The following is a 103,095-nucleotide window of genomic DNA, read 5'->3' on the forward strand; positions in this document are numbered from 1 at the left end:
TTGTGCTGGTCTGTTCATAGACATTGAATATATCATCTATACCATCAAAAGTAAAAATAAATCCGTATGGAATATTGTGGTGGTGGTCTTATTTTTTGGATAAGTATATTCGGAATATATGGGGACTTTGTAAGCACGTGAGTTGGGCATGTTCTCAGAAATTGGAGTGAGATAAATTGTGAAAAGATAAGGGGAAAAATGTGTTTTAAGGGGTCAAATGATATGAAATCCAAAAGTGTCCGTAGTCCTCTGTGTTACTGCACTGAAAAGGTGCCGGGCACCCATCTACCCATAAATAAACTTTAGGAATTATTAATAATAATAATAATAATAATAATATTTTTTATTTATAGGGCGCCACAAGGTATCCGTAGCGCTGTACAGGGACAGACAGAAATACGGTACAGGGTGAGACAGCACGGTACAGTTAACAAGAAGCACAGTAACTCAGGAAGCTCAAAGTACAGCTAGAGGGGTGAGGAAAAGGGATATTCTGCATACGTTGGTAGACTGAGCCCAAGAGGGAGGGCGCAGATGACAGGTGAGAGCCACAGAGGGGTAAAGAGAGTCGAAAGAGGGGTTGAGTGGCAGAAGGACCTCGAGGAGGCAAGTAGCTGGAGAGCAGAGTTAAGTGGTGGAGAACAGGAGGAGAGGTGGCCCTGCTTGGAGGAGCGTACAATCTAAGGGGAGGGGTGGACAGACAGAGACACAAGGGTGAGGGGAGGAAAGGGGGCGAATGGAGGCTGAGGGGGGGAGAGGAGTACGACAAGGAGGGTTGTTAAGTGGGACACTGGAAGGCTTTTAAGAAAAGGTGGGTTTTTAAAGCCTGTTTGAAGCCGTACAAATTGGGGGATGTTCTGATGGAGCGGGGGAACTGGTTCCAGTGGAGGGGGGCAGCGCGGGACAAGTCTTGGATACGTGCGTGGGAGGAGATAACCAAGGGGGGAAGAGAGGAGACAGTCATTGGCCGATCGCAGAGGACGGGATGGAGCGTGAATAGGGATGAGGTTGGAGATGTAGGGTGCAGTGGAGTTGGAGAGGGCCTTGAATGTGAGTGTGAGTAGCTTGAGCAGGAGTAGGTAGGGGAAGGGGAGCCAGTGAAGGGCTTTGTAGAGGGGGGGGGGAGGGGAGACTGAAGATGAGCGGCGAGAAAGGAAGATGAGCCGAGCGGCTGCGTTGAGTACAGAACGAAGGGGAACAAAATGAGGACAGGGGAGGTCAGTAAGGGGAAGGTTGCAGTAGTCCAAGCGGGAGTTAATAAGAGTGGATAAGAGCTTTAGTGGCATCTTGGGAAAGGAAGGGCCGAATGTGTGCAATGTTGCGCAGCTGGAAGCGGCAGGATTTGGCAAGAGAGAGAATGTGAGGGGCAAATGAGAGAGAGGAGTCGAGGATGACACAGAGGTAACAAAGTTGGGGAACAGGGTAGATAGAGGAGGTGTCAGGACCCCTATTGGTGGCACTGCCCCTTTCATGTGATGTCAGTCTGTTGCAGCCATTGTCCCAGCCTGCTATGATTGATTGTGGACTATACAGTAGATCTAACCAGTCTAAGGTCTAGAAGTTTTATTCTATATGTTCCAGTTTTTATCTTTTCATATGAACTTTTATACTTTTAGATCTTAACATCTTTTAAGATCTTTAACATTAGAATCTGTAAGATTGAGTAAACCAATTTTGATACAAATCTTTATGCTTATGTTAATAGGCAGTTGCTTCGAACAGTAATTTGTAGGAGTAACGTTATTTAGCCGAGTGAGATCTCTTGGTACGTAGATACCCATATACCGTGTTTTATAGGCTTGGAAGGAGTTCCCAGGTTCTTATTGGTAACTTAACCCTGTCCTATATAATCATATTTGTTCATATTCATTTCATAACCAGAATAATGGCTGAATATTTTTATTGTGTCAAATAGCAGGAAGTAAAGAGAGACTTTGGTAGGACGGCGTTGGCAGCAGATCGTCTGCAAACATTGTGCCAGCTTGTGTTATGTGACCTAATTGAATGCATGAATAGGACGCGTTGCCTCTGAGTGCCAGAGGCAGAGGCTCCACATCTAAATTAAAACAATTATATATGGATTAAATTAGGTTATCGAAATCACCCAGCACGTCCCATTTAGTCATTATAGCTTTCAGATTATACCAGAAGATGTCATCAAAGGCTCTTCACCATTTGCTAGAAAGTTATTTAATGTTTTCCTTCTCTTGGTGACGAGAGATTGGGCGGTACGAAGACGGGTTGGGTGGCTCTTTCCCTACTTCGTGGCATTATAAATGGATGCATAGTACGTTCTGAATATGTTTTTCAGTTTGTAGAAGTATATAGTGTAGTTCACCATCTCTAACCTAAAGGATTCACATGGTAGTGTTCAAAACCCTTTAGAACGACAGACAATTTGTGTATATATATATATGTATATATATATATATATATATATATATATAAATTTTTATAATGAATTGGGTCAGTACATTTGTGTATATTTCATAAAGCAATAAACAGCAAGATCCGTGTTTTTAAAATAATTGTCTTTTTATTTCTGTGTACTGCTCTCTGGCATATGTACACGACATTCCCAGCCCCGTTACACCCATGTCTCTGACCTTCCTATTTCCCAGGCGTGGCAGCAGGACTTGTGCACTTATGATGTTGTTTGGTTTGTGTGGTGGCTGCTGCATTGCCTGTAAAACTGGTCCTTATGTGACTTTGAGCACCCGGCACCATCTTTGGTGTTCTCCCAATCTGGCGCATCTATCTTCCACTGATGCTTGCACTGCCCGGTTCTGTCCATGGGGGGAGTCATGCTGTATTCTTCTGTTTCTTTCTGTGGGTAAACAACAGACCATTAACTCATGAATGGGGAGCATACACTACATAATATCCTACATATAGCGGCTATTCACCATATAAGCCACCTTGGGCATCTGCTGAATGAGAGAAGTTTCTCGGTTCTTCCAACCGAGAACACTCCCAGTGTTCACATGATGGTGTACCCGCCTATGTATTAATGTATATAGGGCCCCAATGCTCTGTTAATGGAGCACTGAGGTGGCACAATATGTACGATTTTTAATATATTGCATAGAACACAGCTCCTCACCAAAGGAGCAGAGCTGACCTCCCTCACCTCAGAGGTGCAGGAGGATTTCCGCACACATGTGTGCAGTGCAACACGCCATATGGTAATGATCTCGTTATCATGGTTGTGGACAACCCCCTCCCCCACCAACTTCACAGGTCAGTCTATAGGACAGACGGAGGGCTCTAAAACCTGGAGAGAGATTATATTATATTTAAAACAGGCGTAGTCTATATGTATTGTACCATCTATGCTAACAGAGTAAAAATGTGTTATATTATGTATAAGATTGTTGATGAAGATTGAGAATACATAATGAGATCTATAATATCTTAAATGAAGCTTTGCATTCGCATGCAGTCTTTCCTGATATTCCTGGGATGTGTGTGTGTGTGTGTGTGTGTGTGTGTGTATGTATATATGTGTGTATGTATATATGTGTGTGTATATATATATATATATATATATATATATATATATATATATATATATATATATATATATATATATATATATATAGTGTATACAACTTTCTATTTGCACTGTATGAATGTATAGCATAATTTGTGTGTAAGTGCCTGGAAGTAACTTATACGTATTGTGTGTGTGTGTGTGTGTGTGTGTGTGTGAGAAGTCTCATGTCTAGGATATCTGATGCGGTACATCTAACAAAACATTAATTTAGAGCAGAATAGCAATAGTATTTCTTGAGTAAATTGAATATTGCATTTGTAAGTGGATAATTAATGAGATTAATTGTTAAATGGTTAGTAATGTATTTACCTTACTATTAACCCTTCACTGGCTTTAGCATCTCATTTTATAGATAATGTCCCTTCCTATCTACAATATAATTGGTAGGGACAAACATTTTGTTTCTTTTGTAACTGTAGATATTGTAATAAACATTTATAGTGTTGGAAATGTGCAGGAAATCTGGACTTGACACTCACCTCTACTGTAAAAGCCTCTGGTTTCTTATATGGAGCATGGTCCTCTCCTGTATTGAACTTTTGTGTAGACAAATCAAGAGAGTTGATGATTCTGCGCTCCTCATCCCCGCATTTTGTAGCATCATCCCGGTTTCTCCCAACTGGATTTGAAAAAGACGCATCCGACTTAGAATGGAGCGGGACCTTTGAGTGCTTTGAGGTCCAGTAATTGCCAAACTGACTGGCCACAGGATTTCTTCTTTGTTCAAGATGGAGGTAGTCATTCTGGCGTGTTGAAGCCCGTAGATATGCATGATCTTGATAGCCAGCTAGCTCCGGGTGGTACGTACCATCACTCCACGGCTTCAAGTTCACTACTTTATCAGGCTCTGCAATATGGAGGTTTTCCATCTGCTTAATGCACCTTTGGATCTCCGCCATATCATTAGTATCTTTCACCGCTTCATCTTGGTAATAGTTTGGAGATGGAAGACGATGATGACTTCCTGATGACGTTCTGTAATGATAACCGTCCGCTTTCCTTGTGCCATCATATTGGCACTGCTGTGCCAGCTGGTAGTACTTTGTGTGCTCATAGTTCAATTTCAACTGCTGGAGGGAAATAAACGTATGTTTTAAGGCTGCATTAGGAGTTATCCTCTCATGAGAGTCCAAGGTCAGCATCCTCTTGATGAGTTCCACCATGTTCTTCAGATCATCGTATTCAACCAGTCCCTCTACATCTGAGTAATAGGATTTTGGCACATTCACTGACTCTATCTGATCCAGTGATTTTAAGATAAATTTCCTTTTCTCTAGAGGTTTCACGTTGGTTTCCAACTGGTATTCTTCCAAAGTTTTGATCCTCCACTGGTTTTCTTTGTTGGAATCTATCTTCCGATTAAAGAAGAGTAGGGATTTACTGGCTGCACACAACGCATGGCTCTTGGGCATCCCTTGTGTGTCACATATGTATCTGATTTGGTCATACTCACTGTTTCCAGGGTAAAGTGGACAGCCAAGTTGGAGCTCGGCAATAATACAACCGAGAGACCACATGTCCACCTTCTCGCAAAAAGGCAATCCGAGGAGAATCTCAGGAGCTCTGTAGAAACGGGACTGTATATAAGGTTCTTTCACATATCTAACCTGATTGAACATACTAGCAGAGCCAAAGTCAATCACTTTAATCTTAAATGGGTACTTTGCTTGGTCAATCAGCATTATATTCTCTGGCTTTAGGTCTGCATGGATAATGGAGAGCTCTTTTAACTTGGAAAGGGCTCCCAAAACTTGAGCGGTGATTGTCCTTATGTGTCTGACAGGAACTGGAGCGAAACCATTCTTCTTTTGGTATTCAAACAAGTTTTGCTGCAGAAGCTCAAAGACCAAATAGAATTTAGCCTCATCATGGAAATATTCAATGAAGTGTATAAAATGAGATTCCTCTGGATCAACCGCCCTAATAGCCTTCAGCAACTTGATCTCATTTTTGATGATGCGACTTCTCAAGAAATCGTTCTTGAGCATTTTGATGGCCACCATCTCTCCAGTTCCTCTCTTCCAAGCCTTTACAACTTCTCCAAACGTCCCTTTCCCCTGGACCGCAATAACATCGTAGCAGTCATCTTTAGACTGCAGAAGAGCCATGTCAGACGTCGCTTAGATAACGTAGACTGAAAGGGAATCCGACTAACCCCAACACACAACTGAAACTGGCTATGATCAAATGGCATCTGAGCATCTTTAGAACTCAACTATGTCATAATTAGTTGGGTTCTGTGGTTGCCGAGGAGCCTGCATTCTGTGGTGATGACAGTTGAACACTACACGTTTTGACAAAAAATCTTAACCAATGTCTCACACAAGCTAGGAATACTAAGGCCAGCCAGCCTTCAAACTTACCATCAAACTACTTCACAATACCGGGTCACCTTTAAGGACTACAGCTGAGCCAGTTGTATGAAGATCTGCACAGAAAGGGGTCTTCAATTCAGAAATGTCTCCCTTGAATGCTGTACACTAACACGGAGATATATGTATTGCGATAAGCTCCCAATTAATGGAGTCTCGGGGAAGGTTTTAATTGTGACACCCTTAATATATATTTGTTTCACATGTTAGGGATTCGCCTATAGGAGATGTCTTGCCATTGCCAGGTGAGCTTATCCCACTATAGCTATATTGTACATAAATGCCCCTAATTATGTATGTGAATAATACATATATAATAATATACATTGTGATTATTTAAATTACATTAATTTAAAGAAGCGCACCTTGTTTTAAAATAAAAATTAACAATTCTATGTGTGTGTGTGTGTGTGTGTATACACTTTTGAGTCCATGATGTATAATAAACATGCTTTATGTCCAGTTGTCCGTCTTGATTTTAAGGCCCTTCTGAATGATGGTAAAGCTAATAACTATACTACTATTATTGTCACTGTTCTAAAGCCATTCCAGGTATGATGACACAAACATAGACTGTGAAGGGGTCTAGTACCCCAACAGGAATTTGGATAATGTTAAGAAAAGCTGAAGGTTGGAAGATGCCCCCATAATGGTGAGCAATAAGGTCTCCAATAAGTCTGTTCTGTACAGTATTTTATGCAGTCTGTTGTCTTTCTTGATCTATTAATGTTAGGCCTACTGCTTTTGTAGGAGTACTTGGGTACTTCCTGATATCCGTCTGTCTGATGAATATATCCGTGTGTGTTGTTATTGGGCTCTATAAAGAAGACAGTAATAGCAAACCCACAAATAAATAGGCTATAACAAATTGGTATAAATAATATCGAGCAGTGTATAACGCTTTTAGGGACTAATAGGACAATATTGGTGTTTGACGTATTGTTACTAAGTGAGGCCTCTTGAGAAAGGGATTATTCCCAAAACGTCAGAGTCTTATTTCTCCATCGTGCATATCCTGCCCCTCTGTCACATTCTATTACTGCTATGCAATGTGATATTTACCTGTATGCATATGTATGTATGCTTAGCACTCTGTGATTCTACTATATATTCTCTAGTAAATATACGAATTTATACTTTACCTGTATAAGTTTGTAATTGCATGTTTTACTTGTGGGTGTGCTATTATTATTTTCTCATTAATGACATCGACCAGCACTTATTATAAATATCCAGCCCTAATAGGATTATAACTGCATACATTTGCATGTTTCTATTTGTGGGTGAATATTTCCTAAATTAGCAGTTGTCCAGCCCAAGACGACCACACCTCTCCCATAATTGTCACCGGCAAAATACGTGACAGCTGAATACTAAGTAGTAAGTGAGTAACATTAACAGAAAACCATTCTACCCTGCCCCAAAAAATGGTGCTGCCACAGAACCAGCCATTGTGATCTACAAATCCATGAACCTCCCCATAAAACTGACCATGTGGCATAGATCTGAACTTGGGTAATAAAAAGAATTCCCAAATGGTTTTGTAGTAGGGTTTGTGTAATGCATAGATGATCCCCCATTCAAAAGTAGAGTACCTTCAAGGTATGTCTCAGGGGGGTATGTTAGAGATTGGCCTAAAAATACATTGTGAATCTACCTGGAGTGAATAAGGCATCATTGTTCTAACAAAACAGCCTTGTCTATTTTATAGACCTGTGAAGACGATGGTCAACCCTGGACCCTGGAAAATACTTATAGTTTTACAACCAGGGACTTGTTACTTACTATGGGTCTCGTTTACAGTTGGTCATACGTCTGCGCTTGACAAGCGATAAATGTGTTACATGCGACTCCTTATGACGGAACGTTGGAGGGGAGGGACGGACAGGTACAGAAAGGGCATGTTCGTGGAATTGTGACTTGGGTAGACCTAGATGCAGGAGAAGTATCTTTTGCTGGTACGATGGGCAGCAATGATGGTGGTGCCGCTCACAGCACTAGCTAGCTGCCATGGTGAGCTGGGACATAGCTCCCAAATTCCCTGGAGTCCGGATGTAAATGCTATTGGGGTGGCAGGACATGCCTCTCAAATCGTGACTAAATCAGGATAGGTGTGAGGTATCTATGCATCAGCATCTACAACAATGAGCATTCATCGAAAATATCAGAATTATTGGTGTGGAACTCTTCTATAGAGTCACAAAAGCAGCTGTTTGTTTTTTTTCTGACTTCTACTTGTTTCTTGCTGATTCTGAGTTGTGATTTTGGTTTTCTTAATAATTGTCAGTAAGTTTACTGATGGCTGGTAAATCTGATAATAGTAACCCTAGCTTGCTTTTCAGTGATCATTGTGAATGCACAATGGGCCTGAAGTAAAGTTAGACAGAGATCCAGCTGAGGGATAGAATACCTGGACAAGTCATGTTGTGATGCAATGTAAATTATTGTTTTAATTCATGCAAGGGAAATACAAGCTGCTTCTGCTTGCAGCACACACATACAGGCACACTTTTACAGTTGAGGACTGTACTCATCCCAACTCTGCATCTGTCCATACATTTTACATTTCCCTCCTAACTACAGCACAACATGGTTTTGCAAAGGTGCAATATTGCAACCGGCATTCCTGCTAACTCTAAATGGAATACACGAGGGTGCGCTGACTATCACTACAATTAGGGGCTTGTCCTATGATCATCAGGTGAGCCAATTATATCATTATCAAAGAACATACCTCTGTGCACATTGTCTACCAAACGCAGCTGCTTTGTCGCAGCAACCAACATTTCGTGTATTGGATCTAATGGTTAAAGGATTTAAAACGTAAGAAATGTAAGTACTGTGATCAGTGTTAGAAAACGTTTGAAACTGCATATTTGCAACATGTTCTCAATCAGTACCCAGTGTTTACTGTAATCACACATGCACATTATCAGCAGCAGAGGGCGCTATTTAAGCACAATGTAATGGCATCACCAAAGCTGAAGTAAAGTAACAGCCAAGTCAGGGATCACCGCAAGTTAAGAGTTAACAAAGGGATATTAGGCCTCAGACCATGGGCCCCGGAACCGTCTTTGTGGTTAATTACTTATTATGTAATATATATCCCCTCCATCGCACTTTTGAATGTACATTTTCATTAGAACATATGGTAACTCTCCATCTTATTATGTAATAAACACATAGTTGCCAACTCTCCCTGAATGTCAGGGAGACTCCCTGAAATAGGGGTGATCTCTCTCACTCCCTGAAGGGTCTGGCATTCTCCCTGATGCTGAGCCAGTACAAGACGTGGTTGGCTTCCCCATCTGTGGCATGATGACATTATTCAGAAATTGTGTCCTATGTCCACGTATTGATGCCTATGGAGGTGGCCATTTTCATGGAGACCAAGATTTCATCAAAGACTGACAGGTAAGACCACATGAGTTCAGTAATAGAGACAGAAATGTAAAAGACACTTAAGTCTCTAGAGATTCATTAGCTGCTTTTCTTTAACGCATAGTTGCCTACTCTCCTGGAATGTCCGGGAGACTCCTGCATTTCTGGGAGACCTCAGGGCAGGGCAGGTTCTTGTCCCCACAATAGCTAAGTGACAGGGGGTGGGGCAAATATCACATCATCTTAGCCCCACCCCCTGCTGTAATTGGCCAAAATTGCGACAATCATTTAGGAGGCGGGACCAAAATGATGCGATTTGTCAAGCCCCGCCCCCGCAGACCCACCGCTCTCGGGATCTCCCTGAGCCAACGAGGAAAAGTTGGCAAGTATGAATAAACATCAAGGACAGCCCTTTCTAAATTCATTAGAATATACAGGAAGCCCCTCACCCCAAGGGATGGGGGCGATCAGGGGGTTGGGCTAATGCCCATGTTCTAATCTGCCATTAAACTCAAATAGAAAAAATAAATTATGTTGAATATAAAGAAGTAATGCATAATAGAGAGAGCAAGCACGCGCAAGTACAAAGCACTGGGGCCCAGGCCAACCTGTGTGGTGGGAGGGGCGTCCAATGTGGTGTGGCCACTCCCCCGCCTGTGGTTATGGAAAGGGCCCCAAGAAGTTGCTGTATCTGGGCCCCAAATTCCTCTCAGTGGCCCCTGTAGGGTATTCTGGGGTGGAACACCTGTGGCAGAGCCTCAAGTTGCCTAAAAAGTCTTAGAGAACTAATCACTGATAAAGTTTACGGTCTAATTCAGCCCATGATTTCCAACGGTGAAGAACCAGGAAAATCAGTCGCATTAATTGTAATTAAATGTGGAGAGTGTACTTTACCCCCTCGACAGGTGGGACCCTGGTCCACATCCTCATCTTTCCACAGTACCTGGAGATGTTGGGATTAGTTCAGCAGTGATCTCTTTATTCCGCTTGGCACCAGTGAGGCTGACCGCGGCCTCGGGATGTAGGTGGCTGACCAAGCTTGAAAGTCAGAGTGTATGATCCACATTACTGAACTGATGATCGTGCAGGTGTACGTTTGTAAATGGATGGAGGTGTATTGAGAACAAATCACATTATAGGAAGAGGACTTGTTCTGTCAGTATCCTGCGTGTGATATATATACTCTCAGGAACAAACTTTAGAACTGCTGAAAACAGACTTTTTCCAACTGAGGAGAAACGGAGCGAGGTGACGCTAAATGAAACGAGACCGCGCGACAATAACCTTCCAAGGCCCTTTACGGCTTCTGTTTTTCACAAAATGGCAGATTGTCAGTAAGTGTGTAATCACACGGTAATACACTGAAAATGTGGAATAATTATCACACAGCAGTATTCAGTGTTACTGTTAACACCCATTAATAATTAGTAGCATAGAGGTGCGCTACTGCTGTGTACAGTCCTACTTCATGCCAGTGTGACACCACCTACCAATGATTTGACCTCACCTACACCACCAGGCCACTTTTATAATATTTTTCAGGGCTACTTTAAGTTCCCAATCCACCCCTGCGGCACATTTAGGCTTCAGTTCCATTAATGAAAATATAAAACATCTAAAAATAGATTTTATTTATTTCAAGTTACATTTAAATATATAAAATCTATAGAATGTAAAAAAATATTTTTTCTCATTATTAAGCATTTAGGAAAAAAAAATATTTCTTGTGTTATTGCCAAACTGGTCATAACAGCACAGGTATTGTGGTGGTGCCAGGATACTTGTTAGGCTTCCCCAAGCAAACGCACGAAAGCCAGCAACTCTTACCACTGCTAGGGATATTGGCTGTGAAAACAATGCTATCACGAGTGGTAACTCTTATATTGGATGATGGGACAACCAGCTCGATCACAAATTATAGTGTTCTTCATGTGTTGATAAATATGTCCCTGAGAGTGGGGAAAAGTTGTCTCCTATTTGGGCCCAGAACCCACCTTTGCCTCTAAATTGTCCTTTGTGCTTAGCCCTGACATTTGCAGGCTTTGCCCAGCCTCCTGCCAGGCAGTTTTCCTATAATGCCCCATAAGACTCAGTAACAGTAGTGCTCCCTGGGGGTACATCAAAGACTGAACATGAGGGAGGCCGAGGTATAAGGGCAGAATATTAGGTTAATGACTGTAAATATTAGAGGAAAGCGAGTGCAAGGTGATGGATAGACCGTGATGAGACAGACACACAGCTAGCTGGAGGGAGGACATTTATAAACCAGAAAAGGTAGTGGAAAAAGCACAAATGATTTTCTTCTCCTTGTCCTTCTGACCCCTAATAACCCCACATATCCCCTCTGATTTCTCCAGAGATCTTCATAAAAAGGAAGACGACTCAGGTCAATTTTAATAACAAAGGCCCGGGCAGGCAATTTATCTTCCAGGGCCCTCTGAGATATCCGGAGATAAAAAGCGACTAAAAAAGCCATAAAGTCCCGGCTCTACCACTAATTTGTTTCACATCTGGCTAAATTTCAGCCTAATGCACTAAGACCATGGGGTAGATTCAGCAAACCTTCTAAATAGGAAATGTTGAGGTGTTGCCCATAGCAACCAATCAGATTCTAGCTGTCATGTTCTAGAATGTACTAGATAAATGATAGCTAGAATCTGATTGGTTGCTCTGGGCAACACCTCCACATTCCCTTTTTAGACGACTTCGTAAATCTACCCCCAGGGTTTAATTTGCAGTGGACAGGAAAACCGCTCCAGCGCTTCTTTTGTCCCCACAGTCTTTATTGTTTAAGGATCGTTTTTAATGTCCTCACATATGACGCACATTTGAGTTCCACTTATATTTTAATCTGCAAATGAAGCGCTGTGTACGACCGTTCATTACAGGGTGTTGCCCAGCCCTCAGCGTGTCTATAAAACCAGAAAATAATATTATTCCACACACGGTATTAAAAAAAAATTGCTCAGGTCCAGTAGCTCACAGTAGAGATTAGAAATCAAGATGAGGCACCTAACGTTCAGTATGATTAAAATTTTCATCATTAAAGAATGTCATCAGCGTCGTCTAAACTGCAGTGTAAAACAAAGCTGCCCTGTACTTGTCTGCTTCATGCAAAAGCAGCCAGTACTTTTCCTGCGTGCAATAAAATAAATAAATTGCATTTGCATCACTTGCATCGCAAACTCGTTTTCCCAGTTGCAAATGTTTCCACTTTATTTGCTTACTTTACTCACTACATGGAGGACTGGCTGCTGTGGTTTTGGAACATTTATACAGATTCCTACTCGCTGTTACATTAATTGTTCCTTTTGATGACCAATGTTTTTATTGGTTGTTTGTATTTAGCTGCAGGGCAGGGTGGGAAAAGGCTGGAATTTCAGCTGGACGGATATAAGAGCTATTTACCATGTGCACATACACGACAAGGTGGAAATTCACACAACACACGGACAAAGTGTTGAAAGGGGCAGTACTGGCCTAATTCATACTTGCCAACTCTCCCGGAATGTCTGGGAGACTCCCGAAATTCGGGTCGGTCTCACAGACTCCCGGGAGAGCTGGCAAATCTCCCGCATCCTGCTACTGTCTTCCCAAAATGACGTGATTCACTGTGAATCGCGTCATTTTGGCCCCACCCCCTCCCGCCCTCGAGTCACGCCCATCTCCCGGAAAGGACTTCGCAAAAGTAGGTAAGTATGGGCTAGTTTACACTCCGGAAATTACTATTAGTTGATGCCCAATTTGTCTCTACACCTCAACACTTACCAAACTTTTCATACATTTTTGTCCCTCTCAGAGGATAATTTTTCCCCTCAGACATAGCTAGTACTTCACTCCATTAGTATAACTGCATACATATCAGTCTCCTGGGTATCCGACTACATTTTGTCTAATTGGTTTTAGGATGGACACTACAGCAGGGATTTCTAGGAAAGATTTTTCTTGAGCTCTCTCATAATAAGATAATTAAAATGTGATACCACTACATTTATTAGCACATAGGCAAGCGCAGGGGATTACAGGGGCCTGGAACCCCCCACCATACTAGCCCAGGGAGTATATTTATTAAAACTGTGGGTTTGAAAAAGTGGAGATGTTGCCTATAGCAACCAATCAGATTCTAGCTGTCATTTTGTACAATGTACTAAACAAAAAGATAACTAGAAGGTGATTGGTTGCTATAGGCAACATCTCCACTTTTTTTAAACACGCAGTTTAGTAAATATACCCCCAGGAATACTGTTTAAAATTATACTTGCCAGCCTTTTTAAACTTCTTTCCGGGAGATCCCAGACAGGGGGGCGTGAATCACGTCATTTTGGCCCCACCCCCCACGATAAAATGCTGGTTTTTTTGCGGGGGTGGGGCCAAAATGACGCAATTCACTGCGAATCGCATCATTTTGACAGCAATAGGATATTTGCCTGCTCTCCCGGGAGTCCAGGAGACCTTCCGGAATTTCAGGAGTCTCCCAGACATTCCGGGAGAGTTGGCAAGTATGTTTAAAATATGAAGAAAGGCTTACACTTTGCTCAGCGGGTGCATATATTATTTGTTATATATATATATATATATATATATATATATATATATACATACAGCTTGTAGAATTAACAGAGAATCTATACACATAGACTATGAACATTTGGGGAGAGGTTACATTGGAAACCCCCTTCCCCCCATTATAATTCCTGTGCTCACCTCCTCTGCATTTGGGGAAAAGCATTATTATCCTTGGCTGTTGCTTTTATATTGACAAGTTTTCCTTTCTACCCACCGTTAAACTTGTGACCTTGCTGAACCTACGACCTTCTAAAATATTCATCATACCCCAATTCTTTAAAATTCCATCCAGTCACTCTCCGCTCCTCCTGATGAGTGATTTAACATTTTAGGGCATAGCTTCATATCATTTAAAGCCCCTTGGGTGCTAGCAGAAATAACTAGCCACATATTGGAATAATACCTCTGCCTGCAGCTCAGTCTATGAATCCACAACTCCTTAAGGGATTGGAATAGTATGTGAAGTTGTAAGAATGCAGCTGTTCCTACTGGGTTAACCTCATTAAAAATGAAAAATCCACTAGTATTGATCAGTAGCTATGAAAAAAAGCCTTTGCTATAATGTGAAGCAATACATTGCTAATTGATTTTCAGAAGGAAAACAGTGAGGGCTATTAATCACATCCTGGTTTCCTGGGCTCTGTACATATTATTCAGGTAGTCAGCTTCAGTGAATAGTTTATATGTGTATAGGCAGTGGTCGAAGTGGAAATTTAGAAGTGACGGTATGGATAATGTAAGTGACTGGAATGTGATAGTGTTACCATGAAAGTAGGAGAAATGATGGTATGGTTATGGTATACCACCGTGTACCAGCCAAATGCAAACACTGTGTATAGGTACATTTTATTGATCTATGTATGCATATGTTAATATTTTACTGATATGTGTATATATGTCATACTTACCTACTTTCTTCAGCTCCCTTCCGGGAGCCAGCCAGTGGAGGGGGGCGTGAAGGGGCGGGGTGGCCGAAATCGCGTCATTTCGGCCCCGCCCCCTGTGACGTCACGACGCAAATTGCGTCATTTGACAGCGGGGGCGGGGCCAAACGCCGCGATTCACCGGGAATCGCGGCGTTTGGGATCTAATTCTGCCCACTTCACTAGGAAGTGGGGCACTTCCTAGTGAAGTGGGCAGAATTCGGGAGATTGCCACACTCGCCCGGGAGTCCGGGAGACTCTCACAAAATGCGGGAGTCTCCCGGACATTCCGGGAGAGTTGGCAAGTATGATATATGTTTAATTTGTATTATCAGAAGTCTTATTTTGTGCCGCACTACAAAATATGGTGACGCTTTGGAAAGTTTTTGTACAAGTAGTTTTACTTTCATTTTCCTACATCTGCCAGATCCCCCCCCCCCCCCATATCCATCACGGATAAATCAAAATATATCTGGAATGGATAGTACAATGCTTGGTTTAAACAGATCTACCTGGTTCCATTAAAGGCACATACAGTATATGTAGTTTTGCACATGACAGTGACTTTGATGTTTTTAGTATGTGTTTAACAGTGCTTCTATTTTTCGTGTGTTTTTTTTATTATTATAAATGACACTACAGCAGTTATATTATGTGTTTATTGGTTGTGGGGACTGTGGGTGCCTTTTGTACACAGTTCGTGTCCGTGATTATTACAAGTAGACATTTAACATATTGAGTCCCCTGTTCAGAAGAAGTTCACATATGTGCTAGACAGGGGTTTCACGGGTACATGTGTGCATTGCATGTTTGCTGTGTGCTGATGGTATTTGCGCGTTTTGAGGCCTAGTTGAAATTCAGAGCATTGTTCCCAAGAGGCGGTTGCTAAGCAACAAGGTCCCCTCATCACATCCCAGCCAGATGCAATAAGCTGACATGGACGGGGGGGAGGGAACGCTGTACAGGGCTAGGGGGTGTCCAGCAGGATAAGGATATCCCAGTGTCTTCTAGGCCCTGGCAAATTAAAATTGTACATCCCATACTGACACCCCCCATCTTTATTGTCCATTCCTAGAAAATGTGTCATTAACTCAGGATAAAATGGCCTCCTGCAAAGCAGTATAACCCTTTCACCACCACCATCTCTGACTGCAGCACAGCTACATGTATTCATGTGTACCACAGGGCATTTATATTTACTGCGGGGAAAAAAAAAAATCTTTCAACAGTAACGCGTCATGTATAAAGCAGCATCTGTTATCTTGACACATAGATATTCCTATAGTGCACAGTGATTGCCGAATTGGTGCACTCTCTACCCCTGACATTTACTGGATTTCCTTGCAGGGATGAACAAAAAGTCATACTGCGAAGATCTGGCTCTATCCACCTAGGCTTAAATCGATTTTAGATTTATTCATCCCAATCCCTCTATCTTTTATAATATCATACCGCCGCTACATGTAAGTTATAGGAAGCTTGGCACAATGACAGTCATATTGTTTACCATCATGTCCTATTGCTTCTTGTGATGTGCCAGGCACACCCTCCAGGCAATCCTTACCTGGGTATCATAATTATTTTAATTATTTTTTCCCTATTCACTATTTTATTGCACCCAATAGGAATCCTGAAATGACACAATTTACAGACGTTCTGTCCCAGCTGTCCTTGGGAGCGTTCCCATGCCAGACACACCCTAATGCACAGTCCCATTAAAGTGGGGGCACCGGTGCCGCTTCTGTCATGTGCCGCTATACATACAAGAGAGCTGAAACGGAAATGCTGCACATGCGCAGTAGCAGCCGCTCCTCCCATGTTCCGTTGCGGAACTAAAGAGGTCTGAACTTGGTGCGCTGACTCCAGAGGTGAGTCATACATAGAGAAATGGAGCCTACTGCCTACATATGTCTTATTAATCAATGTATTAAATGATAGTGTGTGTATATATGGAATTGGTAGCACTACTGTGTGGCATAATGTGAACTGGGGGCACTACTGTGTGGCATAATATGAGCTGGGGGCCCTACTGTGTGGCATAATATGAACTGGGGGCCCTACTGTGTGGCATAATGTGAACTGGGGGCACTACTGTGTGGCATAATATGAACTGGGGGATCTAATGTGTGGCATAATATGAACTGTGGGCACTACTGTGTGGCATAATATGGACTGGGGGCCCTACTGTGGGGCATATTATGAACTGGGGGCCCTACTGTGTGGCATAATATGAACTGGGGGCACTACTGTGTGGCATAATATGAACTGGGGGATCTAATGTGTGGCATAATATGAACTGTGGGCACTACTGTGTGGCATAATATGGACTGGGGACCCTACTGTGGGGCATATTATGAACTGGGGGCCCTACTGTGTGGCATAATATGAACTGGGGGCCCTACTGTGTGGCATAATTTTAATTGGGGCTACTACTGTGTGGAATAATGTGAACCGGGGCTACTTCTGTGTGGCATATCATGAACTGGGGCTACTACTGTGTGGCATAATATAAACTGGTGACACTTCTAGACCCCCTCCTGCCTAGGTGCTGATAGATAAGTAGCGAGCTGCGGTGCAGACTATTCCTCTCTAGGTTTCCTTGGGTGAACACACTAATGAAATGTGCCGCGTGCGTCTATGAACACTCCATTAACTGTAGAGGATATGGTGGCGGGATTGTCCAGCAGCAGTCTCTGTCAAATGGTTTAAATAAGAAGTAGGGAAGAGTTTGTTGAAGGGAACAACATAGATTTCATGAAAAGATGAAGAGAGAGAGAAACAAATGTGTAATGAAGGAATAGTGCACATACAGGGAAATAGGTGGATGGTGAGGATCATAAAATACACTATGATAAATAAAATGGTTTAAGAGCTCTAACACGGAGTAAGAATACAGAAAGACTAGTTATTTAAGGGTTGCATGATTGGGCTAGAGTTACATGAGATCACACTATTTGTTAGCAGCCAATTGAACACTTTAAACTTAAATCTAGATGTGTGTCATGGGAGGTTCAACTTACTTCTGACCACAGCTCCTCAAATATTTAAGAGCCAGGGTCTGTGTTTAGAGAGAGCCACGCACATCTCAGCAGGAAGGTACAGGCACAATAGCAGAGATGGATGCAGATTTGTGCAGAGAGAGGAGTTTGGAGTATAATGCACAGATAGTAGGGGGAATTCAGAACATCATATAATGAGTAGTAATTGTGGAAGAAGGGTAGAGGGGTGGGTGGGAAAGACAGAGGAGGGGAGCAGGGAGGATGGATATTAAGGAGGAGGGAAGGGGAGGAGAGTCTCACTATTCAGGTTGGGGAAGGAAAGAGGTGCAATATAGCAGAGGATGAGAAGGAGAAAGAGGAGAATTGGGGAAAGGGAGAGAGGGGAGGACAGCATGTAAGCAGATAGGAGAAGGCTGAGAAACGGAGGAAGCTGCTGAAGACAGAGAGAGGGGAGGAGTGGGTCCATTTATAGATGAGGGGATGGACACTAAAAGCACAAGATATGGTCTGATGAATGGATGGTAGGGGTAACAGAGATGAGATGGAAGAAGATCAGTGAAAGGAATCACACATCACCTCTTCTCTCCGTCCACACAGGCTGGGAAGAGCGATTGGGATCCGACCACCTGTGCCACTGTGGAGCTCGGAGCTATCCTGGGTACCTGGCTCTTAATGTGAGGACTGGTTACTCCATTCAGTGCTCTTTATCTCCAACCTCTGGATCCCTCACAAGGAATCTGATCACACAGCACAGGAAATAATCAGGTGGGGGTGTACCCGAAACATCACAAATTTATACACACATTAATTCCCGTCTCTGTGGAAGGCTGCTTAGACCAAGGCAGAGGGCAGCATGTGGGAAAACAGGTAGGCTGAGTCATACATGGATTCATATGTTTGTCCTGAAACATTGGACCAGCTCGCCTCATCAGTGCAAGGATTCCAGTGAAAGCTTTGTGTGCATCCAGCAGCCACAACCTGGCCTATTAGTGCCAACCAAAAGAAATACTTCCACTTTATGTTACACAGGGATTGTGGGGGTCTCTCTCTCTCTACCCCTCACGTGTGCCTGCGGATTCTATCACTGTGTGTGTGTACCAGACTTCTATAACTTGCAGTGTGAGCAGAGGAACAACATGACCTGACTTAGTTGCGTAATAAGAATTTCTGATTATCCGTGGAGGTACGAGACACTTCCACATCTTCTGTGAGGAGTATTTTACATTTACAAAGATTTTGTAACTTCTTTTTTTTTTTTGCAAAGGTATCAATCCAGGTTATAATAACAAAAGTTGAGAGTTTGTCAGCTGATATTTTTTTTTTTTTTTTTTGCCAATTGAACACAGAACGTACTGGTGACAGTAATACAAGGCAGTACCTATATTTGAAGATGGTTTATTAAAAGTATTGGTACATCATTCACCTTTACAAGGAATTAGCAGATTTACAGTCGAATCTGTTTACATTTAAGAAAATCTTTTTTTTCTTTTGCGTTGCTGTTTATCACTGTTTCACCAGAGATGTTAGAAGCCCGTGGGCTTGAAATTGAGCGATCTATTGCAGCCCATCTGGAGAAGATGATATGAAGGACTTGTTGTATTTTAAGGACCCTGACAATGGAGATACCTAGCGCAGCACTCCATCCCCCTCTCCAGATGTTATGATATCTGGCTCAGTATTAGGAGATTATCTTTGCGATCTGTGAAGAGTTTCTAAACAAAAGAAGAGGATTGGAGAAGTTTTCCTGGCCAGATCTTGTTGGAGAGGGAGGAGGAAGAGGAGGAGAGGAGGCCAGCTGCTTCAGTGGAATCGGTTCCCAGAAATTCATGCTGTGCATGGTAGGTGGTCATTGCTAACACAGGGCACGAGCAGAGCTTGTTTATATGACCCAGATCAGATTCAGGGCTGTATTTACTAAACTGCGGGTTTGAAAAAGTGGAGATGTTGCCTATAGCAACAATCAGGTTCTAGCTGTCATTTTTCTAGAATGTACTAAATAAATGACAGCTAGAATGTGATTGGTTGCTATAGGCAACATCTCCACTTTTTCAAACCCGCAGTTTAGTAAATATACCCCTCAGAGTGTATGCATTTATGCAAATCATTACTAATCTCTGTAGACGTCTCCAAGACAGAGTGCACTCCAATGGAGTAGTAAGTCCAAGGTGTTGCCCACCTTCATATAACTTTATTGTTTTGGCTTGTACATGCCTGACTGAGACTTTTACTAAATGCAATCCTTTGTCTTTCTGTGATTTTGAGCTATGTGTTTATATTATCAGGCAGATTATGTCTGTCACCCTTGGATGCAATGCATTCTCTCTGCTTTTCGATACTACTGTATCCCTTGACCATCTATGTCTCATAGCCCAGGGCAACCAAAATAAACAGCGCTGATAATATAAAGACAATGCTTAAAAGCACAGAAGGAAAATTTAAAGTAAAAGCAGCAAGTGAAACTTGCAGGGAGACAGGTAGTAACGAACTGAAAGTTTAAATGATTTTTGTTGCCACTGTTAAAATAGATTCATAAAACAATCAACTTGAATCCATAGCTGAGGCAGTAGAAAAATGTTGGCAATGTTAGGGCTGGCACAATCGTTAGAATAGAGTGGGAGTAATCCGTGCGTGGTACAACTACCCAGTCGCCATACCTCAGCTCAAGTACAAATAGTAGGACCGTGATAAGTTCCTAGCTCACCTCCAACTTCCTCAGGGTAATGCATACTTGCCAATCTTTGAATAGTGAATTCTGGGAGATCCCAGGTAGGGGGCGTGGTTGGAGGGTGGGAGGTGGCGGCGCGTGGCCAATAGTGTCATATCGGCCCCACCCCCACAGCAAAAAGTCATTTTGTCATGGGGCGGGGCCAAAATGAAGCGTTTCACAGCGAATCGCGTCATTTTGGCGAGTAAATTGCAGTATGCGGGATACTTACCTGCTCTCCCGGGAGTCCTAACTGGATTTCAAAAGTCTCCCGGACATTCCGGGAGAGTTGGCAAGTATGGGGTAATGGTATCTCAGAGAGTGAGAATGATTTATGTGTGCTTGGGCTGCTTGTTGACTGCTGAGTAGCCATTTCATATTCAGACAACTCCCAGAATATTATCTGACAGGGTTGGTCCTAACTACACTCCCCAACCGTTTTCAACTGAGCTGCTTCAGCTATGGACACATGCGGCCTGATGCCAAGTTGGGCCTACGCCCGTTTGCGTAGCGCCAATTCCTAACATATGTACAGCACATGTCCACAAGGGAGTACACCTATATGCACGCACCTGGCACTTATTCCTCCTTACGATTGGAGAGACGTAACCAAGGGGGGGGAGAGGTGGTTTGATGTAGGTTAAGTACAGTAAGGGCGTGTTTACACAATCTCAGCAGAGGCAGACCGCCGCGGTGATGTATATACTGTCAGGAGCAGTATCTTTTACACCTACTAGAGGGCGGGAGTAAATATACATTCTGATAATGATGACAGCAGCCAGTGTTAACTAGTCTCCTGATTGGTTGATTAAGAATTCACCTCTGAAGCTGATAGGTGCTTTCTGCACTGATCACGCATAGGTTATAGGATTGTATTTTTCGCTGTCAAAACAAATACTAACAAAGTTTTCTTGTGCTTATGACCTGGTTGTGTATATATGTGTGTGTGTGTATATGTGTGTGTGTGTGTATATGTGTGTGTGTGTGTGTGTGTGTGCCTGATGTGATCCTGGTATAACGTGACATTTTAGCGCCTGGGGTGAGAGGGAAATCTGCAGCCCCCTGAGCTTTCAATTGTAGTCAAATTAACCTAAAATATTCATAAACTGTGACCCCATTCAGCATTGCACCCCTCTCTCACACAGCCCTGGATACAGGTGCAGAGCTTACAACCCAGCATATGGGTGTAAATATAATATCTATGTAAGGCTCTTTAGAGAGTAAATTATGCCCATTTTGCGATCAACTCTGTATCAATCCCACGTTAATAGCTGAGAGCACTCAATCCAAAGGTGGATGTTTCGTTTCACTGTAACACTTACTATTGTAAATGAAACAATGTTTTTACTTACTACACCATTGTAGTATGATCTCTATCTTTCTACCAAGAATTGGCAGCTCATGGATGTGTTATACAAGAAGGTAAAAGGGACTATTATATCCAGGTACAAGCGTTGGTCACATACTCTGTATATGTATATGTCTGCTGTTCCCATCAGTGGCTTGCGTTGGCTGTCACCTGCGTCCACCGTATGGTGCTTACATAGTGTCACAGAGATAATTGATCTCTATGGGAATCGCACTGTCTGTACCAAATGACATTGTGTTTCATGTACTAGAAGGGATACAATACCGCAGCTTTCAGATCTGTGCAGCGTATAAAACAAAATAACAGTGTTGTTCCCTTAGAGATCATTGAACAGCTCCGTTCACGTTGCAGTCACCACACGAACCCTCTACGTGTTGTTACACAAGTGTCTTGTTTTCTAGATATGTTATATGTAACACATACCAGAGAACATTTTACAAAGCTTTGTACACTTTCATGATCCTAGAAGAGCCCCAAAACTGTATTTACTTTCATTCATTATGTCCCATACTTCTAGGAACTCCATTAAAAGGTGGCAGGTCTCAGGGGCCCACCCAGGGCCCCTAGTCTAATACCCTGTCAATCTTGGCACAACACAGTGGGTGGTGATTTGTGGGTTTACAGACACAACGGAAAATGCACAAGGTGGAAAGAGTGAGAAGTCCCTCAAATGTCCAACCTACTAGGACTTTAGGACTAAACTGTATAACCGCCACATTTATTCCTTAACACTCCAGTGATCTATTAAAATAATACTCGGATTGACATTTATGGATATGTCAGGACTGTCGTCTTTATTATATGTGTTAACATTAAAAGTATAGGACTAGACATAATCTCTGAGTCTAGATATTAAAAAATAAGTCATGTTGTGGTGAGAAAAAGGCTGTATGCCCTCCCTTTATCTCATCTAAATAATCTTGTCCTGCAAAAAATACATTTCTTTTTGCATGTTGGGGCAATAGTAGGTGCTGTCCTCTACTTAGCCAGTACTTCACAAGGAACAGTCTTCATCATAGCTTTTCCCATTAGTCGATGAAAACTTACGCACCCCCACAGATGCCAATTCATGGCCTTGTTCATAACACCATGTGCACTGCGCCAAAGTAAGATTGTGGCATCATAAAATTGCATTTGCACTGCAAGTGAGCACTCTTGTGGTTTGTAAATGACCACTAGTGATGGTATGTGGGGGTAAGTGATATACCAGGGGCATGTGGGAGGCACCGTATAACATAGGGAGCACCGTGATGGCATGTTGGGGCATAGTGTGAGTGATGGCATGTAAGATCACAGTGTGATATGTGAGGACATAGTTATGACATGTTGGGCACACCGTCACATCTGGACACTCTATGATGACATCTGGGGGTGCAGCTGCAGTAGTGACATGTTGGTGCATAGTGTGACATATAGGAGCACAGTGTGCTTGTGATGGCACTGTGTTACATATCCCGGCACAATGATGTCATGCTTGGTTATAGAGTTACACTTGTGTTGTGTTTGCCTGCGCCTTGTGCAACAAGTCTTTCAGAAACCCTAGGATCATTCCTATTAGCATTGAAATCCCAGGAGTGCCTGGAAACTCCCTCCAAGCCTGGGGCACTGTATAATTGAGGTGGCTGGACCCTGCTCCTGCTTCACACGGCTCTGCTTGAAAAGGGAGAACTGTGTGCACCTAACAGTAGTGCACGCAGCATTGCCCATGTCTGTTATGGGGATAGGAAGAGTTGGAGAGCAGCCGAGCAGTGTCTAATATTATAGCCACGCCCCCATGCATGCTGGTCACGCCCACTGGTGGCATGATGTGGAAACTCCTCTCTACAAATCCTGCATTTGCCCCTGTAAGGGGTAGTACTGTCAGGGTGAAATGAGTCTTTAATACAGCAATGATGTCCCACATATTCTTCCCTTCATCTATGTCCACACCGATACACTGCAGTGGTTGTGTCCAGTCATCCCTCAGGATCACTGTTTGGGTCCCAAGTCATCAGGCTGATTGCATATATCCAACACTTGGTGATCAGACCAATCTTGTGCTTCGCATGTGATCAAACTCGATACAAGTCTGATAATTCATCATTCAGACTAGATCTGCTCATGTGTGGCCAGCATTAGAAAAGCAGAAATGTGATAGGAATTGCTGTCAAGGGGATACTAGGAACATTCAAGACTTTTTTGTCTGTGCCTCTATCATGTGGTCATATATGAATATGTTGGGCTTAGCATTGCTGCTAAATAAACTTACAACCTTTAGATAATCATGAGAACAGTGTTTATTGTGCAGATAGTAACTGCACATTTGTATGATAGGCTATTACAATACCACCAATGTCACTAACCATCGTTTTATACGGCATTATTCATATTCATGTCGGCATGTGTAGGGAAGCAGGTGTTATGTGAGCTGCAGACCCACAGCTGGGATTCTTAACTCTATAGTTGCCAGGTTACAGGATGAATAGCAAGGAGGTCACCGTGGTATTTGCTCAGAAACATACGTCGGACACAACAAGCGTTAATACTTACGACCCACAATAATACATAGATGTGGCTTCACAGTATTATAGTGAATACCAAATACAGACACACTATGGTAATATAATGAAGTGTCTTGTATATAGAGAATAGTGTCTTCACAGTGTTATTGATAGATGCAAAAGTCGCATTTTCCATATAAAATGTTACAAACACCTCCACATGCATCGTTTACTGCTTAAAATTCAAATTGGAATCTTCTATGTTGCAGTAGTCCCTTTAAAAGGCCTATTGGTTGATGCGTCCTCATCTAATTATGTCGCAATTACGTGAACACACCCATTCTGTTCTCAGCCTATCTTTGCCTGCCCCCTTTCCGCCACTTTAGGTATGAAAATACATTATTAGTGCACATGCGCAGTACAAAAATGCATGTCTTACGCAAGCAAAACTGACATACTGCCAAGTCTAAATGAAGGCAGACTCTTTGTGTACTGAAACAACACTAGTGATGTCATTAGTTTCTAGTAAATTGATAGGCTGATTTTTGATTCAGTCTGCAGAGCAGCTAACTCTACTGAGTGTAGGTGACAGATTCAGTTTGATGTTCATTACTGTTCGCACCATTGGATGGATACTCACATTGTAGCGTTATTATTTTCCCTCTATTAATAGCAAACTAATAATGACTCAGCTGCCACAAAATCTAAACTCACAGATATTATTCACTCCTCGAGATTGGAACCTATTTTATGTTATCAGGAATCCTCTTATCGTGCTCATTACTTATTAATTTCACAGTGTAGTGTAAGGTACATCAGAAAACTCAATGTTTAGCATCTGCACTGTATGGGCAGAAAGAAATCCTGTACATAACAAGGGACGTTTCCATGTAGTAACCTCAGACTAGATCAGGATACACACAGGTGTATAGATGTACAGGTAGATGTAGTGACCTCTGACTAGATCAGGATACACACAGGTGTATAGATGTACAGGTAGATGTAGTGACCTCTGACTAGATCAGGATACACACAGGTGTATAGATGTACAGGTAGATGTAGTGACCTCTGACTAGATCGGGATACACACAGGTGTATAGATGTACAGGTAGATGTAGTGTCCTCCAACTAGATCGGGATACACACAGGTGTATAGATGTACAGGTAGATGTAGTGACCTCTGACTAGATCAGGATACACACAGGTGTATAGATGTACAGGTAGATGTAGTGACCTCTGACTAGATCAGGATACACACAGGTGTATAGATGTACAGGTAGATGTAGTGACCTCTGACTAGATCAGGATACACACAGGTGTATAGATGTACAGGTAGATGTAGTGACCTCTGACTAGATCAGGATACACACAGGTGTATAGATGTACAGGTAGATGTAGTGACCTCTGACTAGATCAGGATACACACAGGTGTATAGATGTACAGGTAGATGTAGTGACCTCTGACTAGATCAGGATACACACAGGTGTATAGATGTACAGGTAGATGTAGTGACCTCTGACTAGATCAGGATACACACAGGTGTATAGATGTACAGGTAGATGTAGTGACCTCTGACTAGATCAGGATACACACAGGTGTATAGATGTACAGGTAGATGTAGTGACCTCTGACTAGATCAGGATACACACAGGTGTATAGATGTACAGGTAGATGTAGTGACCTCCGACTAGATCAGGATACACACAGGTGTATAGATGTACAGGTAGATGTAGTGACCTCTGACTAGATCAGGATACACACAGGTGTATAGATGTACAGGTAGATGTAGTGACCGCTGACTAGATCAGGATACACACAGGTGTATAGATGTACAGGTAGATGTAGTGACCTCTGACTAGATCAGGATACACACAGGTGTATAGATGTACAGGTAGATGTAGTGACTTCCTACTAGATCGGGATACACACAGGTGTATAGATGTACAGGTAGATGTAGTGACCTCTGACTAGATCAGGATACACACAGGTGTATAGATGTACAGGTAGATGTAGTGACCGCTGACTAGATCAGGATACACACAGGTGTATAGATGTACAGGTAGATGTAGTGACCTCTGACTAGATCAGGATACACACAGGTGTATAGATGTACAGGTAGATGTAGTGACTTCCTACTAGATCAGGATACACACAGGTGTATAGATGTACAGGTAGATGTAGTGACCTCTGACTAGATCAGGATACACACAGGTGTATAGATGTACAGGTAGATGTAGTGACCTCTGACTAGATCGGGATACACACAGGTGTTTAGATGTACAGGTAGATGTAGTGACCTCTGACTAGATCAGGATACACACAGGTGTATAGATGTACAGGTAGATGTAGTGACCTCTGACTTGATCAGGATACACACAGGTGTATAGATGTACAGGTAGATGTAGTGACCTCTGACTAGATCAGGATACACACAGGTGTATAGATGTACGGGTAGCAACATCTTAATAAATTCTGTTGTAAGGGAGGAAAAATTACCTGGGAAATTTGGTCATAGTCTTGGTTATGGGAATGTATGCCTTAAATTAGTTAAGATTAAATTAGATGTTGGTGTGGGCAGTAGATTCTCATACATACTTGACAAAATTTTGGATCTCCCTGATAAGCACGGTGGGGTTGGAGCAGAGCGGAGTGGTGTGGGGTGGGGGCATGGCCACACATATCGTGTCATCGTTGTCCCATCCCCTGCTGCTCAATGCCATCCTGTGCGGCATCATTCATCAAGGAGCGGGGCCAGGATGCAGCGATTCTGAGTCGTGTTATTTAGCCCATCCCCCACCCGTCAACAGGAAGCTGATTTTTCAATATGGATGTAAATGTAACAGATTCTGGATACTATATTACTAATCTTGATTAGCGCTGGCTTACCTGAGGTGCGGAGTCTAATGATCTCCCCGGTGTTCACCAAGAACCGCCGCAAGGCGGGGTGGGCTTCGCTGCCAGGAGTCGCAGGTCGCGGTCCCCAGGTTCGCCTCAAGATGTAGTACAGCGGAGTGAAGCGGTGGTAGCGGAGTCAACAAGCCGGTTCGGTACACAGGAATGGAGTCAGGCAGAATCAGAAGGCAACTCGGAGTCAACAAGCCAGGTTCGGTACACGGGTCACAAGAATAGGAGAATGGTCAGCAAGCCGGGTCGGTACACAGGGAATAGAGAGCCAGGGAAGTCAAACAGGCAGAGATCAGCACACAGGAGACACAGGAAACAGGAAGACACTGCAATCCACGAAGAGCAGGAGCCAGGAACAGGTAAGTGTTGCTCTGACACTCAGCGAGTGTCAGAGTGAGGTTTTTATACAGAAGGGGATTCAAAATCCCCGCCTCTAGGTTGTGGTCATGTGACCGCCTCCGGGTGCGGTCACATGGTCCTGAATGCGGAAGTGCGGCTGGACGGAGCGGCGGGGATAAGGTAAGTCCGTAACAGTACCCCCTGCCATGGACTCCGAACACCTAATAGGGTTTCAAAGGAAATTTTTTATGGAAGGATTTAAGTAGACGGGGAGCATGTAGGTCAATGGCTCTTACCCATGAGCGCTCCTCAGGGCCGTAACCCTTCCAATCCACCAAGAACTGTATGGCACCTTGAACTTTACGAGAATCTAGGATAGTTTTAATCTCGTATTCCACTTGATCCCGATCCACAGCAGGAGGAGGAGTTCTGGATGAGGTGGAGAATCTGTTGGTTACCATCGGTTTTAACAAGGAGACATGGAAGACATTGGGTATGCGTAAGGAGGGAGGCAGACTCAATCTAAAGGCTACGGGATTAATAATCTCAGATATAGCAAATGGGCCAATAAACTTGGGAGCAAATTTTTTACTGGGAACCTTTAAACGAATGTTCTGGGTGGATAGCCATACCCTGTCACCAACTGCAAAACTTGGAGTCATTCTTCTCCTTTTATCGTAGAATTTTTTGGAACGAGTAGTTGCTTGTTTTAAGTTTGTCTTGGTTTGTTCCCAAATATCAGAGAAGTTACGAACCAGAGAGTCCACTGCTGGAACTTCAGAAGATGAGACTTGAGAGAAGGTGGGTAGTCTAGGATGGCAGCCATACAGAACAAAAAAGGGGGAGTTAGAGATGGCCTCATGAAAATGGTTGTTATGGGCGAACTCGGCCCAAGGGAGAAGGTCCACCCAGTTGTCTTGGTTACTAGAGATAAATATTCTGAGAAACTTCTCTAATTCTTGGTTGGTTCTCTCAGTAGCCCCATTGGACTGGGGATGATATGCGGAAGAGAAGTCAAGCTTGATCCCGGATTTATTGCAAAAAGACCGCCAAAATTTTGATATGAATTGTGATCCCCTATCGGAGACAATATGTTGAGGACAGCCATGGAGGCGAAATATTTCTTTAATAAAAATATCGGCTAAGGAGGAGGAAGAAGGAAGGCCTTTGAGAGCAATAAAGTGGGCTGTTTTAGAGAAGCGATCCGTGACCACAAGCACTACAGTACAGGATTTGGAAGGGGGAAGGTCCGTGATAAAATCCATGGAGATTTGTGACCAAGGGTAATCAGGAATGGGTAATGGGAGCAAGCATCCATAAGGCTTCTTCCTAGAGGTCTTGTGTTGAGCACATTTGGAACAAGCAGCAACAAATCTCTTCACATCCTCCAGCAAGGAAGGCCACCAGTAGCTTCGGGACAATAAGTCCCAGGTCTTGCGAATGCCGGCATGCCCAGAGAAGAGTGAGTGATGAGCCCAGTGAAGGAGCCGGGTGCGTAGATGTGGCAAGATGAATGTTTTGCCTGGAGGACAACCCTTTTTCAGGTGTGTAGCTGCCAATACTTGACATGGATTTACAATGAATTTCTTATCTTCCGAGGATTCCATGTCAGCTGGATCAAAAGAGCGAGATAAGGCGTCTGCCTTCGTGTTCTTAGATCCTGAGTGAAAAGTGATGTTGAAATCAAAGCGTGAGAAGAATAAGGACCACCTTGCTTGACGAGGATTTAGACATCGGGCAGTGCGTAAGTAAAGCAAATTCTTATGGTCGGTATATATGGTGATAGGGAATTGCGCTCCTTCTAGTAAATGTCTCCATTCGGAGAGAGCCAATTTGATGGCCAGGAGCTCTTTGTCGCCAATCCCATAATTCCTCTCAGCAGGTAAAAAGCGACGGGAAAAGAATCCGCAGGGATGAAGTTTTCCAGAAGGACCTCGCTGTGATAGTACGGCTCCTGTGCCAACAGAAGAGGCATCTACCTCCAGGACAAAGGGACGAGAACAATCTGGCTGTTGAAGAATGGGTGCGGATGAAAAGAGAGACTTTAATAATATAAAGGCTTGGATAGCCTCAGAGGACCAAATACCAGCATCAGCAGATTTGCGGGTCAATGCTGTGATGGGAGCCACGAGAGAGGAGTACCCCTTGATAAATTGACGATAATAGTTGGAGAATCCTAGGAAGCGTTGAGTGGCTTTAAGGCCTGAAGGTTGGGGCCAGTCAAGTATGGCTTTCAATTTTGTGGGATCCATCTGTAGACCGGTGCCCGAAATAATATATCCCAGGAAGGGAATTTGTCTCTGCTCGAAGGTGCATTTCTCCAATTTGCAAAATAACTGATTTCTTCGGATACGAGAGAGGACCTCCAATACATGAGTACGATGAGATGCTAGATCTTGAGAAAAGATGAGAATGTCGTCCAAGTAGATGACTACAGATTGGTACAAGAGGTCTTGAAACAGCTCATTCATAAAGCTCTGAAATATGGCTGGGGCATTGCATAGCCCGAAAGGCATGACCAGATATTCAAAGTGGCCGTCTCTGGTGTTAAACGCCGTCTTCCATTCATCCCCCTCCTTAATGCGTATAAGGTTATACGCTCCTCTGAGGTCAAGTTTAGAAAAGATGGTGGCACCCTTGATCCGGTCAAATAGTTCAGAAATCAGTGGCAGTGGATACCGATTTTTAACGGTAATGGCATTCAGGCCTCTGTAATCAATGCAAGGGCGGAGGCCCCCATCTTTCTTTTTTACGAAGAAGAAGCCAGCCCCAGCTGGGGAGGCAGACTTGCGGATGAAGCCCCTGTTTAGATTTTCTTGGATGTACTCCTCCATAGCCTTAGATTCCGGGAGGGAAAGGGGGTAAACACGGCCCCTGGGAATGGGTTTACCAGGTATCAGATCAATGCCACAGTCCCAGATTCTATGAGGGGGAAGTCTAGTGGCCTTTTGTTGACAGAAAACATCAGAGAAGGTTTGGTATGGCTCAGGCAGGAGAGTCACAGGAAATTCTTGGGTACGTCTGGGACTATTCGGGGGAACCACTCTCTGTAGGCAGCGAGAGAAGCAGGACTGTCCCCAGGACAATATGTGGCCAGATTTCCAGTCCAAGGTGGGAGAGTGGGCACGAAACCAAGGAAGTCCTAGGATGACTGGGTTGGTAGATCTTTGTATTACTAGAAAAGAAATCTTCTCCTGATGAAGTGCTCCTATCTGAAGTAGAAGAGGAATAGTGCGTACCAGGATGGACCCCTCAGGGATTCTTCCCCCATCAATGGCCATCAGAGAGATGGGTTGTTCCAAGGCTTGTGTGGGAATAGCGAATTGTTTAACTACTGTGGCGGAAATGAAATTTCCTGCGGCTCCGGAATCTAGAAGAGCCGACTGCGGGAAGGTCTTTTGTCCTAACTGAAGGGAAATGGGAATAGACAGGCAATCATTACTATTGGGAACTGACTGACACTGAGAAAAGAGGCCCAACGACACAGCTCCAGAACTCGTTAGGCCCTGTCGTTTCCCGAGCGTTTGGGACAAGAACTCAGAAGATGGCCACTCTCTCCACAATATAAACACAGCTTGTTCCGAAATCTCCTCTCCCTCTCTTCGGCTGATAAGCGGGTCCTCCCAAGTTGCATGGGCTCTTCAGGGGGAAGAACAGGGGTTTGGAAGTTGGGGGCCAAGCGGATCATGCTACGCCGCGACTGTTCCTTCTCAGAATTACGTTCCTTGAAACGCAAATCAACTTTGACACAGAGGGAGATAATGTCGTCCAAAGACGTAGGGAGTTCCTGGGATACCAACTCGTCTTTGATTCGGTCTGAAAGGCCCTGCCAGAATGTAGCTACTAGAGCCTCATCGTTCCAGCGAAGTTCAGAGGCCATGGTTCTGAAGAGGACCGCATACTGCCCCACAGACTGGTTTCCCTGGCGGAGACGTAGTAAGCCGGAAGCGGCATTGGACACCCTTCCTGGCTCATCAAATATTTTCTTGAAGGTGGACAAGAAGAGGTTGAAGTTATGTAGAATGGGGTCGTCCCTCTCCCACAAGGGGGAAGCCCATGCTAAAGCTTGACCGGACAATAACGAAATCACATAGGCCACTTTCGTTTTTCCGGAGGGGAAGTTCCCAGGTAGAAGCTCGAATTGTATGGAGCATTGATTTAAAAATCCTCTGCAATTTTTAGGGTCTCCATCGAACTTAGGTGGGTTAGGTAACCGTAGCTGCGAGGAAGAAGCTGCTGCTGCGGCCTGAGGTACAGGGACCACTGCCGGCCCAGGTGATCCACCAGCCACTAGGGTGTTCTGGACAACATCCAAGCGAGTGGATAGACTATTGAGGAATTTTAAAAGTTGCTCTTGGTTAGCTTCTTGTTTATCCATCCTTCCTACTAAATGCTCCAACAGATCTTTAGCTGTGGTATCCATGGTCAGAGCAAACTGTAACAGATTCTGGATACTATATTACTAATCTTGATTAGCGCTGGCTTACCTGAGGTGCGGAGTCTAACGATCTCCCCGGTGTTCACCAAGAACCGCCGCAAGGCGGGGTGGGCTTCGCTGCCAGGAGTCGCAGGTCGCGGTCCCCAGGTTCGCCTCAAGATGTAGTACAGCGGAGTGAAGCGGTGGTAGCGGAGTCAACAAGCCGGTTCGGTACACAGGAATGGAGTCAGGCAGAATCAGAAGGCAACTCGGAGTCAACAAGCCAGGTTCGGTACACGGGTCACAAGAATAGGAGAATGGTCAGCAAGCCGGGTCGGTACACAGGGAATAGAGAGCCAGGGAAGTCAAACAGGCAGAGATCAGCACACAGGAGACACAGGAAACAGGAAGACACTGCAATCCACGAAGAGCAGGAGCCAGGAACAGGTAAGTGTTGCTCTGACACTCAGCGAGTGTCAGAGTGAGGTTTTTATACAGAAGGGGATTCAAAATCCCCGCCTCTAGGTTGTGGTCATGTGACCGCCTCCGGGTGCGGTCACATGGTCCTGAATGCGGAAGTGCGGCTGGACGGAGCGGCGGGGATAAGGTAAGTCCGTAACAGTAAACAACTGCACACTGCAATTAGTTGCTTTTACTCATGGTGTAATATTATTGTTAAAAAAAAATTATCATAAAAACTGCATGACAGGTTAACTTTAACTACTTATTATCCCTAAATTAAATGTTATTGTATCCACATGGTATTATTATGTGTTTGTAGATTTATATAGTAATCTGTGCTGTTTTTATTTATATATATATATATATATATATATATATATATATATACACAGGGTGATTCAAAAGTCGCAGTACACCCTTTTATTTCAAAAACTCTACAGGAATTGGGCCGATTGGCCGATTTCAAGATGGCGTCTATGTTTGGTACATACCGTAAAAGATAGACCACGTCACCCATACCTTACTGGAGTATTCAGGTTTCCCAATTTCCTGTAGAGTTTTTGAAATAAAAGGGTGTACTGCGACTTTTCAATCACCCTATATATATATATATATATATATATATAAAATCTATCTATAAGGTACGGATGACCTAACCCAGTCCACCCCTACAATAAACACACAACAATTGTGGTAAATAATGGAAGCTGTGTTCACTTAAACATACTGATAAACCTAACGTACCCTTAGCAAAGTAACCCCTGCTAATCGTGGCATATTGAACCCAACTCAGCCACGTCTGCACATAACTATGCAGAGAAGTGGCTGTGCTCTGGTGTCTCTGTGTGGAGGGGACACCACGTCTTTCATGCCACCAAAAACCTATTGTCTCCCTTTTTGAAGTTCTTTCGCCCACAGCTTGAATGCTGCTACTATTGTAAATAATTCCAACAAAGTGAGGTTCAAGATCAGGCCCAACTTCTCCCAATCTGGTAGCCATGTCCCTGCACACCACTTTCCGCCACAGTAAGCTCCATACCCCACCAAATCTGCCTCATCTTTTAAAAGCTGTTTTCCGATTCGATTTCTGCTTGCCTCTGCCATCTGCCCTATAATACAGAGCTTCCTGCCTTGCATTAGGCTGCAAACTGTGGTTAAAGACCTGTACTGTAGAGAGCACCTATCGGTTCAGTTCTGTATAAGATGATTTATGTTATCCATTAGATGTTACACTTGATATTGAAATATCCATGCACTGAAAATTGCTTTATCTCCACCCTCTCCAGGGAGTGGCTGGGTCACAAAGTGTCTGAGTCTGAGTGAAGATGATTCCAGGAGGACGACGAGAAGGAATGAATCCTGGGCGAATCCCAGAAGAATCCAAGGAAGACCGTGAGGAACGTATTTTAGCCATGCTGGGCATTATTGGAACCATCTTAAACCTGCTTGTTGTCATCTTTGTCTATATATACACAACCATATAGAACCTTAAGATGTATTGATTTATTTACTTGGTCTAAACAGCCTGGAGTAAAGAATACCCCACTCATTGTACTACTATGATTGTGAAGACATTTGTTAGCTACCAGTTTTCTGTGGATGATACTGAATGATAAAACTGCTGATGTTTTGGAAAGAAGCTGCCATGGAGCTCATCCCCGTCTCAAAACTTGGAGCAAAGAATTACTGCTACAGGTAATTAAAATTTTCGATCTGGGGAAGGAAATGTGGGCATCTAACGAACATCTCAAGTTACCTTCATTTTCTATAGAGGATCTAAGGCCACACTGACGTCATACAAAACCATCCCGTGCTCTCCAACCAACATGATAAAACCAGGGAAGTCACAGAGCTACCAAGGACATGCTCACTACTCCAGGAATATGGTCGTAAGATAAGAGTTTGTCATGTGTGATAGCCAAGGTTCATCCATGTATGTTGCATATAAAAGGACAGGACAGAACATCATAACAAACATGAGTGACAACAAAAAATGTGCATTAAGATGGGGTAACTTTAAACTCAGAATATCCAATAACCAGAGCACAGATGTAGAACATTTGCTAATAAAGCAAGTTGCATTCAAATTCAAAATACAATGAGATAACTTGGGCCGGTTACCCACCGGCATTGCGTTAAACAATAACGAGCACTTGTGTTTGGGGGGAGGGAGGGGGTCAATGAAGGATGCTCCACTGGTGTCCAAGCAGTCTCTAGCAGTGAACGCAAGTAAATTTAGCATTCGGCTTTCAAAACCAGCTCTGCAGTGCAAACTTTCCCAAATGCAAGCGCAAGTTCTAATGGGTAGTGTGTAATTGGAACCAGTGGGTTCCATTACCATACCTGTTTACATGCTTTAACTAGTGTTAAACAATGCTAACAAAAAGCAAGTATCTTCACACCAGTGGTTAAGAGCCTTAAAGCCAAGATAGAACTTTAGTCCCCTTAATGTCATATCAATTTCCTCCATTCTTCCCAGGGTCCCGTATTACTTAGTCCTTGTGCCACAACCCCTCTCAGTCTATTCTCCAGGGCTCAATGCCTGGAAAACTATGAAAGTGTGCTGGAGTTAAACATGCTGTTGAGATAACAAGCTACATAATAACGAGTCTTTAGGTGATATGGGGCTATGGTGCACCTTAAGACTGGGAGGGTTTTTTGCCAATAATTTTGCATTTGATTTGTACTAAGGGCGCATCATTAAATAAGCTTATTCTTTCAAACATTTGTTAATAGGTAAGATAAGTTCTGACCTGTATAAATTAAAGCCATGACATAATGAAAAGACAAAACAATTATGGTAGAAAGCAGTATATGCATCGCAAAACGTGCACTTTATATCGGCTTCCTTAGAGTAAATTGGCTATGTAATAAATGCAAATTAAAAGTTGAGGCATACGCTAAAAAAACACACGTGACAGTTTTATATATTTGTTGCATTTGTAAAAGAAAATATTCAATGCAACATTTTTTTTTCATTGTTCATTTGGTTTATTCTTCATCTTTTACCCTTTGAAACAATGGTATTTATCCGGGCTCGGGTTCAGTCATGGAGGCCCTCAGGCAGCCCACCCCGGTGATGTGACTCAGTGTTCTCAGAACACAGCAGTGGTCGCCTCTTTTTACTTGTAAATGCTGAGCGTTTAATGCCAGCCACTGTTCCCTGTAGTTGTACATCCTCTGACAGCACAGCAAGATCCTGGGTAGCAGCAGATTTCCAGTCCTAACCAGCTTCTACTAACTACACAGTTATTTTTACATAAGGCAGTTTCATTCTGATTTGGATTTAACCAGCGTTGTAAATGATCAGATTTAGAATCTAGCCACATAGTTTAAAAGAGAAGCTGTCTTCTTCTGCTACAGTCTTACGGTTTCACGCTAATAGGGGCAGATTAAATTCTCTCTTTGCTTATTTTTGCTCACATCCCATTGAGCTGCGAGCAAAAATAAGTTTTTTGGCTGGATATCGCCGCGGAAGGCGTTTCGTGGGATATTGCGCAGAAGTTAATCTGCCCATTAGAGGCAGATTTAATTCGGCCACGTTAGCCTAGGATTAACGCGCCATTAAATACTATTACCTTTAATAAGGTAATTTCAACCCGGATTTTTACTCGCGGCCCGAGAGGTGTAAGCAAAAATCAGCATTAAAATTACCGTTCTAACGGTAATACTGCGCACTTTTATTGTACTAACGGTAATAGTGCGTAGGCTGCTTTATTCCTAGAATAATGCGGCCGAATTGAATTGTCCCCTTAGAATGTTGTTGACTCTAACTCTCCCTCATTTGCATAGACTGCCACTGGAATTAGTCAGTGAGTGTCTATGAAGGAAATAGTAAGAACTGTAAAGAACAGTTTTGGAACAAGCTTCTCCGTTTCTACCATACTGTTGAGCCAGAAATTGCTTGACTTTAGTGTATTTTAAACCTTCATGACAGCTATTCCCACTCGCCAAGCTAGGGACTTACATAGAGGAACCTATACCCTTATTATTGTGCCAAAAATGCAGAATTGTCAAACTTCACTTCAGTGAATGCAGCGCTTAATGCTTGTACCAAAAGGGAATCTTCTTGTGGAACTTGGACAACGATATAGTCTTCTTTCTACAGCTAATAAAGCATAAAAATAATATAATTAGGCTGAAGTCACAAAATCTGAACTTACTGTATATGTGGGTGCCATATTACGCTGCACACAGACGTATGGAATACATATAGGGCTCATTCAGAGTCGAAACGCATTTACGCACTGATTATTTTTCGGAAAAAGATGCACGCAAAAAAAGCAGATACACACAAGATGTGCCGGTTCAATAACAGTAGCCTCTGCGCACGATGTACAAGAGTGTATAATTACATGGTGCAGAGACTTGGCACAATATAATAATGCAGTGTCCTATACACAAGAGATAATATTGCCTTGACAGTTATTAATAAATCTGAATTTTGCCATTATAAAATATAATTAAATATAAATACCTCCTCATCCATTGTTTAAATCTTTAAAATCAAAATGGCAATCTTCTTTCCCAATTATGTAATATGAATAGACAGCCACAACTTGGTGTAATATAGCTGCAACACTAATGATTTAATATCTATTAACTGGAGCGATCAATATGCAATCAGCCAATCGGAAGCGGCTAGACAGTGCGCTGATAGTCCTCATTATCATTGCCCCAGTTCTACAGTACCAGCAAAGGACAAGCACCCTAAAAGGTGTATCTGCGGAGATGTACATATCTAATTTCACCAACATGCCCATATGCGCTCCGCCTACACTCGCCTGTCCCCGATCCTCCTCTCCAGGCCTGAGGGGATGCAAATTAATGATATGCAAAAATCTGAATATTAACAGATCCCTATACATTTTCATGCATAATAATGTAATATAAAAATGCATATTATGTTATGCCAAAAAATAAATAAATGGTAAACGTCCAACTCTGAAAGCCGCATAATGTGCACACTGAAGTATAAATGCCAGCACCTATTGCAGTTGCACGGTATATATGTACTGTCCTAGAATTGTCTACAAGCCACGGTTTCGGACCATGAGATGCTGCTGCGTTATAATCGTCCCACTTCGAACAGCTGTAGTATATGCTTATTTTCTCCAAAAGTCTGGGATTCTCCAAATGTTCTAAGTCAAGGAGGAACACCTTGGTAGGGTCACTTGTCATTCTTCTAATGCCTGGCACTGTCAGTGTGGGTGCGAGGACCTGGTGAGAGGCTGCTACTGTCTCCTATGAAGACAATGATCCTTTGTATGGCATGAAACTGAGGGCAAGATTTACTAAACTGCGGGTTTGGAAAAGTGGAGATGTTGCCTATAGCAACCAATCAGATTCTAGCTTTCATTTATTTAGTGCATTCTACGAAATGACAGCTAGAATCTGATTGGTTGCTATAGGCAACATCTCCACTTTTCAAACCTCCAGTTTAGTAAATACACCCCTGAGATGTGTTTGGTACCCATGAGGTCTTGGAGAGAGTGGAATTATCCTAAGGGGCAGTTGTTTACATCGGTGAAAGACTCAGGTCACATCTTCTCTCATGACATATTTGCTCAGGATTTTTGAAAGTACATGAAGACAAATCACCAAGAACAGAAAACATGGTCACCGTTTCTTCCTCAGCGCCGTATAAGTGCTAAAAACGTTTCTTCTGTGTATTTCCGTTTTCACGGACGTGACAAACAGGGAAGTATTTTTACGTGTGATGCTGAAACAAGTTATTATGAGTAAGCTAACATATCCAATGTTGGTCTTCCACAGAACTTTTTAATCCTATATAGGTGGATAAGATACTTTGCAAATCTAGAAGTTTGCCTTCAGATGAAATGTATTTTCTATGTATTTATTGATATAAAAATAAATAAAAATAAAACATTGAGATTTGGGTTTCTTTGAGTCCCTTTTCTGCTTATAAACAAAATGTGGTCTGAGATCCCAGATCATTAGCTCAATACAGGAATAATCTCATCTATAATATCAGGAAACAAGAAACAACAAATTTAAATTTAGTTCTATATGTTACCCGGCCATAACCCAGACACCATTAGCTGGGACAGTTTTCGGGTAGAGTAGAAATGACATTTGCATTGGCCCTGCAGCCTCAGAGAGTCCTTTGTACTTGGTTCCAAATTATTATAACCACGTATGGTAATATGAGATTTTCTTTTTTTTTTTTAATCTATTACACATAATGGGGTTTACTACCATTATTGAACTGTATATAGGTCAAAGTCTTCCCTTATCATCATCTATTTATATAGCCTCACAGAGAACATTAATCCCTGCCCCAATGGAGCTTACAATCTAAATTCCTTAACACACAGACCAAGAGAGTCGAAGTCCAATTTAATAGCAGCCAATTAACCTACTAGTATGTTTTTGGAGTGTGGGAGGAAACCAGAGCACCCGGAGGAAACCCACGCAAACACGGGGAGAACATACAAACTCCACACAGATAAGGCCATGGTCAGGAATTGAACTCATGACCCCAGCACTGTGAGGCAGAAGTGCTAACCACTGAGCCACCGTGCTGACCATTATGTAAATGGAACACAAAAATTTCAGCCGTTAAGACCCAAATGCTACATAAAGTTCTTGTGAAGACAAAGTAGCCTTGCACATAAAATGATTCCAAATCAGTAAAGCAGGGAAAATACAAATTTCGTTATGTTTCGTTGTATATTTATTGCAGGACACTACTGTATTGATGGAAGTTCCCCTTTAAATGCACTCCCAAGTCTGTCGCTGTCGCGCACCACGTGGAGTGCGAGCTGTTTGAGTCTTACGTCTTGGGTCCCCTGGGTAGAAGCAAGGGAAACCATGTATGAAATGGATAGATTGCTTGTTAAATGATTTATGCCGACTTGGTACCTCTCCCACCTCCCCCCAGCTTCTCCACTTACGCAGCAGTGATTTGTTTAACCCATCCAAAAACGGATGGAATACACCTAATTCAAGGCTTAGAGAGGACATTATTAGGAGATAAAGTACAGATGACGCTCGGTAATTGACAGATTACTGTAGAAGTTATGGGTAGTACAGGTTTATAGGTGGACGCCTTCGCTCCCTGCATGGATTCTATATAACATAACTGGAGGAAGTGCTGATGAACTGCAGAATTAGAGGCTACCTTTTATTTAAGGAGAATAAAAGGAAATACTGACATGGTGGCCTGTTTCTCTTTATGAATAATGGGGCTTCCTACTCTCTTCAGGAGTCTGCAGAAAAGTGAGAGACCGTTCTTTGTGTCACATTCAAGAACTAGGTCACTCAGGCTCAGTTCCAAGGCAGAACCGTAATCAGCTGAGCAGTAGAATATAATAACAATATGGGTAGGTTATAATATTAAGAAGTACAGCATACTATAATAAAAACACAGATGGAATATGTTGCCTACTTGTCGACTTGTAAGTCTATATAGGTGGGCAATTCTAGGTTATACAATTCACCCTGCCCACTGATGTGCGATGGGAGAGGCATGATGATACAATATGCGCCAGCGCAGGCCTTCTACACTGCCCAATGCCACATTTTGTCTCATCTCATGTGAGGGACAGGTCATGATAATACAAATTGCATCACCAAGCCCTCAACCCTACCCACTTCTTTCCGCAGTACAGGAGTGAGCCTCCCGGTAGTTCTGGGAGAGTCGGCAAGTATCACATGTTGTACTAATAAAACAGGTAAAATACAATAATAAAATACAAAGTAACAATTATTATTATCCATTATTAATAAGGCGCCACAAGGGGGCTACAGAGATGTACAATGGTGGTAATGATAAACAACCACAAACGACACAATGAACGACCAGCGACGAGTTGTATAGTTCCGAGGAGGGATGGGGATAAGACCGGGAGCCCACCAGCATGAAGCAAGGCTGTGCTCAGGAGCATGGGCATAACAAACAGTGCCAGAGACGCTGTAGGCGGAGACTAAGAGACCTATCAGAAGCTGCCTGAAACGGGTGCGCAGGTGGAGAGGATAGTGTAGGCCGGAAGACTTCTAGGGGCATATTTAAGAAAGCACGATAGTGCTTTTAACGGGTCATTAAGGTGCCTCCTGTCCTCCGCAAATTTATTAAGGGTGCATCGCAGCAGATATCATGGATATCTGCTCCTTTGCATTCCTCTTCGTTTTTGGGAGCAGTCATCATTCAACAGAATGGTGACTGCTCCTGGCCGCAATCTAACAAGTCTCGAAAAAACATTTTTTTGGGAAACTTGTCATGTTAATGTACACCAGCTGAAGCTGGAGTACATCATCGGAATGGAAGAAATCTAATGCTGTCAGCTCTGCTCCGAAGAGCAGAGCTGTACAGCGCATGTGTGGATGGATCACATGATCCCTACCTGTCACTCAGCGCGCTCTCTCTGCAACTATCGTTGCAGAGACAGAGAGGGGATCTGTGTGCGCATGTCCAGTTCTTGGAACTGGACATGCGTAATTGAAGAATGAAAAGAACGAGGAAAAGACCTGGAGGTAGCGCTTCCGAAGAGGGGGGTAAGTATGATTTTTTACATCGCAGAAACAGCGGTTTTTCGGAACTGCTGTTTCTGTGCAGGGCTGTACATAAATGTGAGAAGTAGTTCAATCCTTATCATTGCGGTAAGGATTGAAAACTACTTTTCACTTTATGTGAATATTGATAAATGTGCCCCCTAATGTCCTTATATATTCTAACGTTAATAACAATAACACAGGTAGAATAGGTCGATTTTTCATTCAGGGCACTACAAACAATTTAAGTCTTTCTGTAAGGTGTACCGGCAAGGGGGCTCTTTAAAGACTCTGCTCAATCATTGGTTTAGTCCCTGTGCATAATTAAATATTCCCAGTGTTGTGTAGAGATTGGAGAACATTACCCCTCCTGGTTGGGGAATCTACCTCAGTCCTGTTGTAACGGAATGAATATGGTTATACATGAAACACAGAGATTGTCCCAGACAATTAAACTCCTATTTGTAGCAGGCTACACATGGTTAAGAAGAGCTGCGTCATTTAACGGCCAGCCCTTCCGTAACCTCCCACCCATTAAACGGAACGAATACACCTTTCCTTAGAGAAATCGATGGAGCCCAATCAAGCATTGTCTTGTTACAGCTCTCTGTACACAGAGGGACCCCCTTAAATCAGACAGGCAGGAATGAGGCTGCGTTCCCCTCGTCATCATAACTCACACGTGTCAGCGAGATTCATCAAATTCCACCAGGTGATTACTCACTTCAGAGAAAGCAGCAAGTATTGATTTTTACTGGAAGAAGGAAAACACAGCTGGTCCCACTGCCTGTGAATTATGTTACACAGGGATCCATCCCGCGCTTATTATATTATAAACCTCTGTTAGACATCATATAGCTGCAAAATTGTAATATTCCTCTTACTAAATAAATATATATAAATAAATATTCACCCCTTGGTGTTTTAATATCTAGGGCTAGATTTACTAAACTGCGGGCTTGGAAAAGTGGGGATGTTGCTTATAGCAACCAATCAGATTCTAGATTTCATTTATTTAGTGCATTCTACAAACTGACAGCTAGATTCTGATTGGTTGCTATAGGCAACATCTCCACTTTTTCAAACCCGCAGTTTAGTAAATATACCCCCAAGAGAGATTTTTATCCTGGGGAAGGACAATGACATGCAGACGTGGAGGTATGAGGCACAGACTGAACATGAACGCAGGAGTAGAGCAAGCCTTGCTTCTACTGCATTATATTAAGTCTGCATTTTCCTCTCCAGCCCACCTGATCCAGCCTGATAATTATCATACCTCCCAAACGTGTTCCTCTTGGATCAAAGTCCCCATCTTAGTTTCTTTGTTGCCCCGCTATATGCTGTACAAATAGATGTTTTTTTACACACATCCCATTTGACTTGACTCCGGGACACACAATCACTTGAAGACAGTGTTTAAAAGAATGCTCTGTTGTCTATTGTACAAGCTGTCAGATTGTGGTTGCCAAGCAACCCAGTGATGCTGTTAGATAAGCGTAGACCTGAGGTTACACATGTCCGGTAGCAGATAGTTAAGATACATATGTTAATTGGGGACACCTATCAGGATACCCCCAAACTCAACAGGATAAAAATCAAATCAAACTAAAAAATAAAATAGAAATAATGTCCAACCATCCTGTCTCCGCCACAAGACAGTGTGTTATATTGTACTGGACATAAGTGTCACTCACCTGCACATAAGTCACATAGTGAATGTGTTGTTTTTTCTCCAAAAATGTGTATAACCCTATGGGATAACATTATGTATGTGCACCAGTGTAGAGAGTGGATGCCTCATTCCACAATAAAACTACAACACAAAACTTGCTGACAAAGTGGGCACACCTCACACCTCTACACTCAGCTGCTGCTCAGGTGTGGACACAATTAACCCAGCTACGCTCTGTCTCCCATGTGCCCTAACCACTCCCTTTTCACGTTTTAGAGTTGGGACCCAACCGGGCAGCCAGTGCCCCATCCACCTGCAGTACAGGAACTCAGCCTCACAGCTAGCATTCGTTCTTACCTGTTGTATAGGTGCACTGCTTGAGGCTGACTTCCACCATCCCTGAAGAGCTTCCTGCAACCTGTTGTTGAAAATGTCTAGACCTGCCTATGACAGGTGGTCCCCATTGTCTCTATAATGTCCTTTACGACTGTTCTCTGTTTAGTTATTGTTATGGCTCCAACTGAACACAGGATAAGTTCTTAGAACAGGATGAATGAGAAGTCTTCACCGATTGCAAGATGCCTTTCCCGTAGAGAGTGATATTCTAACAGGTACTCAGATGTCCCCAGGACTTGAGCTCTGAGTAGTAACATCTTATCCTAGGTGCCAGGTAGTGAAGGTGTATAGAGACTGGTGGTAACTTGCATAGTTATGCCCCCATTCATATTCTGCCTCATACTTACCTTAGATGCTGATCTGCTGTTCCACAGGAGCTTCTTCACTTAAGCAACTGAGGATGACTAATTTCAGCCATCTTCGCCTGCTTTAGTTTGACAGCAGCAGAGCCCGGCGTGCCAGACAGAAGTGGTTGACGTGCACGCGTGCCAGGGTTTGCCGACCCCTGTCCTAGAATATTACATGATCCCAATAAAAGCTTTAAAACAATTCCCTAACAAATTTAGAAGTGAGAGGCATATAGATCTATCTGCTAACTAAATATAGATGTATTGTTAAAATTCCCTCCCACTTCTATTAACTAAACATATTTACATTATATTTTATTTAACTCTATCGTATCATTAAGACCTTGTGGTAGAAGGGTCTTAAACCTAAAAATCCAATACACTTCTCACTTGCAAAGATGGTTACAGCGATCTCCCCCTTTATTAGTCATACTTATATGTTCTATTGCTTTAACTCCGATTCTTCAGATCTCCATTTTGGAATAAATTCATATGAAGAGATAAGTTATGGGTCTTCACTTTATTTAAAATATTCGGTCGATGTTAAAGGAATAGCAGATATAATGGTCTGGTCGTTAGACCCACATACTGAATCGCGCAGCCATCGTTTATAAAGTAAAAATTGGACCGACACTTACTTTTCTCAATTGGAAACTTCTCATTAGAGACAAAAGAGGAAAACTCATTACTCTTGTGATCTACAAACCTGCAAGTAAAGCAACGCATATAAATACCGTTTGGTCACATTTTCAGCCAATCCAAACCTGAAAAGTTCTTAGGAGTCACAACTAGGGCCGGATTAACCTGAGGTCTAACTGGGCTACAGCCCAGGGTCCTCGGGATCCAGGGGGCCCTTGTCACTGATCAGCGGCATTACTGATCGGTGCGGGGGCGGGCCAATGGAGGCTCTCTCAGCCCAGGGGCCTCCCTTCCCTTAATCCGGTCCTGATCACAACCTCCCTATTGGTGTTGATAACCCTACAACTAGCATTCTTAAAGAAACTGGGAGCTAACCTCTCCTCTAAATTTCTAGCCCTCCTGAATACATTATTTTTACCCTCATTAATAGGAGGACCTATTAAATCATCCAACTCTAATAAGGCTGAATTCTTCTGTTGCACAAACATTATATTAGGTAGCAAAGACCATTGATCTATCCTTCATATCCTTATCACACTTGGTTTTGTGATTCCAAAGATCTCTACGGTCTACCGCATCAACCTCCTTCAAGGCTTTATCCCGGGTGTCTCTGTCCCACGAAAGATTGATATAATATATCAGCTTGCCTCCTATAATCATCACTCACACAGCAATTTCTCCGAATATGAAGACGCAGTCCCTCGGGATGTTGTTTTTCCACCTTTTCGAATGATTGCTTTTATAATGCAAATAATTAAAAGAATCCACTTAGCGAAGGTTTCAGTTACAATTTTATTCTCCCTCACCGTCAATGCGACATCCAGGTAATTAATATGCGTTAAAACTCTGATCACTTGTAAACCGTATACCAATATCATTGTGATTCATGTGAAAAAGAAACATAGAAACAGAACAATCATCCCCATCCCAAACGAAAAAACATGGGCAGCACGGTGACTTAGTGGTTAGCACTTCTGCCTCACAGCACTGGGGTCATGAGTTCAATTCCTGACCATGGCCTTATATGTGAGGAGTTTGTATGTTCTCCCTGTGTTTGAATGGGTTTCCTCAGGATGCTTCGGTTTCCTCCCACACTCCAAAAACATACTGGTAGGTTAATTGGCTGCTAGCAAAAATTGACCCTAGTCTCTCTCACTGTCGTTGTGTGTGTCTGTATGTTAGGGAATTTAGACTGTAAGCTCTAATGGGGCAGGGACTGATGTGAGTGAGTTCTCTGTACAGCGCTGCGGAATCAGTGGCGCTATATAAAAAAAATGGTGATGATGAACCTTTGTATGCTTGATCTCTAACATGAGCTTCACACCTTATCATGGGGGAGGCAGCAACCCCAGCTTCCAAATGTATCTCAAGAAGGTTAGCTTAGTTGTAGCCAACACAGTCTAAAGGGCTTCCACTGGCATCATGAGATCATGCAACCTTACCAGTAGCATCCTACGTGTCTGTGGCCTCTTTCCTCATCAAGAACACATCATCCAGGTGGAGTTTAATAAAGTAAGGCCCAGAAGCACCACTACATACCAGCAATAAACTGATATCTTCAAAGTAGGCAGAGAAACCTTCACACATCCTAGGTAGGAATTCTAATAACATCGCCCTGTAACTTTGGAGGCACAAAACTCTTTCTGGAGACAGCTGGAGATCCATGGTCTGTAGAAGAGCAGGTACGTGAAAAGCCTCAAATACACTATCACTTCCTTTTACATTTAAATAAATAACCTGACTACTATTTCCCTGCAACTTGCTATCCATCCATTCCATTTCTGTTATATTCCTACTGCTCTGCATGCAATAGCTCAGCCATCTGGTTGTCCAGGAGGAGGGGAAGAACACAGAGTGTGAAGTCTGTTACTCCTGGATGCTATGATAAAGGCCCGGTACTGAGTACAGCCCCACACCTCAATTTGCCCTAACCTCATTGGTGGATTACAGCAAAGGACTGTGGGCTGTATTCTGATTCTGATGAACAAAGTATACACTTGATGGAGTGTTTACATTAGGGATGCATTAGGAAGGGGTAGAGCGTAGGAGGTAGCACAGGGGGAGGGGGAAGATGAGAGAGAAAGGACTTCATACTTGTCAACTTAATGTTCACCCCACTCTGGTAAATTGCAAGTGTGGAGTGGGCTAGCACCGCAAATCGTGTCATTTTGATCCTGGTCCCACAGCAAAATGATGAATTACGTAATTTCAACACGGGGGCTGGGCCGAAATCATCATCATCAGCTGCAGCTATTTATATAGCGCCATTAATTACGCAGCGCTGTACAGAAAACTCACTCACATCAGTCCCTGCCCCATTGGAGCTTACGGGGATAACATACAAACTCCACACAGATAAGGCCATGGTCAGGAATCAAACCCATGACCCCAGTGCTGTGAGGCAGAAGTGCTAACCACTAAGCCACCATGCTGCCCAAAATAGAGCAAAATCGCTTTCTGCGTCCACATTAACATATATTCTGCATTTTTGATTCTTAGACCGAAGTTGCTCTAGCTCTCACAAAGTCATTTACTGGCGACCAACTTCCCCTATAAGATGTCAGGTTGAGCCCCAACAAGCTGCCAGTTTATTGAACTAACTTCTGTAAACCAGCTTTCCGGACCTGCTTATTCTCTGGCTGTTTAACCCCTGGCTTTGGGCTAATGCCCATCTTTCTCTGGATCCCTGGCAATTCCGTGGACTTTCTTATTGCCTGAGCTCTGAGGCTCCTTCTGCGTAATTAAAGGTAGAGTGTCTCGTTACTCAAAGACCTGATATATATATATATATATATTTTTTCAAGTAAATTGATATATATTGTGATAAGGGGTGGTGACCTAGCTCCCTAGATGGCCTGGTTTTTCCTAACTACACTACATAAAGGCCAAGCAAATTGCCATGAATTGACATTGTTGTAACATCACTTTGCATGCACAGACCAGCCCCAAGACAAGAAGAGAGGTTTGTGCGACAGGACCAGGTGAGGTACAATCAGCAGCGAGCCCAGAAGGGCTCAGATAGATATAGATAGATAGCTAGATCGATAGAGAGATTGAGTGCTATCTATATATATCATACTTGCCTACTTTTAAGATCCCCCGAGATGTCCCTGGAGGGGACATCTCGTGCTCTGGGGGCGTGGCCACCGAAATCTTGCCATTAGGCCCCACTCCATATGCAAAATTACGCACTTTTCGACCTATTGCATCAGGGGGTGGGGCCATCATGTGAATCATGTCATTAAGGGCCGCACCCCCGCCAAAGCCACTAAGGAAGTGGCAGGATTCGGGAGGTTCCCCTGCTCTCCCGGGAGCCCAGATGAACTCCTAGACATTTGGGGAGAGTAGGCAACTATGATATATATTTTACATACCACTCTGTGCATTTGACGGCTTGTGGCTAGGTTCTCTCACCTATCACTAGTCTACGCTGGATAGAGAACGGTAGAAAGAAGGCTGTCACTCACCGGACCGTGAGTGCCTCTTCCCGGACATTTAGGAACCGTGGCCGTCCACCATCCTGAGGGTCTGCGCATGCGCAGTCCTTTTCTATACTTCAGTGTATACCCCTTTAACTTAATTGGCAGATCAGGCAACCTCCCTATATTAAGCACCTGTGGTCACCACCACGTTGCCTGATCTTGGAGTCTCATTCCTCATGAGTCTCTGAAGGTGTTCCTGTATTACTCGTGTATTCAGCGCTGCTGATTCCTGTGGTTTCCAAACCACTTCTACTACTGTGCTTCCATTCCACTTCTACCATCAACTATATCTATGTGACTGTTTGCTCATCGCTATCCGCTGCCTCCGTGCACTACAGTCTCCTGCTTGCAACTCGCCTGTGTTCAACATCGTGACTGCCAGCTGACTACTATCCGCTGCCTCTGTGCACTACAGTCTCCTGCTTGCAACTCGCCTGTGTTCAACATCGTGGCTGCCAGCTGACTACTATCCGCTGCCTCTGTGCACTACAGTCTCCTGCTTGCAACTCGCCTGTGTTCAACATCGTGACTGCCAGCTAACTACTATCCGCTGCCTCTGTGCACTACAGTCTCCTGCTTGCAACTCGCCTGTGTTCAACATCGTGACTGCCAGCTAACTACTATCCGCTGCCTCTGTGCACTACAGTCTCCTGCTTGCAACTCGCCTGTGTTCAACATCGTGACTGCCAGCTGATTACTATCCGCTGCCTCTGTGCACCATAGTCTCATCTCATCGTTGCTGTGACTTCCTCGAGACTGCCGCTTTCTTTACCATCTGCTACACTTCGTGATCACAGCTCCTGCCCTGCGCTGCACTCCTGTTTCCCATCGCTGTTGGTTCCTGTGGTTGCTACTGGTTACCTCCGTGTGCCGCTGAGTCCTGCCGCGGTGATCAACGCTATCGTCCATCTCCTGCTGATCCACTCTCCACGCCTTCACGTGTTCCACTGGTCTCTACCCTCCTGTCAGCATTGGATTTGTATCTCATCTACTACCCTCTGCTGGATCATCTCCATTCTCCTGGGTCCCCTATGAGTCCAGTTCCACGTGTTGCTGACTCCTCTGGATTCGTGTCCCTGTTGGTCTACTCACCTGTGCGCTGCACCTGCTAGACCGCTGCTTCACCTATCCAGGGACTTCCTATCCAGTGGGTCTCCAGCCGCTCAGGTACCGCTGCAATCCCATCTGACTGCTACTGCTGAACCACGGTATGCATACTTCTCATTGACTGTGCTGTGTATTGCATATCTTGCTGGACTGTGTTTGGTTCTCTCTGGAGTCTGCTATCCGCTGAGTCTATTGCCATCATTGACTGTGTTATCATTGTGCTGGACTACTTCAAGAGACTTTCTAGATTGCAGACCTGATCAGTCATTTATATATATATATATATCTATATTGTGCATATTACTGTGGATCGTGTATAAGGTGCCTGTGTATATCCTGTGTTGCAGTCTTCCCCCGTGCACCTCCTCACATATATATTCAGTGGTACAACTTGCTGATGTCAGACCACTGATTCCTGTTTCCGGTATCACCCGTTCCATTATCCTCTCACATAGCAGTGGTACAACTTGCTACCGCAGACCACTGACTACCTGGATACCTCCACCTGGATTCCATTCCTTCACTCCGACAGCGGTACAACTTGCTACCCGCAGACCGCTGACTCTCATCACCTCCTCGTTTCTGTTGGACATTCCTCCTCACTATAGCAGTGGTACAACTTGCTATCGCAGACCACTGACTACCTTCACGTGTCCTTGTCCATACAGTTCCTTGTGTATCATTACCTCATTATTACCAGTGTTGCTAGTCATAGACTTTCCTGAGCATCTCATCGGTCATCATTTTATGTTCCGTGATCACCCAGCTACCAGAGTACCCTATTACCATCTACATTGCTCTGGTAAGCCTACCATCTGGTGATCCCTGGGTAAAGACTCCTAGTGCCCGTGACAGTAAGATCAGGCCATGACAGACCCAGATGTGGAACCTACCGCCAAAGAGATGCTGCAACATCTGGTTAGCCGTGTGGAGCAACAGGATGCCCGCCAACAGCTGTTACTTCAGTGTTATCAGTCATTAACCTCCCAAGGAACATCTGGACAGACTGTGACAGCTACTACTGAAGCTCCTGTGCTTTCCTCTGTTTCCCCATTGCCATCCCAGGTGTCTATAGCTTCCACGCTTCACCTGCCTACTCCGTCAAAGTACGATGGAGACCCCAAAACTTGTAGGGGTTTCCTTAACCAATGTTCAGTCCATTTTGAGCTCCAACCTCAAAATTTTTCTACCCATCGTTCCAGAGTGGCCTATCTTATCTCTTTGTTTTCAGGACAAGCCCTGGCTTGGGCCTCCCCTCTGTGGGAGAGGAACGATCCAATATTACAAGATAGTGCCAAATTCATTTCTACATTCCGAAGTGTGTTCGATGAACCAGGTCGTGTGACCTCCGCTGCTTCCAGCATCCTCCGTCTGCGACAAGGATCTCATACTGTAGGCCAGTACGTCATTCAATTTAGGATCTTAGCCTCTGAACTTCAGTGGAACACTGAAGCCCTAGTTGCCGCCTTCTGGCAGGGGCTTTCCGATAAAATTAAAGATGCACTGACTACCCAAGAGCTTCCTTCGTCACTTGAAGATTTGATCTCTCTATGCCATCGTGTTGATATGAGATTTCGTGAAAGAGAGGCTGAGAAAACGACTTCTGCTAAAGCACCTTTTCGCTCTAACCCTCAATTTCGTCCAGTGTCACCTGCTGTGATTCCCATGGAGATAGGACGTTCCAAGTTATCTTCTGAGGAGAGGAAACGAAGAGTCAAGAATAGACTCTGTATCTATTGTGCTGATTCCACTCATGTCCTCAGCTCCTGCCCTAAGAGATCGGGAAATGCCAGGCCCTAACTAGTTCTGGAGAGGTGAAGTTAGGGTCCCTGGAGTCCTCTCCATCGTCTATGAAATCTAAAGTCTGCGCTTTTGATGTGACTATTTCCTTTGCTACCAAAACCTTTGAGTCACAGGCATTGATTGATTCCGGAGCAGCAGGAAATTTTATTTCCAAATCGTTAGTTAATCAATGGTCTCTACCAATGACTACCTTAAAAACTCCCATTACTGTGACGGCTATCGATGGATCACGTCTCATCAACGGTCTCATCACCCAGAGTACGTCTCCAGTAACCCTTCAGATTGGTGCTCTGCATCATGAAGAGATATCGTTTTTAATTCTTCCTGTTACGACAAGTCCGATTGTCCTAGGCCTTCCATGGCTTCAGTGTCACTCTCCCCAGATTGACTGGCGCACCCCTCAAGTCACGTCTTGGGGGCCTGAATGTCACCATCATTGCCTTTCCCAAGTCATTCCTCTCAAGGTACAGCAAGCTTCCATCTCAGCTATTTCACCGGGACTCCCTCCTCAATATGCTTCATTTACCGATGTTTTTGATAAAGCTCAGTCTGAACGTCTTCCTCCTCATCGTTCTTGGGATTGTCCGATTGATCTTCTTCCTGGCAAGACTCCTCCCAGGGGCCGGGTCTATCCACTCTCGTTACCTGAAACTCAAGCTACATCTGAATATATACGGGAGAACCTCCAGCGTGGGTTCATTCGACCTTCCACCTCGCCCGCTGGAGCTGGGTTCTTCTTTGTCAAAAAGAAGGATGGATCATTACGCCCTTGTATAGATTTTCGTGGACTCAATGCCATTACTATCAAGAATCGGTACCCCATTCCGTTGATCACTGAGCTATTTGATCGCATCAAGGGAGCCCGTATTTTTACTAAGTTGGATCTTCGTGGTGCCTACAATTTAATCAGAATCCGTTCCGGTGACGAATGGAAGACAGCGTTTAACACCAGAGACGGGCATTACGAATATCTGGTAATGCCTTTCGGGCTATGTAATGCCCCCGCTGTTTTTCAAGGCTTCATCAATGAGATTTTTCGGGACTTATTATATGTATGTGTCGTCGTCTACCTGGACGACATATTGATTTTTTCACAGGACCTGCCTTCCCACCACCAACATGTGGCAGAAGTCCTCTCCAGGCTACGGAAAAATTCATTGTTCTGTAAATTAGAAAAATGTTCATTTGAATTACCCCAGATTCCATTCTTGGGGTATATTGTTTCCGGAGTTGGTCTGAAGATGGATCCTGACAAAGTAAATGCTGTACTACATTGGCCCCAGCCAACTACTCTTCGTGCCATCCAGCGTTTTTTAGGTTTTGCCAATTACTATAGACGCTTCATTCAAGACTTCTCTTCCATTGCATCTCCTATTGTGGCCCTGACTCGAAAAGGGGCTAATCCTAAGCAATGGTCTACTGAGGCTATTCAAGCCTTTCAAACATTAAAAGAGTCCTTCTCTTCGGCTCCAATCCTTCGTCAGCCTGATGTGACACTCCCTTTTTTCCTAGAAGTAGATGCCTCTAATGTGGGCTTAGGAGCTATTCTCTCCCAACGCTCGGAACAGCAAAAATTCCACCCTTGTGCCTTCTATTCTCGGGGTCTCCTACCCGCAGAGAAGAATTATACCATCGGAGACAAGGAATTACTGGCTATCAAAGCCGCATTAGAGGAATGGAGATACTTGTTGGAGGGAGCTCGCCATCCGGTGACGATCTTCACGGATCATAAGAACTTGTCATATCTCCAGTCTGCCCAATGCTTGAACCCTCGTCAAGCAAGATGGTCTCTTTTCTTTTCCCGTTTTGAATTAATAATTACCTTCAAACCAGCTGCCAAGAACAAAAAAGCTGATGCCTTATCTAGAGCCTTTGTTACGTCCTCTGATATAGAAGAGGGTTCCAACCATACCATTCTAGATCCCAAATGTATCTCACTGGCTGCTTCATCCACCAAAACGCTACCATTTGGGAAGACCCTCGTGCCTCCTACTCTAAGGAGGAAAATCCTTTCGTGGTTCCATGCCTCTCGTTTTTCTGGACACGCCGGTGAACACAAGACTTTTGAGATCCTCTCTCGAAGTTACTGGTGGCCTTCAATGAGGAGAGACGTCAAAGAGTTCATTGCTTCCTGTGAATTATGTTCGCAATTCAAATCCTCCCGCAGAACCCCAGCAGGGTTGCTGCGACCACTACCCATTCCGTCCAAACCATGGACCCATATTAGTATGGATTTCGTTACTGACTTACCACCTAGTAAGAACCATAACACTATTTGGGTGGTAGTGGACAGATTTTCGAAGATGGCTCATTTCATCCCTCTGTCTGGTTTGCCTTCCTCGTCTATCCTGGCTGAACATTTCATTAAAGAGATCTTCCGTATCCATGGATGTCCATCTGAGATTGTGTCTGATAGAGGAGTACAATTCGTGTCCAGATTCTGGCGAGCCCTTTGTAAAACCTTGGGCATACGATTAGCACTCTCATCTTCTTACCATCCACAATCCAATGGACAAACCGAACGTGTCAATCAAGATCTTGAGACTTTTATAAGGATATTTTCATCAGCCAATCAAGACAACTGGGTAGAGTTACTCCCTTGGGCTGAGTTCGCCCATAACAACATGTACCATGAGTCATCATCCAAAACTCCATTCTTTGTGGTCTACGGTCACCATCCGTCTTTTCCGGAATTTCCTGCCCTCCCGCCCACCCAAGTCCCTGCGGTGGAAACTGTTTGTCAGACCTTTAAAAATATCTGGTCTCAGGTCAGAACCTGTTTAAAGAAGACATCTGTCAAATACAAATCTTTCGCTGATAAGAAGAGGCGGGCCATTCCACCACTAAAAATTGGAGATCGTGTCTGGTTATCCACAAAAAATATTCGTTTGAAGGTTCCATCCATGAAATTCGCCCCTCGTTTTATTGGTCCATATAGGATCATTCAAGTTATCAATCCAGTATGTGTGAAACTCCTTCTTCCTAAGAGTCTTCGGATTTCTAATGCCTTCCATGTATCTTTGCTCAAACCTCTTATTATCAACCGTTTCTCAACTCCTCCCTCAGCTCCGCAGCCAGTTCAAGTTCATCAGGAGGAGGATTTCGAGATTACCGAGGTACTAGATGCAAAAATGTCGCGAGGAGTCCTCCACTTCCTCGTTCATTGGAAGGGCTTTGGTCCTGAGGAGCGCTCTTGGATCAAAGCTGAAGATCTTAATGCTCCTGCCCTTTTGAAGAAGTTTTACTCCAAAAATCCGGGCAAGCCCGGTTCCAGGCGTTCTGTGCCCACCTTTAAAAGGGGGGGTACTGTCACTCACCGGACCGTGAGTGCCTCTTCCCGGACATTTAGGAACCGTGGCCGTCCACCATCCTGAGGGTCTGCGCATGCGCAGTCCTTTTCTATACTTCAGTGTATACCCCTTTAACTTAATTGGCAGATCAGGCAACCTCCCTATATTAAGCACCTGTGGTCACCACCACGTTGCCTGATCTTGGAGTCTCATTCCTCATGAGTCTCTGAAGGTGTTCCTGTATTACTCGTGTATTCAGCGCTGCTGATTCCTGTGGTTTCCAAACCACTTCTACTACTGTGCTTCCATTCCACTTCTACCATCAACTATATCTATGTGACTGTTTGCTCATCGCTATCCGCTGCCTCCGTGCACTACAGTCTCCTGCTTGCAACTCGCCTGTGTTCAACATCGTGACTGCCAGCTGACTACTATCCGCTGCCTCTGTGCACTACAGTCTCCTGCTTGCAACTCGCCTGTGTTCAACATCGTGGCTGCCAGCTGACTACTATCCGCTGCCTCTGTGCACTACAGTCTCCTGCTTGCAACTCGCCTGTGTTCAACATCGTGACTGCCAGCTAACTACTATCCGCTGCCTCTGTGCACTACAGTCTCCTGCTTGCAACTCGCCTGTGTTCAACATCGTGACTGCCAGCTAACTACTATCCGCTGCCTCTGTGCACTACAGTCTCCTGCTTGCAACTCGCCTGTGTTCAACATCGTGACTGCCAGCTGATTACTATCCGCTGCCTCTGTGCACCATAGTCTCATCTCATCGTTGCTGTGACTTCCTCGAGACTGCCGCTTTCTTTACCATCTGCTACACTTCGTGATCACAGCTCCTGCCCTGCGCTGCACTCCTGTTTCCCATCGCTGTTGGTTCCTGTGGTTGCTACTGGTTACCTCCGTGTGCCGCTGAGTCCTGCCGCGGTGATCAACGCTATCGTCCATCTCCTGCTGATCCACTCTCCACGCCTTCACGTGTTCCACTGGTCTCTACCCTCCTGTCAGCATTGGATTTGTATCTCATCTACTACCCTCTGCTGGATCATCTCCATTCTCCTGGGTCCCCTATGAGTCCAGTTCCACGTGTTGCTGACTCCTCTGGATTCGTGTCCCTGTTGGTCTACTCACCTGTGCGCTGCACCTGCTAGACCGCTGCTTCACCTATCCAGGGACTTCCTATCCAGTGGGTCTCCAGCCGCTCAGGTACCGCTGCAATCCCATCTGACTGCTACTGCTGAACCACGGTATGCATACTTCTCATTGACTGTGCTGTGTATTGCATATCTTGCTGGACTGTGTTTGGTTCTCTCTGGAGTCTGCTATCCGCTGAGTCTATTGCCATCATTGACTGTGTTATCATTGTGCTGGACTACTTCAAGAGACTTTCTAGATTGCAGACCTGATCAGTCATTTATATATATATATATATCTATATTGTGCATATTACTGTGGATCGTGTATAAGGTGCCTGTGTATATCCTGTGTTGCAGTCTTCCCCCGTGCACCTCCTCACATATATATTCAGTGGTACAACTTGCTGATGTCAGACCACTGATTCCTGTTTCCGGTATCACCCGTTCCATTATCCTCTCACATAGCAGTGGTACAACTTGCTACCGCAGACCACTGACTACCTGGATACCTCCACCTGGATTCCATTCCTTCACTCCGACAGCGGTACAACTTGCTACCCGCAGACCGCTGACTCTCATCACCTCCTCGTTTCTGTTGGACATTCCTCCTCACTATAGCAGTGGTACAACTTGCTATCGCAGACCACTGACTACCTTCACGTGTCCTTGTCCATACAGTTCCTTGTGTATCATTACCTCATTATTACCAGTGTTGCTAGTCATAGACTTTCCTGAGCATCTCATCGGTCATCATTTTATGTTCCGTGATCACCCAGCTACCAGAGTACCCTATTACCATCTACATTGCTCTGGTAAGCCTACCATCTGGTGATCCCTGGGTAAAGACTCCTAGTGCCCGTGACAAAGGCACATTCGTTCAGATGATTAAATCCTGAACAGAATCTTGGATTGCTCTCAGTGTGCATGCCCTAAAGGTTTATGTACAAATCCCCGGCAGCCACTTACCATTAATTGCACACAATCCTTTACACCCATCACAACCCTGATCTCTATGATACATGTGATTTTTTTTTATCACGACAATAAAAAAAAAACCAAAACACTCATCGTTGGAATTTATGAGAAAAATAACACCAAGACCGCTTAGCAATATTGACACAAAGCGGTAAGGGTTAATTTAGCGCTTGGCTTTGCCAGTATGTGTAAAAGTGCGCATGCCTGAGCTGGCATGGTAATGTCACCCCATGGTAATTAAGAATTCCCAGCTTGACAATTTGCTTAACAATACAACTATAACATATTTTGTCGTTAGAATCTGATTAAACAGATGGGCTGATCTGCCACCTAGTGGTCGAATCAGTGTCTGCACTCTAACCTGTGGTAAATGATGCAAAAGAAAGTAATGTCTCTATCGCACGGTGGGACAGAGCCTCATTCGCAGTGATGAGGATGATTTCTTTATCACTGCTTATTGCAGTGCTAAATAGATCAGTTATTGCCACAATTTAACAAAAAATAAAAGTATATACTGCTGGGGCAGCAACAACAAAAAAAGTAAAAAACCAAAAGAATAAAGCATTTTTGTTAATGATTTTAATCTGTTATCACCATCTGAGATGGTGAAAACAGAACGGATATTGCAGTGATACAAGTTTGATTTAATATTCTATATGAACTCTTGATTATTGATGTCCTGTGACTTTGTGAATAGATTTAAGTTGGAGATGGAGAGAAGTTGGGGATTTCTCTATAGTCCACGTATTTTGTGGTGGAAGATGCGGGATGCTTCACCATCTTAGTTATGAATAAATAAAATAAGGATGGAATGTAATGACTTCTTACAAAAGTTATTTTGTTTTTAATTTATTTTTAATTTATATTGTATTAATCATTGGAGGAGATTTATGTTTCATTTAAAACAGAAGAATTTCCCATTGTTTTCAATGAAAAATGAAAAGCAAATTGTTTATGTTATAATAAAGTGGTGAATAAGGTTTTGGGGAGTGTTTTATTGAATAAAGCTTTATTTAAGTTTGTGTTGCTATTATGGAGCTACATGTCCCAGCATGCACTGGCAGCCATGTCTATAATGGTATGCTGTCATATGTAGTTCCACAATAGCTGGCAACAGTTCCTCAATAGATGAGGCAAAAACAGCTGGAGAATAAGTGTTGCTCACAGTTGGATGCAAAACATTGAAGTTCGGGTATAAATGTTCTGCTCACCCAACTGACCCAGCAACCTCTCACTTGCCCCTTTTTGCCAGTGGCAGGCTGGACTTGGGGGAAGGGGAAGAGGGCATCTATCCCCCGGACCGATCCCATGGTGGGATACCTTGGGTCACCAGTCCACGTGCATTTGCTTTCCTTTAAAATGTTCCTAATAGGCTGCTGAGTCGAGTCATGCCCGCAGGGCTAAAATTTGCCAGCCAGCCCCTCCAGGATCCAAAAAGAAGACAAATATACAGCAGTTTTTCCAATAGTTTTACCCCTCTCTCCCTATCGCAACCAATATTTCTACCTCCAGCAGTACAGTACTTCCGTTACCCAGGCTGCTCGCTAATCTAGGCAGCAGCTATCATACTCACAGTTCAATGGGATTGGGCTACAGTAACAAGGTGACCATCATGCACCATGAGTTAAATTACCTACAGCTAGGATAGTGCTGATTATTTACACCTTTGTTTTGAACCTTATTATTTTTAAGGCAAGGTCACAGGTTGGCGTTACTCATAGTTGCCTACTCCTGGATTTCTGGGAAATCCCCAGGACTCCCGGGAGAGAAGGGCAACCTCCCGGTTGCTGGTCACTTCATTAGTAAAGTGGTAAAGCGGGGCTTAGGACACAACTCGCCGAGCCCCAGCCCCAAACTCCCACCTCATCCACGGATCTCCCAGAGGCCAACTTTCCAAAATTGGCATGTATGGCATCACTAGACATCAAAGTATCCTAATTCCCTATGTACCAACCAAGGATGCAAAACCCCACACATGTGATTTTAGCTTTCGCAGGGGAGATGTCCCCCCCCCCCCCACCCCCAGCAACTGCACCATCTGTAACTATGGTAGTTACGCTTTTGGAGAGACACAAATTGTGACACTGCATGCTGGGAATTGTAGTTCTGCAACAGCTGGGGAGTTAAGAGGGGCAACTATTCTCTAACCACTCTGCTGTTGTCTGCTCTCCTGCTCCCCACACGGTTGTTAACCACTTCTACTCTCCAGTCTGCTTTTCTCTTCCTCCGTCTTCATCCCTCTGCTGTGCGTGGGTTAACCCTCCTGCTTGGCTTACTGCTCTTGCCCATTCCCTGTGCTAAACCCTTATACTCTTTAGTGTGCTCTACTCGCCCCCCCCTCGTTAACCACTTCTGCTCTGCATGTTAACCCCTTCTCCTCTCCTCATGTGTTAACCCTTCTGTTCGTTCACCTCTTCCCCAGTGTGTTAAATCGTCTGCTGTGTTATATCACCCTTTCTTAGAGTCTCCTGCCCAGTAAATTCTCTCTGTGCAGTGCAAAACTCCAACAAAAATTAAAACTTTATTACAAAGAATTTAAATATATTCCAAACTTTCACTTACCTGTTCTCTGGCAATTGCAGGATGCGCCGGGGTCCCCAACAGTTCCACATCTCACATCACTCTTTTTTTCCAGCTCGTTCACCTGAATGGGAAGTTGACAGAGTACTGTCATTGGATATCTGCTCCACTTGTTGTAGACAAACCAGGCCTCTTGGAGTTGTCCTCTAACCTCTCTGGTCACTGCCTTCACGGGTTGGCTGGCGAATTTTAGTTCGGGGAGTGGGGGGACGGGACTTGGCTCAGCAACCTACTAGGAACATTTTAAAGGATAAAAATGCGCTCTGTACTTTTGCGCGTTCTTGGATCTGAATCGAGGCAAAACATCATCGTTGCGTTGTCGGATCTCGCTGGTTTTGGATTCCATAAGTACTCCTGTTTCACACAGAAACAGGAGCAGCAGTGTTCTTGTCACTCTCCAGTCTCCAGTGCCATTGCTCACACAGAAACAGGAGCAGCAGTGTTCTTGTCACTCTCCAGTCTCCAGTGCCATTGCTCATACAGAAACAGGGGCAGCAGTGTTCTTGTCACTCTCCAGTCTCCAGTGCCATTGCTCACACAGAAACAGGGGCAGCAGTGTTCTTGTCACTCTCCAGTCTCCAGTGCCATTGCTCACACAGAAACAGGGGTAGCAGTGTTCTTGTCACTCTCCAGTCTCCAGTGCCATTGCTCACACAGAAACAGGGGTAGCAGTGTTCTTGCCATTCTCCAGTCTCTAGTGACATTGCTCAGTGCCATTGCTCATAAAGAAAGAGGAGGGGTAGCAGTGTTCTTGTCTCTTGACAAAAAATGACTGGGAATGAATGGAAATTAATGTTATTGAGGTTAATAATATTTTTTTTTCTAAAAAATGGATTTTAGAAAAAAATAGGGATCCAAAGCCAAAACCAAAACACGAAGTTAATCCAGATCCAAAACCAAATCCAAAACAGGGGGGTCAGTGAACATCTCTAATGTGCATTTGTGCACTATAGATCGCCCTTCATTCCCACTTTTGCATGTATTTCATTTCTTTAATTTTATTGCTTTCTGTACCTTCTCCCCTTGAATCTTATTCTTTCTGTCACTTTTTCACTCTCTCTGTCTCTTTCTGTATTTCTTCACATTTTTTCTCTCTTTGTGCCTGTCTCTCTGTGTCCTGATTTCTCTCTCTCTCTCTGATTTTACTTCTCTCTCTATTTCTTTCTCTCTCTTTGTCTCACTTGTGCTTTTGTGTAAACGCAGTGTGGCTGAAAGCGACGGGCAGGTTTACATTTCAACAATACCGTTCCCGTTCTCATGCCACATAATCACCATCTGACACTTTCTAAGTAAGATTTTGAAATGAGGATGGTGGGAACCCCCTCCCAGCATGGCACAGCCTGGCAGGGGACCAGGCAGCTATCTTTATTGTGGCACTGTTATGGCAACACATGCAAATGATTCTTAAAGCGACAGTTCATCTGTATATGCCCAATACAAATACATCGCCCAAGGCTACTATCCAACAGTCTCCTAAACTGCTGGAAATAATATAACAATTATAATAAACACTAATATTACACAATGGACTCATTGCTAGGACTATACTCTTGCTTAGTCACTTAATATTATTATTTGCAAGCTTGACTTTTCTTTAAAGTGTTGTACATTAATTAGCTGTTGTTTTTTCATTAATATCCCCACATCAAGTACAACTAGGTGCCGGCCCTCTATACTATGAGCTTCAGTCCGCACTTCTTCCTAAACACCTGTAATCCTGAGCCCCCCTTTGATGGTGCTGATAGGGTGAGAATAGAGGAGGGGTATAGGGCAGAGCTGTCTGGCCATTGGTGGGCAGTGAAAGCCGAGTGTAAGGGGAGAAGGAATAAAAGAGATTTCTGTGCTAAGTCTCTGGGAGAGGGAGGAACAGAAGGAATAGACATTATTTTCTTTACTCTATTAAATCCCCTATTATGACCTTGCCAGTCATTCTGCACTCACGCCAGCACTTCTGATTATGTTCTCACTGATTCCTTCTGAACATTTCTGCAAATTCACTCTCTGAAGTTGTTATTCTGTATGTTTCACTCTCCTGTAATTATCCTTCTCTACTGTATTAATCCCTCTGCAAGTGATCTCTCTATACCTTCTACAGGTTCTCTCATTCTACTCTTTTCACACCTGCAAAGTTCTCTCTTGTCTTCGATCTCCTGCATATTCTTCCTCTTGTCCTTACACATCTGCAAGTTCTCTCTCTGCCTTCATCTTCCTGTAAGTTCTCTCTCTGCCTTCATCTTCCTGTAAGTTCTCTCTCTGCCTTCATCCTCCTGTAAGTTCTCTCTCTGCCTTCATCCTCCTGAAAGTTCTCTCTCTGCCTTCATCCTCCTGAAAGTTCTCTCTCTGCCTTCATCCTCCTGAAAGTTCTCTCTCTGCCTTCATTCTCCTGTAAGTTCTCTCTCTGCCTTCATCCTCCTGTAAGTTCTCTCTCTGCCTTCATCCTCCTGTAAGTTCTCTCTCTCCAGTCTCCACATCCTCCTGTAAGTTCTCTCTCTGCCTTCATCCTCCTGTAAGTTCTCTCTCTCTCTCTCCTGTCCTCATCCTCCAGCAAGTGTTTTTTATTGCCTGTAAGCTCTTTCTCTCCCACTTTCATCCTTCTGGAAGTTCTCTTTTTTCTGTTTCTACATCCTCCTGCGAGTTTTCTCTCTACTGTCTTCAGTTTTCAGCAAGTTCTTTTTCTCCCGTTTTAACCTTCTGTAAATTCTCTCTCCTGTCTCTCATCCTTTTGCAAGTTCTCTCTGGTGTTTTCATCCTTCTGGGAGTTCTCTCTCTCCTGTCTTTACCCTCCTGTAAGTTCTACTTTCTTGTTTATATCCTCCAACAAGTTCTTTGTCTCCTGATTTTTTTTAGCAATCTGTAAGTTCTCTCTCTCCCACCTACATCCTTCTGTAAGTTCTCTCCTCTTTTTACCTTTCTGTAAGTTCTCTTTTCTTGACTTTGCACTTTCCTACATTCTCTTTTGTTGCCATCTTCTTCTGCAGATTCTCTCCCTGCTGTCTTTTCCTTCAATCTATCCAATTTCTCTCTAGTCTTCATCCTCTTCTGTTAGCTGTAGACCTGTCTCTGTGAGTTGTGTATGATTAGGAGGCTGCTCAATGACTCCTGTCACTATGACCTTTCTCCTGTTGGTGGCTGGCCTTTTATGTTACCAGACCCCGGCTCAGCACTTGGAACCAGAATCAGGTATCAGGCAGGAGAAGGAAATGTTGGTCCTAAAATCCAATGTAATGTTTCATGAAATGATGAACATCAGCCGCAGCGATACACGCCAAACTTCTCCTCCAAGCTCTAATGGGAAGAAGGTGACAATTGTTCTAAAAAAAGTAAATAAAGAAAGAAAATCACTTCACACAGGACCCCAAAATGTGAGGTAAGATATATTAGTGTCTTAATAATGCCTGTGTATTAGAACGGGTCAGGTCTGTCTCCTGATGTCTGTGTATTAGGAGGTGAGAAGACTGTGTCCTGATATCTGTGTATTAGGAGGAGGTGAGAGCTCTGTGTCCTGATGTCTGTGTATTAGGAGGTGAGAAGACTGTATCTTGATATCTGTGTATTAGGAGGTGAGAAGACTGTGTCCTGATGTCTGTGTATTAGGAGGTGAGAAGACTGTATCTTGATATCTGTGTATTAGGAGGAGATGAGAGCTCTGTGTCCTGATGTCTGTGTATTAGGAGAGGTGAAAGGTCCATGTACTGATGTATGTGTATTAGGAGGAGGTGAGAGCTCTGTGTCCTGATATCTGTGTATTAAATTAGGAGGAAGTAAGAGGTTTGTATTCTGATACCTGTGTATTAGGAGGAGGTGACCGGTCTGTGTCCTAATGTCTGTGTATTAGGAGGTGAGAAGATTGTATCTTGATATCTGTGTATTAGGAGGTGAGAAGACTGTGTCCTGATGTCTGTGTATTAGGAGGTGAGAAGACTGTATCTTGATATCTGTGTATTAGGAGGTGAGAAGACTGTGTCCTGATGTCTGTGTATTAGGAGGTGAGAAGACTGTATCTTGATATCTGTGTATTAGGAGCGGAGAAGACTGTGTCCTGATGTCTGTGTATTAGGAGGTGAGAGGTCTGTATCTTGATATCTGTGTATTAGGAGGAGATGAGAGCTCTGTGTCCTGATGTCGGTGTATTAGGAGAGGTGAAAGGTCTGTGTACTGGTGTCTGTGTATTAGGAGCAGGTGAGAGCTCTGTGTCCTGATGTCTGTGTATTAGGGGGAGGTGAGAGCTCTGTGTCCTGATATCTGTGTATTAGGAAGTGGTGAGAGGTCTGTCTCCTGATATCTGTGTATTAGGAGGAGGTGAGAGGTCTGTGTCCTGATGTCTGTGTATTAAATTAGGAGGAAGTAAGAGGTTTGTATTCTGATACCTGTGTATTAGGAGGAGGTGACCGGTCTGTTTCCTGATGTCTGTGTATTGGAAGTGAGAGGTTTGTATCCTGGTGTCTGTGTATTAGGAAGAGCTGAGAGGTCTGTGTCCTACTATCTGTGTATTAGGAGGAGGTGAGAGGTCTGCATCCTGATATCTATGTATTAGGAGGAGGTGAGAGGTCTGTTCCCCGATATCCTCTGTTTTAGAGTATTTAATCTGTGTCCTGATGTTTGCATATTAGGAGGAGGTGACAAGTCTGGTTGTCAAATATAACCCCACATAGCCAAAATGTTTACATAGCCTCACATGTCTCTCAATAGCCATATGCCCATATAATTTCATATACCCCCATATAGTATATGAAGTCATATTAGACTATGTGATATAACCTCCTGTCTGTCCATTGCCGCCATGCCCCACTCTGCTGGATGTGGTGCTCTCTATTCTTCCTGGATATTTGGCTCAGCCAAAAATAATCTGCGACTGGCAAAGTGCACTGTGTAACACTCCTCAATCACTATGAGACACAGTCCCAAATTAAGGTGTGACCAAGAGACCTGTCAGGTATGAATAAAGCTTTGGACTACGTTCTGACCACCACATAAATGATGTTACCTTTCACTGGCTCTCATAGGCTGGGGTGGTTGTGCTTCACTCTGATTGGTCAGAGTGTGAGAAAGCCGTTCTAATTAGTAACTAATTCAATGAATGTCATTTTATCAATGTATTGTAAGAAGCAACAGTGCTCCGCAGTGCAGTATAGTGTGGAAAACACAGCATATATATATTAAACAGAGACTTACAAGGTAGACAACATTCAGCCATGAAAACTAAGGTTAGGGAGGACGCTGCTTGTGAGAGGGCTTACAATCAAAAACAAAAAGGGCAAATCTGATACAGGAGGAAGTAGTGTGACTGAGAGTGACAACTGGGAAAGCAGCTAGATTGGATCAGTTTGGTTTAGATTAGAATACAAATTGTATTTCCTTTTAATTTCTTTACCATTAGTTATAAATTAAGTATGTTTTTTTGTTAGGAAACCAGGTACATTTGCGTCATTAATAATGATTTGAGTACACAATACTTGTGCAAAATGAAATTCATGGAGATCCATTTTTTTTGCTATTTAAGAACACTTTCCTTAATGGCTGCAATTGTTTTCAAGTAGAGTACAGGGAGAAGCTGAAGTGCATGACTACGTCTCTGCTTGTTTCGTTGTGTTCACCTGTGTTAAAGCAGCGCAGCAGGATTTGAAACAATATTTAAAAAAATAGATTTTTAGACGCTTTACAAAAGCAATTAGAATAATGACCTTGGAAGGCAATTCCATTTGTCCTAAGTTCATCATGCTCTTGCCTTCTGGAAAAACACATTTCTCCACTGAGGATAATGCATACGATATATCATCATCATCATCATCATCACCAGTTACTTATATAGTGCCACTGATTCCGTATCACTGTACAGAGAACTCACTCACATCAGTCCCTGCCCCATTGGAGCTTACAGTCTAAATTCCCTAACACACACACACAGACAGAGAGAGAGACTAGGGTCAATTTTGTTAGCAGCCAATTAACCTACTAGTATGTTTTTGGAGTGTGGGACGAAACTGGAGCACCCGGAGGAAACCCACGCAAACACGGGGAGAACATACAAACTCCACACAGATAAGGCCATGGTTGGGAATTGAACTAATAACCCTACTAACTTAGTGCTAACCACTTAGCCACCGTGCTGCCCATATATATATATATATGACATAAGGGTGTTATCAGAGCCACAAAGACCTATAATATTCCACCACAGGTAAACAGGTTGGGTTCACCAGTGGTTGTACAATTCGCAGCAAGCACTTGCAGCCTATGGCTGACAGCCCGTGATGACACTTGTGATTTCACGACAGCTGGAGGGACACAGTGGGGCATATTCAATTAGGGTTCCGGAAAATGCGCACTATTGCCGGTAATACGGTACCGCAATAACGCAGATTTTTGTACGCAACCCTATGGGAAAATCCACGTTATTGCGGTACCGTGGATTAAGTTCGCAGCCCGTTCCGGCGCGATCCCGCGGACCGGAATTGAATATCCCCCAGTATGTCTAAATGCATACCTCCAAACATGTCAGGCCCTGGCAGCGGGATGGGGGTGTGGCCATGCCTGATGGGGGGGTGTGACCATGCCTGATGGGGGGTGTTGCCACACCCAATGGAGGCGTGGCCACCCTCCAGAGGGCTGCCTAGCGCTGTAAAGCACTAGGCTGCCCATTAGATACCTCTTTTCCCCCAACATTCCCACCCGTGAGACAAACATGTCGGGAAATCAGAACAGAACCTTCATCATCATCATCACCATTTATTTATATAGCACCACTGATTCCACATAGGAACAGTTGGAACTTGGTACAACCTGTAACCATGTCTTTCTCACTGGCACCAACTTCAGACACAGCGGCATATTTTGTAGCTGCTAACATCACCCCCAAGCCAGAGTATATATCAGAGATCCCAAACAAAAGTGAACTCACAAGACAGTAAAATGGATAAATCTATCATTTAGGTTTACATTTTTTTTCCACATTATCCTACTATCTCTTTCCATAAATCTCCCTCGGGTTCAAATATTATAGTTATACCACTGCAGGGTTATTTGTACTGGTCTTCCGTTTATTCTCTCTGTATACAATCTCCCCTCCAGCCCTGGAGTGTATGTTTATACTGGCAACTACACTATAACACACATCACAGTAACAGCTTATAAAATACTTCCCTAATAGTATACACAATACACAGAGATCCCAGTAATACTCTAGTTTGACCGTGACTTGTTATTACTGAGATGTATAAACCCACAGACATACTAAATCCTACAGCGATAAAACCTAAGTATTGATATTAACCATAAAGCCATCGCATGCTGGAGATATTGAGACTGATAAGCATCATTAGTTATTGTATAATCCGGGGGACGCTGACAGACCTGCACTGATCAAACTACAATGAGCCCCGGTATGAATAATCCTCAAGGACGATGGGATTAAACCAACAGAGAAGAACATTCCGAGAAGGGGAAACCAATTATTCTTTGTGCTATACATAGAAGGGAGTATTCTGTAAAAGTGGCCTAAAAATTAATTTAAAGTGTTTTTCAATATAAAAAAAATCCTACACTATACAAAGTTCTGGAAATATGGTTGGCACATGCATTAAAAGTAAAAATTCTACATGTGTGCAACATTTTCTTCAGGTTATAGTTTCCCTGGCTCTGCTGTGCTATCCTAGATTACTGTTATAAAGTTCATAAATGGCACACTCTAAATAAACACATGGACTAACAAGTAAGAGGCGGCCACAGCTTTATTTAAAGCTGTAGTAATTGCCCCCTTGCATTAGCTAAAGCCATAAGGCTGCTACATGCAGCCTTTGTTCCCTTTGTAACATAGAACCAGCATATAAAAAAACCTCACCATGTTCAAAAAGCGGCATAGGGGTGAGTGGGAGGACCAATCACAAGTCGCATTCTCTTCCCGCTCACACCCCTCCAGGACTGTGAGAAAGATGGAGGAGCCCCAGGAAAAATGGCTGCACAATGCGGCCCACGGAGCTTTGGTTAGGGGGATGGGCATGGTAGTGAAATGTTTTCTCAGGTGGCAGCTTGAAGAATTACAGAAGATACCAAAATATAAGCATAGGTATCTTTACCCTCAGCAGTTATTTACATCAGTGATGCTAATACGTGTATAAACTCCTGTAAATGAGATCTGTATAAACCATACATGTCTACTCTCCCGGACTATCCAGGAGACTCACGGATTTCGGGTAGTTCAGGAGAGCAGACTACCCTCCAGCAAACTGCCCACTTCCTAACGTGAATCACATTTGGCCCCAAGGTGTAAAAAACGCAATCGCAGCTTCGCGCCACGGAATTGTCACGCCTCTACCACGGTTGCCACTTGTTCTCCTCCAGAAGATCACAGAGGGCAGTTAGATAAAGTTGGTAAGTATGGTATTATCGGTGAGTTGTTGTCAACACTACAGTGTTCAATAGGACATCTAATGAGCACTCTACTGAATAACAGATATTAGAAGTCACTGTGGCGATCCATGAGCATGGTCATTGAACTGCTTGCTGATGTATAAAATCATTTCATAGCATTTACCTTCTTTTTTTTTCTCCCCTTCGGGAAATTCGGAGAGGGATGGGGGGCAAGAATCACAATATTTTGCCCTAGGGTCGCAGAGAAGCAATTCCGTAATTTCGCCATGTGCGGGGCAAAATTATGAAATTTGCAGTTAATTGAGGCCCCTACTCAGCTCACTTCAATAGGAATGCAGGAGAATGGCCAGTTCTCCCGGGAATCTGGGAGACCTACCTGGAGTTTGGGAGTCTCCCGTACATTGCTGGAGAGTGGGAACGTATGAGCAATGGGCATGTAAATGAAATTAACCAGGGGAAGGGATACAAACCACCAGCTGTGACATTTAAGGGGAAAGCATAAAGGGCTAGAGAAAGGGGAATCCATTTACATAATAATGTTGTTGACGTTTCTGTCCCATAGTAACATAACATCATTTTTTACTTTATGATGTAATTATTTTGTTGGTAGAATTATAACAGTTGCAGAAATATCTCAGAATTTTATGGCATTGCAAAACCACATTGACCTTTCCTCATTACAATAAAATGTGGTGTTAGTATCATTAATGGCGTCATATTTTCAATATTAAATATAAAGGAAAAGTGACTATATTTTAGACCACTTCTTGGAAATTCAACTTTGAGAGAATATTCCCTGCAGTGACTGAGCGAGTAACCGATATATATATAATATATATATATATATATATATATATATATATATATATATATATACACACACACATGCATTTCACTAAAAGATGGCTGATGCTGTTGGTGGAGGAGATTCTCTATATTAGGCCTGGCCATGCTTTGCCAGTAGATAGCCAACTGATAGCTGTCAGGCCATGGCTGGGACTTGTAGTTTCATAACACCTGGAGAACCAAAGATTGACCAGGCAGGTTGGGTATGAAAGGTCAACAGTTAAAATATCAACAGTCACAATGTCTACAGTCATAAGGTCGACACAGTTAAAAGGTTGACAGTCAGAATGTCAACATAAAGTCACTATATTTAAAACGGCAATACATGTAAAAAAGAAAACAAAAACGGAAGAAATGTAAAATAAAAAACATGGTGTTCTCCCCTCACCCCAAACAGCATAACCAACCCTAGTGCTGCTAGCCTAAGCTGGTACTAACAAAATTAGGAGGGAGCACTAGGCTTTGGCAGCCGGGGCTGGTGGCACTACAACAGGGAGACCCACAGTGTGGGGCCCCCCTGCCCTAATGCCAAACTTGCCACAGGCCAGTCAAAGCATATTGACCCTGGTGCACTACAGATGTCTTCATGCCCAGGCTGCCATTAGTTTTCTGGGCATTGCTAGCACTTGGAGGACCATAAGTGCCAGCATGCCCTGGCCCTCAAGGCCTGTAGTGCACCAAGGAAAAATGTAAATAACACACACACACACACGAGTTTAAAATTATTTTAATTGAAATAAAGACACCCCTACATTACCCTCATTCACCCTCTGTATTGCTCACCTACATCCAGGGTCTTCATCTGTAATAAATCCATAGATCCTTGGCAAAATAAAAAATCTTGGTAGACGATGCAAGACTAGCTCCTAAGAGCTCCCGGCACAAAATGAGGTCTTACATTAGTCATATTTATATCATGGGGATATCCCATGGCTTGAATATAGTAATTTATATTTACATTTTGTCTGTTGACTTTACAACCCTGTCTACATTTTACATGTCTAACTTTTAACTGTGTAGACACTGTGAACATGTAGACATTCTGACTGTCGACCTTTTAACTGTGCCGACCTTATGATTGTAGACATTTTGGTGCAGACATTGTGGTTGTCGACATTGCAACTACTTCCCGGCCAGCCCTGCTCTGTATTCTACATTGCTGACTTCAGGGGACACCACAGGCTTTTTAGATCCGCAAATGCTCCTGAGAAACTGCTGCCAGAACGATTGTGTCAGACTTAACCGTAACCAGAAACAAATAAGCATAAAGCATAAGTCACAAAGAATTTACACAAAAAGCCACAAGTACATGAATGCAGAAAAACACACGCAGGACAGACATTTGTCACATGCAATAATAACAGCCCTGATGTTCCATCACTTTCATGAGACATAAATACAAAGTTCACAGGGTGAAACGAGAAGTATTTCGTAATCTTGGAAAAGTAAAAATGAATGGGTGGAAGGGGGCTTAACTCTATAATAGACAATATTAAGTTGTGAGGAATCCTCTTTTTCTGAGCCATGTACATACCCAGCTCCTGGGTTTTAAGGGTATACTTACTAAGTTCCCCCTTCAGAGCCTGTGTGTAGGAGAGAGTGGCGCAGGGCATAACTAGGCCTGTGCGAGACGGACAACTGCCCATGGTGCAATGCTGAATGAGGGCGCAGTTTATGAATATTTGGTTAATTTGGTTAAAATTGAAGGCTAGGAGGGCGGCAGTTACAGCTCTGGAGTGGGGCCAGTGAGGACAGAGCAGAAAAAGCACAATGAGCTGAGGGTGGGTACCCCCGGGCATGGGGCTGGCATTGGGCTACATTGAGATGAGGTTGGGGCTATATAATGACATTAGGATGCTATATAGTGGCAATAAAGAGGCTATATGGTGGCATATGAGGTTTACACAATGCAGTTCAGAGGCCATACAGAAATATATTTATAATTGGTGGCATTATATGGCTATGTGGTGTTGTCACAGGATATGGGGTGGGATTATGATGTTATACAGTGGCATGATGAGTCCTCCTCCTGTTCTCCTACCACCAGCTGGGGTGATCAGCCTGCGGTAGCAGCAGTACCCCTTGTTTCGTCCTTTGATAAATCAGACCCTATATATCAACACCCTGCTAACATGGCACAGAAAATATATTGAGCCTGCAATGGCAATAACAGAGCAACTATAATATAGCATATGTACGGCTGCAAGAGTCATTAAACAGTCAGTGCTATCGGCGCTGGTAACCGTTTGGTATAATGGGCGAAGGGAAAAAAGTCAGATCACCGGCAAAACTCCCTGACGATAGAGGTTTTGGCCTTTTGACGAATACGCCCTAAAAATACCAAACAGGCTCCTGCTTGCTGTCACTAGAACTGGACTGATACACTTACAACGTTATTATACGCCCATTGTTGGATAATATCGTAACATAAAATTGTAAACAAACCTTTAATGACCTGTATAGGTGTCATATCAGGTTTTTATTATTGTGTTAGTTAAAGGGTAGATGAAAGACTTGTGCTACATCTTAACTTGCGAGGTATGATAAACACATAATATAACAATTTCTTGGCACCTGGGCAGTGGGGTTGTTGTCTCTACAGTGGACTGGTGCAGTGACATTAAACTATAACTTGTATTTGGAGAGATGTCACACACAGTGTTCCGCGATGGAATTTATTGCTGTGTGTGAAGATAAAACTGCACCAACCATACTTACTTCAACAACTTTGTTTGTTTCAATAAACTATTGTTCTGTAAGGAATAATGTACCCCTTTAGTGTACCGTAAGACGGACATTAGTAGTCACTTTACAGTTCTGTGACCTGTATAATAGCACTCGGCCTGGAGTCTTGTGCTTTTCATTTTCCCTTTTATCTCTTTTTCTCCCACGTAACAGTTAAACTTCTTTGCTTTGATCTTTTCTCGTCCGCTGTTTCTTTCCCTCAAACTCTCCTTACAGCGACCACCCCTCTCTCCTGCCTTCACTTGCGCCCCCCTCCCGTGATCCATCCCTGTACTCTGTAGCTGCATATAGAGGTGCTATCCTAAAGACTGTCGCTGTACCGTGCCAACAGAACCGCACACCCACCACTGTCACATTACACAGCACAAGTTGCATACATTGGAAATACACTTTACATTGTACACAGCCCTACAAGCGTACCATGGGCAATGTAGAAAGCCGATCTCTAATCCTGGTGGTTAGTGTAGAAAGCAGACTCCAGTCCAGGAGGCTAATGTAAAAAGCAGACCACTAATCTTTTTGGCTAACATACAAAAGAGACCCCAACCTTGCTAGCATCTGATCTGATGGCTTGTGTATAAAACAGGTACTAAATTCAGGTTTTTAGTGTATATAGGAGTTATGTAGTCTCTGCAGGAGGCGCAGCTATCACATTGATGCCACTGATTCCTTCTGCCTCCGGCAGTGACAGCAGAGAGTTCACCAATGATTGAAAGTCCCGATTAACATGCCAATTCCTGTTTACACACCTACACGACTTACCGTCAGATCTGTGCTCTTCATCTGCAATAACCATCTGCTGAAAAGATTGTGCACACTCTGGGCCTGATTCATTAAGGAAAGTAAGGCAAAAAATGAACAATTTTTCTCCTGGACAAAACCATGTTACAATGCAAGGGGTGCATATTAGTTTATTATTTTGTACATAAGATGAATACTGGCTGTTTTTTCATCTGTCACACAAATACCTGATAGCTTTATTTTTAAACTGAAATGTAAAGTTGATCTAGGACATGCCCTACCCCAACTATAAATCTGTCCCCACATTTTAAATTTACCTCCCCCTCCAATGCAACAAGGTTTTGCCAAGGTTCAAAGTTACTCATTTTTTTGCTTTCCTTTCCTTAGTGAATCAGGCCCTCTACATTTATAAAACCAAATCAACAGATGCGCTATGTTTTGATACTATAAAACATGATCGTGGGAGCATACACACTCTTGCAATATTTGACCAAACGGTTGTGAACCATGCGATTTGCGCCATAATTGCATAGGTGCGTACCCAGCTTTACTGTCCTGTGCTGTTAGAAAATTAACTATGGAGGACTCAGACTATACAGAGTGCACGATAAACACCCTTTATTATTGCACAATATTTGACAATATGGAAGGGGTACAGAATATACCCCTTCTGCTCAGGGCCATCTTAACAACATTATGGGCTCCCGGGCAAAGCAGTACACCGGGGCCCCTAGATATAGATATAGATATATAGATGTATACAGATATAGATATAGATATATAGAGATAGAGATAGATAGATGTACTTTCTCAGTGACCCTCGTAGGTTTTTTTTGCAGGTTTTTTTCTTTTGCAGGATTATTTATTCTCATTAAGAGCCCTGTCTATGGGGCCCCCTTGCCCGTGGGGCCCCTGGGCAGCTGCCCATCGTGCCCAATGGAAAAGATGGCCCTGCTTCTGCTTGAGGTCCTCCTGGTATCTGAAGCACCAGAATTGTTGCATTAGTCAGGACATCATCATACAGCCAAACACTGCTCTTCACACAGATGCCTTGGCTGAACTTACTGAGAGATGCCCACCCTAGCCCCCAATCCATCCTCTCATGCGGTATGTTAAACTGACTCTAGGTTTAATTAGCATTAACGTCCTGGCACAGAACTGAACCCCCTACTTGCTAATATCCAACTTGTCGACAGAACAAAGTTAATCCTCTTAGAGCTGGAGGCACGGAACTGTGGAGCTGACACGTTATCTGCCTGTCCTGGATGTTGTGTCCTTATCGTGTCTGTACAACTGGAAGCAGGATTCCAAATATAGGCTCCGCTTTTACCATCAGGTCCTTTGTCTAAGAAATGTCCATTAAGATGTATTACATTTCTTTATGACACCTCCCACGGCATGCTGGGATAATACTGTCATAGAACCTTTGTATTGTGCTCTAAGCTGGCAGTATATAGACAAACTAATTTATCTATAAGGAAGAGTTATATGAGGCGTTTAAAGTAGTTATTAGGAACAATGTTATACAGAGTAGTTGGAGTAATTATTGGAATGGGTTAAAGGAAGTAATAACATAAATTATAGGTAGGATACATATACGGAGTAATAAGAAGAGTTATACATACATATATATATATATATATATATATATATATATATATAAACAAATACGAGTAGTTAAATGGATGGTTTACAATAGGAGATGTTATATGGAATAATCAGAGTAGTTATAAGGAGGATTATATGGAGTAATTAGATAAGTTACAGTGTATGTGTTAGGAACCCCTCCAGCCGGCACAACACAACCCGGAATCTACTCTGCCAGTCAGGTGTTCACTGGAGCCCCTGATGGTGGGGACAGACTGGGCCGCAGACTGACAGAGGGTCGTGAAGTGCGTACCAGCTGGGGAGAACCCAGGCAAGAGGAGTCAGGTCCACGCAGAGGTCAAGGGCCGGCAGCAGACAAGAGTATTGATGAACAAGCTGAGGTCAGGGGTCACAGGCAAATAGCAGAACGGGTAAACAGGCCAGAGATCAGGGTCACAGGAAACACGAGCAAGGTCCAAATCAAAGCCAAGGGTCATACACGGGGAGTCAAATAGCGATAACAGGATACAGGACAGGAACTAGCAGGTTAGCAGACTGGAACACAGGAGCTATAACCGGCAATGAGGCAGCAGACCTCATTGCCTTAAATACCCAGCTGAACCAATCACAGGTTGAACACACTCCTGCAGGTTAATAAAGCAGTCACTAACAGAGCCAATCAGGGCTTGCCCCTGGCCTGCACAGTTGCAGGCTAATGCCTGTAATTGCCTCCTATAATCTGCCCATATTAATTAGCCCACAGGCTGTAGAACGCTGCGCCCGGCCTCCTCCTATTGCCGGGCCGCAGCTCTGAAGCGTCTACTGGTTGCCCCGGCAACGGCCGGGTTATTGCCGGAAATGACGTCCCGGTCGTCATGGCGACGGCCGGGACGCGGGTGAGTGAGTCGCGGCGGCTGGGCACCGCCGTGGCTCGTAACAGTACCCCCCCCTTGAGGAGGGGTCGAGGGACCCCGACATCCTGGTTTTCTAGGGAATTTTTTGAAGAACTCCTTCAGTTTCTTTGGGGCATGGAGTTGTCTCCGCGGAACCCAAGATCTCTCTTCCAATCCGCGATTCCTCCATTGTATGAGGAAATGCACCTGTCCTTGAACTTTTTTAGAATCAAGGACCTTTTGAATCACAAATTTTTGTGGTTCACTGGAACCTCTCCCAGGCACACTTGAAGACTGGGTTTGACCAGGAAATAGTATCGGTTTCAACAGAGAACAATGAAATGTGTTGGGAATTCTCAATGAGGCCGGAATTTTTAACCTAAATGCGACGGGGTTCACCTGTTTGATGATAGGAAATGGCCCGATGAACTTAGGGCCCAACTTCTTGCAAGGCTGTCTGAGCCTGATATTTTTTGTAGACAGCCACACCTTCTGGCCAACCTTAAGGGAGCAGGTGGTACGATGTCGGTCCGAATTTTTTTTTGCCACAAGTGAGGCTTGTCTCAATGATGAGTGAACTTTCTTCCAGATAACTCTGAGATCTCTTGCAGTGGAGCGGATCTCCTGGATACCAACGGACTGGAGTGAATACAGGGAGTTAGATCTGGGGTGAAAACCATAATTGCAGAAGAACGGAGAGATTTTTGTAGCTGAGTGACAGGAATTATTACAGGCGAATTCCGCCCAGGGTAACAGGGAAGACCAATTATCGTGGAACTCCGATGTGTAACATCGCAAAAATTTTTCTAGGGACTGGTTAACCCTTTCAGTTTGCCCATTTGACTGAGGGTGGTAGGCGGATGATAAACTGACCTTGATTCCGAGAAGGGTACAGAAGGACCTCCAGAATTGTGCTATAAACTGAGAACCCCGATCAGAGACGATGTCAGTAGGGAGTCCATGGAGCCTGAAAATATGTTGAATGAATAAGAGAGCCAAATCCCGAGCAGAAGGTAGTTTGGTTAACGGAATGAAGTGTGACATTTTGCTGAACCGGTCTACCACGACCCAAATCGTGTTGTGTCCTGCAGAAGGTGGTAGATCCACTACAAAGTCCATAGACAGATGAGTCCATGGTTTCGCAGGAGGGGCCAAAGGAACTAATTGGCCTACTGGACGGATCCTAGGCACTTTGTTTCTAGCACAAATCTCACATGAGAAGACATGCCTCTTGACGTCGGCAGACATGGATGGCCACCAGACCGTGCGGGAAAGGATTTCTAGCGTCTTGTAAATTCCAGGGTGCCCAGCAGCCCTACTGCAATGTGCTTCCACAAGAACCGCCTTTCTTAAGTGGACTGGAACAAAAAGTCGTTGCTCCGGAGTAGCATCTGGGGCTAATTTCTGGAATCTCTGCAGTGTGACATTCAGATCTTGGGTTAACCCAGCATGGATTATGGAAGGAGGAATAATAGACTCTGGGTTAGTAACTGGAACATGGTGTGCCATGAAACTCCTGGACAGGGCATCTGCCCAAACATTCTTGGAACCTGGTCTGTAGGTGATCAGGAAATTGAACCGGGTAAAAAATAATGCCCAGCGGGCCTGTCTAGGGTTTAAGCGCTTGGCTGACTGTATATATTGCAAGTTCTTGTGGTCGGTAATGACAGAGATCTGATGCGAAGCACCCTCCAACCAATGCCGCCACTCCTCGAAGGCCCACTTGATTGCCAATAGTTCTCTATTACCGACGTCGTAGTTGGCTTCTGCTGAAGAGAACTGACGGGAGAAATAGGCACATGGGTGTAAACGATTAGTATGAGGATCCTTCTGTGATAGAATGGCGCCGGCCCCGACGTCCGAGGCATCGACCTCTAGAACAAATGCTTTAGCTGGATCTGGATGTTTAAAGGACCTCAGCTGAGATAAAGGCCTTTTTCAGACTTTTGAATGAGGCTACTGCTTGAGACGACCAATTAGTTGGGTCCATTCCTTTACGGGTCAAAGCCACAATGGGAGCCACAATGTCAGCGAAGTTGTGAATGAACCTTTGATAATAATTGGAGAAGCCCAGAAACCTCTGTACTGCCTTTAGATTGTTGGGTTGTACCCAATCCACAATAGCCTGGACCTTTGTTGAATCCATAGAAAATCCCTCAGAAGAGATTACGTAACCTAAAAAGGATACCTTCTGCACCTCAAACTCACACTTTTCCAGCTTGGCGTAGAGATGGTTTTCCCGCAATTTTTGTAAGACTTGTTTGACGTGAGTCTGATGTGCGAGTAAAGATTTGGAATAGATGAGGATATCATCTAAATAGACGACCACAAAACCACCCAGGAAATCTTGGAGGACCTCGTTGATCAAGTCCTGGAACACTGCAGGCGCATTGCTGAGGCCAAACGGCATGACCAGATACTCGTAGTGGCCAGAGTGCGTATTGAACGCCGTCTTCCACTCATCTCCTTCTTTGATACGGATGAGATTATATGCTCCGCGAAGGTCGATTTTAGTGAAGACAGTAGCCCCTCTTAGCTGATCAAACAATACCGAGATGAGCGGAAGGGGATAGGTGTTCTTGACTGTGATATGATTCAATCCCCGGTAGTCAATACAAGGTCTTAACCCTCCATCTTTTTTTGATACAAAGAAGCATCCTGCTCCTACGGGAGACTTAGATGGCCTGATGAAGCCTCTCTCCAGGTTTTCGTCGATATACTCCTGCATGGATTTTGTTTCTGGAGCAGAAAGGGAATACAAACGCCCCTTAGGTAACTTGGAACCAGGAATAAGTTCGATGGCACAGTCAAAGTCACGATGTGGCGGTAAGGTATCAGCAGCCTTCTTGGAGAACACGTCCCAGAATTCATGATACTGTGAGGGAAGCCGCTCCGGAATAGGCTGAATCATACGCAGAGACAGTGACAAACAAGACTGTGTACAATAAGTACTCCACTTGACAATCTCTCCTTTTACCCAGTCTATGACAGGGTTATGACAGGAAAGCCATGGGTGGCCCAAGATCATAGGAACCGACGAACAATCGATCAGGAAGAAGGTGATTGACTCAGAATGGAGAGCTCCGATCTTCAACTGTAGTGGCGGGGTCTCCCAGGAAATCTTGCCACCAGGCAACGGACCTCCGTCTAAGCCACAGACAGTAATGGCAGAGTTGAGTTTTACCATCGGAATTCCGGCAGAGCGGGCAAACCCAATATCAAGGAAGTTGCCTGCAGCTCCGCTATCAATGAAGGCCGACAGGTCCACAGAGCGATCCCGGAAAGTGAGCTGTGCAGGGATTAATACAGCATTTTTCGGGGAGATAATTTGCAGACCTAGGTGAACTTTCCCCTCATTCCCTAGGCATGGTCTTTTCCCGACTTATTTGGGCAAGAACGGGAGAAGTGGCCTTTTATGCCACAGTATAGGCATAGACCTTGCGAACGTCTCCTGTCTCTCTCTTCAGAAGAGAGACGATATGCTCCTAATTGCATAGGCTCCTCACCATCCTGGGAAACAGGGACGAAGGCGGATGGAGGTGATGATGTTTCCTTTTCAGTTTTCCGCTCCTTATATCTCCTGTCAATTTTAATGGAGAGGTGCATCAGATCCTCCAGAGAACTAGGAGACGGGTATTGCACCAAAGAATCTTTAATCTGTTCAGATAGGCCGAGACGGAACTGACTTCGTAAGGCAGGGTCGTTCCATCCACTATCAGGTGACCATCTACAGAATTCAGCGCAGTATTCTTCTGCCGACCGTCGGCCTTGTTTCAAGGACCGTAGATGAGCTTCTGCGGAGGCCACTCGATCCGGGTCATCATACAGTAGACCCAGTGCCTCGAAGAAGGAGTCTACGGACTGCATGGCTGGACTGGTCTGCGGCAAAGAAAACGCCCAGGACTGGGGGTCACCCTGTAGAAGGGAAATAATAATCCCAACTCTTTGCTGCTCTGAACCGGAGGAGCGGGGTCTCATCCGAAAATAGAGCTTGCAGCTCTCCCTGAAGTTCCGAAACAGGGTTCTATTTCCGGAGAACCGATCTGGTAAGTTCATTTTGGGCTCACAGATGGGACCTGGAGTCGGTTGTGAAGCTTTTGTGGCTTCTTCTTGAACAGACATACGCTCAGCCAATCCCTGCATCATCTGATACAAGGACTCAACGTGGCCTGCTAGGGTTTGTGCCGGAGACGGTGTGGATCCACTTGTATCCATTCTAACCTTGTCTCCGTGAGTGGGCCGGTTATAATGTTAGGAACCCCTCCAGCCGGCACAACACAACCCGGAATCTACTCTGCCAGTCAGGTGTTCACTGGAGCCCCTGATGGTGGGGACAGACTGGGCCGCAGACTGACAGAGGGTCGTGAAGTGCGTACCAGCTGGGGAGAACCCAGGCAAGAGGAGTCAGGTCCACGCAGAGGTCAAGGGCCGGCAGCAGACAAGAGTATTGATGAACAAGCTGAGGTCAGGGGTCACAGGCAAATAGCAGAACGGGTAAACAGGCCAGAGATCAGGGTCACAGGAAACACGAGCAAGGTCCAAATCAAAGCCAAGGGTCATACACGGGGAGTCAAATAGCGATAACAGGATACAGGACAGGAACTAGCAGGTTAGCAGACTGGAACACAGGAGCTATAACCGGCAATGAGGCAGCAGACCTCATTGCCTTAAATACCCAGCTGAACCAATCACAGGTTGAACACACTCCTGCAGGTTAATAAAGCAGTCACTAACAGAGCCAATCAGGGCTTGCCCCTGGCCTGCACAGTTGCAGGCTAATGCCTGTAATTGCCTCCTATAATCTGCCCATATTAATTAGCCCACAGGCTGTAGAACGCTGCGCCCGGCCTCCTCCTATTGCCGGGCCGCAGCTCTGAAGCGTCTACTGGTTGCCCCGGCAACGGCCGGGTTATGGCCGGAAATGACGTCCCGGTCGTCATGGCGACGGCCGGGACGCGGGTGAGTGAGTCGCGGCGGCTGGGCACCGCCGTGGCTCGTAACAGTATGGAGAGCCATTTGTCAAGCAGACATGATATCTACATATTTAACATCAGCCTGAACAGAACTGGTTGTTGTTGCCACAAGATACATCTCTGTGTTACAAATTAATCTTGTAGCAAATAAATGGCTCCAAAAGGAACAATAGCAAGCTTTCATTGTTATAAAATACATCATTGGTAACAACACAAAACAACAAAGTTCTTGACATAATAGAGAGAGTAATATTTAGTACACCAACCACTGGATATATGAGAGGTTACACTAAATAATTGTAGTTGTGTGGAAAAATAAGGAGAGTTATAAGGCAGGCATTAGGTGATGTTATAGAGAGGGTTTAGTGTGGTTGTATAGGGATTAATTAATCAGTGTAGTTAGGGGTGCTGAGACAGGGGAGCAGGTACAAAGTACCAGAGCCCAGGCCTGCCTGTGTAGTGGGAGGGGCCACCAACCTTATTTAGCCACGCCCCCTTCGGCGACTATGGAAGGGGACCCAAGAAGAAATTCCTCTTGGCGGCCCTGGGTGTAGTAATAGGGTAAGATTATTAGAAGTAATAGGGATTTAGAGGAAATGATAGGTTGAGGTATAGGAAGGAAGGGAATAATAGGTGTAGGTTTGGAGAAAGGCAACAAGGAACAATAGAGAGAGGTATAGGTTGTGGTTAGAGCCACAGACAGGGCGGCCACGTGGTTATGGTGGCAGGGTTAGATTTAGTTGATCTATGCGGCATCCGGATAACATTTACATGACAAAACTGTAGTTTCCGAAATGCGACTTAATGTTTGGGGTTATTTTTTTACTACTCCTGGAGAAAAAAAAAATCTCCTTTTATAGGTCCTAATAGATTTACCACTCTGTCTAAGCTGGAGGAAAGTGCTTGTCTCACTCTGTATTTATAGGTTGGCTGCCAAGGAGTACTGCACGTTATTACCTCATATTGTGTGACAGACCCAGCCGCTGAGAACCACAGGGTCCACTGAAGGGAATTAAGATTCAGAGCACACATCACATTAGTTGTATACTTTTATTCCTGATACAGACTGTCTCAGTACAGCGTAGTAAGTATATACTAGAGTACTCCCTTCAACTTCTCAAAAATAAAGTGAAAGTTAGGCTGATTTCAGAGATATACCATCTTTGTACATTGGACAAGCGGCTGGTAGTCTGAAGACAGGAAATGTTCAGCGCACCATCTAGTTATTTCCCCCCAGTGACTGGGACTCTTTAGGCGCAGAACACAAATCATATGTTGTTGTTTTGGAAAATAAATATATTAATCCATAGGTAACAAGATGGAATTATGCGTCTCTGTTTCGTTTTAAACCTAAAATACCAAGTGCAACTCTTCAGCTGCAAAGAAAGCTTAACGCTGTTTCCATGATATACGAATTATCAGATATAAACGTTTCCTTCCTAATGCATTTTATGTGGAGATCCAGCAGCCACAGTCAAGCTGAGCTTTAAACCCATTAAGACTTTTGGCAAGAGCAGAAAGCTTGTCCTCCGCCCCCCGTCCTTCACTGGTTTACTCATTTCTAGAACCCCAGGGATACAGTAGGGGGTATCAGAGGAAGCACCTGAGCAGGCACGCAGGATGTTAGCAGAAACTGGCTCTACAGGAATAGCAGACACAAGGCAAGTCAAGGGCTTGTTTTATTTTCTGTGTATTTTGTATTTCTACCTATAGCTCCCAATCACTTATTCACTGATCAGGTAAAATGTTCTATCTTCTGTACTGGGCTCACTGCGAAAATCATATCTGCTTAGGTCGTAATAACATGTCTTTTGTTACATGTGCGCCCAAATAGGCTTTTGCTTTTATTTTTATTTTGTTTTATAAGATGACTTTCTTTCTACACAGAATCCTTAAGCTGTTGAGTAGCTGCTGTCCCTTCCTCCCCCACATACCACCCTGAAGTGCATAAGGAGAGGGAGAAGGGGGGCATGACAAATACCACTGCGGACAACAGCTCATACCATTGACATGGGGGGCACCTGCTGGCCTGCCCTCCTTCGTCTAGGGTAACAGTACTATCCTGAAAGGGTGGTGGTATATCCCACATGCCAAAGTCCTCTCTCCCCTCATTCTCATTAGATCACAGTTTCAACAGCAGCTCCGGCCAACCTGTGGCTCTCCAGTTGTTGTGAAACTACAAGCCCCAGCAAGCTTTGCCAGTAAATAGCCAGCTGATAGCTGACAATCTATGCTGGGATTTGTAGTATCACAACACCTGGAGAGCCACAGGTGATGGCCTGTTCTACACAGAAAATAACATGATTCGCAGTGAATCGCGTCAGTTTGACCCCACGCCGCCTCCCTACCCCACCTTAAAACAATGCTTTCGCATCTTTGTGATGCGGGTATGAGGCCAAAATGACGCAATTCTCTCCCCCCTCTGTTCTCACACCCCACCTCCACTACAGGAGATCATTGAAAAATTGGTAAGTATGATTTTAACCCATTAAACTGTAGATCACTTTGTTCCTATGTAGACCTGATCATTCACTTAATGAAATGTGTCACTTTCATTAGATGACTCTGTTCCTGCTTGGCACTGATTCTACATGCCATTATCATTGTATCACTTTGCTTCTTCACGGAACTGATCCTTTAACCCATTAACAATGTCAAAGTTATAAAACCATGCTGTTCCTATATGGACCTAACAGTTAGTCCATTAAACATGTCACTATAATTCCATCACTTTATTCCTACATGGAACTGACCCATTAACCCAGTGGTTCCCAAACTGTGTGCCAGGGCTCCCTAAGGTGCCTCGGCGATCTCACAGGGGTGCCTCGGCCAGGGACAGTGGTAAGCAAGGCGGGGGACTACCTGGTAATTATTTTGGCTTAGAGGTGCCTTGAAAAAATTGTGGAGACCCTAAGGGTGATTTGAACTGAAAAAGTTTAGGATCCACTGCTTTAACCCATTACAGCATGTCACTGTCACTAAATCACGTTAGTGATCTGTGTAGAAGAATGTGGCAGACACTCGTCACTATAAATTATTATTATTTGTCTCAGGGGAAGTACATGCAAGCACATAGGAAATCACATTCATTTCCTCACCATACAGGGCCCAGCTGTAATGATTGAAGGATAATTCTGTACATGGGAGATGGTGCTCATCTGTTGTCTTCTTTATATTAAAGGGGCTACACAGGAGTTAACTTGCAGATACACACACATAAGTCAATTATTTTCAGCCAAGAATCGTGCATAGCCTATAGCAATACTTACCTACTTTCCATACCTTCCGTGCGGGGCCAGGTATGAGTGTGACTTGACGTATTATGCAGCAAACCGTGACTTAAAGTTACTGCTCACTTAGGTCCCGATTCACGTTGGCACACAAGTCCGTTTGCTTGCCGTAACTTGCATGAAATAGCTTTGCGTGTTTTCAGAAATGGACCTTACGACAATGAACGAAATTGTACGCAATTCATGTCTGAACGCAAATGTCACTTATGACAGCCTAAGACTTGAGAGGCGGAATGGGGGAGAGAAGGGGCGAGCGAACGTAGGCCATGAACAGCAAGAGCGTGCCGAGGGAGTTTTGGCGCAGATGTGGCAGATTCAAGTCCTGTGATTCTCACAAATATGCTTGGTTTCACTTGTATCACTTGCACCAGCTTGAGGTCTTGCAAGGAAATAGTCTTTTTTGTTTATATTGTATTTATGTGTAATTATATAAATTTGTACATAGACTTCTTCAACGTTTCATAGTAAAATACGATGACGAATGGCGTGTTGCTGTTTTTGTTTTGTTTAAGAGGGAACAAATTTTCAGTGACTTGCAGGTGTAAGTGCCGACTTATAGTGAAGACAGACACAGCATAGTCTTTGTATTAAAAAACACACGTATGCGTGCCACTATTTAGAACAGGGGTGGGCAAACCTGTCCTCAAGGGCCATATCCAGTTCATGTTTTTAGGATTTCTTTAATCATGTACAGCTGAGTTAATCTATTTGGCTGGGTCAGTAATTATCCCACCTGTTTCTACAGACAGAAATCCTAAAAACATGAACTGGATATGGCCCTTGAGGACAGGTTTGCCCACCCCTGATTTAGAACCATACTTGTCAAGTCTACCTGAATGTCCGGAAGACTCCCGAAATCCGGGTCGGTCTCCCCGACTCCTGGGAGAGCAGGCAATTCTCCCGATTCCCGTCCGGCTCTGCAAATTAAATGGAGGTGCGGGGATTAGTGGCGCCATGATCGCATCATTGTGGCCCTGCCCCCTATTTTTATTAGCCAAACTAGTGGCTAACGACGCGATTCTTCGAGCCCTGCCCCCGCACACCCACCTGCCTCCCGGACCTCCCGGGACACAAGTTGCCAATATTGGCAACTATGGCTAGAACAGAATGTGCATGCAAGTAAAATAGACTATATAAACGCATTGTGAGCCTCATTGTTTGATTCATAAAGCAGGATGTAATACCCAGGAGGTGTCTGGGAAAACGTGTGTAGGATATTTTTGCTCCTAAGCAATGTAGGTGGCGGGTACAGTTTAGACCGCTCTAACGGCATGTAGTAACCTCAGAGTCTTTCAGTCAGACAGTTTAAAGTCCAGTGCTTAAGCCACATTAGCTACAAGTGGTGGAGAGAGAGGTGTCTGGATGTCAGTCTATGAATTGCGAGGTTCCAGAAGGGTTTGGTGCCCCACAAAATCACCTATATCTCTCTGCCACCTTGATACTGAAAGTATCCAATATTCAACTGGAAATTGCTTGTTCATTTAAGGGACAGGAAACAAACACACAGTTACATGCAGGGAAACCATTCCACATGAATTTATAAAATCAGTAAAAATATACTTATTGTAAGAAAGTCACAACATATGTAATACCCTGCAAATCACAGGTATAATACTGTATGCACTAATTCAGAAAACTATAAACCCCCTGAGTGCCTCTGGGAAGTTAAATGCAAATTGTGTCTGCCATTTTTGGGTGGACTGACTGCAAACTACAGCCCAGGCTGCTCTCTAGATCCCAAGAATGTACTAGAAGGCTTCATGGAGATTCTTGGGGAAAAGGGTGACTGGCTAAAGAGAGACGTAATGTGAGTGACTGCTGTGTGAACTAATGAAGGATCTTCCCATAAGGAGCCACTGAAACTATGGCTGAATTGTTGTCTTGAGGGATGTTTTCAGCCAGCCCAGAAATAAGCACCTTTGCAGTATAGGAAAAGACCTAACTTGCCACTGCCTATGAGATGTCAGCAGGACTCATATGAAGACAGATAAGTTTCTTTTGCTTTGCTATATTCAAGTTATTTAAGTGAGACATCAAACTGTGTTATTAAAACCTCTGACTGGGGCTGTAATATTACTATTGAGAGGTGTTATAACACTGGCTAAAGGAAGAGTTTGTTCCAGCCAAATCTGCTGTATTTAAAGTTATCTACAAGCTGATTGAAACTGCCTAAAATGGTTGCTGATGAGAGAATTGCAAGTTGTTTAACCCTACAATTGCTGGGAGAGAGTTGCTTATTCCATTAGACGGATTGCTAAGTGGACTACTGATTTCAACTTGTACAAGTAAATAAACTTCATGTGTCAGCTGAAACTTTGCTTAAACCTGTGGATTATAATTTACCCCATTGGGTTCTGTATATCATAGAGTGAACTAGAAAGCATCTAACCTGAATAAACTGGATTAATCCTTGTTGTATCTCTGTTGATGTTGGTCTGATAAGTATAATCTGTATAATTTCACTAAAAGGTTTGTGTTGATTTATGTTTACATATTGTTGAACCAAGATTCCTAACGTGATTTATTTTGTGACATGTTAAATAAAATTGCATGTTGATGGTATTGTGTTATTAATTCTACACACTACCACTACTTATCTGCTGCTGTGGTAAAGCCTTATGACACAAGCAAAAAGAATAAACCCACAAGTTTATGTAGTTTTAGCCCTGTTTCTTGTTTTATTCCAACACTACTGGGGGGACCTTCGCCTCTCTACCATACCACCGGGCCTGTAGAATCCTTCCTCATACTACTTTTAGGGTGCCAACCATCTTCCCCGTTACACATAGGTCTCATTTTCTTGTAATTATTTGCTACCTTAGGGCAGTGTGAGGCATGTGGGCAGACAGGGATACACTGGTGGAACTTAAGCCGTTGAACCGCTATGCTGTTACAGGTAAACAGCGTTCATCATTCAGGTTAATGGGTAGATTTATCAAACCTTATAAAAAAGGAAAAGTAGGTTTTGCCCCTAGTACCCAATCAGATTCTAGTTATCATTTATCTCGTGCATTTTAGAAAATGATAGCTAGAATTTGATTGGTTGCTATGGGCAACATCTCCACTTTTCCATTTTTTTGAAGGTTTGATAAATCTTCTACTAAGATTACATCGACTGATCACATTCTTGCTTTAGAATGCTGCGGTTTACTGGTCACAAAATAACAATATACAGTGTTTCTTCTCTGACGATGTCTTAAGGAGGATCAAACAAGTACTACAATCGGAGTTGTGTACAAAAGTTAAAAATGAGACGTTAACGAAGTCTTGCAAACGCATGAATAAAAGTTCAATGGCGTTAAATAGGATGCAGGACGCCAGAGAAGTAGATTCCTTTGAAAAACACCCACTTTGGGACTTGTCACAAGACATGCAAGAAGAAAGATGAGTAAAGAATCAACTTTAAGGACACAACACATACTTTTCTCCTGAGATGTCCACTAGTCGGTCTGTTGGCTTGAAGTTCCATAATGTAAGGGGTTAAGCAGACAGGTACTACAGAGCTAAGTGCAGATTGCTGCTAAGTGAGAGAGCCGGGGTCAGAAGACAGGAAGACGTCTGTCTGGAGGTGCAGCAGTGAGAGAAGTGTGGGATGATGAATGGATTATACAGATGGATGATAAGAGATGTGTTGCGATGAGAACTAGTGGTTGCTGGACCCCTGTGTGACAGGACAGCTTCTATCCAGTGATAATGCTCGGCCTATAGAGGTGACAAGTCTCTGAACCAGGATGTGTGTGCCAAGGACACATTCTGCCACCTGTGTGCGGAATGCCCGCTAATCTCACATCAAGCACTTAAGAGCAAAACAGGTTTGGAACAGAAGAAGTAGTAACAGAAGTTGCTCTATTCACTAGCCGTGGCCTCTCATATTCATCTGTCTTTTCTTCTGTTTTCTTACCAATTCTGTGGTGCCCGGGACTCAGCCGAATTGGTAAGAAACTATACTATACAGATCCGTCATATAGTATACACAATACAATACCATATGACGGATCTGACCAAATTAACACACCAGCACTGCATAGCATGTGGGTAACTTAGGATCATTATGTGAATTTAGACCCAATGCTAATATTTCTATTTTGATTTTTTAAGGAACAACCTCTGCGGGGACAAGTGCTGCCCAGGATGGAACATGGCACCTAAATCTGGAACATGCACGAGAGGTGAGGAACAAGGAATTACTGTATGAGTCTGACCATTATAAGCCCATATCTAATGTCTGCCTGTTTCTTTACTTCTGCAGCTGTCTGTACCCCAAGGTGTAAAAACAGGGGTGTGTGCAGGAAACCACAGAAGTGTGTATGTAAGGTCGGCTTTGATGGGTCTTATTGTGAGAGACGAAGCTCATCATCCCCGTCCAGGAATAGAGTCCCTACTTCTACCCCTCCATCTGTCAGGAGCAGAAATGAGTCCTCAGCACTGAAGGCCAGTACAGGAGATCTGAACCTCGTAACGTTGTCCCCTGTCCATTTCAACTCTCCCCTATCCAACACCCTAATGACAACAACAAGCGCCAAGGATGCCTTACCCAGCGCTGTGGCCACCAACATTGGCCTGAAATCTAGAGATGACCAGACACTCAACTCCCCAGCTAAGACCAGCACCTCCCTGAGCTGGCAGCCGCTCACGTAAGTGTCTTTGTCTTCCGTTTGTTACATACAAATGTAGGGTAGAATGGCTTGATCTAAAACAGACAGTTGTCACCGCTTATCCTTTAAACTGCATATCTGTGTGTATCTAGCAAAATTAAAAGGAGGTATTAGTTCATATTTTGATCAAAACATTTAAGCCTGCAATCCCAACGTCAAGGGCACCTCATTATATGCAGGTCCTACACTGACCTGTATGCTTTAAACACCATTAAAATGCAGTTAAAATCAGATGCACTCACCTCCCAGGTATAGGGGTTTACATCTAGCAAGGGCTGACTTGAGAGCCACACCCAAAAGTGCCTTAAATAGGCTTGATGGACAGCTGCTATGACAAAAAGGCAATATTTTGAGACAAAAGCAGAGAAAACACAAGCTCACGCTCGGTATATCCCATGTTGTATATGGTGCCAGCTGCGTGGCAATATAAATGCCCATATATGTATACAAAACAAAAAGACAGTTGTCAGCGCTTATCCTTTAAACTGCACATCTGTGTGTGTCTAGCAAAATGAAAACATGAGGTATTAGTTAATATTTTGATAAAAAAATTTAAACCTGCGTCCCAACGTCAAGGGCACCTCATTATATGCAGGTCCTACACTGACCTATATGCTTTAAACACCATTAAAATGCCAATGGCTTGATCTGCGGTAGGAATCAACCCACTGAGCGATTTTATAATTGATAACTAATAAAGCCTTGTGATAACTTCAGGATCTATGAATGAAGAAACTGCAATAGTTGTTTTGAATGTTTTCCTTCAGTAAGTAATGTCTTATCTAGCAGTAAAACCTCTTAAGTAATTCTGTGTACTAAGTAACTTCTAATACAATGAAGATACATTACTATATACAGTTTAACAATGTTTGACAGAATCCATGAACCCAGCAGCAAAACACATTAAATACAATCTTATCCTATAATGGTCATATCGCCACAAGATTGATTGATGTATGAAAGTTAGATATTGACAGTTAATTGTCCCAGACTATATTACGTGCTGTAATTCAGGGTATTGCTATCATTGTATAGTTGAAACTGCCTCTTTAGATCAGCAGATATAACCCACAGTTAGATGATGGTCATACATCGGTGTACATAGAAATAATCGCTGCTGTAACGTATAATTAAAGTGATGAACTCCAGCAATTATGTTTATCCCTCCTGATTTAACTGACAGGTCGGTATTTAGTTTCAGTATGCAGTATAAGTTGTCACTGACATTAATAATATCCTCTTCCTAGTAGTCTTCAGTGATCCACTGTAGTAAAATGACTGTGTAGGTCTTGTGCACCCTTTCTCTGTGCTGTCAGTATAGCAGACAAGTGTCATCTCTAATAAAGACAATATAGTACTCGATGTCAATTCCGTTTATATGCACATATCGGGCCTGATTCAAAGGACTCAAAGCGAACGTACTGTAATAATATAATAATGCACATATATCAGGGTTAGGCACGTCCGTATTCATCAAGGAGTGGATGTAACGATACGTCTAGTGATGGCTGTGGGTCTAGGTCCACTCTGCTCTAACAGACAACACACTGCAGGATGATGAATGAGGCCCATCAAATCAACAATAAATACAATGTATAATATTATCTTCTTCACTCAATCAGTATTACACTAGTGATAATAGGCTATATTGGAATTCCATATGGTCCCTGGGGCTGCCACTCATAATATCATGTAGTCTCTGTTGATATGATCAGAACTAGAAAGTGGCCAGTATGTAATTAACAGTTATAATGTGTCAATCAGTACAACAGTAATCCAATTATACCGTCAACTTGTAGACGGTATTAACCTTGTTTACTTACCTGCTGCTTGTTTTAAGGACCACTGCATCTTCCAGTGAATTCTGCCCACTCTGATATCCTAATAAATGTGGTTGTACAGATTGGATAATAAGGCTTCTTGTTGTTACCGGTGACCTGTCAGCGTTCTCCAATCACCGTTAGCATACACCTATCCATGTAATAGTCCTTCAGTGTTCCCCTAGTACTACCTTCAGTATCACCTTCAGTCCTCTCTTGGCTGTTCCTCAGCACCAACTACCATCCAGTTTCAACTATCACCTTGTAACGCCCCCTGCGGGGAAAGACAGGGACAGACGCAACACAAAAGAACTCACCTTGTAAACGATGGTCACCTCCAGTCCGCTTCCGATTTCCCAGCTGCGATCTAATCCCAGCAGATCCGCAGCCGCAGTCACCTCCAATCACGTCCCTCTAAGATAGAGGCAGAGATTACGGCCGTGCCTACCAGGTAAGGGCTGTCCGAGACTACGGCAAAGGACAAGGACACGGTCAGTCCAAGCTCCTTGCCGCCTCCTCACTTTGTTCTTGCCAAGACGCGGGGGACTACAGGCACTGAAGGCCAAGACTAATCCGAGGACTAATCCCGCCTCAAGTGCCTCACACACCTGCCGGTGAGGGCCTAACCGAAAGGGGGAATCGAGCGTGATACTCACCGGGACACTCCCACTTCCGATCCGGTTCTCCTGCACCTTCCCGACTCCTGCGGAGGACAAGAACACACAGCCTCCCTCTACTCTCTCCGTGAGACTAAGATGGCACCCACAAAACTGGACTAACTACAACGCGACCCGACCCTAACAACGTTCTAATGGTCGGCAACGCAACTACGTCAAAACACTAAGACTAACTAAGTGTGGTGCACTAACGGAACTACTAGTTACACGCTACGGGGAACACCAGCCGGTGTTCACAGCCTAAACCGGAGGGCGGTTCCTAACCCCCTCACCCAGGTCGTACCAAGAAGCTGCCTTCTTGCTATGGAGTCACACACAGGCCCTAAGTACGGGTTCTTTAAGCCCGGCTGTGGCTCAGTAGAACAGCACACTAACCCGCGGGCCAACTGCCGCACGGAACAGCCGATCGAACTGAACCGCCCGACTGCCTGTACTCGGGTATCTCACACGTGTCCCTACGTCCGGAACCACAGGTCCACCTGCACGGAACCGGCCTTGAGGACCCTTGATCAGAACCACGGCCGCCCCTGGAACTGCCTCAAGGTGTGCTGTACTGCCACCAACTCACTCAGCCACCCCCCTCTGGGTACCAGTGTGACCCCGGGGACCTAAGGGACAGGAAAACTACGTGTGTTCTCCCCTGACTATGTGTATGCTGGTACTTACACTTGTCCCCCACAGCACGGGTTAACACAGGAAAACCACAGGAAACAAGAGCCTACCTTTAATGGGGGCCTGACGTCTTGCCCCTGGACACAGTTAGAAAGCACACCAAAATACTGTAATGTAAACTACACTCGCCACACAGACAGAATAAATAGATACAGTATACAGTACCTTGCCCGCTACTTACCCGAACACACCGCTGCTAGCCAACCAGCAGGTTGCTACAGCACCACCGGAGCCTACGCTCGACCGTACCTCCTAACCACGTGTGCTCACCTCACACAGGACCGCGCCTACTCTCACGAGGCTCTCACGCCTCTACCTCACACCACCAGAGCCTTATGCCCTACACACCATGGGTCTCTGCCCAGCTACACACAGAGCCTTCTGCTCTGACTAATGGGCCTCAGCCCCCTCTCTAACTCAGGGCTCTGAGCCCACTCACTAGGGCCTTGTGCCCTACTACCTAGGGGTCCTAGCCCCTGCCTGAGGCCTGTGGCCTTCCTAACTAACCGAGGGCCTTGTGCCCTTAATAGCAGATGGGCTACCAGCCCCTAACCAGGCCCTCTGGCCTTCCTATGGCCTCTAGGCCACTAACTACCTAAGGGCCATGTGCCCTTGTACCTCTGGGGCTCAGAGTCCCCCTCGCTATCTAACAGGGGCTTGTCCCCTTTTATATCAATATACTAATGGCCTACTGGCCCACTACTTCGTTGGGGCCTAGTGCCCAGGTCCCTGGGCCTTGTGCCCCTAATTCACGTGCCACGGGCCTTGTGCCCGACTGTGCCCACGGGCCTAGTGCCCGAACTTAACGTTGAGTATACTTACCTGCTCTGCGCAGGATACTCAACTTGCCACGCCGTCTTCTTCCTTTCTTCTCCGGGTCTTCCAGACCCTCCAGCCGGCGGCGCCTCTTCTCCTCTTCGGCGCTGTTGAGGGCTGCTTGGCGGGGGCGCTCTCAGCCCTGACAAGGGCTCCCCGCCGGCGATCTCCGCTCCGGCGGCTTGCTTGAAGTCTTCTGGCGGCAGGGTAGCTCACGGCCCTTACAAGGGCCCCCTGCCGCCGCTGCCGCTGGTCTTCTTGCTGGACGTCTTGCAGAGACGTCCTCTCTCTTCTCCGCCGACGGACTTCTGCCAAAATGGCGCCACCCGGCGACTTATATAGTCGCCGGCGTGACGTCATCCGCCGGCGCGAGCGCTGATTGGCTCGCGTCGGCGCCAATCTTTTGAATGGCCGGGCGCGAGCCGCGATTGGCTCGCGCATCCGGCCGCTGATTGGCCAGCGGGGAAAGATGAGCCCTGATTGGCTCATCCTTCCCCCGCGCACAGGACCTGCAAGAAAGAAGTTATACTCACCGCCGCTGGATCGATGGACGGGTAAGTTCTTCTTCTCTTCTTTCTTGTAGCTGGGCACCATCGGGGACCTCTTCAGCCCCTCCAGGGGCACAGCGCTGCCGGATATCTTCGCCCTCTTCACGGGCACTGGCTCTGACATCTTCTGTCCCTCCACATTTCCGCCGCCTTTTTCCATTGTGGTCCCCACAATCAACGTCTTCTCCTCTACGTCCACCTCCAAGGGTCGCTTACCGGCATCCCTGACTTGCGTCCACCGGGTCCTTCGCGGTAAAGCCCTCTCGCGCAGGATCCACACCATCCTGGCAACTTCCTCGCCCGAAGTCGGTATCCAGGGAGTCTCTTCCTCGGCGCATGCCGGAACCTCCCATCCGTCCGATACCTCCTCGGTTGTGCGGGAAGCTTCTTCAGAAGGTGACAACATCCACCACTCTCCAGCTGCGCTCTCTAAAGTACAGTCTTCGTCAGGCAGTACTTCTTCAGCAGCTCTCTCTTCCGGGGTACTGATGGCTTCCACCCTCTCAGGTACCACCGGGCAGACATCTTCACATGTCTCCGGACACAACGTTGCCCCGTGGAGGGTCTGCTCAGTTCTCCCTTCGTCTTCAGGGACCAACTCTTCCACAGCCACGGACAAGTCGTCTGACGTATCCGACGTCTCCAATACCCCGGCTCCAGCATCCGGCTGACGCGGGTATTCCTGTCGCGAATCTTGCTTGGACGAGACGATCTCCTGCGATCCAACAGTCAGCAGGCTCTGCCGATCCTTCCCTCCAGATTCCGACTTCTCTTGAGACCATGGATGGAAGGCTTCCTCGTCCTTCCACTCGAAGACTTCTACGTCTTCCCATTCATCGGAGACTTCTTCGTCCTCCCATTCATCAAAGAGCTCCTCGGCAACTGGGCACTGGTATGCGAAGTGTCCAGGCAACCCACACTTCCAGCACAGCATTTCTTCCACCGGTTGCCGTTTAGTACCTTTGTTCTTCTTCTTCCTTGTCTCACAACGTTCCAGGATTTGCTTCGTGAACGCTGCCACTTCGTCACGAGAGATGACACAGCTGTATCCCTCGTACAGCGGAATGATCCCCCGATGAGCCATCGTTGATCCTGCCGACTACGCCAAAATGTAACGCCCCCTGCGGGGAAAGACAGGGACAGACGCAACACAAAAGAACTCACCTTGTAAACGATGGTCACCTCCAGTCCGCTTCCGATTTCCCAGCTGCGATCTAATCCCAGCAGATCCGCAGCCGCAGTCACCTCCAATCACGTCCCTCTAAGATAGAGGCAGAGATTACGGCCGTGCCTACCAGGTAAGGGCTGTCCGAGACTACGGCAAAGGACAAGGACACGGTCAGTCCAAGCTCCTTGCCGCCTCCTCACTTTGTTCTTGCCAAGACGCGGGGGACTACAGGCACTGAAGGCCAAGACTAATCCGAGGACTAATCCCGCCTCAAGTGCCTCACACACCTGCCGGTGAGGGCCTAACCGAAAGGGGGAATCGAGTGTGATACTCACCGGGACACTCCCACTTCCGATCCGGTTCTCCTGCACCTTCCCGACTCCTGCGGATGACAAGAACACACAGCCTCCCTCTACTCTCTCCGTGAGACTAAGATGGCACCCACAAAACTGGACTAACTACAACGCGACCCGACCCTAACAACGTTCTAATGGTCGGCAACGCAACTACGTCAAAACACTAAGACTAACTAAGTGTGGTGCACTAACGGAACTACTAGTTACACGCTACGGGGAACACCAGCCGGTGTTCACAGCCTAAACCGGAGGGCGGTTCCTAACCCCCTCACCCAGGTCGTACCAAGAAGCTGCCTTCTTGCTATGGAGTCACACACAGGCCCTAAGTACGGGTTCTTTAAGCCCGGCTGAGGCTCAGTAGAACAGCACACTAACCCGCGGGCCGACTGCCGCACGGAACAGCCGATCGAACTGAACCGCCCGACTGCCTGTACTCGGGTATCTCACACGTGTCCCTACGTCCGGAACCACAGGTCCACCTGCACGGAACCGGCCTTGAGGACCCTTGATCAGAACCACGGCCGCCCCTGGAACTGCCTCAAGGTGTGCTGTACTGCCACCAACTCACTCAGCCACCCCCCTCTGGGTACCAGTGTGACCCCGGGGACCTAAGGGACAGGAAAACTACGTGTGTTCTCCCCTGACTATGTGTATGCTGGTACTTACACTTGTCCCCCACAGCACGGGTTAACACAGGAAAACCACAGGAAACAAGAGCCTACCTTTAATGGGGGCCTGACGTCTTGCCCCTGGACACAGTTAGAAAGCACACCAAAATACTGTAATGTAAACTACACTCGCCACACAGACAGAATAAATAGATACAGTATACAGTACCTTGCCCGCTACTTACCCGAACACACCGCTGCTAGCCAACCAGCAGGTTGCTACAGCACCACCGGAGCCTACGCTCGACCGTACCTCCTAACCACGTGTGCTCACCTCACACAGGACCGCGCCTACTCTCACGAGGCTCTCACGCCTCTACCTCACACCACCAGAGCCTTATGCCCTACACACCATGGGTCTCTGCCCAGCTACACACAGAGCCTTCTGCTCTGACTAATGGGCCTCAGCCCCCTCTCTAACTCAGGGCTCTGAGCCCACTCACTAGGGCCTTGTGCCCTACTACCTAGGGGTCCTAGCCCCTGCCTGAGGCCTGTGGCCTTCCTAACTAACCGAGGGCCTTGTGCCCTTAATAGCAGATGGGCTACCAGCCCCTAACCAGGCCCTCTGGCCTTCCTATGGCCTCTAGGCCACTAACTACCTAAGGGCCTTGTGCCCTTGTACCTCTGGGGCTCAGAGTCCCCCTCGCTATCTAACAGGGGCTTGTCCCCTTTTATATCAATATACTAATGGCCTACTGGCCCACTACTTCGTTGGGGCCTAGTGCCCAGGTCCCTGGGCCTTGTGCCCCTAATTCACGTGCCACGGGCCTTGTGCCCGACTGTGCCCACGGGCCTAGTGCCCGAACTTAACGTTGAGTATACTTACCTGCTCTGCGCAGGATACTCAACTTGCCACGCCGTCTTCTTCCTTTCTTCTCCGGGTCTTCCAGACCCTCCAGCCGGCGGCGCCTCTTCTCCTCTTCGGCGCTGTTGAGGGCTGCTTGGCGGGGGCGCTCTCAGCCCTGACAAGGGCTCCCCGCCGGCGATCTCCGCTCCGGCGGCTTGCTTGAAGTCTTCTGGCGGCAGGGTAGCTCACGGCCCTTACAAGGGCCCCCTGCCGCCGCTGCCGCTGGTCTTCTTGCTGGACGTCTTGCAGAGACGTCCTCTCTCTTCTCCGCCGACGGACTTCTGCCAAAATGGCGTGACGTCATCCGCCGGCGCGAGCGCTGATTGGCTCGCGTCGGCGCCAATCTTTTGAATGGCCGGGCGCGAGCCGCGATTGGCTCGCGCATCCGGCCGCTGATTGGCCAGCGGGGAAAGATGAGCCCTGATTGGCTCATCCTTCCCCCGCGCACAGGACCTGCAAGAAAGAAGTTATACTCACCGCCGCTGGATCGATGGACGGGTAAGTTCTTCTTCTCTTCTTTCTTGTAGCTGGGCACCATCGGGGACCTCTTCAGCCCCTCCAGGGGCACAGCGCTGCCGGATATCTTCGCCCTCTTCACGGGCACTGGCTCTGACATCTTCTGTCCCTCCACAACCTCTCACAATATTTTGTTTTTCACTTTTCCAGTGGTAATAAGCCACACTGTATGTGTCCTGTCCCATCCAGGACCTCCTTTGTCTGATATATATATATATATATATATAGCACTGTGTGTGCTTCAGTTTGAGAGATCAAATTTATAGCACCCATAAAGGTTTATTGGTCTGTGGCAGAACTACTGCCACCTCAGGGCTTGCAGCCGATACGGGTATTGGAGGTTAGGAGGTCTTCTCTCATGATCCCTCCCGAGTCTGCTGTTCTGCTCTCACAATAGGGCCCTCTTCTGAGCATGTTCCAGTCTGGTGCATGGACAGTGAAGCCCAAGTGGATGCTTCAGCGAGCAGTCATCAGGCCCGCACATGCTCAGAAGAGGGCCCAGGTCTGCTCTTTTGAGCAGCCAACGTCATGTGTGAAAAAACTATATGTCTCTCGATTCAATAACTATAGCCAACTGTTTCACGCAATTACTTTTGCTTTTGCTATTGCAATTGCTATTGCCTCTCACCAGGATGTAGAGGAATTTTGGCACACTCCTTCAATTTCATGGTGCTGCCAGAACATTTCAATGGAGTTTAGGTCTGTCCATTCCAAATTGTACATTTCTGGTCGTTCAACCATTCTAATATACATTGCGTATTTCGATCCATTATCTTGTTCAGTTCATTACCTACCTAAGCTTTAACTTCAGCTGGCAGAAAGACGGCCATAAATTCCTTTGTAGAATCTTCTGAACCAGAATATAATGTCTGGTTCCTTCAATAAGGGGTGTCCAAGTCCTGGTGCAGCAAAGATTGAGGAGAAATGCTTGGACGATCCTGTAGGTTCTCACAACTACTGGAATGTTGGCTTTTCTCCAGATTTAAAAAGGTCACATTGAACAAAAAAAATACAGTTTGAGATAATTTTTCCATAGAGCATTGTTCCAGTAGATTTTAAGATCATACAATTGAATTTGGGAAACACTCATGATCTTGTTTGTGAGCAGAGGTTTCTTCCATTCTGCTCACCTTGATCCCATTTTTATCTAATGTCTTTCTGATGGTAAACATTGACCTTAGCTGAGGTTGATGAAGTCTGCCGACTTCTAAACATTGCTCTAGTGTTGCTTGTGACTTCATGGGCAATGTGATGCCTTCCTCTTGGAGAGATTTCGGTACGATGACCAATCCTGGGCAAATTGACACCATTCCTAAACTTACACCATTTGGTGAAATTGGCTCTGATATGGACATCATGACGATGACACAGAGATTGTGCAATTCATACATGACCGTTAAAATGGATCTTGGTGAGCAATGGCGGAACTATGGGGCCTGGCGGTGTGGTGGGAGCAGTGAGCTGAAAGCGCTAATGGGTCTTCACCACTCATGCGTCGGCCAGCACTGATGACCAGAAGACCAGAGCAGCGGCTTCAAGAGAGGACGGACCAGCATTCCTGGATCCCCCATTTCCAAATTTTGCTGTAGGATGCAGTGATTCAGTGTTATGCCCATGGTGGTGATAATGTTACTTTATACAAATCTTCTCACAGAAATACTGTGCAGAATTAGAACTGCATGAATTTAATGGAAAGAAATTGCTCTACGTGTACGGACAGTCAAAGCAAATGACCCCTAAATGGTAACTTGCCGTTGTAAAACTCTAGGTCTGATCTGGTGCAGGACAAATGCCAGCTCTGTGTCAAAGGTACAGCTAACAACTTTACTATACTGTGTACATAGTACTTTATAGGTGTTAAGTGCATTAATTGCATAATAATTTTGCACTTTCCTTTTATAATTGTAACACTTACATATGTATCTTTACGTGTGTAATGCAGAAAATGTGACTGAGATTTACCAGCAAACTTGGTCTCAAATCCATTACAATCAATAAGGATTCTCTGTAAATTACTTCAATGAATAGTACTGCTTTTCCCCATATTGACCAGCAGAGGGCAGGATTGTATAACTCTTGCACAGTGAATATTATCGCAAAGCCTGTTGAATAATTAGTGGCAAGGAGTTGACGAGCTATCAAAGTTTTTGGATTCACAAGTTTATGTAATCCTTGTTCTCAAATCTTCATACAGAATCCAAACATAAACGCAAAACAGATCTGAGAGACAGAATGTAGAAACAGATCTGTTTATCTCTCCCCTCCACGGACATGGGGTCTGATTCCATCTGGAGTGGAAATTTTCACACATACAAAAGGCAGTGCACCTTTTTGTGCCCACAGTACTACCCAGTTCAATGGAAATGTCTGGTCACTGGAGCTCAAGCAAAAGGAGCACAATTTTGTGAACTTTTTCTGACGGAACTACGAACACCCACTGGGTGTGGTACGGCTTAACGGGGCTGACTACACCGACAACACTTACCCTGACATCTTCAGTCCGGACGGCTGTTTCCTGACAAGGATCCATGACGTCTGTTCTGTGAAGCAACTTCAGCCAATCACGATGAAGGAAGACGCCGGCAAGACTTGATGACGGCAGTGAGATAGGCAACGCTGTTAACACTGCTCTTAAGAGGGTAAAGTAAGTATGCGGCTATGTACAATGTACGTTAGAAAGGGTTGTATAGTTTACATAGCCGCATACTTACATTACCCCCTTAAGAGCAGCGTTAACAACGTCGCTGACGTCAATTCCCGCCGGCGTCTTCGTTCATCGTGATTGGCTGAAGTCGCTTCACAGAACAGTCGCCATGGATCCTCAACCGTCCCGATTTTAGGGCTATGATTGTCACATGTGTGGGAATGTTGGGGGAAGGGAGGTATGTAATAGGCAGCCCTCTGGGAGTCATAGCCACGCCCTCATTATGCCATGACCACGCCCCCTACCTCATTGGTGGGGACAGGCATGTATGCATGGTGAAGGACGATTCATAAGATCATATGACCTTCCTCCACTGCCCGCTAGCCTGTCGTACGTGCTCTCTGCACCACTGAACTGGCAAAGGTGCATTACCTGGTGTGATGACTGTGATATCCATCTCTGAGGGGCTCTTATCACACCATCTTTGTTGAAACTAACTGTTCACACCACAGGTTGAAATTTGTAGCCAATTCAATTGCACTTACCTGTTTTGCACTTCGAATGAACAGTTATCTCATGGACTATAACGCTCATCCATTTTTTGCCTTTTGCTGATGATGTTTTTGCATGCTGACAACACCTTAAACATTGCTGCTCATAAAAAGTTAGCGAGTCGAAGTGTTGTGTTCGCTAATGCTACTGCCAAACACACCCCAACAGTCGTCACTCTTTCAAAATCACTGAGGTCTCTCTCTGCAGTCCATCATTTTTATACACAGGGCTCAGTTTCTACAGGAACGCAGTTTGGCACTTATTTTGGCTTCACAGTCTTTAATGATCAACAATCATTTTTAATGTTCCCCCAGCAAACGTCATAAGATTTTGAGATCCACTTCTTTTTTTCTTACCTACATATGAAGCAGTTTTATACACCCTTGTGAATGCTATTTACTGAATGAATGCTTATTGGACTACAAGCATATTGAAAGCACACCTGTATGTTGCTTTCAATCAGTGGCGGATCCAGGGGGCCGGCGGCTGCACACTATGTGCAGGTCCGTTTGCAGTGACAGGCAGGGACAGTGTGCTGCCCGGCTGCTCTGATTGTGTTTTAAACACAATCAGAGCATCCGGGGAGCACACTGCCCCTACCTGTCACTGCTGAACGGACCTGCACATAGTGTGCAGCTGCCGGCAGCCTCAGATGTCAAAAAGGGGGCGGGGCCTAAATCGCCCCGGGTACAAATATTCTCTAGATCCGCCCCTGCTTTCAATATGCTTGGAGTCCCTCATTTACCCATGTTTATGTACACATGCAAGGGGCAGTAAAGTAGTGTGATTTGTATCGGTGGGGACAGGACTTGAATTTTCATGAGTACTGGCACATGTAGATTGCATTGATTTCACATTGTACTGATCTAATCTCCAGCCACATGTTAGGGGGAGGTGCTTAGTATGACACCCATGAAGGGGTGGGGCTTAGTAATGCACCTAAAAGAGAGTACAGTTTAGGGTGTGGTGCAGGGCTCGGGACAGTTTGGGCAAGGGTCGTGGATTACCGATTGGGTTCTTGTTTTGACCTGCAGTTGGGGAGCGGGCAACTGACGGCAAAGTACATGGATAACTAATTGTCTCCTATTTTGTTTGAATCCAGCAATGTCCTATATTTAAGACATATTAATTCAGCCTCAGTTGAGAAGTGTGGTTGAGATATATTTCCTAATCCGAAAGGAATTTTGAGATACAGTATAATAAACGTTAACATAGCGAATTGCCTACTTTCTTGGAATGTCCAGTAGACTCCTGAATTGTGCAATTCTTCCAGAGAGTTCTTTCCTGTCACAAGTTGGATGAGCACATGATATGAACTGCGCCATCAAGCATCGTCTACCTTTGCAAACACCCAGTGCGGTGATGGGCAACAGGTAGACCTGGGGTGCCAGTGGCCTGCTGAGCTCTCCCCAGTGGTCCCCACAAAGCCATAACTTAGAATTCTAGCGCCTGGGGCGAGAAAGACAAATGCCGCCCCCCTAGCCCTCAATTTTAACTAAATAAACCTGAGATATTCCTAAATTGCGCCCCCTTCCGTGTTGCGCCCTGGGCGGTCGCCCCTATCGCAAAGCCCTAGTTACGGACCTGGGCCCCCAGCTCCATGCTCCTGCTCTGACCAATTCTCTGCTTTATACATAATGCTGAGAATAAGTCTGCGACAAGTTCACAATACATGGCTGGTCAAGCAGCGCATCTAATCAGAGAGGGAGGAGGAGGGAGTACAGCGAAGTCTGCCCCCCATTGTCTCCCACCTTTCTCCACTACAAATTAACTTCAGGCAAGCAATAATTTTGAGGAGGGTGGCAGTGATAAGATTTATTTACAGTAATAATTTAATTAGTGACTAAGTAGTAGTTATTGGATTAGTAGTGGGAGGGGCTTAGTGACTTGGGGGTAAATAGGGGGGTTAAGTGACATATGGGGAAGATGCAAAGGAGTTTTGTACATGTAGGATATGAGAAAATGTGGAGTATTTGGGGGTTAGTGGGAGCATTTTTTGGCAAGAGGGAGTGGCATGTGCAGTGTGAGTGGTATTTTGTGGCAAGTAGGAGCCTGAGAACATTTGGATGCATTTTTGAGCAAGTGGGAGCTGTGACTGTCATGTGGAAGGTTTGAGGAGGCATTTTGAAACGATTGATGAGGGGAGCATAGGTTGTTTTTTATTATTGAAATTAAGGATAATGTATATTTTCAAGTTACGGACTATCACTGGCCTATTGCCAGGGTTTACAGGGGTGGGTGGGGCTTGATGCAGGAATAAACCCGCTCCACTTTATGAGGCGAACCGCGCCTTCAGGCCCCGCCCAGCCCTTCATTCCCTACTTCACCACCGACATCTCCTGGAAGTGAATTAGGAAAACTAAGCAAATATGACTTAATGGTTGTAACTATTTTATTATTCAACATCATCTTGATAATACTATTGCATGTATACAGCTGATTCATTAATGGTTCTTACTGACTTGTCCAGTGTACAGGAGCTTCAGTATATTCTGCAGAAGAAGGGCTTAGTGACAAAGGATAAAATGGCCACCTTACTAACAAAACACCTGGAAACGCAGAAGAGCCAGATGGCCAAAGAGAGCTGGAAGGAGAAACATCGGACCCCCAACACCATACGGACCGCTAGAGGAGAATTTAATATTCACAGGCAGATCCAGAAGAATGGTGAGCAACATACTGCCGCATAGGTCATATTATGTCATGTATTCCAGATTTGTGCCATGAGGCACTCTCTATAGCACAGGTAAGTAATACGGAGGCTTTACATCCGCTGCAACAGATGGAGAGCCAGATTACCTACCTCTGGTTCAGAGCAACAAGAAGAGCGTAACTCTTTGTATAATGCAATTGGTAGTAAAGCTACAAACATGTATTTTAAGTCTTCTTGTACTGATCAGACTGAATTACTTTACCTTTTCTTAGTTTCTGGAACACATTACATTATTGCTTGCTGCCAAAGTCAGTCCTGTGTGCCAAATCACTAACTTTGTTAAATAACCCCCCTCCGCTCCCCTAGTAGCATGAATGTATGTTATAAACCTATTAATAACATGAAAAAGAGGTGCCCAATAGTGAAGTTTAGTCCTCTTCCAAATCCCTTGAAAAAGCCCTTAGAGACGAAGCGCATGGGCCCCTGCCTACATTATCTTACTTCTGAGACTGGATGCACTGAATGGACTCTGACACAACTACTGCTCGTAGTCAGCAAATAAGGGACAATAGGAATCCATCATTTTGTGATCCAGGAATGATACGTCTGGCTCAGATAAGGCTAATGTTAAACCTAATTTTGTGTGAGTGCATTTTTATTGGATTGATATTAAAATATTTTGTTCTAAATAATTGTACTTTACTATTGGGCGACTCTTTTTCATGTTATTTTTTTTGAGATTTTTCAGACATTGATGAAACAAGCTAGTTAAATAAGGAGGGAATGAGCTGGTTAGGTTTAACCACTTTTGTACACTTGTGTTTATTTTCTGATACTCTTACCTGTATTATCTGATACTTCCCTTTATTTTCTGATACACTTACCTATATAGATTAGCACCAACACATCCCTCTACTGATGTGTGTTATAGACAGTTTATGCTGTGCAAGCTCATTACTGATACTGAGACAGAGGGTCTCATTGAGAGTTGAGCGCAGTTTAGCAGCCCAAGGGCCGGATTAAAGGAATGGAGGCCCCTGGGCTAAGGGGGCCTCCATTCCCCTATGAGCCCCCCCCCCCCTGTGCGCGGCACCCCGCCCCAGGAGATCTCGTGAGAGTCAGACTTACGAGATCTCCTCAGTAAGGAGACCACTGAGCACCGCGGAAAGACTACAGTGACAGGCTCAGCAGCATTGATTGGGCCGGGGGCGCACCAATCAATAATGCTGCTGAGCACTGTCAAGGGCGCCCTGGATGCCCGAGGCCCCTGGGCTGTAGCCCAGTTAGACCTCGGGTTAATCCGGCCCTGACCAGCCTGGACATACATATAAAGTGTAGGTCGCAAAGTTGCCCTCTCACCTAGGTATTATAGCTACTTGTATATTAAGATACGCGCAACTCAAAATACTGTGTTAGGATGCGGCTGCATCTTGATACGCTTACAGCACATCTAGATGTATGCCATGCTGGTCTATACCCAAAGACTTACACAATCCTTTGTTGTCCTTGTTATCGCATGCCTGAATCCTTCGGGATCTTCCTTCTTCTTTTTCTATCTTCTTTTCTTCTTTCTTCTCAGTTAATCTAATGATCACAAATAAAAAAAACCTGCAAGACGATGTACAGATTTCTCCTAGTGGAGCTGAGATAGGAATGACAGGGGGCCTGTCCACAATTAACCAATTGCCTTGAGAGTGAAAAAGCCGGTCAGGTTGGATACTTGTATTTCGGTATGAGATTAATTGATTTTATGAATCAAATGTATGAATGCAAACAGTTTCAGCACTGATATAAAATAAATAAATGAAAAACCCCGGTTAACAACGTGGGGTCTATACGCAAAGCACAACCCCCCCCCCACCCCCTCCCCCCTGAAAAAAATAAGTCGAAACCAGCACCAAGTGTTGCTTTGCAGCTTTTACATTGTACCTGGAGTTACGGCCCTACTGTACTTCCAGGTGGAGGAATTCTCAAATGCAACTTGCGTGTTTTTACTGCACGTGCGGAATAAAACAAAGTAGAATTTTATGCCTCAGAGTTGCACTTACATCTAACTGTAAATGAGGTCAAACCATCATGTCAGCAAGTAGTAGAATTGAGGCACAGTCCCCGATGTGTTGTAGGAGAGGTGGACTGGTTTGCCTGGTTCATAAAATACATTCAGGTATATGGTCAGTAGTATGATAGATAGTAGACAGTCAAATACAGTTAAAGACTCGGGTATCCTGAGATGTTAATTGATTTATAATGCAGCCCTGGACTGAGGTGTGTGGCAGGTAATACACATTTGAGAGTGGGACATACAGAAGTGTAATCTGGGTATAATGGAGTGGTTGAGTTCAGTTGAGTATATGGAAGGTAGTATATCATACTTACCTACTCTCCCGGGAATGTCCAGAAGACTCCCACATTTTGGGCAGTTCTCCTAGGCACCTGGACGAGTAGGACATCCTCGCGCATCCCCCAGAGCATTTAGATTCTTGCAAGGTGAAGCCATTTGCTACAAATAACTTCACCTTGATCCTGTTGAGCAATGATGGGAATGTTGCCATTGCACAGTGAGGACAGAGTCACGATGAAGTAAATCACGTTGTCACGCCTAATGCATTTGCCCCTTGGACCTCACCTCTGGGATCGCCTGGAG

General features: G+C 44.6%; 2 protein-coding genes and 2 long non-coding RNA genes across 5 annotated transcripts; 2 read left to right on the forward strand and 2 right to left on the reverse strand.

Annotated features, from left to right (window-relative positions):
* Positions 1-2,514: 2,514 nt before the first annotated feature.
* LOC142102289 (uncharacterized) lies at positions 2,515-58,698 on the reverse strand. Of its 2 annotated transcripts, none has more exons than XR_012679235.1 (2): positions 58,400-58,698; positions 2,515-2,827 (listed from the first exon to the last, which is right to left on the reverse strand). It is a non-coding gene; the product is annotated as an uncharacterized LOC142102289 (long non-coding RNA). The 2 variants fall into 2 exon arrangements; XR_012679236.1 differs by lacking the exon at positions 58,400-58,698 and adding an exon at positions 18,374-18,460.
* HIPK4 (homeodomain interacting protein kinase 4) lies at positions 3,242-5,882 on the reverse strand. Its single transcript, XM_075185866.1, has 2 exons — positions 4,036-5,882; positions 3,242-3,274 (listed from the first exon to the last, which is right to left on the reverse strand). The coding sequence occupies exons 1-2, from the start codon at positions 5,662-5,664 to the stop codon at positions 3,242-3,244; spliced, it is 1,662 nt and encodes a 553-aa protein (XP_075041967.1). The 5' UTR covers positions 5,665-5,882.
* On the forward strand, positions 18,580-38,366 carry LOC142102288 (uncharacterized). Its single transcript, XR_012679234.1, has 2 exons — positions 18,580-19,635; positions 33,760-38,366. It is a non-coding gene; the product is annotated as an uncharacterized LOC142102288 (long non-coding RNA).
* Positions 58,699-60,282: 1,584 nt separating the features above from the next.
* Positions 60,283-100,488, forward strand: LOC142101542 (uncharacterized). The gene is made up of 4 exons (XM_075185994.1): positions 60,283-61,784; positions 85,958-86,028; positions 86,109-86,493; positions 100,269-100,488. The coding sequence occupies exons 1-4, from the start codon at positions 61,510-61,512 to the stop codon at positions 100,486-100,488; spliced, it is 951 nt and encodes a 316-aa protein (XP_075042095.1). The 5' UTR covers positions 60,283-61,509.
* The last annotated feature ends 2,607 nt before the right edge of the window (positions 100,489-103,095 follow it).

This window comes from Mixophyes fleayi, chromosome 9 (genome assembly GCF_038048845.1).
Source record: "Mixophyes fleayi isolate aMixFle1 chromosome 9, aMixFle1.hap1, whole genome shotgun sequence".
NCBI classification, from domain to species: Eukaryota; Metazoa; Chordata; class Amphibia; order Anura; family Limnodynastidae; genus Mixophyes; species Mixophyes fleayi.

Excerpts from the sequence above, each read along its gene's own strand:
- HIPK4 (XM_075185866.1), bottom strand. The coding sequence starts at position 5,664 with ATGGCTCTTCTGCAGTCTAAAGATGACTGCTACGATGTTATTGCGGTC. Across the intron at positions 3,275-4,035 it reads CAGAGGCTTTTACAGTAGAG|GTTTTAGAGCCCTCCGTCTG; the intron begins GTGAGTGTCAAG and ends ATCTCTCTCCAG.
- LOC142101542 (XM_075185994.1), top strand. The coding sequence starts at position 61,510 with ATGACTCCTGTCACTATGACCTTTCTCCTGTTGGTGGCTGGCCTTTTA. Across the intron at positions 61,785-85,957 it reads ACAGGACCCCAAAATGTGAG|GAACAACCTCTGCGGGGACA; the intron begins GTAAGATATATT and ends TGATTTTTTAAG. Across the intron at positions 86,029-86,108 it reads ATCTGGAACATGCACGAGAG|CTGTCTGTACCCCAAGGTGT; the intron begins GTGAGGAACAAG and ends TTACTTCTGCAG.